This window comes from Jatropha curcas, chromosome 8 (assembly GCF_041381405.1).
Source record: "Jatropha curcas cultivar XTBG-Jc1 chromosome 8, XTBG_Jcur_1.0, whole genome shotgun sequence".
In the NCBI taxonomy this organism is placed as follows: domain Eukaryota; kingdom Viridiplantae; phylum Streptophyta; class Magnoliopsida; order Malpighiales; family Euphorbiaceae; genus Jatropha; species Jatropha curcas.
In genome coordinates, this window is record NC_143158.1 from 23,946,485 (window position 1) to 24,090,663 (window position 144,179).

The following is a 144,179-nucleotide window of genomic DNA, read 5'->3' on the forward strand; positions in this document are numbered from 1 at the left end:
TCATGTCTAAGTATGTTTTACTTTATTATATTATTACTAATAATTAAATAATTTTAGTAATTTATTATTATTATTTATTATTTTATTTTTATCTACTGTTATTGTAATTTATCTTCAACATTATTATTTTAAAGGAATATATGTAAATATGAGGCATTTAAACTTTTTTTTTAATTTATTTTAAATAAATATATCTAGATAATTAAGATTTTGATTTAAAAATGGTACGGTTAAATTTCTTTAATTACAAATTATGCTCTAATTTAGTTGGCCAAAAAATAAGATAAAAATTTATTATTTTAAACATCTCGAATTTAATTAGTTATATTGATATCTTATTTAATTCAAATCCTACTCTTTCTATTAAGGAATATAATTTTAACTATAAATTTATTAAATGATTTCGTGATTTTGATTGGCTAAAAAAAATAAAATAAAAATTATTATTATTATTATTATTATTATTTATAGATATTTAATTTGGTTTATTAGATTAGTTTCTTATTCTATTGTTAAAGTATATATTTACTAACAGAGATTATTGTGAAATTTATTAACGAAAATATGTAAATTAATTATAAAATGTAAAATAAAAGCTATATAGTGATTTTTTATAAATCAATTTGTTACTTAAATAAAGAATAAAAGCAACTAACTTATAATAAAAACTATATAAATCAGTATATTGAAGAGAATATAAATGACATATTTCATATTTAAATTATTATTTTAAAGAGAGAAACAAATATATCAATTTTTTTCAATGAGATATTATAGTGCAAGATATATAATTAAAAAAATATTTTACTGTATATATAAAAACTACTATATTTATTGCAATCTAAATAAAAATTTATAATTTAATTATATAAATAAAAAACTAAACAAGTATAAAAAATGAGCATATCATGAGTATAGTCAACGTGCATCGCACGACATAAAAAAGAACTAGTACTATATATAAATGTGGAAATGGAGGGGAACAATGGGATTTTTCGATATCGTCCTTAGTGAAATTTAGAACATCCTAAAATAGCCTTAGTCATAGCAAATTCAAAAATTATATTTGATACCAACGAGTGTTTGGATAAGTTGTTCGACACTCTTTTCCTTTAGGTGAGGTCGAGAGCTCGATCTTTATGGATGGAGCAAATACTTGCTAGAAGCACTTAATCCCTTCTTGAGTCGACTTGATGCGAGTAGGATTTAGTTTTAACCCAGTGGGCTCAGGATATCTATGGCTAAGACGAAAAAAAAGCGAAAAATTATATTTTATTATTTGATTGGATATAATTTCTAAAAATTATTTTTTAAATAAATAAATATATATATAATAAAAAAGAAAAAAAAAATATACTCTTCTTTTTTTTATGGTTATAGGAAAAATTGTGGGTTTATTTGAAGATGATATAACGTTTCTTTTATGTAATCTTTTTTTTATTACTTAATTAACTCATTTATTTTTTTTTAAAATTTGTAACTTAGAACAATAGAGAAACAAAATACTTATTTGACCAATATTGGATCTTGACATGATTTTTGCTTTGTAATTTTCATTTATTGACTTGACTTTTTTTTTTGTCCATTAAAATCAAATTTAATTAAATTATAGCATTTTTAGGATTATTTTTGAAATTTAAATTGGTAATTTTTTTTAATATAATTTATTTCTTGTTATATTTTGAGTTCTTAAAAGAGTTTTATTCTGAATTATTATCATTATTAATTCAGATCATCTTCTCATTTCTTTTCTTGTACCAATCAATAAAAAATTATTATTTTTCAGTATAACTGTATATAGATATTGATTTGGGATTGAGGGCAAGGGTTGGGATTAAGCGATAACTTGATTTTTTTTTTTTTTTTGAGTATCTATCAGGGTTTTAAGAATCTGTACTTATAAATTAGAGACTAAAGGATTAGGTATAGGGATTAGATTGAACTTTATTTTAAGACCACTTCATTTTATAAAAATAGAATCAACTACATAATAAATAGTATTGCAAGTAGTTTATACGATAAAGTCTAATACAAATTAAGTAATTGTATTTATTTTAATCTAAACAAAAACTTATGCTTTAATAGGTTCTTCTCTCCATCGGAACAATAGGACCGTTATACTCATTACTAAACTTGTTAAAGAGATGAAATATAACCAAGGTATATCTTTTTTATCAGAGGTTGAATCGATCATCAAACTAAGAAGTACAAAAGACAGAAACAAATTCACTATTTGTTTTACGTCAAGCAATACATGGAGTAACTCCCGATATAGCAGTAAAAGCAAGGCGTGTTGAATAGATTGAGTTTAAAACAACAACGATTAATTACTATTGCTATAAAGCAAGCTCGTATTTTATCTTTGTTACCTTTTCTTAATAACGAGCTTTGTCAATGTACAACACACGTCATAAAAAAGACTAATACTATATATAAAAGTGGGAATAAGAGGTGAATAATGAGATTGCCGATATTGTTCATGTGAAATTTAAGATATCCTAAAATAACCTTAATCTTAGTCAATTAAATAATTTTAATCTAAAAATATATATAATATTTTTATGATTTGATTGGATATTTTTTTTTACTTTTTAATATATATATATATATATATATATATATATATATATAGAGAGAGAGAGAGAGAGAGAGAGAGAGAGAGAGAGAGAGAGAGAGAGAGAGAGAGAGAGAGAGAGAGAGAGAGAGGTGATTAAGCATTTCAAAAATCTAAATTTTTACTATTATTATCTTATTATGTCTAATTATATTTTATTTAATTATATTATTAACTAATTTATTAATAATAATTTAATAATTTTTAATAATTTATCATTATTATGATTTATAATTTAGCTTCAACATTATTATTTTAAATAATATATGTAAATATGAGGTATTTGAAAATTTTTACATTTTTTTTGAATTTATTTTGAATAAATATATCTAGATGATTCAAATTTGGATTTAAAAAGGATATGATTAAATTTCTTTAATTACAAATTGCACATTAATATGGTTGGCCAAAAATTAAGATAAAAAATTATTATTTTTAAACATCTCGAATTTTATTAATTATATTGATATCTTATATAATTCAAATCTTATTTCTATTAAAGAATATAATTTTATTAATAATATTTTAAATGCTTTCATGATTTTAATTGGCTAAAAAAATTAAAATTAAAATCATAATAACGAGCATCGTTATGTAAATGTCTACAATATCATAAGTGATACTTTAATGATTAGTTTGGTGCTTTAAATTGATGTGAAACATAACCATGTGTATTGATAATAAACTATACTTTAATGTGCAACGTACGCCATAAAAAATACTAATAACATTGTAAATGTCTACAACATCATAAGTGATACTTAAATGACTAGTTTGGTCCTTTAAATTGATGTGAAACATAACTATGTGTATTGATAATAAACTATACTTTTGAAACTAACCCTATAATAAGACTTAACAACCAAAAAAGTTGAATTAATTAAAATTTACTCTATAAAAAATAATATTAATAGTTACATGATAATTTAAATAAATACTAACTATGTATAAGTTTTGGAATGTGCATGTAATTGATACGATATAATTGATACGACACCATCAACTATGTGTTGATCCAATATGAAATAAGATAAGATTGATTAATTAAAACAATTCAATTATTTAATTAAACAAACCTATAATTAATTTGAAATAAATCTGCAGGTAACATCAGTTTGAGATTATTTTTTTATATATAATTTAAGTTGACTTATTTAAAAAAATCATTTAAAAATTAAAAGTAAAAAAATATATAAATTGCAAATGTACATATATATATATATATTTGAAAACATAAACAAATTAATGTACATATATATTCGAGGCAATTTTTTATTTTCTTCTTTCTTTCTCTTCTTCTCTAATTCGTTTGCACCACACTTTCCCGGCAAACCAAATCAAAGACCTCGTGTGTTCAAAACTCTTGCAAAACATAGTATCATCAAACAAGAGAGCAAATCGGTTTTTAGACTCCAAACTTGATACAATTGCTATAATTGCATTACACCTACATGAGGATACATCAGTTGCACTCACACTAAGTTATAATCACATTAGTTATAAATTTCAAGTAATCAGAGAATGTCTGCACCTAAGATTAATAATAATACAAAAATAATGAAACAAAACAAATAAAAAAAAAGCTAACAATTCATAAAAATCCACCGTGCTATTATAATCCGCTACTAAATTAATAAATAACAAAATAATATAATTGAGAAGGAAATGCTAATATTTGATCAAATAGCCAAATAAATAAAAAAAATTAAAAGAAAAAAAAATATTAAAAGAGACTAAGATTGCAATTAGAAGAGGGAAAATTAAGGGATTATCCCAAGAAAGACTGAGAGAGTGAAATAGTTTCGAGTATAAAACTTAGTTTATATTATTTTAAAAAAAATGAACTTCCCTTTACACGATTATGGCGATTATTTTGCGATTCAAAATAACTAAAAAGAAGAAAAAGATAAATAGATAAATAAAGAAAAACAAATATACATTAACAGAATGCAAAAGAAAAAAAAAAGAAAAAAAGAAAGGAATGTTTATTTTCATGTTGTTTTCAATTGGCTTGACAAAGTCAGAGTCTCACTCCTCTCTGTATCCTTGCTAGTCTCAATCTGAGGCAAGGTAGTTAAATATATGGTTTGGGGTTTGAATGAGAGAGAGAGTTAATTGTGGAGGCGTACGAGAGGAGACAGAAATTATAGAGGCCTAATAGGAAAGGAGACAGGTCGATCAAGAAAATGCATCCATAGTAAGCTCCTAGAACCATTTTATATCTATAGAGTCTAAAATATGCATCTCTTGTGCGTCCCCCCACTCTACATCGATCATAATACCTACCATTCTTTCTTACAAATTCATTTTCTCTTGTACATTGACTTATTGTCTCTAAAATTATTTTTTCTATGTCGTGAATTTTCTTGAGCCAACATTATAGTTGAATTCTCACTAGACTTTATCACAGAATGGTGAACCTCCCTCAGCTTTTTAACCCTCAATGCCCTAGACTATACCTTGCTCCCATTAAGGAAATAATCCATTAAAAGGATCCGGTTCTTTACATGGTCATAGTTCTCACCAAGTCCCATTAAAAACTGTATAAACCTATATTCATTCTCAAGTTCTGTTATATTCATTAATCTCCCTTTTAATCTGATACAATAATGACCCATTACTTTTTTTAAATTGTTTACTTAATTTCTTCCAATGATCCTTAGCATAAGTAATATACAAAAAGTCCTTACCAATTCTTTTGAAATTGAATTCAAAATCCATAAAAATACTATAAATATCAACTTGCATCCATTTATCAATTAATGGAGAACTAAACACTGCTTTTATAAACTCTAATTTGTTATTAGCTCTTAGGACAATGATCACAGTTCTACTTCAAAATAAGTAATTATTACCAATTAAAGTAATGCTTACCAATGAAAATTTTGGAGATTAAGCATTTAGTTGAACGCTTATTCCTTTTCTCTGGTCTCGTGATTCCTTCTTGCATTAGCTACTTTCTCGGTCATAATTTTTTATTGAAAAAAAAAATAGAAATCTAGGTTGTTTTTGGTGTATGGTTATTGATTAACAATCAATACTCAAGATTTTTCGTATATAGTTACTGATTAACAATCAATAAAACTCGGAGTTTATTGCAGCTCTGATACCATAAATAGGTTTAGAATAAAACTTAAAAAAAATATTCAAAGGAGAAAATCTCATAATATTTGATTATGAGAATGGTATCTTTACAAGAGTCTTAGCTAAAGCTATATAAATGTAAAGAGTTAAATTAAAATTGATAATTGCCTAAGTTGAATATTGTATCTCTTAAAACCTATCTGGAGCTGTACAATAGTGATGAGTTAGCAAAATAAAGTAAATTACATAAATATACTTTACAAAGTAAATTCATTATGAAATATATATTTTAATAAATAATTTTTATATTTGAATCTATAAGACATAAACTCAAAACCATCATCTCATTCTCCATAAACATTAAAAAATAAGAGAAAATAACTCGAAGAGTTAATTCAATTAATGAGTAGATTTATTTGTTACTTTATTGACTAAAATTTTATTTTTCGTAAAAAGAAAAGAATTAAATATTATTCAAATGGTAAGGTACACTTGAGTTTAATAGATGAATCCTATGAGATCAGAGGTTCAATTTGTGAAAAAAGCAATCACGCAGAGAAATAATAAAAAATTTTTAAACGAGAATCATACCTAAAGAATATGGAGATACTTGTTATATAAAAATTATTTTATTTTTACACGAAAATTAATTTATATAGCTTCTTCACCTTTCTAACTTAACAAGTTTTGAGCTATGGGTACCGACTTAAATTTCGATTGTCCTGACACTAATATTTAAATAATTGAAAATTATAGTTGGTTCCAATATTTTTGATTAGTTTGGTTTTAAAAAATAAGAATTGAGATTGATCCATAAACTATCGGTTCTAGCCCAATTAAGAATTAAATTATCTCAAGTCGGTTTCGGTCTAATACGGAGTCGGAATTAGACTCTGGCCATGCCTACATGTTGTTACTAAAAAAAGAAACTATTAGAGATGGAATTAGGCCAGAAGAGTTGTTATGCTTGTTCCATTGGAATGAAGAACGTTAAAAAGAAGAAAAATGGAGTTTATTAACTTAAAGTTCAGCTTGTTGTATAATTACTGGAGAAGAAAAATGGACAGGACGAGAGGGAACGAGATAGTTGGCCCCTAGCATCAAGCCCTGCCTTTTAGCTTTTAAATGGCAATGCATGAATGATGGACAGTGACCGACCCTTCTCTAATTTTCTCCTTTCCACACAAAGCGGAGGTCAGCCTCTCTCTCTCTCTCTCTCTCTCTCTCTCTCGCCAACCAGCCAGCCATCTTTCTTGGACCTATCTCTTCTCTCTCACAAAAGGAAATTTTTTTTCTCATTTTTTACATTTTTTATTATTATTTTATTTTTTAGATCAATAATTAATTGAATTACATCCGAAAAAAATCCAGATTAGAGGTACGCTTTCTAGACACACATAATACAAAAGATTCCTGATTACAGCAAGAACACCAACAAATTCTACCTGTAAAAGATTGATGGAGATTGACTCATAACATAAAGGTACATCATCTTTTTTCCTTTTTTTTTTTTAGATAACAATTAAATTTGATTTCTTGTTTTATTTTTTTAATCTTGTAAGGAAAAAAAAAAAAGAAAAAAGAAAAACCCAAAGATTCTGATTGTTTCAAACAATGGTGCTTAAGATAAACTGTGCATGAAAAAGCCATATTAAAAAGGGTTTTTACTGTTTGATTCACCTTTTTATTTTTTACTCGTAAATAATCATTTGTGTTTTGAATTCTTTAATTCTTTTTCTTAATTAATACAATAATGTTAAATTACCTTAAAATGGACGGTCAAAAAGTAAAGCAGGCTGTTTCAAGAAATGTCTGAAAACAACAGTTGCAATTGACAATTAAACAAGAAATCTGAGGAATTTTTATGCAAAACGCAGTTTTTTAATGCTAGTTATTGATTGATCTTTGATCTATTTTTCTTAATTCGCTTAATAATAATAATAATAATAATAATTGTTGAAAAAAATTAGGTAATTAATAATAAATAAAAATGCCAATTAACAGTTCATGAGTTCTTGTGGGGTGGCTTTTGTTGCCGTTAGTGATAAGCACGCCTGGCACTCATCATTCCCTCCAACCCTTCTCTCTTTCTTCTTTTAGCTCTTTTTTCTCTATCTAGCTTTTCTCTATCTAAACTTCATTTGCTATTCTTCTTCTTTTCCTTAACCCCACTTCTCTCTCTCTCTCTCTCTCTCCCTCAATCTCTTTCACCTTTTTCATTTCTCTCTTTACGATCTTTTCTCTGTCTGTGCTACTACAGGAAAATTAAAAAAAAAAAAGATAAAAAACTGGTTTCCTCCTAGTTTGGATATTAGATTGGATCTGAGTTGCTTCTTTGTTGGAGTATCTTCTTCAAATATCAGGTATTTTTGTTTAAAGATTCTGAATTTTATACGTTTCTATTCACTTAGAATATTTTTAGCATCTGGGTTTTGAATTAAATTTTCCTTTGCTAAATCCAATAAAGTTCTCAAAAGTGGACTGTTTGGTTTGGTGGGTGAGGTATGGAATTGAACGTTGGATTTTGTTCTATTTTTAATTGTTTTTTAATGAATTGGTATTGGAAGTAGCAAAATTTTATTCTTTATTGTTTGGTTTGTTTGTATCCGGTTGTGGGTGTTTGATCTGGTTTTCGGACAGCTCTTTTAGTAATGAATTCTGATTGATCTGCGTCTTGTTAGCTTGATTTTGTTTTTTGATTTGAATCAAGGAGGCAATGGTGGGCAGAATGATCAAGCTGATTTTTTTGTTCGTTTTATGTGAATTTTAGACAAGTATTGCACTTTTCGATGAACATGGTGTTACTTGATTTCTTTTTTTTTTTTTTTTTTGGGAAACCAAAGACATCTGGTTTTAGAATGTTGGATTTCCAATATGAGTCTAGTTGTTATTATATTATTATTATTATTATTGTTATTCTTATGCAAGTATTATTTTCCGAAATTTATATTTTTTCTAATAAGTTCATCTTTCTTACTTCTTGTTTTGATGATTGGCTGGTGTCTCAAATGTTTTTTGGCTTTGATTTCATCCACTGATGCAGGTACCTTTCATTTTTCTACATATGCAAACCTTACCTGGATTCATTTATTTAATGAATTGCATTGTTGGTTTCTAAGAGCCCTTTGTAGTCTAATTTGTTTACAATGTCATTTATCGGTCAGTTGCACATACGACCACTACCAGGTGGGTTAATTGAAACATTGAGTGTAATCCAAGACCCTACTTAGATGGGCAAAAACTTTGTCGGGTTAATGGGACGACAGCACAAATTATGGGAGATGGAACAATTTGGCATTTATTTGAGGCTAATTTCTGATTCCTTATTGCCTGAAATATGTATTGTAGCTTTTGTGGTTGCTTTTAGAAGGGACATATTGCAAGACTTTGAACTTTTGAAAAGATTTGATCTGGAGACATTTGAAACTTCTAATTTTGTGGAAAATTCTTATGGTAAAGTGTCAAATTGGCTGTGAAGCATTGCAATAACTTAAATGGGTATACTCAATTCCGGAATTATTTATGAGAGTTTTCCTCGGAGTAGTAATACGGTTCATTTAGAACTTCTCTACTGAGATCCTATCTGTATGGATAGTTTAAGAGGTTTTTGGAAGTCTTATTGAACAATTTCAGGTGATTTACTTTACTATCTTTGGACAAGTTCTCTGTTGTGATTTGTAAATGTGGGAAGATGATAAGAGCTCTGTTATATTTGCCAATTAGTGGAATTTTGAGGTTTGATTAGCTTACTCAATTCAAGTAGTTTTCATGTTTTACTGCTGGTATTAAGTTTCATACCATTGATTGAAGTCCTGATGAAAATTTTGATAACTAGTAGGAATCAACTTGAAGTGTATTGTAGGCATAAGTACACGTTGTCTTTCAATATTTATCTCTTGTTCTTGTGTTTGATCAACAATTTTTCCCTCTTAACTAAAAGTTTCTGATATCATCTTGCATCCATTTTATAGAGTTATTGCATGGAACAATTCGGTTCGATAATTCATATAGTTGCTTTTATCTTATTTTAGTTCCTCTTTTTTTTCAAATTAATGGTGCCTGTTTTATTTCAGGTGAAAATTTGTTTCTATATTTAAGACAAAGCTGTGGAAGTTCAAATAATTGTACAGAAATATTATGGCTGTTTCCATGAGAGATTTGGATTCAGCTTTCCAGGGAGCTGGACAGAAGGCGTATCCTTCATGAAATATTCATCTTTATGTTATCATATTCACCAATGAATCACTCTTTTTATAGTTTTAGTTTACATTGGTAGTTGCATATAGTAATTTAATGATAAATCAAGAGACTGGGATTCTTGTTGCTGCTGCTGTTAGACTTAGATGTGTAACTCTTTCATTGATCTCCTCAAATAGTACTATCCTTAACTAATATATAGTGGACTTGAAATATGGAGGATTGAAAACTTTCGTCCTGTTCCTGTCCCAAAGTCTTCCTATGGGAAATTTTTGATGGGCGACTCCTATGTTATTTTGAAGGTCAGTAATTTGCTTCCTTTCCATCTGTGTTTCCTATGCATATATGCTATGCATGGCTCCAAGAGGAATAGGCTCCAATCATCGGCTAAATTGTTGGTTTCATTTTGGTCGTTGGAACACTAGTTTTCTTGTGGTGGATGGATAATCAAACAGCAATAATCTTAATCTAGGGCCAGACGAACTGTGTTGCGTGATGATGAGTTGGTTTTATCATTGCTAAAGGTCTTAATGTCTTTTGTGCGTATAGAAACTTTTACCTGAAACCCAATTTCAAAGATTAACTACTATGTTGCATATTTTTCTAGCTACCATTGAATAAGTACATCTATCTATCTATCTATCTATCTATATATATATATATATATATATATATATATATATATATATATTAACAGTGTCATTTACATAACTTAATATGTCACGCTATGCTTTATTTCTGCTAAATGACATGCACATATCATCTGTAATCCAAAGGTCCCTCTTATGCAAGTAGGAAGCACTGTCTCCAAAACGCTTCCTGCATTTAAAAGTGAGGCCATTGTGTTTCTAGCGGTAAATTGTTTCTAGTGGTAAATAAGGAGTTGTTTTCTTTATTTGTTTTTATTTTTGTTTTTTTTATTTTAGTTTACAGAAAGTGATAAAGCAAGTAGAGGCAGTACATTTTTTTCATGTTATCAATTTCGATTTATTTTTTTAAAAGCAATTTCTGAAAAAAAAAGGGTAATTTCAATAAAAGTGCTGGCAACTGGTTCCATTGGCCGCTACACCAGTTCTACGATTACCATCTGCGATGGCCATAGGCAGATAATTGTGCTGCAGCCACAACACAACCAGCACTGATATTACTACCAGTATTGCGACACACCTCCACCTGTCCACTATGACTACTCTGCTGTCAACCCATCACCGCCACTATTGCTGCCATCATTCCACCATCAACACTGTGCTATGACTGTCACTTTATTGCTGCTATTGCTGTCACTGAAATTGCCACCTTTATTGCCTCTACTGCATCGATTACTTCGATTGCCAATGCCATATTGCCATCATATGTACTACCACTGCAGCTGTTGTAACTACTGCCAACTTTGCCTCCAGGATATACATGAAAAGAAAATTGTTGAAATCATTTGAAAACTTATGCTAGGGGGAAAATAACTGAGCTGTTGGTTTTGTTTTATTGCAGACTAAAAACTATCCCACCAATTTATTGATTTTCAGTCCTCTGCTTCTTAAAAATTTATTTCGTCTTTCATAAATTTTAGCAGTTACATTTGGTGGATCTTACTTGGATCCACTTCTGGCACCAAAAACATTCATGGAGGTCTTTGTAGTAGCTGTCATACAATTAAAAAGTCTTTGGTCTAAAACTAGACTCAAACTTTTTTACTTTTTCTCACCTTCAGATATACAAATTGTTTAAATATCTTTTCCAAACGCATGCATATACATATGTATTGTTTTTTTTTTCCTTTTCTGTGGCTTTTAGATGTATCAGCTATTAAATTGGACCACTAAAGGATCTCTACTTGATATTGCATGTTTTTATATGAATGAGCTAACTCTTTGCCATTACATTTTTGTTTCAAAAGGTGATTGGCAATTTCATTTCTGTTATACATAAGAGTTAACATTTTAAATTAATATGAATTATTATGATGTGATGTGACTTTTCTCTTTTCAGACAACTGCACTAAAAAGTGGTGCTTTACGTCATGATATTCATTATTGGCTTGGAAAAGATACATCTCAGGTGAGTCCACAAATTTGTAATATTTGTCAACATTGCACCCTGCTCTTTGCTTTGAAACTTGTGATCACAACTCTTTTAAAATAGGATGAAGCAGGTGCTGCTGCCATCAAAACTGTTGAACTAGATGCAGCCCTTGGAGGTCGTGCGGTACAATATCGTGAGATACAAGGCCATGAAACTGAGAAGTTTCTGTCTTATTTCAAACCATGTATTATACCTCAAGAAGGAGGAATTGCATCTGGGTTCAAACATGCTGAGGCTGAAGAACACCAGACACGCTTGTTTGTTTGCAAAGGAAAACATGTTGTTCATGTCAAAGAGGCAAGTCTGTTTGTTTAAGCTTTTCCATGATCATTATGTATATTTGTCTAATTTTAAGTTATCATTTCTGGTGCCTGTGACAGGTTCCTTTTGCTCGATCCTCACTCAACCATGATGATATTTTTATTCTTGATACCAAGTCAAAAATTTTTCAATTTAATGGCTCTAATTCATCTATCCAAGAGAGAGCTAAAGCTTTAGAAGTAGTCCAGTACATCAAGGACACTTATCATGATGGGAAATGTGAGGTAGCTGCCATTGGTAAGTGGCGAATTAGATTAGAAAGTCAAAGATTATAGTGGAATGGCTGTTGCTCTTTCCTCCAGTTTCAATCTGCTTATTTGTCACCTCACAGAGGATGGGAAGTTGATGGCGGATGCTGAAACTGGAGAATTCTGGGGTTTCTTTGGTGGTTTTGCTCCACTGCCTCGGAAAACAACCACTGATGAGGATAAGACTGTGGATTCTCATCCTACTAAGTTGTTCAGGTAACGATCTTTTCTCCTTTTGTTCTCTATTTTTTGTTGTAATTCTATGCTTGTTGTGTATTACATATTGGACAAAAGAAAGTTAGACAGAAATGCTGATACTCCTGTATCCTGCATTAAATTTAACTTTGATGTCAGAATCATCAGATTCCATTAAGTGGTTGACTGACATTTTTTCCTTTCAAGTGTTGAGAAGGACCAGGCACAACCTGTTGAGGCAGATTCTTTGACAAGGGAATTACTGGACACGAATAAGTGTTATATTCTAGATTGTGGACTGGAAGTGTTTGTGTGGATGGGGAGAAATACCTCACTTGATGAAAGGAAGAGTGCAAGTGGAGTAGCAGAGGTATTGATTAGTCTTTTCATATCCAGTATGGACATTTTAGGATACTTGCTTCAATGTCATTGTCTATGCTTATTATTAATCTCACTTATCAGGAGTTAGTCCGTGGAGCTGAGCGACCTAAGTCCCACATCATTCGTGTAATTGAGGGATTTGAGACTGTGATGTTCCGGTCAAAGTTTGAATCATGGCCCCAGACAACTGATGTAACTGTCTCTGAGGACGGTAGGGGCAAAGTAGCAGGTCAGTAACTCTCTCTCAGAGATTTTGATATACTTGCGTTTTGGTGTTCCTCTACTACCACTGATGATGGTATTTCATTTTCACTACGAAAGTGATGTTCTCATAGTTTTTATTTGTTGGGTGATTCTGCAGCACTTTTAAGACGACAAGGGGTCAATGTCAAGGGTCTTTTGAAAGCGGCTCCTGCAAAGGAAGAGCCTCAGCCATATATTGATGTCACAGGAAATCTGCAGGTGCTGTATTTATTTTCCTAATCCTAATAGTTTATTGTAGGGACTCGGGGATTTTAGGTGTAGTAGGAGGCTGGTTATTGTTTTATTTTTCCTCTTCTAATTTTACATATCTGTAGTCATACAATTTACAAAATTAAAATCTTAGCAAGTGAGCCTACAATTTTTACACAAGGAAAAATTAACTAGTGGACTGAAGGTTTTTGTTGTTTAAATTTTTTTCTTCATCAAAAGTTCTGTTACATTGCTTTTCTTGGATCCAGTATCCGGTATCTGGTTCTTCCCTCTCCTGGCTCTACCAAAGAGGCTGGATGCGTTTTCTTGAGCCCATAAATGGTTACAGCTGCAAGTTTCTCTATATATGAAATGCTTCTTTAGCATTCTGTAAATGTATCTTTAATACACTTGCTATCTATGATCAATTTGTTATGCTTCCTTGTCCATCTTGTATTTCATAATCCATGTCCTTTCTGCAAGTAACACCTTGAACATGTAGCTAATTATGGCACCAAATTTGGTTCCACAGGTTTGGCGTGTGGATGGTCAGGAAAAGGTTCTCCTTCAAGCTTCAGATCACTCAAAACTTTATAGTGGAGATTGCTATATTTTTCAGTATTCATATCCAGGAGAAGACAAGGAGGAATATCTTATCGGAACATGGTTTGGAAAGAAGAGTGTTGAGGTGAATTTCAAGAATTTTCTGCTAATTTTATTCATTTCTTTCTCCACCGTTTTCTGTTGAATATGCACTCATATGCCTGTCGTGAAAGAGGCTCAACCAACAATTCTGAAAGATCCTTCTCTTGATCTTTCCCCACTATGGATGTTGGCTTGTTTGGATAACATTAAGACTTTAGCAAAATGTTATCATATACAATTGGGACCTCAAACTGTCTATCATTAGGGAGAAGAGACAAGCTAGCCAAGATTGCTTATACATTAATATTATTTATGGATTTCAAATTTTTTCGATTGCCTCATGATTATGACCTGAGTGATCTTAGTTTATTTTATTGTTATCTTTTTTATGCAAGTACCATTCTATAATCCAGCAGTAGGCAAAGTTCAGCTTTTCTATACCTGACATGGTTTCTAAAATGTAGCAGAAAAGAATAGATGACACAAATTTCATTTGCTCTGTTTAGACTTTTTTTCAGATGAACTATTTGGGTTTGCATGCTGTGAGTGGTGGCCATCTTTTTAATATTTCTTATGCTTTTTGATGTTCATTATCTTGACACCATTAGACATCAATCTGGACTTTTTGTTTCTCAACCTTTTGTTTTGCTTATTAGGTAATTTAATTCATTTGATGAGCAATAAAGATTCATCCTCCCAGGCCCCTGCTTAATTAAGTGGATATATCAGTATAATGCCTTTGTGGATCCTTTGGTTTTGTACCTCTTCTTGTTGTCATGTCATTATTCTTTGGACTCTCTTGCTATCTGTGGGAAGTGGAAATTTCTAAATACAAAATAGCGCTTGCAGCTAAATTTGTGCTCTTTCTGTTAACATGTAACTGGAACCAACAATAAATTTGGTTCAGCATCAGGCTTAATTACGTATGGTCTAAATTCTAGCATAGGCATCAAATCTCTGTGTTCACTTGTATTCGATAAAGAAACTATCATCTGGTGAGGATGCATCTTTAGCGTCTTGGATTGACACAGAAATTTTGTTCTTGGCATAAGGCTTAATTTTGTCCTTAAAACTGTTCAGTTTTAGTTGCTTGTTTTTCTTCCTTGTGGTATTTCCACTCACACACATATATGCTTGTGCATGAAGCAGGATTAACGCTTTGAGCAGGCTGCTATCATTCTTCTGCATCGAACAAATATTCATATACTTGGACACAATACAAATGTAGATATTGATACTAGATTATAGTGCTGTCAATACCATTTCTTGTAAAAATGTATACCAATGTCTGGATAATGGTTTGCTTTGTATATTTATTAGATACTTATATTGCATTTCACATTGAATTATAGGAGGAAAGAGCTTCTGCTATTTCACTTGTGAGCATGATGGTTGAGTCATTGAAGTTTGTTCCTGCCCAGGTGATTTTCTTTTGCTTCTGATTGCGCTTTTAATCATGATGAGATAGTTGTAGTTTCTGGGGCCTCATTCTGATCCTATTTTACAATTTGTTTCTTAGGCTCGCATCTATGAAGGAAATGAACCAATTCAGTTCTCTACAATCTTTCAGAGCTTTATTGTTTTTAAGGTTTGTGGGATTTTGAGATATTGTGGAAGAAACTTCGATCAAGGTTTCATTCATTGATTATTGTTTAGCCTTGACCTCTTTTCAAAATTTACTACCTAAGCAACTAATTTAAAGTTTATCAGGGTGGTCTTAGCACTGGATATAAGAATTATATTGCAGAAAACGAACTCCCAGATGAGACATATCAGGAGGATGGCCTCGCATTGTTCCGAGTTCAGGGTTCTGGACCAGATAATATGCAAGCAATACAAGTTGAACCAGTATGTCTTTTTTATTTGCTGCTGGATCTTTTTTGATATATGATATTACATATTTATGTTGGAGCTCTTAGTTTGAAATTGGGGAATTCTTAGTTTGATACTTATTTTGATACCTGCAAATTTTTTATTGCAAGCGGGATGCATGCAGTCTTTTCATTATTGTTTTTATATTGTGGTAGAAGTGACTGTGGTTGTATCACATTTCCCTAAATAAGTTTCCTGACTTGTGTGCATTCTCCCATTTGGTATAAAAGCAGGAGGAAGTGATGAATAAAAATAACTCATCACTCCTTGTCTACTTAAGTAAAATTATATAACTTTTTAGATTACTTATTCAAATAAATTGAAACAATGAATCTAGTTCCACTGGTGAAATTCACACTATGACTTGTCCTTGTTGTTTTGGCGAATTTAATGAGAGTGGATTGAAGAGGTTGGAATATGTCTTGTACTTGATGGAATATTTAGTTTGCTTGTTAAATTTGTACAATATTTTAGACATTGTGATTCATCTGTACCATATATGATACTGAAAAACTGGCATTTAACTTCTTCAGTACGTTTTTCTGTACATTATAAGCTGAAAGTGAGCCTTAACCATCTATTACACCTTTGTCTAAAAGCACTATATTATTTGTAACTTACTACTCCAAAAAACACACTCGTGGAAGTACCTTAGTATCACACATCGTCCACTCACATATGGATGCAAAGTCTCTTGTAAGGGAAAAATTTATCTATACAAGGTGTATACATCCAACAAATCCAATAATAACATTTGGCGTAAATAAACGTATGGTATCTTTTCGATGGGGGAAGTGGACAAACAATAACAAAGAGTGACAGTTTCAACGGCAATCAGCTACTAGCTGGGTTTATGCGGGTGTCCACCTAGTGTAGGAAAATGTTTTTCCTTTCATAAAAGATATAGACTAATATTATGTTCAAACTACTTTGTTTGCTTAATTACAGCAACCAGAATGGAGATAGCAGTAAATTAGGTTGTCCCCCAAGTTTGGTCTCATGCAAATTTAGACTTGGTAGCTGAGCATCCTTAGGGATGGTAACAAAAAGTGAATTTATACACTACCCAATTTACAAGAAAGAGTGTACGGAATATCTTTTATAGTTTATAAGTAACTAAGATGATCAAACACAATCATAGTGTTCATCCACCCTTAACCGATACATTCTTCTGTAGGTTTCCTCCTGATTTGCAACATTTAAATCTTTTTAGGGTGAAGACTAAACCTTTTCTTTTTTCCATTGCTCATAGATGGGTTGACAAAGCACATCTAAGGGGATGTTCTTTGGTGGCGTAGATTGTCTGTGTATATTATGGCTTTAATAGACGAAACCCTACTTGGTGCTAAAAAGAAGTTGGCTATATGGAAAAGCACCCTAGAAACTGTTACTAGTTGTTACTAATGATATTAAATGACAATGACGTATATAATTTAAGTCTTAATCACAGTTTTGATATCAGGATGGATCAATCGGTTAAACCAGTAAAACTGGGATCGGTTGCAAGGGTGGATAAGTCTACTCCTGAAACCTGTTTTAACTCAAACCCTCTGAGAACTGGTATGCAGGCTAGTCAACCAAAAACTTGCGACCTGTGAACAGGTTAGCCGGTCCAAGCAGTTTGTTTTTGTTTTTGACAAAAAAAAAATTTTAAAAGAAAACTATGTCTTTTTGGTGATGGAAAGCAAAAATTTTATATTTAATCTTTGGAATGATTTGTTATGACTTGAAAATTTTTATATTTAAATTTAATCACAGTCAACATTTTTTCTTTGTGTAATTTATCACAGTAATATGAAATCATTCTCTATGGACCCTTAATTTGTTGCAGATACTTTCAACTGAATAGTGATATAGCAACATAAAACACTTCTCAAGTAATATTGACAACACCAACATCTGTGCATTTGACAATATAGCTGCTTGCATTGTATGGCTTGACACTCTGCTATGATTGGCATATACTTATTAATCTATTTGCTAGATGAAAAATTTATTAGAAGGCAAAAAAGTGAATATCTTGAGGAACATAAATCATCCTCCTGAGCAATACGCGTCTTGTTATTACTAATTCTTGGCAGCATCATAAGTGATCTCATTCCTATGGAGTTCACAAAACTGCCATGTAGAAAGGTTTGTGACACTCTAGGTGTGATAAATGCACTTTTTGGATATGAATCTTTGTTCTATTGGATATGGATCTAGGTTCTGTTTTTATGCACTTTCTTTATGTTCACTATTGTTGAGTATATAGGATGATATTTACTCCCTTATTTCTTTTTCGATTGAACTTTAATCAGGTTGCATCATCACTGAATTCCTCTTACTGTTACATATTGCAAAATGACTCCTCTGTCTTTACATGGTCTGGAAACCTTACAACCTCAGATGACCAGGAACTTATGGAAAGGCAACTGGATCTGATAAAGGTATGATGAATCCTCTTCATGCTTTCTTTAACCAGATTGATTTAATATAAACAGATTCTCCTGGAATTATTTGCGTAGGAAAAAATATGTAATGCACAAATGGAGCATGCTGCAGTAGCCAATAGACATTTAATGTGCATAACAATGCTGTTTCTTGTACCAAGGCTATAATTTAATATACATCAAATGATTAGAACCGTATCAGGGAGCTTTGAACTTTCCTTTTTGGTTTATTGTGGGTCTTAATTATTATGTTTTCTAAATTCAGAAATTGCAGAATTTATTTTTATGTTGTAAAAATTCGTGTCTGGTGGAATAAAGGGTGTGTCTGATGGAATAAAGGGTTGAATTATATGTCTCAGTTTTAAACTTGGTTTCAGTTCTTGCAAGAAAAAGGAAAACTAGTGTTGCATTGTGTATAATTCTGGATTCCTGGTGAGCCCCATTTAATGCCCAAGTCATTTGTCATGTGGTGTAATTGTGTCTTTGTTAGTGTGGCAGCAAAAGACCAATCTCATCTTGACTTAGGAATATGTGTGTGTGAGAAGAGATAAACAAAGGGATTATTTGTTCATGATTATACTTGTATTTAGCATCACATTTGTCTTACAAAGATTCTCAGCTACATTTGTTTTATGAAATTTATGTAGGACTTTTGGAGTTGGAGGTATTACATCAATTTTCAACTTTGCTAGAAACCTGTAATCTCTTCCAATTAATTAGAGAGAAATGATTGGTCTCCTTTTACATGTTACCATTTAAGAATGTGGGGATTTTTGAGTCCTCAACTCCTCATTAATCAATATGGTGGGAGTTTCCACCAAAATGGTGAGAGTTATGGAAATTGAGAGTGTCAGCATGTTGTGTAGTGCACAGCCGATTTGGCATCCTATCAAAAGAAAAAAAAAAAAAAAAGAAAACAGTACTGATGTCATAAATTCAGGGTAACTTTTATTTTCTTTTGTTTTTTTCTTAATTATAATTTAGCCTAACCCTAGGTGTGACAAAGGAACAGCTAGGATAAATTGCTACATGTAAAAGGGTGTCTTGGTGCCTAAGGCTTTGGGCATCATCGGCTGTGCTGATCACTTCAACTGAAATTTACGTCAATATCTACTTGCGTCTTTGAATTACATATTTCAAATTAATCTCTTATGCATAAGGAAGCTCCTTTCGAGCTCATGTTACCTGGTATTATCTGTCCTAAATCATTCCTTGTATGCTTGTAAATTGTCTGCAGCCAAATGTACAATCCAAGACACAAAAGGAGGGTTCAGAATCTGAGCAGTTTTGGAATTTACTCGGAGGAAAATCTGAATACCCTAGCCAAAAAATTGTTAGGGAAGCTGAAAGTGATCCTCATCTTTTCTCTTGCATTTTCTCGAAAGGTAAGGAAATTGCATTTTTCATTGGTAGACTCATTTTGCTACCTTGTAGTTCAGTTTTTATCTTGTTGAAATTGTAAAATCAGATTTCTAATCCTTTCTCTTTCTTCTATGGTTTTAATTGCTACTGGAACAAATGCTGATCTGCAGGAAATCTGAAGGTATGTGTACTTAAAAGTTTTCTATTTCTTACCCCACAAATATCCTGAATTTTGATTTAAATCATGCCTCTTTTCAAAAATATTCACCCCCTACTGTAATCTTCTTGTGTTTATGGATTCTGCAAGCAGCAGTTATTCAGATGCCTTGTGTGAAAGGTACTATATGATAAATTATGCTTTGTGATGATAAATTGCGTTTGTTATTGTAGGTGAGTGAGATATACAACTTTACCCAGGATGATTTGATGACTGAAGATATATTCATCTTGGATTGTCACTCTGAGATCTTTGTCTGGGTGGGACAACAAGTTGACTCGAAGAGCAAAATGCTTGCTTTTAGTATTGGGGAGGTATGGTTTTACTATATTCTAGCTGGGTTAGTACTTTGTTTTTGACAGTTAAAGCATGAAATGTTGCGCTATTTTGTTTATGGCTTTGTAATCATTTGCCTAAAGTTGAATGCTGTTCTGACTAGTTTGCCATTTTTCTCAAACCTGAATGAAATTTAACATGGATAAGCTGCTAGGTGTGTTGATTTGATTGTTTTCTCTGATATACTAACAATATCACCACTTGTGTTGATTTTTCTTTTTGCTCATTTTCAACAGAAATTTCTTGAGAATGATTTCATGTTAGAAAAGTTATCTCGTGAAGCTCCAATATTTATTGTTATGGAAGGGAATGAGCCACCTTTCTTCACACGTTTCTTCGCATGGGACTCTGCAAAATCTGCTGTGAGTTAAATTATAAATATTATAAAGCAGTTAGTGTAATTTTTGATTTCTATAAGAGATTTTTATGTCTTCATTTGGATCCAGATGCATGGAAACTCATTCCAAAGGAAACTTACAATTGTTAAAAATGGCGGTCCTCCAGTTCTTGATGTAAGATGTTTTCAAATTGCTTTTGAAGTTTCTTAGCATAATGAGTAAAGCCTTTCTGAGTTTCATATCCACATAATGAACATTTTGTATCTATATTGTTAGTTCTTTTATCAAAATTTTTTTGAATAATTAGATATTTCTGGAAGCATGTTTTATTCAACTTCAAATATAGATCTATGGTTGAAGTGAAACTGTGATGCACTTTAATTGAAGTATCAAATTTTTGGTGTCTATTATGACCTGGAATCAGATAAACATTAGAATAATAACAATAATAACAATAGTAACATGCACTAGCGTCTGAAGTTTATACAAGGATATGCTGTTGTACGAGAGTCAAAGATAAACTATAAAATGAATAGAATGCTCAACATTATGTGATGCATTTGCATTTAGACTTATTTCTGCACATGTCTATTTGTCTAGTGAAGATTTGTTTATGATTGAAAAGCTCCTGCTTGATTACTTAAATAACAGAATAAACTTTTAAACATCTGAGACAGGATCTATCTATCTTCTATTCCAAGTAAATAGATGATTAGTGGTGTCCCATAGACCATAGGGTTTATGTATCTACTTTTTACTGCCATCAGAACTGTCAAGTATCTGGTAGTTTCTCATTAGATCAAGAATCTATTTACACTTTTCATGATCTTAATCCAGATATGCTGTTCTTGCCACCATACAGTTTATCATTTTTTTTGTTTCTGATTGCATAAAATGATACATGGTTAGAAACCCAAACGAAGAACACCTGTATCTCATGGAGGTCATGGAGGACGATCTAGTAGCGTGCCAGACAAATCTCAGCGTTCCAGAAGCATGTCTTTCAGCCCTGACCGAGTTCGTGTGAGAGGCAGGTCTCCTGCTTTTAATGCACTAGCTGCAACTTTTGAGAACCCTAATGGCAGGAACCTTTCAACCCCACCACCGGTTGTTAGGAAGGTTTATCCTAAATCTGTGACCCCAGATTCATCAAAAATTGCGTCCAAGTCTGCAGCTATAGCAGCACTTAGTGCAAGTTTTGAACAACCTCTTCCAGCTCGACAAGTTATCATGCCACGCTCTGTCAAAGGTATTTAATCATTCAAGTGTTATGATGACTAATGAATTTGTACTATATATCCATTTTTTCTTCTGCATGAATTTGATATGACTGCTTTTCTTGTTTGAAGTGAGCCCTGAGATACAGAAATCAACACCTGAGAAATCAACACCTGAGTCAAACAATATGGAGAAAATGAGCAGCAGATTAGAATCCCTCACCATACAGGAAGATGTTAAAGAAGGTGAAGCTGAAGATGAGGAAGGACTCCCAACATATCCGTATGAACGCCTTAAAATCAATTCGACAGATCCTGCTACTGAAATTGATGTGACAAAGCGAGAGGTAAGCTATGAACTATCGGCAAATCATTATCTGAAGCATAATGCATTTATGGAACTGCCTTAAGATATATATTTCTCTTTAATGCCTGCAGACTTACCTCTCATCGGCAGAGTTTAGGGAGAAATTTGGGATGGCGAAGGATGCCTTCTATAAGATGCCAAAATGGAAACAGAACAAGCTTAAAATGGCCCTTCAGTTGTTCTGAGTCTCCTTCATGCCTCTGCTTTTCCTTCAGTTCCCTGCGGCATTAGAAAGCTTATTTGTGAATCTGTACAAATTCTTCCCCAGCCTCAGAAAAGATATATTTTAGCATCTTTAATTGATATTAGATATTCTAAATGCTCCAATTTATTTCTTCCTGCAGTGGGGGAGCACAGTTTCTCAGAACTCAGAAGTGAAAGGGACAGCATCAGTGCATTTTTAGCTGCTTCTGCTCCCAGGAAGCTTGTTTCATGATTGATGAACAGAACCAGATTTTTTTTTCCCAATTTTTTTTTTCTTTTTCTCAATCTGGTGGTTTGGATGTCTAGCTTTATAAATTCCCCTATTTTTGGTTGAGTTAGTTGATTGGTATTCTTTATGGTCACAGGTTTGTTGTGAGCTTGCATTTTTTTTTTCTCATTTTTCAATTGAAATATTGATTTATGTAGTGACTAGGCGCTTGAGAATTCAGACAGCTTAGGATGTATTTTACAACTGAGGATGGAAGTGTGTACAGCAGAGTGTAAAAACCAGTCCACTCATCATTTGTTTTTAATAAAAGTGTGTTTTTTTTTGTTCTTTTACAATATTCTTTTTATGTTCTTTATCTTCCCCATCTGAGCTTTATTATGATAAAAAGTTCTTTTACAATATTCCTTTTATGTCCTTTATCTTCCCCATCTGAGCTTCATAGTGATAACAATGCAGGGACTGGACGTCAATATTTCAACGCCATTTCCTAGTGTTTACATGTAGAAAAATGTGTTATTTTATTTATATTCAATAATTACTGGTGCAGTGATGTTTTATATTGAAATTATTAGCAAAATAAAATTATTAGTAAATCTTAATTCTAAGTTCTCATTTATTAGCAAGACGCAAGTCAATCCAAAGTGAAATTTTTAATAAAAAAATTACCATTCTAAATCTTAAATATCAGTCTCTTCTTAAACGGGAAATGCCATGATTTAATAAAATATTATTTTTTTATTAAAAAAAACTAAAAGCTGAATCAATAAAAAATATATCCAATCAAATTAGACAAACATAAAGGAAAAAATAATATTTAAATAAAAGAATGTGTTTTTTCTTTTCTTTATCCCTCGTAAAATAAAATTTAAAATCACAATTAAATAATAAAATCAAATATTTAAAAAATAAACTTGAAAAGTTAAAAATTTAAAAATTTTCAAATATCTTATTATCACATGTATTTATTCAAATGAAATAAATTTGAAAAATTTGTAACTTACAAAATTTGAAACGATAGTTAGTCTTAATAAAATATATCCAGTCAAATAAAAACAATATATATTTTTAAGTGAAATTTTTTTTAATTAATCATGACCAAGCTTACTTTAGTATATCTTAAATGTCATTAAGGGTATAATTGGAAATCATATTATTCGTCCTCATTCCCACATTTGTATATAATTAGTTTTTTTATGACGTGACGTTGACTTTATTCATTATTTGTATTCATTCAATTTTTTATGTCATTACTCACTTTTACTTGTTATTTTAATATTCATTTTTATTTTTAATATCAACTATTGATTATAATTTTTATTTTATATTATCTAGATTTTTATAATGTTAAACCAAATTTCATATAAAATTAATGTGAATATAACGGTTAATTAATGAAACAATAACGTGTATACACACACATTTCATTTTAAATTTGCAACTTAGAACAATTGAGAAATAAAATAATTGAATAAACTTATTAATTGACCAATATCGGATCTTAGCATGATTTACTTTGTAATTTCTTTTATTGACTTAGCTTTAGTCTTTTTTTTCTTTTTTCTTTTTTATCCATTGAACATCAAATTTCATTAAATTATGGTCTTTCAAATTAAAGAAGAGGTTGATTTTTGAAATTCAAATTGATAAATTTTTTAATATAATTTATTTCTTATTATATGTTGAGTTATGAGAAAAGTTTTATTTTTAATAATAATTTTATTTTTTATTTTTTTTTCGTTACTAAATTAATTTGTAAATGCAATCAATTTAATTTAGTAAGAGATTTATACCTCTCTTGCAATAAATAGATGACCTCTTAATGATGAAATATTTTTAATACTAGAATTATATATTTTTGTTTTATGTTACTTTTTGAGTTTCAAGATTTGTGTGTATGTTTATATATTCATTTATCTAATGCACTGGTAAGTAATATTGTCACTATAGCCAAATGATTACCATTATTAATTCATATTAGCTTCTTTTTTTTTTTTTCTTTTACCTAGCAGTAAAAAATAATTTATTATTATTTTTAATTATAGTTATATATAAATATTGATTTAAGGCTATAGACAGGGTTGTGGATTGAGTGATGGTTTGATTTTCTTTTTGAAAATCTATCAGATTTTAAGAATATGCATTTATAAATTAGATATTGACGAATTAAGTATAGAAATTAAGTTAAACTTTATTTTGAGACTATTTCATTATATAAAAATAGAATAAAGTACATATAAAGTAGCACTACAAGTAGCTTGTACAGTAAAATATAATACAAATTAACCAGTTGTATTTATTTTAACCTAAATAAAAACTCATGTTTTAATATTACATAGATAAAAAAAAATTAAAAGAGACAAAAAAATAGAATATAATCAGCATAGTCAACATACAACACACATCATAAATAAGACTAGAAACATACAATAATAAATAAATTACTTAAAAAAAACCAATTTGAATGTTGAAAATCAATCCCTTCTTCAACTGGAAAGGTCATGATTTAATGAAATTTGATTTTGATTGACAAAAAAAAAAAAAAAAAGTACTAACTGACAAATCAATAAAAATATATCCGATCAAATTATACAAGCATAAATAAAAAATAATTAAAATAAAAATTTTTTTTTTTATAACTCTCCTAAATAAAATCTTTTTAAATCACAATTACATAATAAAATTAAAAAATAAAATTGAGAAGTTAACGCATTGTTTGCATTGTTTGTTATAGTTGTTTATTTTTAATTTTTTTATTTATTAAAAATATGAAGCAGTTGGTTACTTACCTTTTTAAAACTGTTTTTTTTTTAAATTATTTTTTCTTTTCTTTTAGTCCATGATATGAAAATTTTTTCAATTATCAAATCTCTCCCATTAAAAATTTTAATTAATAATAAAAATTTTAAAAATTCAAAATTTGGGACAAAATGGTTAAAAATATTTCACAATTTAATTTTTCAATTTCAAAATTACAATAACTATTGATTATTGCTTATATAATCAATTGAATAAAAATATAAAATCCAACTATTATAATAAATAAATAATACCAAATGACATTAGAAAATAATAATAAAATTAAAAATAATACTAAATAGAGAATAGATAGAAAAAAATATAATTTTAATAAAAAAATAAAATTACCTATTTTTATTTTTTGCATAAATAAATGACATTAGATTTATATAGATAGAGAAAATAATAATAATAATAATAATAATAATAATAATAATAATAATAATAATAATAATAATAATAAAAACCTTAATAAGGATAAGTCTTATAAAAAAAATAAAAAAAGAATGTGGAATTAAAAACAGATACAATTGCATAAACCACTATTTATGGTTTCATTAAATTTGGTTTTTGTTTTAAAAACAGTTTTCTTAAACGTAAAGTAAAAAAAAAAGTTCAGAAAAACAAGTTTTATTTATTTTTTAAGAAAAAAAACAAAAATACAAAAAATTTAAGCGAAAACCAACAACACCTAAAAATTTAAAAAATTTCAAATGCTTTATTATCACATATATTTATTTAAATTAAATAAAATTAAAATTTATAAATTGTGAAAGGCTTAATTAAAATATATCCAGTTAAATCAATATATATATATATATATATATATATATATATATATATATATATATATTTATTTATTTATTTAACTGAAAATTTTTTAATTGATCATGACTAAAATTATTTTAAGTATCTCAAATGTCATTAAGGGTATTATTAAAAATTCCATCATTCCTCTTCATTCAACATTTATATATAGAATTAAAATATAAATATAGAGATATATGGCGTTAAAACGTATAATATAGAGTTGAAAGTCACATATGTATTTTTCGTAAAAACTTTCGTAATTGTTTTAAAATTAAAGTTCCATTTATTTCCATAAAATAACTTGCATGAAAGTAATTTGCTGAAAAATATTTTATTAGAAAATATTTTTCAGCAAGTTATTTTCCAACATTTGGTTATTATATGCAAGATTAGTTGGAAAATATTTTCCCTACTCTCTTCTCTTTCCTCTCTTGGATTAAGATTAACCATTTGTCTCATAAATTGTTGACTATGTTGAGCAATTGATTCCTCCGTTATAAAGTCATCGGGATCAATTCTCATTATAAGATTACGAAGGATGCAACTTGCTAACACCAAATCCATTTGTGTTTCATAAAGCCAACTGGATTTTGAGTCTATGGATTGAAAACATTTCTTCAAAATGCCAAATCCCCTCTCAATAGTAGTTCTCAATGAAAAATGCCGCAAATTAAATAATTTTTTTTTTATTTTCGGAATGATTATCTGCAAATTCTCTTAAATGGTATCGAACACTACGATATAGAGTTATTTTTCCACTTCAAATACCATAACCACCATCACCAGAATATATATATATATTTTTTCCATCTTTGTTAGCTAAAGAAATAATAGTTCTTTTGTTTGATATTTTTTATTTTATATGTAAAATAATTATTCCATGTTATAGTTATTATATCTTATAAAATAATAATTAATTAATTTCACATTTTTTTGAAAATAATTAATTTTCATATTTTTATACTATCAAATGATAGTTTAATTGATTTAATTTATAAATTTGAAATGTGTAATTAAAAATTTTACCAATTAAAATACTTAATAAATAATGTTTTAAATTAAAATTAAAGGTGTCAGATTTTTTTTGGGTGTAAAGTATAACAGTGAATTTATACAACTTGCGGAAACAAAAATATGGATGGATTTGGAAACTGAAAAGGACAAAAGGAATTCTATCCATTTTGGAAATAGTTGGGGTCAGTCGGTTGCTTACTTGCTTTCTCCATCGAAAAAATATTATACTAATAATAATAAAAAAACAGAAAAATAAAAATCATAGTATCACTGCAGCTCTGGAAATGGCAGAGCAAAACAAAAATTAAATATTAAATCAAATCATCAAAAATCAAACACAGAGATCACATAAAGAGCTCCTACTGAATTTCAATAGTGTAGAGGGTTTTACAAATTTGTACAGCAAGTTTGTTCAAGTACAAGAAGAAGAAGAAGAAGAGGAAGAAGAAGAGCTGAGCGCTAGAGGGAGAATTAATGGCTAGGGGCAGCGATAAGATACCGGTGGAGTTGTGTAAAGGCATCAACGGATTCGACAAGGTCGTTCTCCGCGAGACACGCGGCAGTTCCGTCGAGGTAATATATAGACGATGAGCCATCGCCATGGCCACGGCCACGGCCACGGCCACGGCCACTACCATACTCTCATTGCTCTGATTTTTGATTCTTATTTATATGATCTAACTCCTTTCGCTGTTTAATCTGCTTCCGATTTTTCACTTAGGGTTCCTTTGCATTTGTTTGCGCATTAATAAGCTCAGATCTCTTGATGGAATTGTAATTAGTTAATGTCTGAATTTAGCAATTGAATTTAGGTTAAAGTTAAGGATGCTAATCTTATCGGTTCGAATTTTAAACGCTTAATCTTGAAGCTTAACTTTGGATTTGCATGCTATGATTGATTGGCCGAATTATAATGAATGCATTAATATTTCATTAGGGTTTCTTTCTTCTTTTTTCTTTTCTTTTTTTTTTTTTTTTCCCAATTGCAATCTTCTATGGAATGTTTGCGCGTCAGGACTCAGCAATGTGATTTACCGGCAATAGATTTAGTATTTTCAATAGAGAGTCTATTCAGATTTAGAGCTAGAGTTATTTTGATCAGGTTTTAAATATAGGTGCTACTTCTGGTTAGTTTAAACTGTATGCTTGTTGAGTTTTGCTTCTTACCTATTCAGCAATTGCCATTTCCTTAGTTGGCGGCTTTGGTTTTGATAAATCCAAATCTAATGGTTAAGATCTAATAATGAAATTTTAGCTAAATGGAATGGATTCTTAACTTTGTGGATTTCTACAATAATATATGTAAGAAATGCAACAGTCTGACACACATTCCCATCCATCTGCATGATTTAGACATATGCAGGTTGAGAAGGATTAACATGGATGTGGGCTATTCAGTCACAAGTGATTTTCCTAGTGTTTGAAATATTCTCAAAATTTAAAATCTGTTTGGGCTTCTTTTGAATGATCTTTAGAATGAGAATAATGCACCAATAGGAAAAGAAAAATTTATTCCTCTTTTTTTGTTATATGTTCATTGAAAAAAAAAAAAAAAAAATTAGAGTTGATTTTCGCCTTTTGTTAACAGAATAAAAGTGCAACAAACCTTTGAGCTCGGTGTCCTCTGATTTAATGTTTCTTGTCAGACTGATCTGTTTCACTGAGAGTAGCTTTAGCTTAAGCTGCTTCTTTTATTTATCTATAATACCCTGTTTAGAAAGAATAGGATAGAAAGAAGTACATTAGCTACATTTAAATTTATATATAGTTATGTTAATGTAGGTAATGCGTATTACAGACTGGTTATCTTTTCCTTTTCTCCCTTTCCTCTCGAACAGAAAAAGTCTTGCATGTGCATATTTTTTTTTTCTGTTTCACTTCACGATCTGAGCTTGGCATGAGTAGTTTATGTGTGCATGTATCGGTTGGTTGGACTTATCAAGTCGTCATATCCATAATCAATTACCCTTATCTGATATGTAGTATTAGGTAACAAATAGAGTAGAAAAAACTATGCCTTCTATTCATATTTGAACTTAATTGAGCTTCATTTTTTCTAATGTTTGGATATATTTTTTCATAGATTTTGAGCACATATCGGTCTCTTTTTTCTCATATCAAATAGAGGGTACTTGGGTTTGGGTAATGCACTACTTGAAAAGTATAGATGATTGTTTATAGATCTTATAAAATCTTGAAATATTGTTATTCGACAATTCACTGGGTATCCTAATTTCTGGAGATTTTCTAATAATAAAGGTGGACTATCTGCAGCACAATGAATAATAGAACTGTGATAGAACTTTTACTGATGACATCTAAGGGAATCAGTAGACTTGGTTAAGGCCATTAAGCAGCGAGGAAATTGGAGAAGTTTTCCTTATTTAGGTAGCTATTGAATGTCATGAATTTTAATGTTTTGCATGTCTTCTGTACTATTGTCTTGTTTAATTTTTTGTTGTCATCATCTATGGGGTCAGTTCACAAGCTTACTCTCTTTTGCCATAATAGTTCCTTTCTTTTTATAGTGCACCGTTTTACGTATTTTTGTTTATCCAGGTGTATCTATATGGGGGTCAGGTAACATCTTGGAAGAATGACCACGGAGAGGAGTTGCTTTTTGTTAGCAGTAAGGTGCTATGTAATAATCTAGTAGTTCTTGCTTTTGTAATTATTGTGTTTGATTCCACTTTTGGAATGCCATTGAAGTTTTTATATCTCTATATAGTATATCCTTTGCACTACATCAATTACAGACATGTAAAACAGTGTTACTTTAAAAATGTCAAGTACAAATGAAAAATAGAAAATGCATGTGAATGAATTTATTGCACTCTACTAGAGCATTGTGTTTTTCTTTTTATTTTTTTTTTTTTGAAATGACCTAACTTTAAATGATTGCAAGAGTACGGAACTCTGTAGTTGACTGGTTGTTGCATTGGGAAAAAATATTAATTGCCAGTAGTAAAGGTACCATGTCATCCTGAGTCAAAAGTCTTCTATATTTTCTCTGGATCCACTGTAAATATGCATCTTTAGTTCATTGGCATTGTGCAACTTTTGGTGCTGCTGATGTTGTGTCATGCATGATGCTTCTTGTTGTTGCCATGCCATAGATGATTAGACAAGAGCTAACTGTACCTATTTACATCTTTCCTTAATTATCTTTTTATTCTTATATCTGTTTATCTGGAGATGGTGAAGTGTAGTAGTGAGATTGTTCCATTGTAACCTTTAAGGTCACATGTTCAACCTATAGAAACAGCCTTCTTAGAGTGCATGGGAAGGCTGCATATTTGACCTTACCTAGATCCTTCAATTTTGAAAGTCTTGTGCACCAGGATGTTCCTGTTGTGTGCTTCATATCCGAGTCATTTTTATTCTCCTAAATGAGCTCAAACTGACTGTTGGATGTATTGTACAGGCTCAATTTAGGACTTCAAAGGCTATACGAGGAGGTATTCCAATATGTTTCCCTCAAGTATGTTCCTATTCCTCTACCTTCCTTCTTACTTGTTTTATCATGTTCGTAGTCATGAAAGCTTGGTCAATATATGCAGTTTGCAAGTCATGGTGGTCTTGAGTCACATGGATTTGCAAGGAATAGATTTTGGAGCATCGACTCTGACCCACCTCCTTTTCCAACAATTTCTTCTAGTAGGGCTTTTATTGATTTGATCCTCAAGCCCACTGAAGACGATATGAAAATTTGGCCTCATAGGTGAAGTATTTGAAATCTTTAATTTATTTGAATTCTTTATTACAATTATTGTTTGGTAAAATTTACATAATTAATTTTCCATGTGATAGGCTTGCATAAAATGCTTTTATTTTTTTTTTTCTGCTCTTAGTTTTGAATTCCGCTTGAGGGTAGCTTTGGGACCGGGAGGAGATTTGATGCTGACATCTCGGGTTCGAAATACCAATGCTGATGGCAAGCCATTTTCATTCACTTTTGCATATCACACTTATTTCTCCGTTTCAGACATCAGGTATGATAAACTTGGTTTCTGCTGTTTTGGTCATAATATGACGTGCTTCACAGTTGTATTAGTATCTTCTTATTGTTTAGACATGCATGAGACTGTCATAAGCTGTCATGTAGAATTCACTACTTTTCCTTATAATATACTGTCATTATAGTTGTTGATTCATCTAACTACTAAGCCATGTTTTTATCTTGAAAACCTTTAATTTTGTTAACAGAATTTTCCATTTGGAATTATTTAAAACCATGATCTGGAAACCTCAGAATGGTTACAAGTTCAACTTCCTGTTGAAAAAGTTAATATAGAATAGATTTGTAAATTGCTGTAATATTCCTCTTGTTTGTTTCTGGCAATAGTAGGAGATTTTGGTTGTGATATAATCCTTGGATGCTTTCGGAAACCTTAAATTCGAAGCATGTTTTTATATGTACCTGCTAAGCTGCTCCCAGAATACTTCTTTAGAACCTTGGTTGATTTCCTTTGCTTGCTATTACAAGTCATACATTCCCTCTAGATTAAAAATGAAAAAATAAACAAGTCAACCGCGCCTTAATATGTTTAAGCTTCACCATCATTGGATACCAACCTTTATTCACATTAATCTTCTGCTTCATATGCAAGAGCTGTCTTAGTTCTGCAGATGGCAGTTCATGATTTGATCGTTTGAGACCAATGCTTTTTCTTATGGGGCTTCAAGTCAGATGATGAATGAGGAGGGAATGATTAACCATATTCAGTCTTTGTGTGTTTAGGGAGACAGAAAACATAGGATTTGTTAAATTATCTAGATCCTCAAACATTATTCTTTTAACTTGCGAAATTGGTAGAATAAGCATTATCCCTAGTTACACTTACTAATGGTCCATTTGGATAGCTAGTCATTTGAAATAATGAAGTATCTAGAGTTCTGGTAGCACACTAAATTTTATGATTTTAGTCTTGAAATTCAAATCCAAATCCACATTCCTTAAATGATTATTTATCCAAATGGACTAATATTTTTTTTCCCCTCTCTTTCCAAGACTCTACTATCCTCTTAGCTCTGCTTTACTTGACCTAGCTGTAACTGATGAGATAACCATAGGGGGTAAAGAATAGGTTACTAATTTTTTTCTATTCCCTAATTCTCCTGGTGATATAAGTTGTTCCTAGAAGGTTCATATCATTATTTTAACTAAAGAAAAAAGGTTGAATTTAATCCATGCCTTCCCTCTTTGGAGATATTTCACGTCTGGGAATATTTTGTTATCAGTTGATTTGGTCTGATGTTTAGCAAATTTTGACAAATATTTCTTGGACGAATTTTGGTTTTCCTTTTTGCGCAAGAGGTTGGAATCAATTGTGGGAAAATTCAGTAGGCATGTTTTCATTAAATATGGAAGTTTTCTTCCTTTCAGAAAAAAAAAAGGAAGTTTTCTTTCTAAGCAGGAGCTTGGATCAAACGTGGAGTAAATCAGGAAAGAAATAATTTCATTAAAAAGAGATAAGATGTTTGCTTAGGCCTCGTTTGGTTCAAATTCACCTACTTCCTGGGAAGTACAGTGTGAATATTGTTTGGTTGATATATTGAATTCCGAGGAAAAAAAACTTTGTTAATGAATTTTTACATGTCAAATGACGATAATGCTCCTACTATGAATTTAAGTATAATAATTGAAATAATTCATTGAAAAAAAAAAAACTTTTTTAAGTATAATAATTAAAATAATTCATTAAAAAAAAAACTATGAAGCACATTTTATATATGTTTGACATCATTCGACTTACCTTATAATTCATATATTTTACATAATAATAAATAAAAATATTATTTTAATTAGAAAAATGTTGTGTTTGTGAAATATTTTAGTTAATTAATTAATGAAGTTAATTTCTTAGGGCTGTTAAGAGGTCAAATTGGGTCGAGTTGTTGCAAAAAGTCATCTTAAGCCAAAAATACCAAATTTCCATAAGCTTTTAATTATTGCAACAGTAGCACTAAATAGGGGCAAAGTGGAGATTGTCAAATTTTTAGAGGTCAGGAAGTGCACTTCCTTGGGTTGAGGAGAGGAAACAACTTCCTGTACGGACAGTAAGTTGAGCAATTCAACTTCCCTGGAAGTTCTTTATTTTTGGGAACCAAACATGACCAAATTCATTATTTCCCGGAAGTCCAAGTTCCCGAGTTCACTTACCCCCAACCAAAAGAGGCCTTATTCCAGATAACCCTGTGACTGTACAAGTGTCAATGATTTTTCTTCAACCCCTACAATTGTGGTCTTGGGAAATTGTGAATTTACTGACATATGAGAGGGTCAACTTAATCATTATGTTGAGAATGGTAGTTCAGAATACATAGAGCTCACAAACAACGATCAGGTTTTGTAACTAAACCTTCACACACACAGCACAAATGAAACAGTTTCTGTAGTTTGAACCTTCAAAAGCTATATTTCATTGTTTACTTGAGACTTATATAGAGTTAACTACAAGTTTTAAAGTACAAGAACAGATTTCAGCCATACTTTCACCATACTTCACATCAGCCCATAACTAAGCCATACTTATCTGACTTCAACACTCAAGCTAAACCCATATTTTACCTAATCCCACTAATAGACATGATGTAACAGCAAGCTTGTAACAGAAAATAGAAAATACAAATTTGCCTCCAAAACAATTAGTCAAAAGTAATCAAGCAAATTCTCAGTCTTCAACACTCGTTGAGAATTTTCTTTTATACTTTCAAACTTTGCTTTAGGCAAAGCTTCAATGAAGATATCTGCAATTTGCTGCTCAGATTTGCAATTTTACCAAGTGAACTTCTTGATTTTTTTCAGCTTCTCTAAGGGGGTGTATTGACTTAGGATCGTGTAAGATTTTAAAAGAATTATTGAGTTTGATGAAATTAAAGGATTTTCTAAGATTTTCACATATTCCACTAGAATTCTACATAGAGTTTTGTGGAATTGGTGAGACTTTTTTATAGATTTTTATTGACCTTGATGGAATTACAGTGATTTTTATATATTTAATCAAAATTAATTTCAGTACCTAATTGAACAAATTAAAAGGTTTTGGAATCTAATTGAAAAATTGAAAAACAATGAGGGACCAAAAATTAAATGCGTCATCTTCTCCAAAATCATTTTTTTTTCCGTCATTAAAACCTTACCACTGTCGAAAGTGAAAGGCTGCAATGGCCTGCGTCGCCAGCGGCCATCCTGTGCTCCTAGAACAGTCACAATGTGATTAGAAGACCATAGACCTCCGCCAACTGCTAGAGCTCGCGCGAGGAGGTGGTTTTATATTAATTTGAAACCGATGCATGGCCTGCCGCTTGCGGCTCACAGAGCCTAGTGGTCTAGCCACAACAATGGCAGAATGTATTTTTCAGTTCTTTGACTATTTCAAACTTTTTCAATTTTTTATTTGATTATATCATTATTTAATTGAAATTGATGCATAAAAATTTCAAAAATAATCAAATTAATTCTGAAAATTTGCAACATTAATATTAATTTTTGTCAAAATATCAAAGTCACAGTACATGAATTAATTCGAAACTAATCCAATAATTAACACATTGTTTTACATTTTAAGGGGTAGGGATAGAAGTGGTACAAGTATTTTAGGATACCTGCTCCGATCCATTTAAAGAGCATATGGGTAGTTATAAATTGGTATGCAACGGATATGGATAATGAAATTACTACCCATAATGGATATGGGTAGTGAAATTACTACCCATAATGGATACAAGTAGGGTATATGTATAGATATTTGGATACCAGTTATCCGTTAATCTCTATATTAAATAGGTTCGTTAATTGGTACCTGCAAGTATTCTATCCGTTATTAGTAAAAAATATATTTTAAATAAGTTCGAATTTGAATAGTTTAAGATTCGTAGGTACCCTACCCATTCAAGAGGTACTTAAAACGAGTTTTGGACAAATACATATAGTAAAATTTAAACGGGTTCAAATACATGTACTTAAATGAGTATTTAAATGAGTTTAGATCGGATACGAGTAGTAAAATTTTAAATAGATACATTTTAAATTCGCAAGTACTCGCTCTGCTTTCGTCCTGATTAAGGGGTGTATTGGATTAAAATTCTGTTAGACTTTAAAAGATTTTTGAAATCTTTGGGTTGGGAGGATGGATTTGTGAATGACTCTTTTATTCATACCGGGCACCTTAAAATCCCAACGAAATCAATAATTTTACAAAATCTTTTCAAATTAGTAATTTTTTGTATACCATCAAATTTATATGGACTTTTAAAAGGTCATAATTGAATACCATCAGATTTTAATAGACTCCAAAAAAATCTAGATTGAATACCATCAGATTTTAATAGACTCCAAAAAAATCTAGATTGAATACTATTGGAATTTTAAAATCTTTTAAAATCTAATAGAATCTTAATCCAATACACTACTCTAATGAAATGGAGCTTGACATGTGTGTGCTTGGTTCTTGGACTACATTGTTTGCTATGGTAATAGCAAATTTATTATCTACATTAATGACAATAGCTTTCATTTGTTCCACTTCAAATCATTAAGAATCTTTCTTCGCCAAATTGCTTGGTTAGCAGTAGCTGCTGCTGCTATGTACTTAGCCTCAACAGTTGACTGAGCTACCAAATCCTGCTTTTAGAATTCCATGAAAATACGGCAAAGCCAAGACTGAATTCATACACTGGAGTGCTCTTCAATTCATCAATAGAACCAGCCCTAAAGTGCTGTTCAATTCATCAATACCCTGAATTTCAAAATAAAATTCAATTGGGAAGTTCGATTTATATTGGTATGTTCCAAATCAATTTACACCCCTACAAATGGTAATCAACATACAAAGATATAACGAGTTGTTGCTTCTCATCATCATCATCCTCTCTAACATATGTTTTAGCTTCATTTTCATTCCTTGAGTCCTTGTTTTGACAAATAGGAGTCAATTCTGCTGCACAATTGTTTCTTGTTTTGGGCCATAGAGTGCCTTCTTAGCTTGTATACCATCCTTTCACTATTTTAACTTGAGACCCTTTTGGTTGTTCTACATAAATTTCTCCTTGAAGCAGGCCATTTAAGAAGGCTGATTTGACATCCATGTGACACATTCTTCATCCCATCTAAGCTGCGAGTGCCACCAACAGTCTAATGGTGTCATGCCTAGCTGTAGGTGCAAAAGCATCACCATAGTCCACTCCTGGCTATTCTGCATAGTTCTTAACGTCCAATCTGGCCTTATGCTTGAAGATGAATCCATTGGGATTAAGTTTGATCCTAAAGACCCATTTTACACCAATTACATTCTTGCTTTTAGGCTTAGAGACAAGCTACCTTGTGCCTTTTTTCTCTATCATATTCATCTTCTCTTCCACTGCCTGGTTCCACACTTCAAAGATCGGTACCTTGCACCTCTAATACACATCAGCTAGGGGTCTAACTTTGAGGACACCAGTGTCAGCAGTGAGCTCTACTCTGAATTTCTGTCTTCAGCTTGATCTCCTAAGCTGGATTCTAAATTATTTCAACACCATTTTCTAGTTGAGCCACTGCATTTCCCTTCAACCTCTGTTTCTTTTTCAATACTAATATGCTTCTTCATCAGCCTCCACATCCCTACTTGCCATTGCTTTCATATTTTGTAGATTGTCGATTTTGTAGCCCTTGGATTCTGCTGCATACCCCAAGAAAATCCCAATTTCTGCTTTTTCATCAAGTTTTCCCCTCTTTATAGGTGGCACATGCAAAAGACTTTCAGGTGCTGCACTGAAAGTTTTTTTACCACTCCAAGCCTCAATAGGTGTCTTTCCTGCCATAAACCTTGTAGGTAGCCTGTTGAGCATGTATACAATAGTAAAACTGCTTCTTCTCAGAAGCTTTTAGGTGGCTTCTTCTCAAATAACATGAATCTGGCCATCTCCATTACGATCGTATTGTCTCTTTGAAACTCCATTTTATTCAGGAGAATAGCTGATTGTCAACTGATGTTGCTCAAAGCCTTGCAAAACTTGTGAAACTCTGTAGAGATGTATTCAGTCCCATTGATCTAAGAGTCTTTGAATTACAGCCACTTTGTTTTTCCAGGAAAACCTTGAATTGCTGTAGAAAATACTTGGAACTTGGAGTTTAGGAAATAGACTCAAGTTATACCTGCGAAATCATCAATAAACAAGATAAAGTACGTTTTTTTGGCTTAAGGATTAATCCCTCATTGGACCACAGACATCCGTTTGCACTAGCTCTAAGTTAATCTATGCTCTCCAAGCTTTTTCAATTGGTTTTCTTATGCAACTTCCCGAGCTGAGAGCAGCCCACAAACTTCATTGTTCACAAAAATCTGCCGTAAATCCTTCACTAATTCATTTGAGCACATAAACTTTAAAGATTTCAAGTTAAAATGCCCAATCTCCAATGCCTTAACCAAGACTTCTCATGGCCAGCATTATATGCATGTTGCTTTACTAATTCCTAATTAAAAGAGTAACTATTGTGAACCAATTTCACCTTAGCTATATCAAAACTACTAGGTTCAAAAATAGTGCAGCAATAGCCTTTGAATAACACCCATGCCCCTTTTCTGCATTTGGCTAAGCTAAGCAAACATCAGGAACTGTTTTAATACCTTGCTTAGTCTGGACAAGTATTGTTCCTCTGTTTGAGCTTCCACTACATCTCCATTTGCTAGCTTGACCTTCTTCCTGTCACTTTACCCAAGGTGTGCAACAAGCTAACATCACTTGCGATGTGGTTGGTACATGCACTATCAACAAACCAGGTATGTTTTGAGGTTTTGAGGGACTGAAACCATAAACAAATGGTTTTCCTGCTGAACTTGGTTCTCTACAAAGTTGTCCTGTTGTGCAGGTGGTTGTTGTCTTTGATTTGTTTGGATCTGCAAGCTTTTTCAATGTGATCATACCTGACACAGCTTCTACATTATTTATTCTCTGAGCAAGACCTTCTAGATGATTGGTCTTCTTGCAAATTCCACATGTTGGAAATTTTCCTCTCTTCTCAAAACTTTTCTTGCCGTCATTTGTCATTTCTCCTTCATTCTCTTGTTTTTCCCACTGCTACTAGTAGAAACATAGCTTTTATTCATGACAAGAAGGGCTCCTTCTATTGACTCTTCATCTTAAACTCCTTTGTTCTTGTGCTTGCAAGGCATGGACCAGCTCTTGCAGAGTTAGCTGGTTCAGATCTTTAGAATCTTCTAAAGATGAGAATTTTGCCTCAAATCTTTCTGTTAGACTAACAAGAACCTTCTCCACAATCCTCTTGTTGGTCAAATCTTCATCCAACAGCCTGATTTTGTTAACTAGCGATCTTTCTTAGATTCTGAGTCTTTCATTGGAAGGAACTCAAACTCCCTTCTCAAGTTAAACACTTGCATTTTCCCTGTTTTCTCCACTGCCTAGGGACTCCTCTTTGATCTTGTCCCAAGCTTTGCTGTTTCACATGCTATAGTCCTTGAACTTTTTCCCGCACTCCTTATTATATAGTTTCCTTTGGTCAGCTGTGGGATTTCCTCCCAAGGGAGGAGGATCTACACCATTTTCCACAGCTTCCCACAAATGAAAAGCTCTCAGATAAGCCTTCATTTTAACTGCCCATATTTGGTAGTTTTCGCTAGTGCAAACAGGAGCTGAAGGAGTGGAAAGACTGCTGGAAGCCATACTCTGAAACTCGCAAGTGTTTAAGTCTTTTAGGAAGGTTTCTTACTTGTTTTCTCTCAGCCACAAACCCCTTAAAGATCAATTACAGCTCTGATGCCATGTTCAGAATGGTAGCATGGAAGACACTTTCACAGCTCACACACACAGCAGGCTCTGTAACTTAACTTCACACACACAGCACAAACAAAACAGGTTGTGTAAGTTGAACCTTCAAAAAGTTATATTTCATTGATTACTTGAGGCTTCTATTTAACTACTAGTTTTAAAGTGCAAACTACAAAAACAGATTTGAGCCATACTTTCACCATATTTCACTTCAGCCCATAACTAAGTTATTCTTAGTTGATTCAATACTCAAGCCAAATCCATACTTTTACCTAACCCCACTAATAGATTACAGAAAACAGAATATACAAGTGTGTAAGCAAATCCTCAAACCTTCAACATGTTAGTATTTCTTTTTGGTTCTGTATTTAGGGTTTGTTCTAAAAGAATCTTTGTTCCATCCCTATGTATTGTTGACTTGTGAGTAGTATCAGAACCTTAGAAGTTTCAATTATTAACAATTTTGCATAGGTTTTTCCTTTATTGCATTGCATTAACCTTGAAAATTCGGGCTTTCTTGGCTTATTGAATAGCTTTCCTGTTCTGTGGTTATCTATAATGCAATAGTCCAACTTGTACCTGATGCTAGATTTAGATATAATCCCTTTAGTTCATCTTTTCCCATTCCACTTGGTGTTGGTAGCCTTGATAATGTTCACATGGGCAGATATGTGAAAAATGGAACTCTTTGAAAATTAGACTGGCCAATATTTGCAACTTCTCAGTCCACTATCAGCTTTTGAGTTAAATTTTTGTTTCTTATTTTCTGAATCCACCAATTGTACAGCCATTTCTGCTGAAGAATGTTGTGGTAGATCTTTATATTTGCCTTATATAGCCTACTGTCGTTCTAAGGCAAAACTGATTTACACATGCTGTTATTAATTTTTGCCCAAATGCAGGCTTTAGTTTTTCTGGTTTGATAGTGTTTTATTCCCTCATTCTTTTATTTGTTTTTTACCTTTTTGCAGTGAAGTTCGAGTTGAAGGCTTAGAGACTCTGGATTATCTTGACAACCTGCAGAATAAGGAACGGTTTACTGAGCAAGGGGATGCAATAACTTTTGAATCAGAAGTGAGTTAAGGATACTGGTTTTCTCTTTATACTTGTGGTTATCGGTTTATGATGTTCTAATTTTAACCTTTATCTTTACATAGATTGATAAGATATACCTCAGCACTCCAACGAAGATAGCAATTCTGGATCATGAAAAAAAGAGAACATTTGTATTACGGAAAGATGGACTTCCAGATGCCGGTGAGATTTACACTTCTTTCTGTTTTTTTAACGTAGCATGATCGACATTGTTTTAGCCATTTATGCTAAAAGCTTCCTGAGGGTGGGACTCTGATGTTTTCACTCTTTGATTCTCTCTTGGCTTTCTGAGTTATCATTCATACTGTGAAAAACTGAAGTGCATTATCCATTTAGGTAGATATTGTGACATTAAGTCCCTTTTTAGAGAAATAGAATATAGAAAGACTAGCATTCGAAACCGGGTCGACCAAGCTTGGAAACTGAGTTGCTTTTGCTATTAACTTGAGCTATAAATTTTCCCATTCAGTGTTCCCCAGTAATGAACACATTATGTACCTTTTTTTCTTATCTTTTGTATGTAGTGGTGTGGAACCCATGGGATAAGAAGGCAAAAGCTTTGGCTGATTTTGGGGATGACGAATACAAGCACATGTTGTGCGTGGAGGCTGCAGCCATCGAAAAGCCTATTACGTTAAAACCTGGTGAAGAATGGAGAGGAAGGCTTGAACTTTCTGCCGTTCCTTCCAGTTACTGTAGTGGCCAACTTGATCCTCAGAAAGTTCTGAGCAGCTAAGAAGCAATGTGTACTATTTTGGTCTTAAAAGATTTCTGTACTGTACAGCTACATTGGCTGTAAGTTCCAATCAAGTGCTCTAAATATTTGCTCTTGTATAATTTCAGTATCGGAATTTCACTTCTTTGAGATCTTATCAAGTATGCTTTGCTTGAGAAATTGTAAGATTGACTATTGCAATTCTTATACAACAATATTGTGAAATGAAATGGTTCTTTTCTTATTTCCAAGACTTTGATTTGATTTGTCTAATTAATATATTATTTGTGTTATAATTAATTCCTGGTTTCCATTGTGTTCCTAGTTTCTGTGAAATGTAATTTAACAGTAATTAACCTTTTACTTCTCAATGTAAGAATATGTACACAAACGCTGCCAGGAGGAACTTGTATATAATTTCTGCCATATCTTTTTTCACAGCATAGGAACCAAATTCCATTTACAAAGCCTAGGTTCATTAGTTATATTACTTACGTATTACAATTCATTATTAATTTCCACTTTGCATGAAATGTAATGAATTGCTCCTGAGCTTATCAGAACTCAGATCAATAACCTCCCTTGAGCTTGCTTTTTTCAGGCTTATTTAATAAGTTGATGATCTATTCATTTATACTTCTGGAAGTTTTTATTTTTACAAATTTACAGATTTAATCTAAATTCTAAAACCCGATCTCTACATGCATTGGTTTCATAGGGTTAGTTCTCATTCGTACAATCCATGTCTTGCATATATCAATAATAAAATCCAGGAGGATATATTAAACAAGAGCAGTGCTACTCCAGGAGGTAGTTCTGTTTTCAGCTGTTTAGCAAGCCATGAAGACTATCATCATCATCATGCAGAGAAACTCTGAATATCAAGTGCCTGAGACAAGTTAGTTCAGGAATTCTTACTCCCTAGGCACTTTATGGCATGTATAATATCCTTAACCTGCTTAGGAAGTATCTGCAATGTGAGAGTCTCTAGCTGAGAGAAATATCTTGAAAACTGCATATAAGCATAACGTAAGTTGTAGAATTGTGTAGCGCACTAAAAATCAAATGAACTAGACAGCGAAGATCCTGAAGTTTCAGGCTTATTTTTGGCCCATGATGACACAACGAGATGAGATTTAGGGCACAAATCTCAATGTTTTCCCAAAAAGAACAATTCCATACATTAAAGTATTTCAATTTGAGGGATGAACCAGTAACCCGTAAATTTGACAGAATGGAGAGTTCTTCAAGTAAAGGGCAATTTTGTCAAGATTAGCTCAATGATTTCACCACTTATAATGCTAGACAAAACAAGAGGGTTTTGATACAACAACAACAATCAACTGGAAAAGCATAGCATTTGAAACTGCTGCTTTTTTTTTTTTTTTTTTTGTAAAGTGCGACAGAATGGAAACAGTGACATCATTGGGTTGTTATAAAATGGACCCTCATGTCGAGGCTGTACATGTGGTGAACTGAAGAGGGAAAATATAAGTACGATTCCTATGATTTGCAAAATATGTACAAAATACAACTAGTGAGTTTTTGTCTTTTTTAAAATTTATAAATTTTTCCCATATTTTGCTTCTATTATATTACTAGTTTCTTTAGTCTAATTTTTATATATTCCATTAAGTTAATAAGAAAATACAGAGGTCAAATGAGAGATACTAAAATATTATACGAAAAAAAATATCGTAAAGTCCCTATAGTTTGAAAAATACAACTAATTTTGTCCCTATATTTTTAAAAATAAAAGAAATATTTTCGTCATTTCATAAGGCATTTGATGGCGAAAATATAAAAATTGAACGAAAGCATAGTCTGACGAAATATACCATAAGGATATTTTAGTCTATTTAAAAAAGATAAGACGGATTAATTGTATTTCATAAACCGTAGATATTGTACTGTATTTTTTCAGTTGTAAATTGTAAAAATAATGGTTAATAAAAGGAACTGATATATGCCCAAATGCTGACTAATATGACCAACGTTGCGCGCCCCTCCATTCTAGTTTCTTGAGATACCTCAGCCTTCTGCGTGCTCCTTATTTGACTTTTCAATTTGTTTAAAACTTGTGATTCTATCCTATCATTGAAAGATAATTCTTTCTATTTTATATTCTTCAATAAGCCATTTGATTTGTAGTTTGAGGCAAAATAAAGAATTTAGGATTACCAAAATCCAAACAAATCTCTGCAGAAATGTCGGAGACAAAAAATAAATAAATAACACGTGCATATTGTAAATGAATAAACAAATAAATAAGGTAAACAAATCAAATCTATGGATTCAGTAAGTTAAAGAAGAATAATCAGTAAAAGATTTGAACTCAAACCATTAATTGCAGAAGCAAGTTTCTGAAAAGGTTAGGTATACTGCACTATAAATGAAAATTAGATTAGTGTTGGTAGCATTTTTATATCTTTCATTTTCTTAATCTCTCATTTTCAAGGCCTAAGGATATAGATAATTAGACAAAAAAATAATACAACTACATTTGATTTTTCATATATATATATATATATATATATATATATATATATATAATTAGAGTCATACATTATCTTTTGGCCTTAATTTGACATTGATTAGTAGTTAATTAATTAATAACAGAAAATAAAATATATATAGTTATACAAAGGACTGAAGTGATATTATCTTATTAATTCATTAATTAAAAAATAATAATCTTTTAAAATGGTGAATTTTTGGTTCATTTAACTCAAGGTAAATCAATAGGTCTCATATTAAATATCACTTTAATCCTTTAATGATTTAAGTTTTAAACTAGAGTGTCAATATATTACATGTTTTCAAACGGGAGTATCTGGGATAAAAGATCATTTTAAAATGATTTTACAACAAGTCGCATAGTTGAGGTATTTTTATAATTTAAATCGTTATATATATTTTAAAATATCTAAATTTTTTCTGTTTTTGTGTCCATCTATAATTTTATTTAATTAGATATTCATGGTGTTTGGAGACCTAAGAATATATTTACTGACTTTATTCATGAATTTTGGCCGCTTTTTTTTTTTTTTTCTCTCTTTCTTTATAACAATCATTCGTGACGGTACTTTTTTATCTCCATAATATCTGCAGTTCATCAGTTTTTTCACGGATAAAAAGAAGGCAAAAAAAAAAAAAAAAAAAAAAAAAAGATCATGATAGTCTAGCAGCTAGAATTGGTCACTTTTTTGAATTTTTTATCTATTTAGAATTATTTCTTATAACCTCATATTTTATCTCTTATATCCATGTGTATGGAGCTGCAAATTTAAAGTCAATAGTAAAGTTGCAATTGAATTAAATTTTGAAAATGCTGAAAAATGAGAAAGAAATCATTTGATTGGAGAGGGAAACTGTTAAACATGTGCATCAGTAGCTGATTATTCTACGGAGTTTCAGTAAGATTATCTAGTTCAGTTTCCTTAGCCTATTTTTTAGGAGTTTGTTATTTGACCATCTTTACTAGCTGTTACTGCTTACTAGAGTTTAGCTAAGTTTGTTGTTGTTTTTTCTATTTTTCCTGTTACGATGTTGTGTATTTAAGCAATGCATCAGTGAATAAAATAATCATCTTTCTCAATCCTTCACTACTATTAACCTTTTTTTCTTCTCAAAGATCATTAGTCATTTACCAACATATTGGTATTAGAGCTCTTTTTATTAAGGATCTGTACGTGAGCCAAGAGAAACCCACCATAAAACCTTAGGTTCCTAGATTCAATCCATAAAATGGATTCTGATACAGCACTAGCACCACCAGTGTTTAAGGGTGAAAATTACCAATTATGGGCAGCCAGAATGGAAGCCCACCTAGAGGCGAATGATCTCTAGGATGCTGTTAAGGAGGACTACGAAGTTACTCCCTTGACAAATAATCCAACCATGGCTCAACTGAAGAGTCATACTTTAAGAAAAACAAGGAAGTCGATGGCAAAAGCTACCTTGTTCGTTGCTGTCGCACAAGAAATCTTTACAAGAATCATGAACCAGAAGTCAGCATTTGAAGTTTGAAATTTCCTCAAAACTGAATATGAAGGAGATGAAAAAGTTAGAGGAATGCAAGTGTTGAATCTGATTCGTGAGTTTGAGATGCAATGAATAAAGGAGTTAGAGACAATCAAGGAGTATACAGATAAGCTTCTTAGCATTGCTAACAAAATAAGGTTGCTTGGTTTTGAATTTTCTGATTCTAAACTTGTTCAGAAAATACTTGTAACTATTCCCGAAAGGTTTGATGCTACTATATCATCCATGGAGAGTAGCAAAGATTTGTCAAAGTCACCTTAGCAAAACTAAACAATGCTTTACAGGCTCAAGAACAAAGGAGATTGATGAGGAGTGAAGGTTCTGTGGAAGGAGCATTGCAGGCTAACTTACAAATCAATCAAGGAGAGAAAGACAAGAAGAAGAGTTATAAGAAGAGCTTAAATCCACGTGATACAACTAGCAGCAGCAAAGGAGAAAAGAAGAGAGATTTTCCTCCGGCAAACATTGCGGCAAAAAGGGTCATCCTCCTTTCAAATGTTGGAAAAGACCCGATGTGAAGTGTGGAAAGTGCAATAAACTGGGGCACCATTAAAGAATATGCAAAAGCAATTTCCAGCAAAAGGACGATGCCCAAGCAACAAGCGAGCAAGAAGAAGAACAATAGTTGTTTGTAGCATCTTGTTTTACAAGCACCAGCTCAAGTTCAAGTGATTGTTGGCTCGTAGACAGTGGTTGTACCAATCACATGACCGGCGATGAAGAACTCTTCAGAGAGTTGGATAAGTCACAAATATCCAAAGTCAGAATTGGTAATGGTGACTACATTGCTGTCAAGGGAAAGGGAATTGTCGGCATTGAGAGTTGCACAGGTACTAAATTAATTTCTGATGTTTTGTATGTAGCTGACATTGATCAGAACTTACTGAGTGTTGGGCAACTAGTTGAGAAGGGATTCAAAGTCTTTTTTGAAAACAAGCAGTGTATGATCAAGGATGCTTATGACAATGATGTCATAAGAATTAAAATGAGAAGCAAGATTTTCTCACTTGATCCGATGGAGGGGGAACAAGTAGTTTATATTGCTACTACAACTAGCATAGAGACTTGGCATAAGAGGTTAGGTCATTTTCATCACGCAGCAATTTTGAATATGCAAAAGGAGTTGGTATGTGGTTTGCCTCACATTGAATCCAATCTACCAATCTACGAGGTGTGTCAATTTGGTAAACAAGCAAGACTTCCTTTCCAAACAGGAGCCTGGAGAGCTACTGAGAAGCCGCAACTTATTCATACAGATGTGGCCGGACCTTATAAAACTCCTTCACTCAATGGGAGTAAATACTGCATTGCTTTTATTGATGATTTCACAAGGATATGTTGGATCTATTTTCTCAGGTTTAAGTCCGAGGTTGTAGGTGTGTTCTTAAAATTCAAGAACTGGATTGAAAACCAAAGTGACTATAAAATTCAAGTTTTGAGGTCAGATAATGACAAGGAGTATACCTCCAATGAATTTGATAAATTCTGTGAGAGGGCTGGAATTGAGCATCAACTTACAGCTCCATACACTCCACAATATAATGGGGCCAGTGAGCGAAAGAATCGAATAATAATGGAGATGACCAGATGCATGCTTTATGAGAATGATCTTCCGAAAGAATATTGGGTAGAAGCAGCAAATACTGTTGTATTTTTGCTCAACAGGCTTCTCACAAAAGCAATCAATGGAAGGGCTCCTTTTGAGGCATGGTATGGTTATAAGCCACAAATAAAGAATCTGAAAGTATTTGGCTGGTTGTGTTTTACTCATGTGCCGTAGATCAAACAAGGCAAGTTAGATAAGAAAGCTGAGCCTAGCGTGTTTATCGAATATAGCTCAACATCTAAAATTTATAGAGTTTTTCAACCTGACACAAGAAAAATTCTAGTAAGTAGAGATTGAACTTCATGGAGAAGGAAAAGTGGTGCTGGAGAGTGCGGAAAACCAGCAATTTCATGATCTTCAACATGATGAGATAGTTGATGATCCTTTTGTACAAGGCACCAGATCACTTACTGGCATATATCAAAGATGCAATGTTGCTGTGCTTGAACTAGCAGGATATCAAAAAGTAGAGAAAGATCCTAAATGAAGGGTTGCAATGTAGGAGGAGCTTGCTATGATAAAAAAATCAGACCTGGGAATTAGTTGAAAGGCCTCAACATCAAAAGGTGATTGGAGTAAAATGGGTGTTCAGAAAAAAGGAAAATGCAGATGGCTCAATCAACAAATATAATGCAAGGTTAGTGGTAAAAGGGTATGCTCAAGTTTTCGGAGTACATTTCTTTGATACTTTTGCTCCTGTAGCGAGGCTCGACACAATCAGAATGCTACTAGCCATTGCAGCATAAAGGCATTGGAAAATCTACCAACTCGATGTCAAGTCAGCCTTCTTAAATGGCTTTCTAGAGGAAGAAATTTATGTCGAGCAACCTAAAGGCTTTGCTGTGAAAGGAAATGAAGAAAAGGTGTATTTGTTGAAGAAGGCGTTGTACGGCTTAAAGCATGCTCCTAAGGCCTGGTATAGCAGAATTGATGAATACTTGCTCAAAATAGGTTTTGTCAAAAGTCTTAGTGAGTCCATGTTATACGTTAAAGATGACAAGAATAACTTTATGGTGGTTTCCTTATATGTGGATGATCTTTTAGTCACTGGCAGCAACTTTGAACTTATACAACAGTTCAAAGAAGATATGATGCAAGTGTTTGAGATACAGATCTTGGAGAAATGTCTTATTTTCTTGGAATGGAAATCAAGCAGAGACAAGGAGAAATATTCATCTGTTAACATAAGTATACAAAGGAGATTCTGAAGAAATTCCACATGGATAATTGTAAGAGCATGAGTACTCCTATGTGTCAAAAAGAGAAGCTATGCAAGGGTGATGGAACTGCAAAAGTGGATGAGTCCATATACAGAAACTTGATTAGTTGCTTGATGTATCTCACTGCAACAATGCCAGATATCATGTATGTTGTAAATGTTCTTTCAAGATTTATGAATTGTTCTAATGAGTATCATCTCAAAGCTGCAAAAAGAGTTCTCCGATATGTCAAGGGAACTTTAAGTTTTGGTGTTAAGTTTTATTTGTCATAAAGTTTTGAGTTGCAAGGCTACTCAGATATTGATTAGGCTGGGTCTTTGGACGACATGAAGAGCACATCTGGTTTCTATTTCAGTTTTGGTTCAGGGACATTTACTTGGAGTTTGAAGAAATAAGAGGTAGTTGCACAGTCTACCACTAAGGCAGAGTTTATAGCTGCAACAACAGCTGTTAATCATGCTCTATAGCTCAGAAAAATTCTGAGTGATTTGTACTTGGAACAAAAGATGAGCACGAAAGTTATGGTGGACAATCAAGCAGCCATCGCCATTTCCAACAATCCATTTTTCCATGGAAAGACAAAGCATTTCAGTATAAAATTATTCTTTATCAGAGATGTTCAGAAGAATGGAGCAGTTCGACTTAATATTGCAAGACTGAAGAGCAGTTCACAGACATATTCACTAAACATCTTGCCAAGAGCCGATTTGAAGACTTGAGAGAGAAGCTTGGAATTTGCACCTACTGATACAAGGAGGAGTGTTAAACATATGCATCAATAGTTGATTATTCTGCTGAGTTTCAACAAGATTATCTAGTTCAGTTTCCTTAGCCTATTTTTTAGGAGTTAGTTATTTGACTCTCTTTACTAACTGTTACTGCTTACTAGAGTTTAGCTAAGTTTGTTGCTGTTTTTATATTTTTTCTGTTAAGATGTTGTGTATTTAAGCAATACATCAGTGAATAAAATAGTCATCTTTCTTAGTCATTCCTTCACTACTATTAACCTTTTTTCTTCTCAAAGATCATTAGTCATTTACCAACAGAAACTCCAATTACAAAACAACTTATCGACTTTCTGCAACCACATTGGGGCCTCACCTTCCTTAAATCATTTACATGGGTTGTTGTTTTAGTAGATCTTATAAATATATAGGGCTGTCTTTTCTTTATGCATATTTCACTGTTTCTATTTAAGCTTATGAATATTTTTTGCTATTTTTTTTTTTACCAAATTTCATTCATTATCCAAGGAGAACAGTTGAGATTTATAAATTTTTTTGTTTAAATTTCATTTGCTATTGATGTAATTTAGAGAAATTTTTATGTTAAAGATATATCCTTGTCTCTTTCCGTTTTTATGTCAAATTCTTTTGGAAGGATTTAAAGTGATGCGGTACAGTAGTTCAAGTATTTAGTTGTGCAATGGGAAATTGTTAAAGTTATTTTTAATTTTGATAATCTTCGTGCCTTTTGGAAGAGTTTTAGGATCCTTTTATTTTTTAAACTGTAATTTGTCAATTACTAATAAATTATATACAATTTTAGTAAATACATTAATAACATTTTTATAGTTTTATATTTAAAATTCATCCAAATTCATAACATTTATTTCAAATTTAGTTTCATAATGTATCTAAATTATTATGAAAAAGTATCAATCATTTATATTATGTTAAATCTAGATATAAAAAGTAAAATCAATATTTTTTAAATTTCAAATATTATAAGAGTTAATTATTGTTATTAATAAAAAAATTTTCAGTATAGAATTGCAAATTAAAAACTTATCAAAATAATTCAATGATAATAATTATCAAATAATATGTACATTCCCGCACGCGAAGTACGGAATCATGACTAGTTAATTAATATATTATACTAAATCATAATATTTTTTTAACTAAAATAAATTCATTTATTAAAAGAAGAGTACATAAAATAAACTTACTAAATCAAACCTAAAGATGCAAAATACATAAAATATCTAAGAAAATAATAAACCATACCCTAATATAAAAATAAAGATGGAAGATACGTAAAATATCTAAAAAAAAAAAAAAAAACCTAATATATATTAATAGCTGGAAATAATCTACAGCCGTTAGTGCCTATTATAAATCATACCCTAAAACTTTTTCGTTTCTTCCTAATAAATTATAATAGCAGAGTCAGAGTGGATCCTAATATATATTATTAATTATCAAAATTGGAAACATTGTCAAAAGACAAACTTATCACAATCTTAGCAAAAGCGACTATTATATAAATATAGTAAAATTTGGTGGATTATAATTCAATAAAAAAAAGTTAATCAATAATTTAGAATTTCAATTATTTTTCGCCTTTTAAACCTGAAAAATTAATTAACTAAATGACACATAAAGCAATCCAATTAACAGTGAGTCTACGAAATTAATTAAGTTCCACTGCTATATATAGAGAGAGGGGTTAAGAATTGAATCAAGTGTAGTTATCAACTGCTGATATAGTTAGTGCTCTGTGGTCTTATGGCTTTGGTTACTGAAGAAAACGTAGATGAGCTACTTAAAGCTCAAACTCATATGTGGAATCATACTCTGAAATTTATAAAGTCCATGTCTCTCAAGTGCGCAGTTGAATTAGGCATTCCTGATGTTATTAATAACAACCATGGCCAACCCATGCCTCTCTCTGATCTTGTTTCTGCCTTACAGGTTAACCCTGCTAAAACTCATCATGTTTACCGTCTAATGCGACTTCTTGTTCATTCTGGTTTCTTTTCTTTACAAGAAGAAGGCTATTTGCTTACCCCATCCTCTGTTTTTCTTCTAAAAGACACTTCTTTCAATTCAATACCTTTTATCTCTCTTATGCTTGACCCGATTCTAATGGACCCATTTACTTGCTTGAGCAAATGGCTTAAAAACGATGATCAAACACCATTTGTAACTGCCTTTGGAGAGTCACTATTTGAATATGCAGGGCATGACATTAGGGCTAATAATATGGTGAATCAAGCTACGGCCAGTGATAGTATTTTTCTTGGTAAGGTGGTGACTGTTAAGTGTAAGGAGGTATTTGAAGGGTTGGATTCTTTGGTGGATGTTGCAGGTGGCACTGGATATATGGCTAGGGCTATTGCTAAAGCTTTTCCAAATATAAAGTGCACTGTTTCGGATCTTCCACATGTTGTTGCTGTTGCTGATTCGCAAGGCGCCGAGAATTTGAATTTTGTTGCAGGTGACATGTTACAGGCTGTTCCTCCTGCAGATGCGGCTTTGATCAAGGTATGCTATTTCTTTTACTTTTTCTGAGCTTTTGACCATAATATGTACAATTAACTTTCCATTTGTTTATATCACTTGTGTTATTACTCTTTAATTTGCTAACGCAATTGATTTGATAAATAGTGGGTATTGCATGACTGGGCTGACGAAGATTGTTTGAAGATACTGAAGAATTGCAAAGAGGCAATAACAAAAAATGGCAAGCGAGAGAATAATAACAAGGTCATAATCATTGACATGGTGATGGGAAACCAAACTTCAGATGATGATTGGACTGAAGCTGAGCTGTTGTTTGATATGGAAGAGATGGCATGTCTCACCGGCAAGCAGAGAGATGAAGAAGAGTGGGCAAAACTCTTCTTTGATGCTGGTTTCACCAAATATAAAATTAACTATGTGCTTGGTCCTAGAGCTCTTATTGAGGTTTATCCTTGACCAATTTCCTAGTTAACTATCAGAGCTTTGTGTTTGTAAACAAAATGGCTGTGGCCATAGCCATAACAGCCTCAATAAAGTTTGTATGCCCAAAATAAATAATTGTACCTTTTCAATGCAAGCGTTTGATGAGATTTTTTTCTTATTGTTAATAAAAGAGATTTCCCTCTGTTCTTTGAGATCGGTATGGTTTTTTAAGGATTGATTTCCTAAAAAAACAAAAGAAAATTCAAAATCACAGACAAAATTTTTTAGCCCATAAATCACATTCAAGTTAGCTTAACGATCTCACGAAACCAATTTCCTGAAATTTTCTCACCATATTTTTGGGAAAGAGCTGTTAGTCAAAGCCACACTTTTAGCAATTGTCAGCAATTGGAGAGATTATTTTTGCTATAATTCAACATATAGTTTTGCTTCAAATAAAGAAGAAAAGCCAAAAAGGTCAATGATCAAATTATGTCATGTGTTATGCTTAAAGTAAAACAACTAAAACCTTTTTTTTTACTAATTTCTAGTTTACGAGTGTGCTGATAAACGGCGGTAGCCCCTATTTCCTATTTTTTACATTTTCTTTTGCTTTTTTCTTTTAATAAACTCATATCCATTATTTCTATAATAAATCTCTCTTTTTGTTTTGATTTTTTTATTATTTATTTATTTACATATTTGAAGTGTTTTTTGTTCCTTCTTTGAGGGTTTATTATTAAATAAAATTAGTATATTTGATTTTATTTAGTTGGAAACTTTAAATCTTGATTTGGAGGTATAGATATTCGACCAATAGAGTCCGATAGTGCAGTCTGTTCCTCCGTTGATGCTATTGATGCATAGTGGCGGAAACTCATCTGTGTTCGTCATATGTTGTAAATACTTGGAAAAACAATCCAGTTATAGAAGATCCAGAGGAGTTATTATTTTGATGTCCAAATCAATTAACGAAATAAGTGATGCTGTGAAAATTTATATCTTTTGTTAAGATCAATTCCAAGTGAAAAGATATAGTATTATATTTTCTAATTTTTATTTTCATTACTCAAAAAAATATAAATTTTTTTACATTTTTTAAAGATCAACAAACTCTATTAGCTACTCATAGTTAAGTTTTATGTCTAGTCTATATCATTATTTGCAATTCTCCATATTATTATTAATGAAATATATTTTTCTAAAAAACTATATTTTTTTAAAAAATACTAATAAATTATAATAGCATAGTAGATCCCATTTAATGACCTATACACATATGCTTGTAAATAAATATATACTGTATTTATTTATTTGCGACATCCTTATCAAATCTAGCAAAAGTGACAAGGATTAGGTTATCACAATCTTAGCAAAAGTGACTATTATTCAAATAAAAGCCAAATTAGGTACTTTATATATATATATATATAGTACGCCGGCGCATTGCGGGTTAATATATTATTATATATTCTATTTTATAGTTTGTAATTTCCATATAAATCATAAGATGATAAAATTATTAATCTCCTTCATTTAGAAAAGGATTTTAAGCCCATAATTTAGGCTATAATGTTAATAATAATTATTTTTTTTAATTATTGCAGTAGATATTTTTTAAAGTTATCTTTTCTTGTCCATTTCTCAATTTTTTTTTTAAAAAAAAAATAATGAATGCAAATTTGTATTTCATAAATCTTGACAATATTATTATGAATAATAAATTATTATGCATTTAAAATCCAACTAAAACTTATTCAAAAATAATGCATTTTTAAAATTAATTTAAAACTAATGGACCATTTAAGAAAAATAAAAGCTAAATTAAATATAATAATTTCAGTCCATAAAAGATATGTCAATATTATAACAAAAATAACATTCTTCTTCTGGAAATAAAAAATAATAATAACATTTTATTTTCATAAAATACACCAAAAGCGAAAAACATAAATTAAATGAAAATTACATATAAAAAAAGAAACTGAAAAATTGGCAATCGGAGAATATTAAAAGCCCATTAACAGGAAAAAAGATGTTAAGGTATTCATCCACAGTATTGTATTTGACATGAAGGTAAAACTCTGATGCCTCAACTTCAAATGATGCTTCAATCTTAAAGTTGGTTTGATCTCTCTCTATAAACACAGAGTGAATCCAAACATAATAAATTGAGGTATAATAAATACATAAAATATATTAAAAAATAGATCAATAAGCACATATTGGATGCAATATACCTTAAAATAGTGGACCAATTTTAAATTTTCTTCAAGAACACATTTTATGTCAATCAATTCATTCATGACAAACGTAACAGCTACATTTTTCTTCTCTTCAATTCCTATCACCAAAATAATATCATTTCATAATCTAAGCCAGTTTAGAATGTACATATGTGAGGTAATGAAAAAAAAATGAAAAAAAAAAAAAATTTTAGAATGTACGAAGCATCCCTAAGTCAGAAAACTTTCTTCTCAATATATATTTTCCCTTGTGCAGTTGGGGTTCTCTTAAATAGAGAAAAGAAAGAAGAGGAATTTTAGCATTTAAAGAGAGATAAGAAAATCTCTTAAATTTGAAATTAAAATTTAAAATTTAATATAATTATTATAAAATCTCTTAAATCTTAAATTTTAAATTTAATATAATTATTGTTATAGATAATATATAGATAAAAAAATTATAAAAGAAAAAATAATTGCTAAGAAAGCAGATTAAAAAATCAAAAAATTTGTAAAAAAAAAAAAAATAGAAATGTTTAGATAGGAGAATGCCAAGTCTGCTGTTTAAAGTTTTTTTTTTTATTATTTTTTTATTAGGATTGAATCTATATATATATATATATATATATATATAGATTAAATGGAAAAGAGTTAATCAATATTTTTCAATTATTTTTGGCATTTTAAACCCGAAAAATCAATTAACTAAATGTAATTAATTAAATCACACATAAAGCAATGCGACTATAAAATTAATTAAGTTCCACTGCTATATTTCTACCAAAAAAAAAAAAAAAAAAAAAAAAGTTCCAATGCTATATATAGAGAGAGACGTTAACAATTTAATTAAGTGAAGGTGTCAACTGCTTGATATAGTTAGTGCTCTGTGGTCTTATGGATTTGGTTACTGATGAAAACGTAGATGAGCTACTTAGAGCTCAAACTCATATGTGGAATCATACTCTGCAATTCATAAAGTCCATGTCTCTCAAGTGTGTAGTTGAACTGCGCATTCCTGATATTATTAACAACAATCATGGCCAAACCATGCCTCTTTCTGACCTTGTTTCCGCCTCACAGGTTAACCCTGCCAAAACTCACCATATGTACCGTCTAATGCGACTTCTTGTTCATTCTGATTTCTTTTCTTTACATGAAGAAGGCTATTTACTTACCCCATCCTCTCGTTTTCTTCTAAAAGACACTTCTTTAAATTCAATACCTTTTATATCTTTATGCTTGACCCGCTTCTGATGGACCCATTTACTTGCTTGAGCAAATGGCTTAAAAACGATGATCAAACACAATTTGTAACTGCCTTTAGAGAGTCACTCTTTGAATATGCAGGACATAACATTAGGGCTAATAATATGGTGAATGAAGCCACGGCCAGTGATAGTATTTTCTTGGTAAGGTGGTTACTGTTAAGTGTAAGGAGGTATTTGAAGGGTTGAATTCTTTGGTGGATGTTGCAGGTTGCACTGGATATATGTCTAGGGCTATTGCTAATGCTTTTCCAAATATAAAGTGCACTGTTTTGGATCTTCCACACGTTGTTGATGGTTTGCAAGGCACCAAGAATTTGTGTGAAGATACTGACGAATTGCAAAGAGGCAATAACAAGAAATGGCAAGCGAGAGAATAGTAAGAAGCTCATAATCATTGACATGGTGATGGGAAACGAAAATTCAAATGATGATGGACTGAAGCTGAGCTGTTGTTTGATATGGCAGAGATGGCATGTCTCATTGGCAAGCAGAGAAATGAAGAAGAGTGGGTAAAGCTCTTCTTTGATGCTGGTTTCATCAAATATAAAGTTAACTATGTTCTTGGTCCTAGAGCTCTTATTGAGGTTTATCGTTGACCAATTTCATACTTAACTATTAGGGCTTTGTGTTTGTAACCAAAATGGCTGTGGTCATAGCCATAACAGTCTCCTTAATAAAGTTTATGTGCCCAAAATAAATAATTGTAAATTTTTCAATGTAAGTGCTTGCTGGGAGTTTTTCCTATTTTTAATAAAAAAAATATTTCCATCTGTTCTTCGAGATCATATGTTTTTTGAGGGATGATTTCTGGGAAAAACAAAAGAAAATTCAAAATCACAGATAAAATTTTTTAAGAAGTGGGTATATTAGCCTATAAATCACATTCAAGTTCGCTTAAAAAATCTCACAAACCAATTTCATGAAATTTTCTTACGATACTTTTGGGAAAGAGATGTTAGTCAAAGCCATATTTATAGCAATTACCAGCAGCTGGAGAGAATATTTTGGGTATGTAGTTTTGCTTCAAAAATCAAATAAATAAGAGAAGCCAAAAATGTCAAACAACTATTGCATTAGTAGGGCAAGTAAAGTTTAAAGAGTTTTATTTAAATATCACCTCAACTCGCACGGAGATGTTTATACTTATCATTAAAAAAATGAAAAATTTAGGATTTTCGATTTTTTTACCAGGATATATGTTTGAGTTATTTATAGATTTCTTTAAAACTACAGCATAAGGATGATGCTACCAAACTATTTAAACCAAAAAAACAAACCAAAAAATTCGGTTCAGTTTTTTTTATATGAGCCGAAGGATGCTCGCCCTACTTTTTGCGGTGCTGCTGCCCAATCCATATAGTTGCCTTTGATCCACGTTCAACTCTGCATTTGTACATATTATTGAAGACTCTGTTGCAAATCAGATTAGCAATGCATGGTCGAGAGCAAGTTTGAATTGTATTTCAGCTTCCGTTGTTAAGTCTTAACACTTTGAGTCAAGATGGATCCAGAAAATCTAGTTGGCAAGAGCAATATATATAATAATAACAATTTAGTGGAATCAAAAAGTAAAAATCTAACTGACTAAATTCGAATTAAGTATATGATCTAAAATGTAGAAAACTATATACTAAGTTGTAAAAATCAGTGTTTTTAAAATCGAACAAGACTGGTCAGTCGGATTAATTCATCCGCAAATCAATAGTCAATCCATCTAGTTTGACATCTAAAGGTAAAGACTTAAAATCAGATAAAATCAGTTCTAATTGGAAAAATCAGAAAACCGGATTGATGGATTTTATACTTATAACTTTGATTGATCTTATGCATCGGAATGATCATCCAATTGTTATTTTTCAATTTTCTTAAGAAAATAGTTAAGAGCGAATTATTTGTCTAAAATTTTATAAGGAAATTATTTTCGAAAAGCAGTATTATATAAATGTAAATATTTTTATGATATTTGAATATTTTATAATATATTTGAATTGTAGATTTGAATTAGATATATAGTATTTCTAGTGGACTATAAAGCGTTCAGTAATTGAAATTACTTAGAATTTAATTATTCAATCCGTGAGCCAAATAAATTAATTACTAAGATTTGAATTATTTGGTCATATAAAATATTATTTTACGGATACAAAATAATTGAATTTGTTTCACATATTAAATAAGTTGAGACATCTATAAAATATGAGAAAATTACTGTGATTGGGATATTAAACGGTATAATAAAATTACAATTTTCTACAGGATGAGAATGTGAACTATAGAGAAAACTGGTCTTGCAGCCAGAGTTAATACGAAGGTTAGAATCAAAGAGTCAACTGTTTTACCGCGAGTGGTGCTTTTTTATGCACTCGTGTTATTCATGTATTTTAGTAATTAGGTATGTCAAAATGGGTCATGGCACGCGAACATGATTCGTCAAACACAAGAAATAAATAAGTTATGGTTGAGGTTAAATGGATTCGTGTCATAAACGGATCACTCATTTATGACACGAATATAAACGTGTCATGTCGCGAGTTGATACGTAAATTAGGCAAGTGATCTGTTTATTTAAGAATGAAGAAGTAACTTTAGTCCTAGATATAAACACTCCAACTAAAACCTATTTAAACTTTATTATTGTATTAATTTTTTTTATTTTAGTTATGAATCTTGAAGAATCAATGTATTTTATATATGAAAATTTCTTTTTAAATATGATTTGAGTTAAATAAAATTTAAAAATATTATAAGCAGGTTAAGTGAGTTATACAAAGCTAAAACGAATCACTTAACTTCTTTATGATATTAGGCGAGTTATACGGATTGTATATGGATCAACACAATCTACTTGACCTATTTATAATAGTAGGCAGGTTACACGTGTTGTGTTCGTGTTATCTCCCTAATTTTCGTGTCGTATTCGTGTCAATAAATTTGACATAATTATTAAATAGATTCCATTCATATCGATCCTAATCGTGTCGCGTGTTAGATAAATCCATGTTGAACCCGATATGCGAAACTGTTTTGAGACTCCTGTTTAGCATCATATATATGTTATATATTATCCAATAATGATTATATATAATATATGTCTGCATATTTCATGACATTGGTTAAGTTCTGTATCTATGTTTGACATTGTTTATTGGTGATTGGATAGCATTAGGACGAAGCAAAACCACTAGTGGTTGGTGGAAGAAAATCTAGGCATCTGGGGTTAGCTGTCCTATTATATGTTGTACACCAAACCCAGAGCAGGCCACGCCTGAGAGAAGTAAATGAATTTCAGTAGATGTGATTATAATGAGTCTACCTATCAAGGGTCTCAAGTACTCTACTGTATGCTGGACATATAATGTAAGTGATCTTTATGAATCATCTACGCATCGGGGTTTTAAATATCTTATTGTATGTTGGACAGTTATCGTTATCGAAAATTAGGTTTATGGTTCTTTCTATCTAAGTCCATTTATTATATGACTATTTGGTGTTATTTGTGTTTGACATACTGTATGGGCACAAAGTTAAGCTCATATTATTTTTACAGTATTTTTAGTTTAGTTTTTATTAAGAATTTTAATATTTTTAATTACTTTAATTAGTTTGTATTTAGATTTATTTATATTTTAATTAAGTTTCCTTGATTCTTAATAAGTTTGATTTAAAGGATTTCTAGTAGGAAAATAACTAAAATTTATACAGAAAAAGCTAGAGCTGAAAAAATAGAGTTAAAAGCTCAACATGGCCAAGTCACTAAAGTACATGGCCTGGCCGTGTCAAACACCACCGTCATGTTACCAAGAAAAGTTGAAAATTCAAAGTGGGTCGAATTTAATTATTTAGCCTGTGTAGTTTTGGAGCCTGGGCGTAGTTTGTGGATGAAGCTGCATGTGAATAATAAAAGACTTACCTTGTTTGAGTTCCAGCCTATTTGGTCAAAGAAAACTCCTAATTAGGAAGAAATACAACACAAAATTAGTTTCCTACTCAAATAATATTTCTTCCTAATTAGGTCAGTTAGTTTCCTACTTGCAGACACCCTACGAAGTCTATATAAAGAGAGATCATTACAAGAATTAAATCATCGAATCTTGGTTCTTAAATCTTTGTTCTACTCTTTTTTTAGTTTTCTTTCTGTCACGACCCGATTCCGTGGGCCGGACCGGCACTAGGGCCCAGGTAAGCTTAAGGCCCCCGAGGCCCGTAGTAAGCCTAAACTACTCTACCTATGCATGCCACACCAATGAATAATAATAGTAAGCCCATACCACTAAGGTTTAAATACAATTATTATACAATCCGGCCCAAAATTTAAATGTCTCGGTTGAAGTTTAATTTGGGCCTAATCATGATAAGTCATGTTCAAATACGAGTATACTAATACGCCTATATCTAATATATAACATATCGTTTCAATAGAACGCATACGACAAGTCTATTTAAAATACACAATCCTATGACTGCGGAGTTCCATAATAATTGAATACTAGAATACTTAATACGTCCGAATTTAATGACAGAAATATAAAGTTTACATTTATAACTCTGCGGAGAAGATTGCAGAGCTTCCGTTGGATCGGCAACTTCCTAACACCTGAGAAGTTTGGAGAGAAGGGGAGTGAGTTTTTCCGACTCAGTGAATAATAATAAATAGTACACACCACACACAGTCACGCGAAATGCGCCCTGATATACTGAATGAACATACAACTGTCAGGCATATGACATAACATCAGCACCCACAAACAATATCATCTTCACATAATCACAACACGTGGAAATTAGTCAGTGGAGTCACCGAACCCCTGATGAGCCGTCCTCCCACATGGCCCATCCTCTCACATGTGCACCAGGGAGCCGATCCCCCATACTGGCCGACCGGTCTAATCCTCACCTGACCAGCCCTCTCATTGTCTTTCTATTCTCTCTATTTTTTTTTTCCATACCAACAGGAGGTAACCCGGTCGTGTCCATCAAATCTAGATCATCAGGCGCTCACAACAGGAGGCCACCCTGCGGGCTGCAGTCAGATCTAGATTATCAGGTGCGCCCAATAAAGAAACCAACCTGTGGTTTTCCATATCACACAGACCATAGCAGCAGGTGCACACGGGGGCGCCGATCTCCCATTTACCCGGCCAACTTTCATATCATATTCAGGATCCATGTCACATATACCATTCTCACAAACCCATGGTGACCCACTTCATCCCAATTCCACACAAACAAATCACAGTGATGTCACAGCACACATAATCAAACAATTCATCCATATACACAATTATATAAGTACAATTATAATGATCGAAACATAATATATATATACACGATGAAATAATTATAATATGTTGTAAATATGAAAATAAAAAAAAAAAAATGTAATGCTTATAAATAAATGTTATGCAAATGCAGTGTTGATGTGCATTATTCATTATTACTCACAGGGATGGAGAGTAAGGTTCTAGCTTTGATCCTGTCCTGGAGGAGCACTAGATGGACCCGGGCGATCTAAGAAATTACAAGAACGACACAAAAGAATAATTCTATCAGACAAAATATATTCATTCACCACTCTTAAGAATTTTATTTATCCTAACTTATCTATATAACTAAATTTTTGAGATATAAGTTCTTTTCTATAATAATTTATTCCTTCTAACTCGTATTTTATTTCCTACCGGAGTTTGTTTATTTTTGCCACCGAAATTTCTACCGAAATTTCGGCGGCATCTCTCCTAAAAATTGAACTATCCACCTGATAAAATATCAACAATTTCACAAATATTCAATCTATACGGCCCATCCGTCGGGCAATCAGTCAAAAAACGTTTCCCATCCTCCATCAATCTCAACATTACCACACAATTAAATTATATATATTACAATAACATCATATCCAAACTGCCTTAATAAAATCAACACTATAATTATAAAGCTGTTAACTACTCATAATTACCAAATTAAATTAACCAAATTAATTAACTATAGATAATAAAATTAATTTAATTAACTAGCATTACTAACATTAACTTAACTTAAACTAATTGGCCACAAGTACTAAAGTTAACTTCTTTAACTAATATTACTAAATTAATTAACTTCAAATAATAAAATTAATTCAATTGACTGATATTACTGATACTAACTTGACTAAATAAACTAGCTACAACAATTAGCTACAACTAACTTAACTAATTAATTACTAACTCTAATTACTAACACTAACACTAACACTAACTTAACTAAATGAATCAATTAATTTTCATTGTCTAATACTAATTTAATGAACTAATGTTTCATTATCTAATTAACATTACTAATATTAACTTAACTAAACTCATTAATTACCAATAATAAAAACTAGTTTCATTAACTAATATTATTAACACTAACTAAATCAACTAAAATTATTAAAATTAAACTAACTAAATTTAGTAACTAATTAACTACATTAACTAACTAAAATATATTTAAAATAATTTTATACCCCAATATTTATTTTTTTTTGAATTTCAGCTAGACTGGAAGTACCCAAGCATGCCGGATCGGGGAGCAGCGGCTGTTGGTGGTCGGAGGCGTGCTGGAGCGGCGGCTAGGCGGTGGAGATGGCGTGGCCAAGTGGAGGAGGCGCTGCGTCTCGCCGATCGGGAGCAGGAAACTGTGCTGCGCTGCAAAGTTTGGCCGAGAACAAAGAGGGACTGCTGGCAGAGCTGCTGCGACGCTGGACTGCAGCAAGGGCTGTGGCGGCGAGGACTGGGTGGCGTGCGGCGTGGGTGGCGTGAGCTGTTGCTGTCTCGCCAGGAACACAGGCGCAGTGAGGAAGAAGGGAAAGAGGGAAGGGAAAAAGGAAAAAGAAGAAAAAGAAGAAGAAGAAGAAGAAGAAGAAGGAGAGGAAGAAGGAGAGGGAGAGGGGGTGGTGGCAGTGGCGCTGTGGTGGCAATGGCGATGGAGTGGAGGTGAGCTGGGGAGGGGGAAAGTGAGCTTGGCGTTGAAGATAAAAGAAAAAGAGAGTTTTCTAGATGGTTCGGGTCGAACCGGTTTGATTCGGTTCAATTCGGCCCAAATCATCGATTTCAATCGGGTTTTTTTTTTTTTTTTTTTTTTTTTTTTTTTTGACTCGGTTTCTCGTAGTAGTTGCACTAAAATATTAATATTAATTTCCAAGCTGTCGGTTCACTAAATATAATTGAAAATAAATTTTTGAAAATAAAAATTAGAGTCATTTCAATCTTCCCCCCTTATAAAAATTCGTCCTCGAATTTCATAAGAAGCAAAATAAGGTCAGAATACATGCGAGTGAGAAGACAAGTTGTATTCAGCCAAAGAGAAATAACAAAGGCGATCACTACTAATACACAAAATACTTTACATGGAAGGAAAAAGATGAGGATATTCTCTCTGCATTTCCGCTGCTACTTCCCACGTGCATTCCTCCACCGAATGATTTCTCCACAAAACTTTAACCATAGGGATCTCCTTAGATCGAAGTTTACGAATCTGGAAATCAAGAATGCTGATCGGTATCTCTTCATATGTCAAATCTTCACCCACCTGGATCTCCTGTGGCTCTAGCACATGAGATGGGTCAGGAACGTACGTTCGTAGCATGGACACATGGAATACTGGGTGTACGTGAGAGAACTCGTTAGGCATATCCAACTGATAAGCCACTTCTCCAATTCGTGCGACTATAGGATACGGTCCAATGTACCTCGGAGCTAGTTTTCCTTTCTTACCAAAACGGAGAACACCTTTCATAGGAGATACCTTCAGAAAGACCAAATCTCCCACTTGAAATGTCACCTCTCTGTGCTTAGGGTCGGAGTAGCTCCTCTGTCGATCAAATGCTGTCTTAATTCTGTCTCGAATGATAGGAACCTTTTCAGATGTGATTTGAATCAACTCAGGTCCTACCAGTTGTTTATCTCCTATTTCCCCCCAACAGATAGGAGACCTGCACTTCCTGCCGTACAAAGCTTCATAAGGCGCCATGCCGATACTTGCTTGATAACTGTTATTATAGGCAAACTCGATTAATGGTAAGTGCGTGTCCCAAAATCCTCCAAAATCTAGTACGCACATCCGGAGCATGTCTTCTAGTGTTTGGATAGTCCTCTCGGATTGCCCATCAGTCTGCGGATGAAAAGCCGTACTGAAGTCAAGTCGAGTTCCCAAGGCTCTCTGTAAAGACTGCCAAAATCTCGAAGTGAACTGCGTTCCCCTGTCAGAGACGATAGATACAGGAACTCCATGAAGACGCACTATCTCTTTAACATACAACCTTGCCAACCTGTCAGCATTATAAGAGGATCTCACTGGTAAGAAATGAGCTGTCTTGGTAAGTCGATCCACTATCACCCAAATCGAATCATAGCCTCCTGGTGTTTTTGGTAGCCCTACCACAAAATCCATGGTAATTCTTTCCCATTTCCATTCAGGTATCGGTAGTTGTTGCATTAATCCAGAAGGTCTTTGATGCTCTGCTTTCACTTGCTGACATGCAAGACATCTGGATACGAATTCTGCTACATCCTTTTTCATTCCAGTCCACCAATAATTCTCCTTCAAATCCCGATACATTTTAGTGGTACCCGGATGCACATTATAAGCAGCATAATGGGCTTCATCTAAGATCTCCCTTCTGAGATTATCAACATCAGGTACACAAACATGAGTACCCTTCCTGAGCACACCATCATTGTCTAACAAAAAGTCTCCTGATCCGCCAGTAATTACTTCTTGCACAATTCTTTGCATTTGCGGGTCTCTGTCTTGAGCGGTTTTAATTCTGTCAAACAACATTGGTCTTATTCTGAAATGAGCCAACAAACAGTTTGAAGCAGGAATTTCTAAGTGAAGGCCTTCATCAAGCATGTCATCCAATTCCCGAATCAACGGCCTTCTTTCAACCGAAATATGAGCCAAGCTTCCCAACGACTTTCGACTTAGAGCATCTGCTACTACATTAGCCTTCCCCGCATGATACTGAATGGTACAATCATAATCTTTAAGGAACTCCATCCAACGTCTCTGTCTCAAATTTAAATCTCTCTGCTCAAAAATATACTTTAGACTCTTATGATCAGTGTATATTTCACAGGATACACCATACAAGTAATGCCTCCATATTTTTAGTGCGAAAATGATCGCAGCCATTTCCAAATCGTGAGTGGGATAATTCTGTTCATGCTTCTTCAACTGTCTAGAAGCATACGCAATGACTCGACCATGCTGCATTAAAACACATCCCAACCCCACTCTGGATGCGTCACAAAACACTACGTATCCTTCATCACCTGATGGCAAGGCTAATACTGGAGCTGTGGTTAAGCACTCTTTCAACTTCTGAAAACTCGTTTCACAAGACTCTGACCACACAAACTTAGCATTCTTCTGAGTCAATTTAGTTAATGGTGCTGCTATGCGAGAAAAGTCTTGCACAAAACGACGGTAATAGCCGGCCAAACCCAGAAAACTGCGAATTTCCGTGACAGTAGTCGGTCTCGGCCAATCGATGATTGCCTCAATCTTCTTGGGATCAACCATGATTCCCTCCTTAGATACCACATGACCCAAGAAATTTACACTTTCCAGCCAGAATTCACATTTGGAAAATTTTGCATACAACCGATGCTCCCTCAGAGTTTGTAGCACAATTCTCAGATGATGTATATGATCTGTTTCAGTTCTAGAATAAACTAGAATGTCATCTATGAACACGATCACAAATCGGTCCAAGTATGGCTTGAACACACGGTTCATCAGATCCATGAAAGCTGCTGGGGCGTTGGTGAGTCCGAAGGACATGACAAGGAATTCATAATGGCCATATCTGGTTCTGAAAGCCGTTTTAGGAATGTCTTGTTCTCTGATTTTTAGCTGATGATAACCAGACCTAAGGTCAATCTTCGAGAAACATGTAGCTCCTTGCAGTTGATCGAACAGGTCATCAATTCTTGGAAGCGGGTATTTGTTCTTCACAGTCACCTTATTCAATTGCCTATAATCAATGCATAGGTGAAGCGAACCATCCTTTTTCTTCACAAACAGGACTGGAGCACCCCAAGGCGAAGTGCTCGGTCTGATGAAGCCCTTATCCAACAGTTCCTGCAACTGTTCTTTCAACTCTTTTAATTCCGCTGGTGCCATTCGATACGGTGGCATGGAAGTAGGTTCTGTGCCAGGAATCAGATCAATACAGAATTCAATTTCCCTATCTGGAGGAAGTCCGGGTAATTCTTCTGGAAACACATCGATGAACTCATTCACGATCGGCATGCTTTCCACATTACGAGTTTCCGTTGTGGTGTCTTTAACCAACGCTAGGTACCCTTGACAGCCTTTTCTCAACAGTTTTCTGGCGCTAATTGCGAAAATCAGATTATAAGGAGCTATATTCTTGTCCACCCTATAAACCAGTTTCTTGCCATCTGGTAGATTAAAAATAATTTCTTTCCTTTTACAATGGACCTCCGCATCATACTTTGCTAACCAGTCCATTCCCAAAATCACATCAAAACCTATCACATCTAAGATAATTAGGTCTGCAGGTAAATCTATGCCTTCAAGACTAATAGGACAGTTTAAGATGACTGAATCAGTATAAATAGTTTCACTTAAAGGCGTCGATATCAGCAAAGGAACGTCTAACTGATTGGGCACTCTGTCTACTTTCATAGCAAACCTAGGAGATGCAAATGAATGGGTGGCACCAGGGTCAAATAATACTCGTGCCTCCAAAGAACAAATAATGAAAGTACCTGCCACCACGGCATTAGATGCCTGAGCATCTCCCGGAGTCAAATGGAAAAGTCGGGGCTGTGCTCCCGCGGCATGTAAATTCTGTCCTGAACTCTGGCCTCTGCCCCTACCAATAGAACCACGGCCCTGCTGGCCAAGAAGTCTAGTACCAGAAGCTGGCGGTGTAGAGAAAGGAGGTTTGAACACACTACCCATGGAAGACTGGGGTGGCACATATCGTGACAGAGAAAATGGACAGTCTCTAGCATAGTGTCCCATCTGATGACACCTAAAACAGGCATTAGGATCAAGATCGCAGTCTCCTTTGTGAGCCTTGCCACACCTGCGACAGACAGTCACACTCGGTCTGCTGCTACCTGAACTATGACCACTACTGGAACCACCTGAATGAGTACCCTTTCTTGGCCACTGTCTCCTTTTATCTTTTCTTCTACCAAAACTTCCTCTGCTTTGGAGGCGAGAACTCGAAGACTGAGCACCCATAACGAAGGATCCACTCATCCCTGATATGCCTAGAGTCTCAAGCGGAGCTACAGTTCTATTACCCTTTCTGCCTGAGATGACTCCATCAGAAATGTATTTAGTCTCCATTTGTCTGGCTAGATCTACCACAGCATTAAAATCTTGTCCCCTCTGCTGGAATAGAGTCGCGTACACAGCATTCAACCCACTGATAAATCTGTATACCTTTGTGGCCTCATCAGGTACAGACCCCGGAGCATACCTGCTCAATTCTAAGAATCTGGTAGCATACTCATCGATAGACAAATTTCCCTGAACCAAGGACTCAAATTCCCTCATTTTGGCCCTCCTAGTTCCTTCTGGTATGATACGGTCAATAAAGAGAGAAGAAAATTGCTGCCAATACATCCCTTTAACCATAGGCAAAACATAATCTCTGAACCACATTTCAGCCATACCCTCCATTCGGCGGCCTGCAAATATGATGGATCTCTCGTCATCACAACCCAATTCAGTGCAGTACTCTCTAATTCTGGCTAGAAAGGAATGAGCATCTTCAGTGCCTGTAAACTTAGGTGGTTTGTAACGAATGAACCTATCATAAAGGTTATCATTAGCAGCTCTCGGAACAGTAGTTGGTGGAGCCGGCTGAAATGGTTGTGTTGCTGGGTCAGGCATAGGTGGATGCATCTGTTGTTGCTGTTGCTGTTGAGTCTGAAAGAACTGCTGTTGCTGTTGAGTCTGAAAGAACTGCTGTTGCTGTTGAGTCTGAAAGAACTGCTGTTGCTGTATCAACATGTCGTTCATAGCCGCTATAGCTCGCTGAAGTCCAGACATTAGTGTGCTCATTCCTGCAGGATTTTCAGTCACGTTTTCCTCGTCATGAATTTCCTGGATACCTTCCTCCTGATTATTTTCATTGCGATTACGTCTGCCTCTTCGGTGTCTCGGGTTGACTGGATGCCCGGAAGAGGCTTCGTCTGGAGCTGCTCGCTCCGTATTTCCGGATGTTCTCCTCCTAGTATTCACCATACTGAAATTCAAAGTGTAGAACAAAATCCATTAGAACATAACAAGACCAGTCCTAATAGCAGCAATTATATTACTAGTCTAGCTTAAAATATGACTCTAATGGTAATCTCGCTGAAATGTAAGAGGCAAATGATACTATATCAAGACGTGACGGAAATAACTCCGCAGTCGTTTCTAAAATCATAGACTTATGCTCTGATACCACCTTTGTCACGACCCGACTCCGTGGGCCGGACCTGCACTAGGGCCCAGGTAAGCTTAAGGCCCCCGAGGCCCGTAGTAAGCCTAAACTACTCTACCTATGCATGCCACACCAATGAATAATAATAGTAAGCCCATACCATTAAGGTTTAAATACAATTATTATACAATCCGGCCCAAAATTTAAATGTCTCGGTTGAAGTTTAATTTGGGCCTAATCATGATAAGTCATGTTCAAATACGAGTATACTAATACGCCTATATCTAATATATAACGTATCGTTTCAATAGAACGCATACGACAAGTCTATTTAAAATACACAATCCTATGACTGCGGAGTTCCATAATAATTGAATACTAGAATACTTAATACGTCCGAATTTAATGACAGAAATATAAAGTTTACATTTATAACTCTACGGAGAAGATTGCAGAGCTTCCGTTGGATCGGCAACTTCCTAACACCTGAGAAGTTTGGAGAGAAGGGGAGTGAGTTTTTCCGACTCAGTGAATAATAATAAATAGTACACACCACACACAGTCACGCAAAATGCGCCCTGATATACTGAATGAACATACAACTGTCAGGCATATGACATAACATCAGCACCCACAAACAATATCATCTTCACATAATCACAACACGTGGAAATTAGTCAGTGGAGTCACCGAACCCCTGATGAGCCGTCCTCCCACATGGCCCATCCTCTCACATGTGCACCAGGGAGCCGATCCCCCATACTGGCCGACCGGTCTAATCCTCACCTGACCAGCCCTCTCATTGTCTTTCTATTCTCTCTATTTTTTTTTTTCCATACCAACAGGAGGTAACCCGGTCGTGTCCATCAAATCTAGATCATCAGGCGCTCACAACAGGAGGCCACCCTGCGGGCTGCGGTCAGATCTAGATTATCAGGTGCGCCCAATAAAGAAACCAACCTGTGGTTTTCCATATCACACAGACCATAGCAGAAGGTGCACACGGGGGCGCCGATCTCCCATTTACCCGGCCAACTTTCATATCATATTCAGGATCCATGTCACATATACCATTCTCACAAACCCATGGTGACCCACTTCATCCCAATTCCACACAAACAAATCACAGTGATGTCACAGCACACATAATCAAACAATTCATCCATATACACAATTATATAAGTACAATTATAATGATCGAAACATAATATATATATACACGATGAAATAATTATAATATGTTGTAAATATGAAAATAAAATAAAAAAAAAATGTAATGCTTATAAATAAATGTTATGCAAATGCAGTGTTGATGTGCATTATTCATTATCACTCACAGGGATGGAGAGTAAGGTTCTAGCTTTGATCCTGTCCTGGAGGAGCACTAGATGGACCCGGGCGATCTAAGAAATTACAAGAACGACACAAAAGAATAATTCTATCAGACAAAATATATTCATTCACCACTCTTAAGAATTTTATTTATCCTAACTTATCTATATAACTAAATTTTTGAGATATAAGTTCTTTTCTATAATAATTTATTCCTTCTAACTCGTATTTTATTTCCTACCGGAGTTTGTTTATTTTTGCCACCGAAATTTCTACCGAAATTTCGGCGGCATCTCCCCTAAAAATTGAACTATCTACCTGATAAAATATCAACAATTTCACAAATATTCAATCTATACGGCCCATCCGTCGGGCAATTAGTCAAAAAACGTTTCCCATCCTCCATCAATCTCAACATTACCACACAATTAAATTATATATATTACAATAACATTATATCCAAACTGCCTTAATAAAATCAACACTATAATTATAAAGCTGTTAACTACTCATAATTACCAAATTAAATTAACCAAATTAATTAACTATAGATAATAAAATTAATTTAATTAACTAGCATTACTAACATTAACTTAACTTAAACTAATTGGCCACAAGTACTAAAGTTAACTTCTTTAACTAATATTACTAAATTAATTAACTTCAAATAATAAAATTAATTCAATTGACTGATATTACTGATACTAACTTGACTAAATAAACTAGCTACAACAATTAGCTACAACTAACTTAACTAATTAATTACTAACACTAATTACTAACACTAACACTAACACTAACTTAACTAAATGAATCAATTAATTTTCATTGTCTAATACTAATTTAATGAACTAATGTTTCATTATCTAACTAACATTACTAATATTAACTTAACTAAACTCATTAATTACCAATAATAAAAACTAGTTTCATTAACTAATATTATTAACACTAACTAAATCAACTAAAATTATTAAAATTAAACTAACTAAATTTAGTAACTAATTAACTACATTAACTAACTAAAATATATTTAAAATAATTTTATACCCCAATATTTATTTTTTTTGAATTTCAGCTAGACTGGAAGTACCCAAGCATGCCGGATCGGGGAGCAGCGGCTGTTGGTGGTCGGAGGCGTGCTGGAGCGGCGGCTAGGCGGTGGAGATGGCGTGGCCAAGTGGAGGAGGCGCTGCGTCTCGCCGATCGGGAGCAGGAAACTGTGCTGCGCTGCACAGTTTGGCCGAGAACAAAGAGGGACTGCTGGCAGAGCTGCTGCGACGCTGGACTGCAGCAAGGGCTGTGGCGGCGAGGACTGGGTGGCGTGCGGCGTGGGTGGCGTGAGCTGTTGCTGTCTCGCCAGGAACACAGGCGCAGTGAGGAAGAAGGGAAAGAGGGAAGGGAAAAAGGAAAAAGAAGAAAAAGAAGAAGAAGAAGAAGAAGAAGAAGGAGAGGAAGAAGGAGAGGGAGAGGGGGTGGTGGCAGTGGCGCTGTGGTGGCAATGGCGATGGAGTGGAGGTGAGCTGGGGAGGGGGAAAGTGAGCTTGGCGTTGAAGATAAAAGAAAAAGAGAGTTTTCTAGATGGTTCGGGTCGAACCGGTTTGATTCGGTTCGATTCGGCCCAAATCATCGATTTCAATTGGGTTTTTTTTTTTTTTTTTTTTTTGACTCGGTTTCTCGTAGTAGTTGCACTAAAATATTAATATTAATTTCTAAGCTGTCGGTTCACTAAATATAATTGAAAATAAATTTTTGAAAATAAAAATTAGAGTCATTTCACTTTCTTTCAAGACTTCGAGCATTCAAGTTTGTGTAAAGAATTAAGGAAGTCGTCCATGCTATTTGTTGATTAGGTTTTATATCTGAACTCTTAATCTTGTTTTTACTTTTCATTATTCATATTGATTATGAAATTATTTTCAAGTTTAATTGAGTTTTATTTAATTTCTATGATGAACTAAACTCTTATACTAGGGATTTGATGTAACTTAATTTATATTCCAATTTATAGTATTAAATTTGCTTTTCTTTATTCAAAGTATAATTTATTATTGAACTTAATGCTTCAAAGTAGAGTTTCTCCCCTGTATTGATTTATTTCATTAATCACTATCGAGAAAAAGATTTTTGATATGAAAAGGTAATAAATTACATGAGAATAATAACTTGATGCAGAAGCTATATGGTTTGACGCGTGGGAGATTCTCATAAGTTAACGACCTTAGGTTTATGAATTCATAAACAAACTATAAAACTTAATGATTTAATTCATGTTTGATTATGCTATTGGAAGATAGGTAATTAATTAGACCAGGTTAAAATAACTAATAATACATCGAGAGGTAATTAATTAGACCAGATTAAAATAACTAATAATACATCGAGAGAGCTTGTTAATGATTTTAGAGTTGTTTCCTCATATTCGAACAATTAAAATTGATTATCAAACTCATAAAATAAATTAGATAGAATTAAGTGAAGTCAAAATCCCTAGTAGCTTTTAATCATTGATTTCTTTTCATCAAATATTCTTGTTTAATTTCTTATTCATTGTTTTATTTTATTTTTTTATTTTTCAATCTATTTTCTTTATTGTAGTTTAAATAATAGTAGATTAATATAATTTTAGTACTTGTTATATAATCTCGGTGAGACGATACTTTACTCACTCTTAATTACATGTTTGCTATTTCTTGCACTTGCGAATTTACCTATCATTAGCATAGTTGATTGACACCAGACATGTTTTATTTAACATCATTCGTTCAGTTTGAAGTTCGTTTTCGCCTCTTGTTTTTTCCAAGTTACGAGCAAAATGCTAATAATCGTTAAAGCCCTGAAGTTTTTCTATTTAATAGTTATTAGTTACCAGTGGAGGCGGTAACCTAGCTGAAATCATTATATATATATAGAGAGAGGAAAATTAAGACTATTCTCATGTGTATTGATTGACAAAAATACCGATTGATTGAAAAAATAAAAGGTAATTTAATTTTGATTGGTTATTAATTTTTTTATTTGAATATAAATACTTTATTTAGTATATACGACGCTACTAAATTTATGGATTGGCTAGTTATTAATTTTCCTATTCAACGCATACTTGCACTTTTTATGAGGTTCAAAAAGAACCAAATTATAGATGAAATATCAAATTTTAAATTGGTTTGATAATTATATGAACAATAACAATTAACCAATATATGATATGAGCACACGATAAAAGAAAAAGCAATTAAAATAATTGTTGCAGTTGTGTAGACTCCAGTTTATATTGTGTCATTTATATTTTCCAACACAAGAGAAATAAAAATAAGAACAAAGAGAACCAAATTACAAGAGCTATGGAAATATAGACCAATAGTAATAATATTTTTGTTACGTTTACTTCTTTTGGCATATTTATTTATTAATTACTATTCTTTAGGTATTATCTAACCTAACCTTGAAACATTTTGACAAACAGGATTTTTAATATCAACAAGCATAAACTTAAATTAATATAAATATAATTATGAACTATTTTAAGTATAAATTTTTTAGTTAGTATATTTTAAATTAATATCAACAGGATTTTTATATTTTTATGATTTGATTTGATATATTTTAAAAAATAAATTTTCAAATAGAATACACAATTAAACCTTTTAAATTTTTTAAATATTTATTTTTCAAAATTTATTTAAATAAAATGAACATATGTGTGTGTGATAGGTGTATAGTTTGAAATTTTAATTTTAAAAATATATAATATTTTATTGATATATAATATTCTATATATATTGAAACTTTTTTTGTAAGTGAGTTCTCAAAAGAGTTTTATTTTTAATAATAATTTTTATTTCTAGTTGAAAAAGAAATTTTAAGGGCAAACGATTGTGGAAATTTTCTTTTTCTATATGATTGTAGGAAAAATTACTGTTGTTTTTGGAAATGATATAATGTTTTTTTATGTAATCTTTTTTTATTAATTATTTAATTTATTTATTTATTTTAAATTTGTAACTTAGAATAATAGAGAAAAAAATATTTGAATAAACTCATTAACTAATCAATACTGAATTGTAGCATGATTTGCATTGTAATATCCATTTATTGACTTTGGTTTAGTCTCTTTTTTTTTTGGTACATCAATATTAAATTTCATTAAATTATAACATTTCCAGTCAAGAAAGGGTTGATTTTAGAAATTTAAATTAATAATTCTTTAATATAATATTATTTCTTGTTATTTGTTGGGTTCTGAAAAGAGTTTTATTTTAATAACAATTTTTTTATTTTATTTTTTGTTATTGAATTAATTTTTAAATACTATCACTTTAATTTAGTAAGAACTTTATATCCCCTTGCAAGATGGCATCTTGATGATTAAGCATTTTTAATTTTGTTGAAAATTTTTTTCTTATATCCTAAATTTGTTTGATTTGAAAGAAAATAATATTTAAGAAATTGAAAATAAAATAGAACTATATATTTTTATATTGGATCACTTTTTGGGTTTCAAGAATGTGTATATTATATATATATTCCTTTGTCTAATGTATTGGGTGAATAATACTGTAACTATAGCTAAAGTGATTACCATTATCAATTCAAATCATTTTCTCTCTCTTTTTTTTTTCCCTCTTACCTAGCAATAAAAATAATTTTTTTATTATTTTTCATTGTAGTTATATATAAATATTGACTTTAAGGTTAAGAGCAGGGAATTAGAGATTGAGTGGTGACTTGATTTTCTATTTGGGCACCTATTAGGATTTTAATAATCTGCATTTATAAATTAGGGACTAAAGGATTAAGTCTATGGATTGGCTTGAACTTTAGTTTGAGATCACTTCATTATATGAAAGTAGTATTAAGTACATAAGAAGTAACATTATAATTAGTTTGTATGAAAAAGTGCAATACAAATTAACTAATTGTATTTATTTTAATTTAAACAAAAATTTATTTTTTAATATTATATAAATAAAAAATTAAAAGAGTATAAAAAATGAGTTTATAACGAGCATAATCAACGTGCAACGCAAGTAAAAAAAAAAAGACTAGTATATATAAAAGTATGAATAGGGAAAACATTAGGTTCTTAAAATGCCCCCTACTAATTTTGTAGATTGACAAAAATATCTTCGAAGATTTTAATTCTATCAATTGAAAAAAAAAAAAGTAATTTAATTTTGATTGGTGATTAGTTTTTTTATTTAAATATAAATACTTTAGTTAGTATATACAACGCTATTAAATTTATGGATTGATTCTATTAGTTAAAAAAATAAAAGTAATTTAATTTTAATTAGTTATTAATTTTCCTATTCAACACAGACTTGCACTTATTATGAGGTAGTTCGAAAAGAACTGAATTATGGATGAAATACCAAATGATAGATTGGTTTGATAATTATATGAATAAATGATAATTAACCAATATATGATATGAGCTTTAAAATAATTGTATCATTTATATTCTCCAACACAAGTGAAACAAAAATAAGAACAAAGAGAAAATCAAATTACAAGAGGTATGAAAATAGACCAATAGTAATAATATCTTTGTTGCCTTTCCCTTTTTTTGGCATATTTATTTATTTCCTTAATTAACACCCTTTAAGTAATACCTAACTTAAGTTTGAAGCATTTGAACAAATAGGAGTTTGAATACCAACCATTAATAAAGTTAATTTAATATAAATATAATTTTGAATTATTTAAACATAAATACTTTAGTTAGTATGGATGGATTCTATTGTTTGCAAAAATAAAGGTAATTTAATTTTGATTGATTATTAGTTTTTTTATTTGAATATAAACTCTTTAGTTAATATATTTACATACAAAAATTTATATGCAATTCTATCATTTCAAAATGCCACTAAAGTTTTTTATTTAAATATAAATTTTTAAGTTAGTATATACACCATGACGAAATTTATGGATTGATTCTATAGTTAGACTTATCATGAGGTTCAAAAAGAACGAAATTATAGATGAAATACCGAATGATAGATTGGTTTGATAATTATATGAATAATAACAATTAGTCAATATATAATAGAAAAGAGAAAGCAATTTAAATAATAACAATTGTATAGACTCCAATTTATATTTCAATTATAGTAAAATCAGTGTTTTTGGTTAAAAAATAAAAGTAATTTAATTTTGATTAGTCATTAATTTTCCTATTCAACGCATACTTACACTTATTATGAGGTTTGAAAAGAATCAAATTATAGATGAAATACCAAATATTAGATTGGTTTGATAAATATATGAATAATAACAATTAACCAATATATGATATAAGTTATGATAAAAGAGAAAGCAATTAAAATAATTGTTCCTGTTGTGTAGACTCCAGTTTATATTGTGTCATTCATATTTTCCAACACAAGTGAAACAAAAATAAGAACAAAGAGAAAACCAAATTACAAGAGGTATGGAAATATAGACCAATAGTAATAATATTTTTGTTGCGTTTACTTTTGTTGGCATATTTATTTATTTTCATAATTACTATTCTTTAGGTAATATCTAACCTAATCTTGAAATATTTTGACAAACAGGTTTTTTAATATCAACAAGTAATAAACTGAAATTAATATAAATATAATTCTAAACTATTTTAAGTATAAATTTTTTAGTTAGTATATACGTCTCTATTAAATTTATAAATTGATTCTATTGGTTGTAAAAATAAAGGTAATTTAATTTTGATTGGTTATTAGTTTTCTTATTTAAATATAAATTCTTTAGTTAGTATATTAAATATAAAACTTTATATGTAATTATGTTATTGCAAATGCGACTAAAGTTTTTTATTTAAATATAAATTCTGTAGTTAGTACATACTATTCTACTAAATCTATAAATAGATTATATTGGTCGAAAAAATAAACGTAACTTCATTTTGATTGGTTATTAATTTTCCTATTTAACGTAAATTTGGACTTATTATGAGATTCGAAAAGAATCAAATTATAAACGAAATACCAAATGATAGATTGATTTGATAAATATACAAATAATAATAATTGGCCAAGATATGATATGAGTTAGGATAAAAGAGAAAATAATTAAAATAATTGTTCGAGTTATATCAACTCCAATTTATATTGCAATTAAAGTAAAATTAGTGTTTTTAGCTTGTGTCCTTTATAGTTTCCAACACAAATGAAGCAAAAATAAAAGCAAAAAGAAAGTCAAATTAGAAGAGGTGTGGCAATATAGACCAATAACAATAATATTCTTGTTGCGTTTACTGTTTTTGGCAATTTATTTATTTCCTTAATTGATATTCTTTAGCTAATACTAGAGGTGGCCAAATTACGGTTCCTGGAGCAGGAACCGTTGGTTTTGAACCGGTGGGAATTGGGACCGGAACAGGTCTGAATCGAAACTAAAACCGATGGTTTATGATTCAATTCCGGTTCCACCATTTTTGGAACCGTGAATCGGCGGTTCTAAGAGCTGGCCGGTTGTAAAATGTTCTCTACTTTTTTTATTTTACAATTATTCGATTCGCCGAAAAATCAGTCAAGAACTGGCCAGAACCGTCGGTTTTAGAACCGTTAAGGAACCGAAATGGAATCGTCAATTTCTGATTCAGTTTTGATTTCAAATTTTTTAGAACCAGAACCGGAACCGGCAGTTCCGGAATCGTGTCCATGTCTAGTTAATACATGACTTAAGTTTGAAGCATTTGAACAAATAGGAGTTTTGAATACCAACAATTGATAAAGTTAATTTAATATAAATATAATTTTGAACTATTTAAATATAAATTCTTTAGTTAATATATGTACTCCTATTAAATTTATGGATTGATTCTATTATTTGCAAAAATAAAGGTAATTTAATTTTGATTGATTATTAGCTTTCCTCTTTAAATATAAATTCTTTAGTTAATATATTTAACTATAAAACCTTATGTGCAATTATATTATTTCAAAATGCGACTAATTTATGGATTAATTGTATAGGTTGAAAAAATAATGGTAATTTAATTTTTATTGGTTATTAAGTTTCCTATTTAATATAGAATTAGACTTATCATAAGGTTCGAAAAGAATCAAATTATAGATGAAATACCGAATGATAGATTGGAATGATAGATTGGTTTGATAAGTATACGAATAATAACCATTAGCAAATATATACCATAAAAGGGAAAGCAATTTCAAATAGTGGTTCCAGTTGTATAGACTTCAATTTATATTGCAATTATAGTAAAATCAGTGTTTTTGGTTTGTATCTTTTATAATTTTCAACACAAGTGAAACAAAAATAAAAATAAAAACAAAGAGAGAGCAAAAAAAATAGAAGAGGTGTGACTATATGGACCAATAGTAGTAATATTTTGGTTGCATTTTGTGGCAACATGGACCAATAATAATAATATTTTGGTTGCGTTTACTTTTTTGGGCATAATTATTTATTTTCATAATTAATATTCTTTAGGTAATACCTAAACTAACCTTGATGCATTTTAAGAAATAGGAGTTTTAATACCAACAATTAATATAAATATAATTTTGAACTATTTAAATATAAATTATTTAGTTAGTATATATGCCTACTAAATTTATTGATTAATTCTATTGGTCGAAAAAAATAAAGGTAATGTAATTTTGATTGATTATTATTTTTTCTTTTTAAATATAAATTTTTTAGCTAATATATTTTAATATAAAATTTTATATGCAATTATGTTATTGCAAAATATGAATAAAGTTTTTTATTTAAATGTAAATTTTTTTAGTTAGTATATACGCTCCTATTAAATTTATGAATTGATTCTATTGGTTGAAAAAATAAAAATAATTTTATTTTGATTGGTTATTAGTGTTCCTACTTAATGCAGACTTGCAGTTATTATGAGGTTTAAAAAAAATCAAATTATAAATGAAATACCGAATGATAGGTTGTAATTATCATATATTATAATTTTAGTTTAATAATAAAATTCTTTTAATTTAAAGAAATATGGTATCCATACGGAGAATAATATATTAATTTTTAACAAGGAACTGGAACTAAAATAAAAAAACCGACTAGAACATATGACAAAATTATGTTTTGGTTTTAATTCTAATCCCATTTCTAAATCATTTGGTTCTTATTTAGGATTCGATTTTAAATTTATAAAGAATCGTATTATGATTCTAGTTTCAGTTCTTATTGAAAATTGAATCAAACCAAAACTGCTCAACCCTATTCATAATTCTTCTATTAGATGTGTCGGTGCGCACATGCCTATTATAATAATGATCAAATAATGTGATGTAATAAAATGGTAAAGTTAAAAAGACTAAAACCTTTTTTTTCCAAAAAAAAAAGTACTAATAAATTATAATAGGAGAGTGAATGCTGATAAATACCTATATACATATCTATCTATGACACATATCTATCTATCTATACTACATATAAATGTAAGAATATGGGGAATAATGAAATTTCCATCTTTAATAGAATTTGAATATTTTAAAATCACTTTCGTAATTATCAATTAAAAGCTATATTTTATTAATTAATTGAATATAATTTATTAAAATTATTTTTTAAATAAATATGTATATATAATTAAGTATTTTAAAATTTTAAGTTTTATTTTTTTAATTCTATTTTTATTAAATATATATTATAATGAGACATTTGAATATTTTTATATTTTATTTTTGAAATTTATTTTTTAAATATTTGATTATGTTTTTATTACAATTTAAAAATTTTTATAAGAGTTAAGAAAAGAAAAAATTATATTTTTTATATATTTTTTTATGTTTGTATAATTTAATTGAATATATTATTTAAAAATAAATAAATTTTTAAATAGAAATATATATAAAAAATTGAAGAGTATCAATAATGAGTATAGTGAACATACAATACACGTAAAATTAGTTTATAAATAATAAAAATATATTTATTATTTGCGACATCGTTATCAAATCTACCAAAAGTGATAAGGATAACGTTATCATAGTCTTAGCAAAAGTGACTATTATTGAAATAAATGCCAAAATTTGGCATATATATATATATATATATATATATATATATAATTCAATAAAAAAGTTAATCAATAAATGCGTATTTCAATTATTTTTCGAATTTTAAACCGAGAAATTGATTAATTAAATCTAATTACTTAAATCACCCATAAAGCAATGCAATTAATAGCAAGTCTATAAAATTATTAAGTTCCACTTCCATATTTCTACCAAAAAAAAAAAAAAAAAAAAAGGTTCCACTGCTATATATAGAGAGAGGGGTTAACAAGTTTAGGTATCAACTGCTGGTATAGTTACTTAGTTAGTGCTCTGTAGTCTTATGGATTTGGTTACTGAAGAAAACGTACATGAGCTACTTAAAGCTCAAACTCATATGTGGAATCATACTCTGCAATTTATAAAGTCCATGTCTCTCAAGTGCGCAGTTGAACTAGGCATTCCTGATATTATTAACAACAACCATGGCCAACCCATGCCTCTCTCTGATCTTGTTTCTGCCTTACAGGTTAACCCTGCTAAAACTCACCATGTTTATCGTCTAATGCGACTTCTCGTTCATTCTGGTTTCTTTTCTTTGCAAGAAGAAGGCTATTTGCTTACCCCATCCTCTCGTTTTCTTCTAAAAGACACTTCTTTCGGTTCAATACCTTTTATATCTCTTTTGCTTGACCCAATTATGATGGACCCATTTAATTGTTTGAGAAAATGGCTGAAAAACGATGATCAAACACCATTTGTAACTGCCTTTGGAAAATCACTATATGAATATACAGGACATGACATTAGGGCTAATAATATGCTGAATGAAGTTACGGCCAGTGATAGCATTTTTCTCGGCAAGGTGGTGGCTCTTAAGTGTAAGGAGGTATTTAAAGGGTTGAATTCTTTAGTGGATGTTGCAGGTGGCACTGGAAATATGTCTAAGGCTATTGCTAATGCTTTTCCCAGTATAAAGTGTACTGTTTTGGATCTTCCACATGTTGTTGCTGTTGCTGATTCGCAAGGCGCCAAGAATTTGAATTTTGTTGCAGGTGACATGTTTCAGGCTGTTCCTCCTGCAGATGCAGCTTTGATCAAGGTCTGCTATTTCTTTCTCAGCTTTGATCAATATGTATAATTAACTTTATATCACTTGGGATGTTACGCTGTAATTTGCTAACACAATTGATTTGATAAACAGTGGGTATTGCATGACTGGGCTGACGAATATTGTGTGAAGATACTGAAGAATTGCAAAGAGGCAATAACAAGAAATGGCAAGCGAGAGAATAATAACAAGGTCATAATCATTGACATGGTGATGGGAAATAAAACATCAGATGGTGATTTGGCTGAAGCTGAGCTTTTGTTTGATATGACAGTGATGGCATGTCTCACTGGCAAGCAGAGAAATGAAGAAGAGTGGGCAAAGCTCTTCATTGATGCTGGTTTCACGAAATATAAAATTAATTATGTGCTTGGTCCTAGAGCTCTTATTGAGGTTTATCCTTGAACAATTTCCTACTTATCTATTAGAGCTTTGTGTTTGTAACCAAAATGGCTGTGGCTATAGCCATATCAGCCCCCTTAATAAAGTTTATATGCTCAAAATAAATAAATGTACCTTTTCAGTATAAGTGTTTGATGGGAGTTTTTTCCCATTGTTAATAAAAGAGATTTCCTATTTTTACAATGTAAGTGAGTTTTTTCCTATTTTTACATCAGAACAAAAGCTCATCAACTTTGTTTTTTTTTTTTTTGGTATGCATCACAGATTAATTAAGCAACTCATTGATATTTATTTCTTTACCCCAATAAATAAAATAACGCACTTTGCATACTTGACCACAGGTAAAAAAAAAATAATAATTTTCAGTATAAAAAATTTAAAAAAAAAAAAAGTTTTTTGCCTACCATAATTAAGTAAAATTATTTTTTAGCCCCTAATTATTTGCGCGGGTCTGCTACCGTCTCCATAACAAAGTTTATATGCCCAAACTAAATCAGCCCTCTCATTAACTTTTTTCAATTTAAATGTTGATGGGTGTGCTTTTTTCCTTTTTTCTTTTTTGTTTTTATAAAAAATTTTCTCTCTATTTTTCAAGTATATGTTTTTGAAAGGTTGATATGTATAGAAGAAAAAAAAAATTCAAAATCACAAATAAATTTTTTTAGAAAGGGGGACCTTAGATTATAAATCATTTTCAAGTTAGCTAGCTCACAAAACCAATTTCATGAAATTTTGTTTCAATAACTATGGGAAAGAAATGTTTGTCAAAAGCCATATCTATGTTATTATATATATTCGCATAGGCTAAATGCATAAATATATCCAAGTACTTTTTTGAAAAAATCTTGTGGCACTCTAAATTTTGTAAGTGACCTATTATGTACCTGAACTATGAGGAAGACGTCACCTCGAAAATGGTCGGGATAGCTCAGCAGGTAGAACAGAGGACTGAAAATCCTCGTGTCACCAGTTCAAGTCTGGTTCCTGACACATGATAAATTTGTGTATGAATATCTTTAAATTAATTACTTAATTAAATTAATTGATATAGGTCTGATATAGACCAGCATACACATTCATGTATAGTATACATGATGATATATACTTAACTTATCCATATAAATGTCCGGAGATACAGCAGATATGGCTTTTTTCTTTTTTTTTTTTTTTTTTTTTTTTTTTGTTATAGCAGACTGGGCATTTATGTGCAAAATACTCACTTACTGTATGGTTAGTATAATGTTTAAAACAATAATTTTTTATATTTTTCAACTATCTAATAAGTATTTAATTGATGATTTTTTTTTAGAAATTTGAGTATTTAATAAAATAATTTTTACAAATTAGAGTATTTAATTGATATAATTTTATAAATTGAAGTGTTTTAATAAATGTACATGAGTGTTCTAATAAATCAAGTAAAAATTGAGATAGCATAAGGTTTTTTTATGTAAATGTACATGAGTGAATTTATGCATTGGGTCGCAATCCGAGAGAATATACGGATTATTTGATTATAATTTTAATAAATCAATAATTTAAGATCTATTGAGAGTGTCTTTTCCAAAAAAAAAAAAAAAAAAAAAATCTATTCAGAGTGAAATTAATAATTGAATTGGATTTCAGTTCATCCATTTTCGAATTGGTCTCAAGTCTCAACAAGAGTCCGCTCATTGGTTTTCAATCTCATAAGAATGGGCAATATAATCTGAAATTGTTAAGTCTCAGCCTATGGCAGCACTATATATATATATATATATATATATATATATATAATTGTCGTAATTTCGCGGTTTATGTGCAAGGTATTAATAAGTTGTTTGAATAATTATATTATTGAATTATATTGTTATCTCGGAAAATTTTTGATATGTAACTTTTTATTGAACTGTTTTTCAGTAAAATGTTATAATAATAATAAATGAGCCTCATCTTTATTCATACGATTATCTATTTAAGATTTTAAAATAAACATAACCATGTATATCTAAAAAAATCTCCTTAAAAAAAATCTATAATGTTCTGCAAACATAAACAATAAAAAAAGATCATAAGAGATACTTTTTATGGCTAGGTTAGAGCATATATATATATATATATATAGCAAGTATTTTTCCTGAGAAATTGACATGTGATATAATTTTTTTATAAGGCTTTTACTTGGTATATTTTTTCAAAAAATGACATGTGGCATAATTTTTTAATTGGTCTCCACTTAGTATGTATTGCAATTAATTAATTAAATACAAAATCATAAATGTCAAGATGTAATAATCAATAATATATGTAACAATGACTTTGAAGTATATAATTCATTTATCAATCAGTTATCAAAAAATTAAAAAGAATATTTTCTTTCGTATTATAAAATTAACATGCTAAGTCTGATATCATAAAAAATTATAAAACTCATTTATGCCACTTATAAAATATAAATTTTTAATACAAATTCTATTAAGGATGGAAATCTCATTATTCCCTCTATTCCCACATCTTTTATATATATATATATACTGAAATGACACAAAACTAGAGTTTTGAAGTGCTGATTTAATTTTTTTTTCTTTTCGCATTTTTAATTTATTGTTTTAATATATAATTATTAATTATTATCGTTTATCAATACAAAGTTAGAATCTATACCTGTTTGTATTCTTGATAATCAATTGTATTCTTGATAATCAATTCTCCATAGTATTTGCCTTAAATTTGAATGAATAGTTCATAAATAGAGCAGGTAAAAATAGTGTAACATAAAGATTGCCCATAAAAATAAATAATTCTCCATTTTCTTTCTCTCTCCCTTTTTGGGAGACGAAGCCACCAAAAACCAATAGTAATACAGCAGACGAAAAAGTAATGAAAGCTTCTTTCACAATCTAATAATCAAAGTTTTCAAACACCCACAAAATTTATAGTTGCACCAAATTTGGTGATCTTCTTTGTTTACAAAAGCTACCTAAGCAATACTTTTCTTTTAATGAAAGAAATCCACTAATAAGATCTCTTTTCTTCTTTTGTATAATTAATTATTATATTTGTGAATTTGTTGCTTTCTATTAATTTCTCTCAAACCTTATTTGTTTTACAAATAATGTAAGATCTTTCAAGATTGTTGGTTTAATTTTTATTTGATTAGTTTTGAGGTTTTTATTTATTTTATTTACATGTATGCGTATGAATTGAATCTTTGGCAAGGTTTTTTTTTATCTTTTTATTTGGTTTTTTTTTTTTTCTAAAATTGAAATTTAGATTCCCAAATGTCAGTCAAATAATGCACCAGCTTTTCATCATCATTATGTCTCATTTAGTAGAATCCATGCCCTTAATATAGTGATTCATATATGGTGCACTCCGATTTAGACTCAGAGAACAAATAATTGGTAAGTATTCCTTTTGCTTTATTATAGAGAGTGCTAGATCTATGGTTACAAATAAATATGAAATTTTTTTCTGAATTTCAAGACAAAACATAATGGAACTTAGACACTTTATTTCTCTCTTCTTTTTTTTTTTTTTTTTTTTTATTAATTACTTAGGTGAGTATTGGAGAGTAATAAGAATAATAACAAAAATATTACAATCAGCGCATCGCGCAGGCACGTGACTAGTATATATATATATAAAGCAGGCAGATTTTCTCATAATATTGCCACGTAAGATTCCAAATTGATTACATGTATAATCTCTTAACTGTTTATCTATTTATTTGAAAATAAATTAATTTATGAATGTTTATTGATTGAATTAAACTGCTTTAAATGTAATTGATTAATATGACATTAGAGAATTAATAGCATATTAAGTAACAGCTTATATAAATTTTAATAATACATAATTTATGAATTTTAATGATATGGACGGTTATTATTTTATATTAAAAATTAAAAATTAAAAATTATTTTTTATTAAATTAAATTATGTTAAATACAATTGATTGATTATAGTGTTAGAGAATTAATAACATGACACTACAAGAAAATATAATTTTACTGATTAAAAATACCGACAAATTTGTCGGTATTTATCGATAAAAAACCATTAAAATATTGACTAATTTCAAATTATTAAAAATTAAAATTATTTGAAAATATTATGACAAAACTTTATAGCTATTAATATGTCAGTATTTTATGTGCCAAAAAAATTACGCCATCATTTAAAGATTATTTACCGATAAATATAGTGATAAAAAATTTTTCTTGATTTTCCGACGATATTTTTTTTACCGTCAAAATAGTAACAAAACTTTTTTATCGTAATTTTGAGATGAAAATAATTTTAGGGTAAAAAACTATCGCGCCAATTCCCTGTTTCCCCTCCTTTTCACTCTTTTCTCTTGTCCCCGATTTTTCCAAACTACAACCTAGAGCCAACGGAAGAAATTTTGCTCACCATTACCGTCGTACCTCAGCTGCCTCCGCTAAGACGCCTATGAGATGAGCTTGAGGTTATTATTCTCCTCTCGTTAATTTTACAAGTATGTTACTTCTTATTTTTCTCCTCTCGCCGATGTGTTTTCATTTTTTGTTTTGGCTATTGCTTTTTGATTCTCGCCGATGTTTGTAAGCAGCTTGGGATCATTATCTTTTTGATGGCTTTTTAAAGATTTTTGATCTTGAGGATAAAAAAAGCTTATTGGATTAACATACTCTGTTCATTTAATGTGTCTTGACTCTTGAGATTAAAAGTAATTTTTCTTTTCTTTCCTTTTTTTCTTTCAGGTATTCTCTGTTTTCACTTTTGAAAGGTTACTTTGGTTTTAGTTAGTTTCTTATAGAGGTTACTTATTCCTTGAGTTTTCTTGGACTAATGATGGTCATGGCCATCATGCTCTGAGATTTCATAAAGTTAATGGAATGAGTAGAAAAGTGCATTATATAAGTTAATAATATGCAGTGAAAATGAAAATATGGCTACTCTACTTCTTAGTTCAATATAAATAATCTTTTTGTTAGTCAAAACCAACTAATGTTAAGTCTAAGAATTTTGATATAATTTACTCTGTTTCACTTTTTAATTAATTATATTATATATATTCCACCCCATCCTCATCAAATGAATTGAATGGTTAATTTCCCTTGTAGTTTATACCGTTTTGTTTCAATTTAGGTTCTATCTCATTAGATCATTCCCCCTTTCTGCAAATTTTATTTGTAATTCTCTTTACAATATAGATAAAATTCTGCATGATGTGTATGTTAAAAACAGGAGTTTATGTTTTCTTTTTTTTTTTTCTGATGCTTTAAATTTGCTTAGCCTTTTTGGGATTGAATACTGTGATTTATGTATTGTGGTTACTAAAAATTATTTGAATACTGTGGTTACTGATAGTTTACTAAAAATTATTTAGCTTGTACTCTAAAACCACTTGCTCAAACACCTCTACTTCAAACATGTTTAACTTCAGTTTTGAAGGACTATGTCATTTTTTCTTAACTTCAGAATATCTGTACCTTTTTGGTGCCAACATTCCATGGCTCTTTAAAAAGATTAGTGGTTTGATGGACTTTGGTTTTCTTTTTCCAACAGAAAACAAAATTATTTGATATGAACCTTCTTTTGAGGTAGCAAACTGCAATGATTATTAGAATTGCAATTCCAGCAATTGAAACAACTGCAGATATCAAAATGGATAAATAAATAAATTATTGGTAACTAACAAGAATATTTCACCATCTAAACATTGTTAATTGATAATATGCTTCATAGAAGGAAATTACAGGTCTAAGTTTCCAAATTGTGAACAATGAAGAACTCAATTATGAAAAAGAAAAGACCTTTTACTTGTGCATGTAAAAAAGCCAACTGTGTTCCTTTGCTATTAATCATAAATTGATCTTTTTTTCTTTTTCAAATAATTTCTGCATGTTGAAAAGTATACAGGATGTCTTTTTGTTTGTTGTCTTGGAATCTTACTCTTCTTATTTTTCATATTTTTCCATTATGCCTCTTCTCACTAATTTGGCAACATAATATGTGTGATCCATAATTGAAATATTTTAGGGAGTGAAATAATTTTCTAATTGCTAGTTTTTTTCTTTCTTTCTTATGCTAATTTAAAGATTTAACTCAATGATAGCCATAGGTTTCTTTTGAGTCTACAACTTATAAGCTTACATGCTTTCTAATAACAGGCTCATCTTGATGACGTCAAAGAAGAGGCTCATCCAAAATTTAGGCTTATAACAATAATTAATTTGTTAGGCTTATTACAAACACCTTGAATTAGGACCTTAATGGGGGTCTAAATTATCTCAAAAGCACAAAAAGAAGACTGCACTTGAGTTTAAAATATACCAGTTGGACCATTGCATCTAGTCAAGTATATTTTAATTAATATAATGCTCCATTTTAATCATTGACAAGCTGTACTTATTTGTAGTTATATATATATATATATATATATAATGAATTTGTAGTTTTAAATCATTATATTTGTATTGAGATCATTATATTACTTGCAGTCTATCTTAACTAGATGTTTTTTATACTTGATATTATTTTCACATAGAAAAGATATCAGCGTTAGAGAGATTGGTGTAGCAGCAGTCTCACACACAGATTCATTAGCATCTTCAGCTGCTGCCGATATAGACCTCCACAGCTCCTCCATCTGATTCCACTTCATCTGATGCTCCTTGACTAAATGTTAAGAGTTTTTTTTTTTTTTTTTTTTTGTTCCTTTATCTTTGTAATTTTAATACAGTAAGGAACTTGTTTGCTGAATTAAATTGCGAAATATTATAAACATTTTGCAGGTGTATTATGATATATAATGTTGAATTGGATTGATAATTACAAGTTTTGATGCTATATTGAAACAGGTTAATTATGCAAATTCAGGAAAAACTTTTTAATTTTTTATGAAATTACCAACAAAATAGAGTTAAATTAGCGACAAAATAAATTTATTTTAATAAAATACACATTAAATTTAACAATAAAATAACGTCAATTTACCTACAAAATAGCGACAAAGTTAACGATAAAGTTCAATATAATACCGATAAAATTTGTCTACCTTTTAGCAAACAATTGCCGACAAAAATAACTAAATTACCGACAAGATTTTTTTTGCTAATTTACCTACAAAATCTGTTTTGTCGCTAAAAAAATAGTGACAAGTGTTTTACCAACAAAATCTTCTTGTTGCTATTTTGATGGTAATCTCAAATAATGTCAAAATGTAAGGAATTAGCGACAAAATTTTTAATTATTTAAAATAAATTATGGATTCAGGAATTTTATAGCCAGTTAATTATGTTTCACATTAATTTTAAAATAAATCAAATTAATGAATACCACCTTTCATTTTATTTTTTTTATTTAATTATAAAATAGCGCCAATTTACCGACAAAATAGCGTCAATTTACCGATAAAATAGCGACAAAATTAATTCCAATTGAAATTTGTCTACTTTTAAGCATACAAGTGCCGACAAAAATAACTAATTTAGCGAGAAAAATCTTGTCACTAATTTACCTACAAAATCTTTTATCGCTATTTTGATAGTAATCCCAAATTAGCATCAAAATATAAGACATTAGCGATAATTTTTCAATATTTAAAATAAATTATGTATTCAGGGATTTTATAGTGAGTTGATTATTTTTTATATTAATTCTAAAATAAATCAAATTAATGAATTTTATCATTTGTCATTTTACTTCTTTTTTTATTTATCTCTATAAATTTCAATATTTTTAATCCATGCTCCTAAATACATGTCTATCTTCTAATTTTTTACTTTTTTAATTAAAAATCACAGCTATATATATATAAAATTGAAAGAATATATATATATATATATATATATATATATTCTTTCAATTTTACTTTAACTTTTTTTTAACCGTGCATAGCACGGGGATATTGCTAATTTATACATAGTATAAATATGGATAGATAGATATATGTATGGGCAATCCATTAGGATTCACTTTGCTATTATAATTTATTAGTATTTTTTTTTTTTTGAAAAAAAAAGGTTTCGGCTGTTTTAACTTTACCATCTTTAATACATCACATTATTTGATCATTATTATAATAGGTATGTGCATACTGACACATTTGACCGATTTTGGTTTGATTTGATACTCAATAAGAATTGAAATCAAAATCATAATTCAATTCTTTATAAATTTAAATCCGAAATCTAAATAAGAACCAAATGATTTAGAAATGGGATTAGAATTAAAATCAAAACACATTTTGGTCATGTTCCAGTTGGTTTTCTAGTTCTAGTTCTAGTTCTAGTTTCAGTTCATTATTAAAAATTAATACATTATTCTCAGTATAGATACCACATTTCTTTAAATTAAAAAAAATTCTATTATTAAACTAAAATTACAATATATGATAATTGCAAAATATCAGCTATAAAATAATTATAATAATAGTATAAATTACAACACATTACTAAATTATGATTAATAGTTGATATGCTTTAATAATTTCCTTTTAAATAATGAAATATTGGCTAATTGTTATTATTCGTATAATTATCAAACCAACCTATTATTTTGTATTTCATCTATAATTTGATTTTTTTTCCAACCTCATAATAAGTCCAAGTCTATATTAAGTAGGAAAACTACTATTTGGTATTAAATTTAATAGAATTAATCAATAAATTTAATAGGGCGTATATGCTAACTAAATAATTTATATTTAAATAGTTCAAAATTATATTCATATTAATTTAACTTCATTAATTGTTGGTATTAAAACTCCTATTTGTTAAAATGCTTCAAGGCTATCTTAGGTATTACCTACAGAATATTAATTATGAAAATAAATAAAAATGCCAAACAAAAGTAAATGCAACCAAAATATTATTATTATTGGTCCATATTGCCACAAAATGCAACCAAAATATTAATACTATTGGTCCATATTGCCACACTTATTCTAAATTTTTGCTTTCTCTTTGTTTTTATTTTTGTTTCATTTGTGTTGAAAACTATAAAAGGTACAAACCAAAAACACTGATTTTACTATAATTGAACTATAAATTGGAGTCTATGCAATTGTTATTATTTTAAATTGCTTTCTCTTTTATCTTATATATTGGCTAATTGTTATTATTCATATAATTATCAAACCAATTTATCATTCGGTATTTCATCTATAATTTGGTTGTTTTTGAACCTCATGATAAGTCTAACTTTACATTAAATAGGAAACCTAATAATCAATAAAAATTAAATTACCATTATTTTTTCAACCTATAGAATCAATCCATAAATTTAGTCATGGTATATATATTAACTTAAAAATTTATATTTAAATAAAAAACTTTAATCACATTTTGAAATGATATAATTGCATGTAAAGTTTTGTATTTAAATATATTAACTAAATAGTTTATATTTAAATAGAAAAACTAATAATCAATCAAAATAAATTACTTTTATTTTTGTAAACAATAGAATCAATCCATACTAACTAAAGAATTTATATTTAAATAATTCAAAATTATATTTATATTAAATTAACTTTATTAAATGTTGGTATTCAAACTCCTATTTGTTCAAATGCTTCAAACTTAAGTTAGGTATTACCTAAAGAGTTTTAATTAAGGAAATAAATAAATATGCCAAAAAAGGAAACGCAATAAAGATATTATTACTATGGGTCTATATTTTCATACCCCTTGTAATTTGATTTGTCTCTTTGTTCTAATTTTTGTTTCACTTGTGTTGGAGAATATAAAGGATACAATATATACTGGAGTCTACATAGCTAAAACAATTATTTTAATTGCTTTCTTTCATATCATATATTGGTTAATTGTTATTTATTCATATAATTATCAAACCAATCTATCATTTGATATTTTATCCATAATTCGGTGCTTTTCAAACCTCATAATAAGTGCAATTCTACGTTTAATAGGAAAATTAATAACTAATCAAAATTAAATTACTTTTTATTTTATTTTCATATAATGAAGTGATCTCAAACTATAGTTCAACCCAATCCATAGACTTAATCCTTTAGTCCCTAATTTATAAATGCAGATTCTTAAAACCCTAATAGGTGCCCAAATAGAAAATCAAGTCATCACTCAATCTCTAATCCCATGCTCTTAACCCTAAAGTCAATATTTATACACAACTACAATGAAAAATAATAAAAAATTACTTTTACTGCGAGGTAAAATAAAAAAAAAAAAAAAAAGAGAAGATGATCTGAATTGATAATGGTAGTGTTACTTACCCAGTGCATTAGAAAAGAAAATATATATGCATACACACAAATTCTTGAAACCCAAAAAATGATCCAAAATAAAAATATATAGTTCTAGTTTATTTTCAATTTCTTAAACATTATTTGCTTTCAAGTCAAACAAATTTAGGATATAAAAGAAAAATATCAAGAAAATTAAAAATACTTAATCATCAAGATGCCATATTGCAAGGAGATATAAAGTTCTTATTAAATTAAAGTGATAGTAGTTAAAAATTAATTCAATAACGAAAAATAAAATAAAAAATTATTATTAAAATAAAATTCTTTTCAGAACTCAACAAATAACAAAAAAAATAAAATTTTACTAAAGAATTACTAATTTGAATTTCCAAAATCAACCCCTTCTTGAACTGGAAATGTTATAATTTAATGAAATTTAATGTTGATGGATAAAAAAAAAAATACTAATCCAAAGTCAATAAATGAATATTAAGATGCAAATCATACTAGAATTCAGTATTGATTAGTTAACGAGTTTATTCAAATATTTAGTTTCTCTATTGTTCTAAGTTGCAAATTTAAAATAAATAAATAAGTTAAATAATTAACAAAAAAAGATTACATAAAAAAAATTATATCCTTTTCAAATATATCTTTAATTTTTCCTACAACCATACAGAAAAAAAAAAAAAATCCTCAATCATTTGCCCTTAAAATTTCTTCTTCAACGGAAAATAAAAATTATTATTAAGAATAAAACTCTTTTCAAAACTCACCTAGCAAAAAAAGTTTCAATGTATATAAAATATTATATATCAATCAAATATTATATATTTTTAAACTGTATGCCTATCCCACACACATATATTTATTTTACTTAAAATAAATTTTGAAAAATAAAAATTTTATAATTTTGAAAGGCTTAATTGTGAATTCTATTTGAAAATTTATTTTTTTAAAAATATATCAAATCAAATCATAAAAATATAAAGAAAAAATATTAATAAAAATAATATAATTTTTTTTGAATCTCTCATAAATAAAATATTATGTAAATTATATTTAAAATTATATTTTTTTTAAAATATATCTAATCAAATCATACAAGTAAAAAATTAATAAAAGAATATAGTTTTTTATTTCTCTCTGAAATAAAATATTTTAAATTATAATTAAAATAGAATCAAATATATAAAAAATAAAATATAAAAATTTTCAAATGTCTACTTATCATATATATTTATTAAAAAAATATAAAAAAGATAAAACTTAAAATTTTGAAATGCTTAAAAATGATAATAGTTACAAATTATTCAATAACAAAAAAGAAATAAAAATAAAAAATAAAAAATTATTATTAAGAATAAAGCTCTTTTTAAAATTTACCTAACATATATAGATATACAAATATATCAATAAAATATTATATATGTCACGACTAGAAAACATGGGCCGGACCGGCTTTCGGCAATGATATGTCACGACCTGAAACAAGGGACTCACTTGCGCTAAACCACACTCAAGCGACGATCTCGGGTGTTCGACAAGCCTCCAGTAGAGGCAGTTATCCAATAGCAAGCGCGGCGACCACAGAGAGAGAAAGAAAAAAGACAGAGAGAGAGTACTATCGCACGAGAAAGAAGAGGATCAGGTTTATAATCCTTTTATTTTTTGCGATAGCCACGATTGGTCGCAATTTCATTAGTAAACAGTTGTAGATTACCTAACGCGGCAAGTATTATATTTAGTTGGGATTTGTGACCAACAAAATTTGGTCGCGACTTCTAAAATACCCAAGAGGTCGCAGCTCGGTCGCACAATACAAGGCGGAAAAACTCACATGTGAATTTTGCAACCGATTATTTCGCGGTCTTTGATAAGCCACAAGAGGTTACAAAGCGGTCGCTAATTTGTTCCCTTCAAAATTTTCCATGGCAATAAATATCATTCGTTAGTTATTACAAATCAGTTGCAATTTTGCGATCATTTCTTGTCGGTCGCAAATGGTGGTCGCAATATTAACAATGTTTTCCTCTACAATTTTGCATTTTTCAAACAAAGGAAAATAAATTTATTTTCTTTCTATTATTATTTTCCTTCATTATCCAAATATAAGGGTGAAAAATAATAATGGAAAGAAAATTACCAATCCATCGTTATTTTGCTTCCTCTTCTTTCCAAACAGAATGATAGATCCCAAAGTACGAAGGACAGAAATCCTTCTTATTAAAAATACGAAAAAACTTCCATCAAACACATACATTGAAAAGTTCAATTATTTATTTTGGGCTTATAAACTTTATTAAGGAGGCTGTTATGGCTATGACCAAAGCCATTTTGGTTACAAACACAAAGCCCTAATAGTTAAGTAGGAAATTGGTCAAGGATAAACCTCAATGAGAGCTCTAGGACCAAGCACATAATTAATTTTATATTTGGTGAAAGCAGCATCAAAGAAGAGCTTTGCCCACTCTTCTTCATTTCTCTGCTTGCCAGTGAGACATGCCATCTCTGCCATATCAAAAAAAAGCTCAGCTTCAATGCAATCATCATCTGAATTTTTGTTTCCCATCACCATGTCAATTATTATGACCTTGTTATTATTCTCTTGCTTGCCATTTCTTGTTATTGCCTCTTTGCAATTTTTCAGTATCTTCACACAATATTCGTCAGCCCAGTCGCACAATACCCACTGTTTATCAAATCAATTGCCTTAGCAAATTAAAGCGTAGCATCCCAAGTGATATAGTTAGAAAAATAAAAGAAATAGCATACCTTGATCAAAACTGCATCAGCAGGAGGAACAGCCTGAAACATGTCACCTGCAACAAAATTCAAATTCTTGGCGCCTTGAGAATCAGCAACAGCAACAACATGTGGAAGATCCAAAACAGTACACTTTATACTGGGAAAAGCATTAGCAATAGACTTAGACATATTTCCAGTGCCACCTGCAACGTCCACCAAAGAATTCAACCCTGTAAATACCTCCTTACACTTTAGAGTCGTCACCTGACCAAGAAAAATACTATCACAGGCCGTAACTTCATTCACCATATTATTAGCCCTAATGTCATGCCCTGCATATTCATATAGTGATTTTCCAAAGGCAGTTACAAATGGTGTTTGATCATCGTTTTTCAGCCATTTGCTCAAACAATTAAATGGGTCCATCATAATTGGGTCAAGGAAAAGAGATATAAAAGGTATTGAACCGACAGAAGTGTCTTTTAGAAGAAAACGAGAGAATGGGGTAAGCAAATAGCCTTCTTCTTGCAAAGAAAAGAAACCAGAATGAACGAGAAATCGCATTAGACGGTAAACATGGTGAGTTTTAGCAGGGTTAACCTGTAAGGCAGAAACAAGATCAGAGAGAGGCATGGGTTGGTCATGGTTGTTAATAATATCAGGAATGCCTAGTTCAACTGCGCACTTGAGAGACATGGACTTTATGAATTGCAGAGTATGATTCCACATATGAGTTTGAGCTTTAAGTAGCTCATCTACGTTTTCTTCTGTGACCAAATCCATAATACCATAGAGCACTAACTAAGAAACTATACCTGCAGTTGAGACCTACACTTGATTGAATTGTTAACCCCTCTCTCTATATATAGAAGTGGAACTTTTTTTTTTTTTTTTTTTTTTTTTGGGTAGAAATATAGAAATATAGAACTTAATAATTTTATAGACTTGCTATTAATTGCATTGCTTTATGTGTGATTTACATAATTAAGATTTAATTAATTGATTTTTCAGGTTTAAAATGCGAAAAATAATTGAAATACTCAATCATTGATTAACTTTTGTTATCCTCAATGATTTATCTGCCAAAATTTGGCATTTATTTCAATAATAGTCACTTTTGCTATGATAACGTTATCCTTATCACTTTTGCTAGAATGTGGCAGATAATAAATATATTTTTATTATTTATAAACTAATTTTATGTAGGTTGATTATATTCATTATTCATACTCATTCAATTTTTTGTATATATTTTTATTTGAATATTTATTTTTTTAAAAAATAATATATTCAATTAAATTATACAAACGTAAAGAAAAAATATTATAAATAATATACTTTCTCCATCACATTTTATTTGTATGGTTTGACAAAATACGCATATTAATAATTTAGTTAATAAAAATTATTTTGCCCTTTTTTACCCTTAACTCATTAAGATATTAATAAAAGACATTCCTTTAATGAATAATCATAAAGATTATTATGAAAAACTAATTATTTAAATATACAAATTTAAAAACTTTGCAAATATTTTGAGACATCTCAATAAAGAATAACAAGCAGGAATAATTTTTTTTTCTTTTTTTATCTCTCCCCTTATAAAATTTTTAAAATTATGATAAAAATATAATCAAATTTTTAAAAAATAAAATATAAAATATTCAAATCTCTTATTATCATATATATTTAATAAAATAAATCTTAAAAAATAAAAGTTAAAATTTAAAATATTTAATTATCTATATATATTTATTTAAAAAATAATTTTAAAAAATTATATTCAATCATCTAATAAAATATCGTTTTTTTTTTTTTTTGTTCTTTCTCCATATATGCATAGGAATTAGTTAATTAAGAATGTGTTTGGAAACAATTTTTTAAGTAGTTTATATTGTTTTGACCACTCAAAATGCTAAACGTTATTTTTTATAGTGTTCATCGGTAACAAAACATTTAAATTAATTTTAAAAGTTAAGATAGCATTTTATAAAAAATTAATTCATGTAATATTTAACTTTTAGCTTTTATGAAAAGCTACTTAAATAGCTAACAACTAGAACCCTACTATAACAGTTAACAGCTACTAAAACAACTAATTTTACCAAACAGACCCTAAATGTAAGCTCTTTTTGAAAGAAAAAGTTATATTTAAGTAGCCATTTTTGTATATAAACATAGAGTACAACTAAGCAAAGTTTGGGGTTCTTTTAATGATATAAAAATATTACTGCTTTGTTATTGTTTTTTCGCGTTCAGAAATACCCTCATTTAAACTAAAATATTATAATTGATTTGATATATAGGTGAATTCATACGCTAGATATAGATAAATCTTTTCCTAAATCTTATCTTAATAAAATAAAATAATATAAATAAATAAATAAGACTTTTTGTAAAAAATATTGATAGTATTGATGTTACACAAGTAATATTGATTCATTATGTTTGATTTTAATTGCTTTTAAGTTTTGACTATCAATAATCTGTTACTTTTAATATTGATAATATTTGTTGCTTTTAATTATCAAAAATTATTACATCAAGCTTTGCTAATTTGGATTTATTAAGTTTGTAATCGTGTCTTCTTCTTGCGGTAAGTATAATCTTAACTTTCTATATTTACAAATTACTAGAATAATTTTTATTTACATTTATTAAATATGTTCTAGCAACTATAGGAAGTTTAATCTAATTCTAAATAGGAAATTATTAAAAATTTAAGTATAAATTTTATTGGATAAAATAGTAAATTATATTATATATATGGTAAGAATATAAAATTTAAGAATTTTAATTTTATTGGTCAAAAAAATAAAAATAATTTACTTTTGAATAAATAAATTCATTAGTTCGAAAAAAATAGGGAATAAACATTATCGAATTTTGTGAATATAGTTTATATTAGTCAATTGAAATTTCTATTCTCTTGACAATTAATGCATGCAAAATATTATTTAATATTAAGTAATATTTAAAGTAATACAAAATATAATAAACTAGTCAAATATATAAGATTCTTAATAATAATAAATTAATTAAGTGAAATATATATATATATATATATATATATATATATATATATATTAATATTATATCAAATATATATTAGAAATCATAACTGAAAAATTCTATCCAATCTTAATTAGGAATGAAAATTCTATTGTAGAAGTTTTGATTGAATCCAATATTAAATCAATTATGTTTATAATTTCATTACAAAAGGACTTAAATATTTTATATTAAAAATTTAAAAATAATTAAATTTATAAATTGAAATTCTTTTGTTTTCCTCATATTTCCTTTTGTTTGCTTTGTTAATATTGTTAGCTACTTTTACCTTATCATTCTCTTAAATGTATTAATTATTTTATTCTTAATCTGCTAAGTAAATTTCTGGATCAATTTTCAATTAGCAAAAATTTGTTAATTTTTTAAAAGAATTTATTTAAATAATGATTATAATTTTTTAATATTTAATGCTTCTTTTTTTTTTTAAGTTGTTGCATATTTTTACTTTAAACATTTATTATACTTTGATTTTAATATTACATCTATTATTATGATAATAAAGGACAAATATTTAAATTATAAACTCAATTGAAAATTTAATCGGTCAACTAACTAGATTTTCTTTGGCTACTATCAATGATTTTTTTTACTTTTATTATCAACTAGTCTTTTGTATGACATGTGTTGTATGTTGATTATACTCGTTATATACTCATTTTTTTTTTATCTATATAATATTAAAGCATAAGTTTCGTTTAGATTAAAATAAATACAAGTGATTAATTTGTAGCACTTTGTTGTACAAACCACTTGCAATGCTATACTTAATTACATCTTTATATAATACAATGGTTTTAGAATAAAGTTTAACTCAATCCCTAGACCTAATTCTTTAGTCCTTAAATCAAGCAATCATTCAATTTTTAACCCCTGCTCTCAACTTGAACTTATTATCTATATGCAATTATAATGAAAAATAATAATAACTTATTTTTTACTGTTAAGTAAAAGAAAAAAAAATGAGAAGATGATATGAATTGATATGGAAATCACTTTGACTATAGTCGCAGTATTACTTACTCAGTGTATGGGAGAAAGGAATATATGCACATACACATAAATTCTTGAAACCCCAAAAAATGACTCAAACAGAAATATATAATTCTAATTTTTTTTTTGCAGTTTCCTAAACATTATTTCTTTTAAGTCAAACAGATTTAGGATAGAAGAGAAAAAATATATCAAGAAAATTAAAAATATTTAATCATTAATAAGTCATCTATTTATTGCAAGGGAGATATAAATCTCTTATTAAATTAAAATAATAATAGTTACAAATTATTCAGTAATGAAAAAGAAAATAAAAAATTATTATTAAAAATAAAACTCTTTCAAAATTCATCTAACAAAAAATGTTTCAATGTATATAAATATATAAATATATCAATAAAATATTGACTGAATGCATATTTTGCCCCCTAAATTTTCATCAAAAAATCTCTCTCAACTTTGCGAGTAATCATTTATATACCTCAAGTTTTGTTTTTTATTATAACTACGTCCCTCGCTAGAATTGAGAAAACGTTTATAGTACATGCAATTGGACATAATAAAAAGTAATGACATGCGTACGCCATGTCACTTGATATTGCCCTACATGTCAGATTGAAGAGGAAAAAAAGAAAAAAAAAATGAAAAGTTGCAGTTATCTCTTTTCCCCATCCTCATCTCTTTCTGTTTTCCTTTCCTCTTTCAAATCTCTTTTAATTCTCATCTCTCTCTTTTACTCCTTTGCTCAAATTTATTTTGATTCTCAAGTCGCTCTTTGGATTATAATCTTTCTCCTCCTCATTTTCTAGAAAAAAAATTATTTCAGTTTTTAGATTTTTTTTTTCAATTTTCTGGTTTTAACATTTCATTTCACATATTACTTTTTGTTTGAATTTTGTAGATTTTACAAAAAAAAAAAAAAAAAAAAAAAAGTCTATTTAATTCGGGAAGTTAGCCCTTTGTTAAGCAAAAACCAACACTTAAAAGCTAAATTTATTTAAATTAGTATTTTGTTGGAATAAGACAGGTTATTGTTTGAATGCTGCAGATATATTGTCGTTTGAATGCCAAATTCAAGTTTAATATGGAGAAGAAGATCAACATCTAAAAATCTAAAAAGATATTTAAAAAAATAATAAGGTGTATTCAGTTTTGCAGTGTCGTTTGACACATTAAATGCGTATTAAGTCCCTGGGCTCAACCTTGTGAGTGAAGACACACACTCATATGCAAACATGGGGAAGAACATGATTATAACAGAAAATTAAATTTGAGGTACATAAATGGTTCCCGCAAACTACTGGGGGCCAAAAGGTTTTTTTAGCAAAGTATAGGGGCAAAGTATGCATTTGGCAACAAAATATTATATATTTTTTAAAATTAATATTTTCAATGGTTTACCATCTCAAGTTTAATTATATAAAATTTTATTTTAAAATTTATTTTTTAAAAATATATCCAATCAAATCTTACAAACATAAACGAAAAATATTAATAAAAATAATATATTTTTTTCTTATTTTTTATCTCTCTCCTACATAAAATATTATATATTCTAATTTAAAAATTTAACGATTATGTTTATAATTTTCTTACAAAAGGACTTAACTATTTATATTAAAAATCTAAAAATAATTAAATTTATAAATTGAAATTCTTTTTTTCCCTCATATTTCCTTTTATTTGCTTTATTAATATTATTAGCTACTTTTTGCCTTATCATTCTCTTAAATGTATTAATTATTTATCCTTAATCTACTAAGTAAATTTCTGGATCAATTTTCAATTAGTATAAATTTGTTAATTTAAAAAAAAAATTATTTAAATCATTTAACGCTTCTTTGTTGTTGCATGTTTTTATTTTAAACATTTATTATATTTTGATTTTAATATTACATATATTATTATGATAATAAAGGACCAATATTTAAATTATAACTCAATTGAAAATTTAATCTATCAAATAACTTTTTTTTTTCTACTATCAAAGTTTTTTTTGCTTTTATTATCAATAAATCATTGAAGGCTCTCTATTATCAAGAGTTTCCTTGCTATTACTATAAACTTCTCACTTTATTATTATTAATGACTGAGGTACTAATTTTAACTTTTGATTTTTTTTATTTTGATATACTATCACAAAAAAATTTAAATTTAATTAACAATAATTTATATATGTATTTATTTTTATATATGGTGAGATTTTGGATCAAATGATTATTTATTTCATATTTTGTAACTATTCCATTTTATAAAATAATCTACTGTAAAAAATTATTAAAGTTTTTCATCAAATAGTATATATGCATGATAGTGGTTTGCACCTATTTTTATACATGTAATAATTACAACTAAAAATATTGAATTTTCATAATATTTTTGTAAAAATTAATAAAAAATAAATTATAAATAATCATTCTAACGGATATGTTCAACGAGTAATAACATGTATTGCATGTTCTTGAACACTAGTATAAATAAATAAATAAACAAAAGACGTTTTTTAAAAAATATTGATAATATTGATGTCACAACTAATTTCTGAATTAGCAGTTAGATTCATTCAATGTGGTATTAAATTTTGGTTATTATTTCCTATTAAGCCGTTAATATATTGACCTTTGAACTATCATTTTTTTCAATGACTTTGAGAACTAATTTAACACCATTTTGACAAAAATAGTGGCGAACTGATGTCAATAGCTAATAATTGTTAAAATTACATATCAGCAAGTGATGTCATCATTATCAATTTGAATCATTTTTGTATTAACTGCTGATTTATATTATATTTAAATTATATTAAAATTACAATGACGATTTTTTTTTCAATTTAAAAATTTCATGTGGTTATTTTAATTATAATTATCTTAAATAAATAAATAATCATTAAAAAATATTATAAATAATTTAACTGATAATTTTATTATTCCATACATTAATTTTTTTTTTTTTCATGATTGGATGGTTTTAGATTGTAAAACTCTATGAGCTGACTTAGGGCAAATTTTTTTCGCTTTTAGTAAGAAATCTGCGAATCAAGTTGCTCATATTATTACAAGGATATCTGTTAAACGGCTGATTTCCAGTGGAGGGTATTTCCTCCTTTCTTGTATGAGGTCTTAATTTTTTTTATTCTAATGATATGAAGTAGAGCTTAAGTCTTCCTGTCAAAAAAAACAAAATAAAACATTCCCCTTTAAGAAATTATACATATTTCTCAATTTGTTGTAAATAATTGTTTTTTTTTTTTCAAATGCGAATTTGGTTATGGCTTTAACTAAGTGTACAAATTGCAGTAATTCTGTATTGGTACATAATACTCTGTAACTGACGCGTGTTTATAGAAACTTAATGCAATAGGTTACTTAACTTATTACACTATTTTTTATCTATATATTTTTAAACATTATATTTTCATTTCCCTTATTTATCTTCTATCCTCTAACATATTATAAAAAAAATATAAAACATTTTTAATATAAACGTACACTTGTTATGACAAATTACATATGTGCACACAGTTTATCAATATTGAATTATTTTGTGATATTGAATTATAAAGGACATGAAATATATTGAATGTTTATAATTTTCAAGAAAAACTTTTGATTATAAGTAACTTAATTAGAATCACAAAATTTATAAATTAAATAAAAAATAACTATTACGGGCATAAATAATATAAGACTTTTTATATGAAACTTGTAAAAATATATTAAGTACAAAATATAAATTACAGTTTACAAATTAGACGTTGTAAAATTCATGCTATATGAAACTTTTACGTTATACGAATTCTAAAACCAACTAAATTTCATTCAAAAAATTTCTGAGTAAACAATATAAAAAATAATTTTTGATTTATATAGCTTTAGTTTCCTTAATTTAAAAAATATTTTAAAAAGACCATGAGATTTCATGTATATGTAATATAATTTCAATTACATAAATACATGATAAATATTTTCACAATAAGATAAGTTTAATTTATTATTGTTTGATAAATTTAAACAGTGTATTTATTAGATAATTATTTACGTTTGAAATTTTTGTTTCTGTATAGTTGTGTTGAAAATGGTATTTCTTTTTTCAATTTACACAATTAAACAGTAACTTGTATATTTGATAATAAAAAAAGAAATATCCTACTCTTTGACAACCTATTCTAGAGTTAATAAGTCATTTGATCAATTTTATATCTAATGGTTTATATTTAACTAGTTTAAATCAAACGGTGGAAAGAAATTCTGCACCGATACAGAAAATTTGATACAGAAAATTTGAATCATGTACTCTAATTTTACTCTTTGGTTATATATTAATAAAATCAAAAGCCAAAACATCCAAAATAATCCTTGAAGGAGAATAACCCCACTATTATAAATAATTGTATAGACAAAATAATTAAAATTCAAGACTTAATACAATATTATATAATCTAATGTGTCAAACACTTAAGACATCAAATTAAACTGCTTCTGAGAAATATTAAATTAGTCTTCAGCATCATTCATAACAATAATTTAATTGCTCAATATGGATAAATTAAATTTTAGACTTAATAGCCAAAACTTGCAAAATTGAAGAAGTTCGAAATGTGTTTAATTAGCTTAAAAAAACCATTTACATATATGATCATACATAGGCACATAGATTTTTTTAAAAAAAATTTTTTTCTTCATTCAATTTCTTTTATACACTAAAAACTTTGCATGTCCGACTAAAACATTATCATCCTTATATCAAGAGTTATTTTACTACCAACATATTGGTCCACCAATAATTTCAGAAATATTAAAAAAAATATTATTGCATAAGGCTTGATTTATTTCCGTAAAATAATTTGCAGAAAAATATTTTTCCAATTTTCTATTGTTTGGGGCATTCAGGAAAATAAGTCAATGGAAAATATTTTCCTAGTCAAAACAAATTTTTTATTATATAATTTTTATTTACAAATTTTTTATTATAATTAAATATTATATTTTATCTATAATATATATAAAAGTACAAATCCTAAAATACTCCTGCTAAGTTTATGGACTGATAAAAATAATTAAGGAGTAGAAAATTTTATTTTTTGAAAAATAAAGTTTAATTTTGATTGATTATGTTAATTTCCCATTTGAATCTAAGTTCTATGAGAAAGTTTAAACTAATTCTAATTAGAAAATAATAATAATTATTTAGCTAAAAAATAAATACTACATTATAATTTTTAAAAATTTTAGTTGTTGATGTTTATATTATTACTAGTATCAGAACCCGCATGATGCGTAGAACAATATTAAAAATAAAATAATCTCTTATAATATTATTCAAAAATAACAAAATTGTACAAAATTGTATAATAAAATGCTCGTGAAATGCATTACAAAATTGTATCTCACTGAGATATGCCGAAAAAGTTGTAATGCTAAGATTTGTCTTCTTAAGGATCCCGTGAAGCCTTTTACAAAGGTATGCAATAGCAAAAACCGTGAATGATATAATATGCATAAAAAAATGCAAACACACTATTAATATGTTTTTCAGTGATAATAATTTTAAAAAATTTAACTAATTATACTGAAATAAGAAATTAAGTATTTTTTATATTTATTATTTATTATAAGTGATTATTCATTTATTATACATTGTATGTTTTCATATCTCGTGTCTTGCCTCTGTATAACTTAGCTCCTAGTACATGAGACTATTCTATATACCAAGGTAATCAACCAAGTTTTTTTTTTCTTATTACCAAGAAAAAGTTAAGCGTTTTTTAAAATTCATTTTTGTGTCTTTTCTAATATTGTATTTTTCAATAGTGATAACAAATTTGAGAATTTCACTAATTATATTGAAATAAGAAATTAAGTATTTTTATTTTATGTTTATTATTTATTATAAATGATTCTTTATTTATTATCGTATCCCGTACATTCCCATATCTCGTGTCCCGTGTCTATGTAATTTAACTCCTGGTATATGAGACTATTTTATACACCAAGATAATCAACCAAGTTAATCTTTTTATTATCAAGAAAATTTTAATTTTTTTAAAATTCATTTTTGTGTCTTTTCTAACATTGTATTTTTCAATAGTGATAGTAGTTTTGAGAATTTAACTAATTATATTGAATAAAAAATTAAGAATTTTTTTATTTTGTGTTTATTATTTATTATAAATGATTGTTTATTTATTATCTTATTTCGTACATTCTCGTATCTCATATCTTGTGTCCATACAACTTAGCTCCTAGTACATAAGACTATCCCATACACCAAGGTAATCACTGAAATAAGAAATAAATATTTTTTTATGTTATATTTTTTATTTATTGTAAATGGTTGTTTATTTATTGTTATATCTTGTATGTTCTCGTATCTCGTGTCCTTTGTTCATGCAACTTAGCTCCTGGTACATGAGACTATCCTGTATATTAAGATAATCAAACAAAGTTATTTGTTATTACCTAGAAAATATTAAGTGTTTTTTTTTAAATTCATTTTTGTGTCTTTTCTAATATTGTAATTTTTAATAATGATAATAATTTTGAGGATTTAACTAATTATGTTGAAGTAAGAAATTAAGTTTTTTTATTTTATGTTTATTGTTTATTATAAATGATTATTTATTTATTATCGTATCTCGTACATTTCCATATCTCATGTCATGTGTCCATGTAATGTAGCTCCTAGTAATATGAGACCACCACATACACCAAAGTAATCGTTGAAATAAGAAATTAAGTATTTTTTTATTTTATGTTTATTATTTATTATAAATGATTGTTTGGTTGTTGGCGTATTCCATATGTTCCTGTATCTCGTGTACCGTATTCGTGCAACCTAACTCGTGGTACATAAGACTGCTCCATACATCAAGATAATCAACCAAGTTTTTTTTTTTATTACTTAGAAAAAATTAAGTATTTTTTAATTCGTTTTTGTGTCCTTTCTAACATTGTATTTTCAATGGTGATAAAAATTTTGAGAACTTAATTAATTATATTTAAATAAAAAATTAAGTATTTTTTTATTTTATGTTTATTATTTATTATGAATGATTGTTTATTTATTATCATATCCCATACATTCTCGTATCTTGTATCTCGTGTCTGTGCAACCTAGCTCCTGGTATATAAGACTATTTCACAAACCAAGTTAAGCATTGAAAGAAGAAATTAAATGCTTTTTTATTTTATGGCTTGGGTTAGATATATTTTAATTTAATTTTAATTTAATCCCATACACCAAAGTAATCATTGAAAAAAGAAATTAAGTATTTTTTTATGTTTATTATTTATTATAAATGATTATTCATTTATTTTTATATTATATATATATTCCTGTATTTCGTGTCCCGTCTCCGTGTAACCTAACTTGTGGGACATGAGACTATCCCATGTACCAAGGTAATCAATGAAGGCGTTTTTTTTATCAAGAAAAAATTAAATGTTTTTTTTTAATTGGTTTTTGTGTCTTTTCTAACATTATATTTTTTAATAGTGATAATAATTTGAGAATTTAACTAATTATAGTAAAATAATAAATTAAATATTTTTTTATTTTATGTTTATTATTTATTATAAATGATTATTTATTATCATGTTTCATACATTCTCGTATCTTGTGTCTCGTGTTTGTGCAACCTAACTACTTATATATAAAACTAGCTCACACACCAAGGTAATCATTGAAATAAGAAATTAATTGAGTTATATGTATTTTAAATATTGTTTTATTTTATGGCTTGAGTTATATGTATTTTAATTTAATTTAATAGCATCATCTTGATGGAATGTAAGTAATAAATATTATTATGAGAAAGACATTATTTGAAAATATAAAACAATTTATTTTCTTACAATTATCGTCACTGTAACTTATCTTCTTAGATTTATGCTAAATAACTGCTCTTCTTACACTTGGCAATTTGAGAGACTTACACTTCGATGTCATTTAGGATAGACTTCTTTGCTTTTATATACTACTAATGTTAGAACTCGCAAGATGCGGAAAGCAATATTAAAGGATGAAATAATATTTTATAATATCATTCAAAAACAACAAAATTGTATAATAAAATTATTGTGGAAATGCATTATAAAATTGTATATCATTAAGATATGCTAAAAAAAAGTTGCAATGATACTAAAATGTGTCTTGTTAAGTATCCTGCGAAGCCTTTTACCAAGATATGCAATAGTAAAAATCATGCATAGTATGACCTAGGGATGTCAAAATGGGTTGACGTGTCAGGTTGGAAACGGATTCGCCTAACACGCAATATGATTAGGGTCAACATGAACACGACCGATTTAATATTTTGTTAAATTTATCGATATAAACATGACACGAAAATTAGGCAAGTGACAAGAACACAACACGTTTAACCCACCTAATATCATAAAATTGGTTAAGTGGGTCGTGTTAATCCATATACAACTCGTGTAACCTGCTTAATATCATAAACATGTTAAGTAGGTCGTGTTGACCTGTATACGACCCCACTTGATCTGCTTATAATATTTTTAAATTTTAATTTATTTAACTCCAATCGTATTTAAAAATAAATTTTCATATATAAAATACATAAATTCTTCGAGATTCATAACTAAACTAAAAAACTAATACAACAACAAAATTTAAATAGATTTTAGTTAGAGTATTTATACTTAACACTAAAATTACCTTTTTACTTTTAAATAAATGGGTCACTCTCCTAATGCTCGTGTCAATCTGTGACACAACACGTTTATATTCGTGTCATAAATGAGTCACTCATTTATGATACGAACTCGTTTAACCTCAACCCTAACCCATTTATTTCGCTTGTTAGGCGAATCGTGTTCGCGTATCATGACCCATTTTGACACTCTTAGTATGACCTGCATCAAAAAATGCACACATACTATTAATATATTTTTCAATAGTGATAATAATTTTGAGAATTTAACTAATTATATTAAAATAAGAAAATAAGTATTATTTTTATATTGATGATATATTATAAATGGATGCTTATTTATTTGAAATATTAATATATTATACTTATCTAGTACAGTCTATCCTAAGTATGTGGATGTTCTACTTATGTTACTTATTTTTTTTTTTGTATATAAAAGAAAAATAAAATTAATTTTTCTCCACAAATTTGTTTTCATAATTTTTTATTTTTCTTTAAATTTGAAGTGAAAATTATCGGAATTATTTTCTCTTATATTCCTTTCTCAATTCCAAATAAAATAGTTCTTGCTTATTAATATTTGTTTTCTTTTCTTTTCTTTTTTTCTCCTATGTGACATTATCTGAAAATATAAGACAACTTATTTACTTACAATTGCTATTATTATAACTTATGTTTTCATAATTATGCTAACTCCTTATACTTAGCAATTTGGCCTAATATCATAAATAGATTAAGTAGGTTGTGTTGATCTGTGTACAACCCACTTAACTTGCTTCTAATATTTTTAAATTTTAACCTATTTGACTCCAATCGTATTTAAAAATAAATTTTCATACATAAAATGCATAAATTCTTCAAGATTCATAATTAAAATAAAAAAGTAAAACAATAATAAAATTTAAATAGGTTCTAGTTGGAGTTTTTATATCTAGCACTAAATTTACCTCTTTACTCTTAAATAAATGGGTCACTTGTCTACCCTGCGTGTCAACCCGCGACATAATACGTTTATATTCGTGTCATAAATGGATGACTCATTTATGACATGAATTCGTTTAACCTCAACCCTTATCCATTTATTTCGCGTATTAGGCTAATAGTGTTCTCATATCATGATCCATTTTGACATTCCTAGTATGAACTACATAAAAAAATGCACACACACTATTATTGTATTTTTTAATGGTGATAATAATTGAGAATTTAACTAATATTGAAATAAGAAATTAAGTATTTTTTATTTTATATTTATGATTTATTATAAATAATTATTTATTTATTTGAAATATTAATGTATTATACTTATTTAGTACTGTGTGTCCTAAGCATGTGGATATCCGACTTATGTTACCTTTTTTTTTTTTTCTGAAAATTAATTTTTCTCTATAAATTTAATTTTATATTGTTTTTATTTTCCTTCTAATTTGAAGAGAAAATGATTTGAATTCTTTTTCCTTATATTTCTTTCTTATTTCCAAATAAAATAGTTTTTGCTTATTAATATTTGTTCATTTTTCGTTTCTCTTTTTCTCCTATTTGACATTATCTGAAAATATAAAACAATTTATCTTCTAATAATTATTGTCATTACAACTTATCTTCTTACAATTACGCTAACTACTTATACGTGGTAATTTGAGAGACTTACACTTGGCTTTTATTTAAGATAGAATTCTCTGCTTTTATATATTACTAGTCTTTTTTTATGACGTGCATTGCACGTTGATTATGCTCATTATATTCTCATATTTGTATTCTTTTAATTTTTTTTATCTATATAATATTAAAGCATAAGTTTTTGTTTAGATTAAAATAAATATAATTATTTAATTTGTATTAGATTTTGCCGTACAATCTAATTGTAATGCTACTTCTTATGTACTTAAATTCTATTTTTATATAATGAAGTAGTCTCAAAATAAAATTCAATCCAATTTATTAATGCAAATTCCTAAAACCCTAATAGGTGTACAAAAAAAAAAAAAAAAAAAAAATCAAGTCATCACTCAATCTCTAATCCCTTGCCTCAACCCCAAATCAATATCTATATACAACTATAATGAATAATAATAAAAAATTATTTTTTATTGCTGAGTAGAAGAAAAGAAATGAGAAGATAATATGAATGGATAATAATAATCATTTTGGCTATAGTGACAGTATTACTTAGCTAATGCATTAGAGAAATAAATATATGAACATATACACAAATTTTTGAAAGCCAAAAATATTATTTTCTTTCAAGTCAAATAGATTTAGAATATAAGAAAAAAAAATATCAAGAAAATTTAAAAATACTTAATCATCAAGAGGTCATTTATTTATACAAGGAAGATATAATTAAATTTGTTACGAAATTACAAAGCAAATCATGGTAGGATCCAATATCGGTCAGTTGATGAGTTTATTTAAGTATTTTATTTTTCTATTATTCTAAATTGTAAATTTAAAATAAATAAATAAGTCAATTAATTAATAAAAAAATATTACATAAAAGAAATATTCTATTCTCTATAAATACACCCTCAATTTTCCCTACAACCATATGAATATATATATATATATAGTTTTTTCTTTTTTATCTCTCTCCTAAATAAAATATTATGTATATTCTTTTTGAAAATTTATTTTTTTAAAAATATATCCAATTAAATCATACAAACGTAAAGAAAAAAAAACTTTATTCTCTTTTCATCTCTCTCCTAAAAAAAATATTTCAAATTGTAATCAAAATAAAATCAAAATACTTTAAAAAATAAAATATAAAATTTTTTAAATGTCTCATTATCATATATATATTTGTTAAAAAATAAATTTAAAAAGATAAAACTTAAAATTTTGAAATTCTTAATTATCTTTATGTATTTATTTTAAAAATAATTTTTATAAATTATATCCGATGAACTAATAAAATGTAATTTTCTAATTGAACTATAACTAAGACTATTTTAGGTACTCTAAATTTTATCAAGGACGCTATTGGTAATCCCATTATTCTCGATTCCCTTATCCCATTTTTATATATAGTATAGATATAAATAGATATATATAGATTTAAAGTAAAATAATTTTACTGCCAAGAATAAAATAAACGTCAACAATTTTCATCCTATTTTAGCTATGGACATTGGTCAATGTATAAAATAATTTATTATACTTTGGTTTTAATGTTACATCTATTGGTATGACAATAAAGCACAAATATTTGAATTATAACTCAATTGAAAATTTAATTTATCAAATAGCTTTTTTTTTTTTTTTTTTTGTGTTGCTAATATCAATGATTTCTTTGCTTTTATTATCAATAGTTTATTGAATCTATACTATCAAAATTTTTTTGCTTTTGCCATTAAGGGTATTGAAAACTTCTCACTTTATTATTATTGATGGTTAAAGTACTAATTTTAATTTTTAATTTTTAATTTTGGTACGCTATCAAAAAAAAATTTTTGAATTTGATTACCAACAATTTATGTATGTATATATTTATATTTGTAAGTGGCAGGTTCTTAGATCATATGATTATTTATTTTTAACTTCGTAACTATTCCATTTTGTGAAAAAAAATCTATTACAAAAGATTATTAAAATTATTTTATCAAATAGACAAATACTAGATACGTATGGTGGTGATTTGTACCGATTTTTATAAGTGTGATAATTATGACTAAAAATATTGAATTTTATATTGCCTTTGAAAAATCAATAAAAATATACAAAAAATAAATTAAAAGTAATCATTCTAACATTTATGTTCAACCAGTAACAACATGCAACACACGTTCTTGAATGCTAGTATATATATAATTCAATAAAAAAGTTAATCAATAATTTATTATTTCAATTATTTTTCGCATTTTAAACCAAAAAAATCAATTAATTAAATCTTTTTTATAGGCAATTTAATTCTTTTATTAATTTTACATATCGAGGAAAAACTTAACATTTTCAAGTATCTAATCTCGAGCCAATAGGCTCACCCCGAACAAACCAAACCTAACTTGAAAATGTTGGGTAAAAAAACCTGGAAACCAAAAGACAACTATTAATTTCTTCTTTGGAGATAAGAGAATAAATAGTTGAAGTAAACCAAATACAAAAACTTCATATCCAAGCCAAAAAAATCACTTTGAGCATAAACTCCTTTTTTAGCCAACACATCTGTAAAATTATTCTTGCTTTTTTTAACATGACAAAAAGCAATGTATACTAAAGATGAGATCAAACAATCTATCCTGTTAAATTTTTTCTACCAACGCCACGGTCTATTATTTGTGTTCAACATCCAACCAATAGCATTCTTTGAATAATAATCAACTAGTAAGGGGAAATCATACTCAATTAATTAAATCTAATTACTTAAATCACACATAAAGCAATGCAATTAATAGCAAGTCTATAAAATTATTAAGTTCCATGATATGTGTTATTTTTATAGTATTTTTATTGTAGGTTTTATTAGGATTTTTAGTATTTTTAGTATTTTTAATTACTTTAATTAGTTTTTATTTAGTTTTATTTATGTTTTTCAATAAAGCTTCCTTAATCATATTTCATTTGATCTTGAGAAATTTTACAAGATTTTTATAGGAAACCAGCAATTGCAAGAAAGATCAATTAGCAAAGACTTCTAGCAAGCAGCACCCCCAGGGCATGCTACTCAGCACCCCAGTGCTACTTTGCAGAGTTCAACTTGGGTCAAAATTTCATATTAAGCCCATGCTGCCAATATAAGATATTGTGGGACGTATCTTATTAGAGCTGAAGTCCTATTTAGACGTTGGGAAAATCCTAATTGGAAAGAAATACAAAGCTTAAACAGTTTTCTATCTCCAAAAGATTTCTTACGCGATAGAGATTTACTTTCCTAAACGAACACGAAGATATTCCAGAAAGTCTATATAAAGAGAGAGACTAGCCATGATTGGGGGTTGAATCCATTCATTATATATACCATCTCTTGTTCTATTATTTTCTACATAGTTTTTTCTCTTCAAAACTTCAAGTGCTCAAGATCGGTGTCAAGATTTAAGGAAGCCCTAGTTTTTATTTCTAAAACTCTCTTTTTGTTTATTATTCTTTATGGAATTATTTATAAGTTTAATTGAGTTTTATTTAATTTTTATGTTGAACTAAACTCTCATACTAGGGATTTGATTTAGCTTAATTTCAATTTCAATTTATAATATTAGATTTACTTTTCTTTGTTCAAAATATAATTTATTATTGAACTTAACGCTTCCAGGTAGAGTTTCTCCCCTGGATTGATTTATTTCATTAATCACTATCGGGAAAAGGGTTTTTGATATGAAAAATGTAATAAATTATATGAGAATAATAACTTGATGCGGAAGCTATGTAGTGTGACTCATAGAGGGTTTTTATAAGTTAACGACCTTAGGTTATGAATTCAGAAGCAAACCATAAAACTTAATGATTTAATTCATGTTTGATTGCGCTATTGGAAGATGGGTAATTAGACCAGGTTAAAATAGCTAACAATACATTGGGAGAGCTTGTTAGTAATTTTAGAGTTGTTTCCCCATACTTCAACAATTAAAATTGTTATCAAACTAATAGAATAAATTGGATAGAATTAAGTGAAATCAAAATCCCTAGTAGTTTTTAATCCTTGATTTCCTTTTCATCAAATTGTCTTGCTTGATTTCTTTTATTTTCTTTTATTTCTTTTAATTTAATCTCTTAAAATAATTCTACTTATTATCATTTAAATAATAATATGTTAACACAATTTTGGTACTTAGTATACAATTCTTGTGGGGCGATACTCTAATCATTATTTATTACTTGTTGCGATTTCGTGCAGTTGCGAAAAAGACTGTCATTCCACTTTTATATTTCTACCAAAAAAAAAAAAAAAAAAAAAAAAAAAAAAGGTTCCACTGCTGTATATAGAGAGAGGGTTAACAATTCAATCAAGTGTAGGTATCAACAGCTGGTATAGTTTCTTAGTTAGTGCTCTGTGGTCTTATGGATTTGGTTACTGAAGAAAACGTAGATGAGCTACTTAAAGCTCAGACTCATATGTGGAATCATACTCTGCAATTCATAAAGTCCATGTCTCTCAAGTGCGCAGTTGAATTAGGGATTCCTGATATTATTAACAACCATGGCCAGCCCATGCCTCTCTCTGATCTTGTTTCTGCCTTAGAGGTTAACTCTGCTAAAACTCACCATGTTTACCGTCTGATGCGATTTCTCGTTCATTCTGGTTTATTTTCTTTTCAAGAAGAAGGCTGTTGCCTTAGCTCATCCTCTCGTTTTCTTCTAAAAGACACTTCTTTCGGTTCAATATCTTTTATATCTCTTTTGCTTGACCCAATTATGATGGGCCCATTTAATTGTTTGAGCAAATGGCTGAAAAACGATGATCAAACACCATTTGTAACTGCCTCTGGAAAATCACTATATGAATGTGCAGGGCATGACATTAGGGCTAATAATGGTGAATGAAGTTACGGCCAGTGATAGCATTTTTCTTGGTCAGGTGGCGGCTCTTAAGTGTAAGGAGGTATTTAAAGGGTTGAATTCTTTGGTGGACGTTGCAGGTGGCACTGGAAATATGTCTAAGGCTATTGCTAATGCTTTTCCCAGTATAAAGTGTACTGTTTTGGATCTTGCACATGTTGTTGCTGTTGCTGATTCGCAAGGCGACAAGAATTTGAATTTTGTTGTAGGTGACATGTTTCGAGTTGCTCCTCGTGTAGATGCAGCTTTGATCAAGGTCTGTTATTTCTTTCTCAGCTTTGATCAATATGTATAATTAACTTTATATCAATTGGGATGTTACGCTGTAATTTGCTAACACAATTGATTTGATAAACAGTGGGTATTGCATGACTGGGCTGACGAATACTGTGTGAAGATACTGAAGAATTGCAAAGAGGCAATAACAAGAAATGGCAAGCGAGAGAATAATAACAAGGTCATAATCATTGACATGGTGATGGGAAACAAAAATTCGGATGATGATTTGGCTGAAACTGAGCTTTTGTTTGATATGACAGCGATGGCATGTCTCACTGGCAAGCAGAGAAAGGAAGAAGTATGCAAAGCTCTTCTTTGATGCTGGTTTGCGAAATATAAAATTAACTATGTGCTTGGTCCTAGAGCTCTTATTGAGGTTTATCCTTGACCAATTTCCTACTTATCTATTAGAGCTTTGTGTTTGTAACCAAAATGGCTGTGGCTATAGCCATAACAGCCTCCTTAATAAAGTTTGTATGCCCAAAATAAATAATTGTACGTTTTCAATGTAAGTGTTTGATGGGAGTTTTTTCCTATTTTTAATAAAAAAGATTTTCCCTTTGTTCTTCGATATCTATATGTTTTTTGAGGGTTGATTTCTTGGAAAAATAAAAGAAAATTCAAAATCACAGACAAAACTTTCTGGAAAGTGGGGATATTAGCTTAACCAATCTCACAAACCAATTGCATGAAATTTTCTTAACATATTTTTGGGAAAGAGCTGTTAGTCAAAGCCACTTTTTTAGCAATGTCAGCAATTGGAGAGTATTTTGGCTATAACTCAACGTATAGTTTTGCTTCAAATAAAGTTCTAACACAATCTAATGATGAACCAAACCTCATGGACTAGATACCTAATATATAAAAATACGAGAACGAGTTAATTAATTTTATAAAATTTCAGGAATGAAATAATTATTTTTCCTTTTCAATTTAAATGTTGATGGATGCTTTTTTTTCTTTTTTTTCTTTATATAAAATTTTCTCTTTATTCTTCAAGTGTATGTTTTTGGAAGGTTGATATCTATAGGAAAAAAAAAATCAATATCACAAATAAATTTTTTTAGAAATCATTTCCAAGTTAGCTAACCCACAAAACCAATTTCATGAAATTTTGTTACAATAATTATGGGAAAGAAGTGTTTTTCAAAAGCCATATCTATGCAATTATATATATTGGCAATCAAAGAGAATTATTTGGTTATAATTTTAATAAATCAAAGATGTATTCGTAGTGAAATTAATTAAGAATTGAATTAGATTTCAGTTCATCCATTTTCGATTTGGTCTCAAGTCTCAACAAAAGGCTGCTCATCGGTTTCAGTCTCATAAGAATGGGCAATATAATCTGAAATTGTTTATTCTATTATGCGAGCTATATAAATATAGCAATCGTAATTCCACGTTTCTTGCGCAGATATTAATAAGTTGTTTGAATAACTATATTATTGAATTATATTGTTATCTTGAAAAATTTTTGATACGTAACTTCATCTTTGTTCATATATGATTATTTATTTAAAATTTTAAAATAAGCATAACCATATACATCTAAAAAAATATCCTTAAAAAAAACTATAATGTTCTGAAAACATAAAAAAAGAATATTTTCTTTCATGTTATAAAATTAACATGCAAGTCTGATATTCATAAAAAATTATAAAATTCATTTATGCCAGTTATTTTTTTCAAGTTATCTCCATATATGTATAGGAATTAGTTAAATAAGATTGTGTACGGTAACAGCTTTTTAAGTAATTTTTATCATTTTGATCAGTCAAAACGCTAAACTCTATTTTTTATAGTGTTCGGTAACATAGCATTTAAACTAATTTTCATATATGAAGGTAGTTAATTCATGTAACGTTTAGCTTTTTAGCGTTTTATGAAAAGTTACTTAAATAACTAACAACTAAACCCTAAACCCTACTAAAACAATTAACAACTACCAAAATAACTAATTTTACCGAACAAACCCTAAATGTAAACTTTTTTTTTGAAAGAAAAAGTGATATTTAAGTAGTCCATTTTTGTATATAAATATAAGATACAACTAAAATTATCCGCAAAGTTTGGGTTTCTTATAATAATCTATAAATATTAATATTTTGTTCTTTTTTCCTATAGTCAGAAATATCCTAATTTGAACCAAAATATTATAATTGATTTGATACATGTACATAAATCTTTCCGTAAACTGAAGTATCTTGATAAAATAATATAATATAAATACATAAATAAACAAAAGACTTTTTGTAAAAACATTCCCTAGTTGAGGGTATCTTCTCTTTCTTTCTTGTATGATGTTTTATCTTTTCATTCAAATACTATGAGCTAGAGCTTAGGTATTTCTTTCAGAAAACAAAATAAAACATTCCCCTTTAAGAAATTATATATATATTTCTCAATTTATTGTAAATAATTGTTTTTTTTTTTTTGAAAATGCAAATTTAGTTATATATTAATAGAATCAAAAGCCAAAGCATGCAAAATAATACTTGGAGGAAAATAACCACACTATTGTAAATAATTGTTTAAGAGGTCAGTGTAGACAAAATAATTAAACTTCACGACTTAATACAAAATTATACAACCTAATGTGTCGAACACTTAAAATATAAAATTGAACTGCTTCTGAGAAAATATTAAATTAGTCTTCAGTATCATTCATAACAATAATTTAATTGCTCAATATGGATAAATTAAATTTTAGACATAATAGCCAAAACTTGCGAAATTGAAGAAGTTCGAAAAGCGTTTAATTAGCTTAAAAAAACATACACCGAAAACTTTACATCAATTTGATTCAGTATCATCCTTATCTCAAGAGTTATTCTTAGTACCAACATATTGGTACACCGATAATTTTGGAAATATTTTAAAAAATATTATTGCATAAGACTCCGTTTGTTTCCGTAAAATAACTTATAGAAAAATATTTTCCACAATATTCTGTTATTTGGGGTTTTTAGAAAAATTAGTCAACGGAAAATATTTTCCTGATCAAAGGAAAATTTTTATTATATAATTTTTATTTACAAATTTATAATTAAATATTATATTTTATCTATAATATATATAAAAGTCGAAAGGGGTTCCTAAAATGCCCTGCTAAGTTTATGGATTGATAAAAATATCATTGAGTAGAAAATTTTATTTGTTGAAAAATAAAATTTAATCTTGATTGGTTATGTTCATTTCCTATTTGACTCCAAATTTTACTAGAAAATTTAATCTAATTCTAAATAGAAAATAATAATAATTATTATATTATTATTTAGCTAAACAATAAATATATTATAATTTTTAAAAATTTTAATTGTTGACGTTTAAATTATTATTTAAAATAAAATAATTTTACCACCACGAATAAAATAAACGTCAACAATTTCCTATTTAGCTAAAAATTAGGAAGATGAACGTTTAAAATAAAATAAACGTCAACAATTTTCACTCTATTTTAGCTATGGACGTTCGTCAATGTATAGATAGAATGTGAAGTTTATTATCGTTCGTTCTTTTTTGGAAAAAAAAAGCATCGAATCCACTGGCTGACAGCTTGAGTTGGAGAATTAATCACAGGTATGCTAGGTGTGTGAAGTACACTAATTGAGGAATTAATATCGCGCTTAATCTGACTTTTAGGCTATGGGTTGGGTCCATGGTAAACGCTTCACCTATTGTGCTTGATTGCTTGAAAGTAAATTTTGATTGCTTGAAAAGTAAATTTTGATTGCTTGTATTGAAATGAAAGCTTGTAATTTATAAGAAACGTAAATAAATTGTGCTTAGGAAAAATAAAGATAATGCTTCGAAAATAAAATTGTTTGACTTATTGGAGAGTTTGGTTGAATTCGTCTAAGAATTTTGGTTGTATTTTTATTCGCCTTCTCTTGCTGCTTTTATAAGTTCCATAGACAGTTATCAAAAGGAGTCACTAACACACGTTCTCAGGAGCTCATTTGATCTCCCACATTCCTATAGGTGAGCAACTGCTTGAGAAGTGCTCTTTGTTCAATTGCAGCCCACGTTTTTATTGTCTCTTTCTTTTAATTAATTAATTAACTAATTAATAAAAATTAATTAATTAATTAACTATCCAAAATAAAATTAATTGGGCCGTAATTAAATAAGATTCAAGCCCAATCCAGAATACAAAACCCAATTCTAAAAAACACAAAATGGGTTCAACAATTATAAATTGATATATATTTTTATCTATAGGACGTTTATCTATGTAGTATAATATTATTTATCCAGTAAAATTCTAGTATAACCAAGTAACCCAAAAATTCAATTTCAACCTGTTGAAAATCTTCAAACCAGATTTAAAACCTATAAACCAAGTGAAAACCAGATCAAATCCTTAATTTGGATCAAATCCGATTCAAATCAAACCAGAATGACCTAGAAAACCCGCCGCTTCCTCTCTCTCTCTCTCTCTCTCTCTCTCTCTCTCTCTCTCTCTCTCTTTTGTTTTTTTTTAGCCACCACCTGAGCCAGCCGATGCCACCTCCTCCTTGCCATTGCGCCATCAAATTCCCTCTCTTGGTTCTCGTCTCCGGTGAATGCAGTAGGCAGGGGAGCTACGATTTCTCCTTAGCGATTGACGCAGCAACACCTCTACTCATCTCTGGCAATCTTGTCACAACTGAATGGCTCCAGCACCTCCCTTGTCGATACCGTAGCCTCTCTCTCTCTCCGTTTGTTTCCAAGAGGCACAACAAGCGTGGCAAGCAGTCGCCGTGTTTTGTGATCGGGACAGTCTGCTATCTTTGTCCATTTTCCAATGAGATGAGCTAAAGGCCAGTTGACTTGGCCCTTCCCCCGTCGCTGACGGCTTCCCAACCACCAATCTTGAGGTTGCGGCCACCATCTCCATAATTTCGGCCAAGCCATTCTGGCAGTGTTATATTTTGGGTATTTTCCCAATATATTTCATAATTATTAATTATAAATAGAAGGCTTTAATAAATTAAAACAAATATTAATTGCTATCATAATATGGCTTTATTGTTTCTAGAATCGATTTAAAGAAATGGATTCATGTGAGTTAGGTTTACTACGAGTCTCGAAGACTTTAAATTTATCTGGATCCTAATGCCGGCTTGGCCCATGGTTTTGGATCGTGACAAAGTTAATATCAGAACTTACGTTAGAACTTTATAACGTAACTGTGGAATATATGGAATTCCATCTCATCTTTCTTTGTCTCCTTTACTTCTATTTTAGAGTCTCCCTTATTGTTATGCTTAGAATAAATTTCCATTTCGTTGAACGTATGTGCTATTCCTTGAATTTGGAATACATGAGAATGAGTTTGTATATATTATTAGGAATGACCCCTAGATGATTGAAATGGGTAAGGCAAAAGTTATTGCAATCATTGTGGGATAGGTATGGACTACGAATTTATTTATGCTGGGATCGGCTATAACCAACATAAGGAAAGAAACTTGGTGATTTTTCTCTCAAGGGATGGTGGACGCACTAAATCCTATGAGGTTGGAAAATCTGTACCTATTGTATAAATTGGTAGATTATAAGTGAAAGGAAATAAGGATGAGTATGATAAATAAACAATAAAGGTGGTCTATCACAACAGTTGCAGGTTCTAAGATAGGAACCATCTCCTAGACCTGCAAATAGAGAAACACTCAATGTTAATGGATTAACTTCATCACTCAGTACACTACTTTTTATATGGAATCTATTCCTGCAATAATTAGGATAATGTTATGGAATAAATGAGAACGTTCATTATGTGGTAAACTATGAATGAGGATATTTATAGCATTAGTAGAATCAATGGCTATAATAAGAGACTTAGTTACTTGCACGTGAACTATTGTCAAATTAAATATAATTATGCTATTGATTATGGTTGCATATCTAATTTATATACGAAATCTTGAATTTTCTTATTGCATATCTAAGACTTTAGATGAAGAGGATAAACGACTCTATTGTAAACATGAACTTATATTCAAGTAATCTGGCTTACTACTCAAATTCTTAAAATATTAACTTTTTGCTATAGCATTCCCTTGCTATTTAAATTTGACCCAATTTGATTTTGAATTTAAATCACATTATAAATAATTTTAAAACTTGCCTATTTATATAGGAAATATATTATATAATAATGTAACGATAATTGTATTTGGAAAGTTATCCATATATATCACGGGGCTAATTGAATTAGACAATTAAATGGAATGATTACAACCATAGTTGGAGTTTAATGCTAAGTTAAGAGTATGAATACTAGAATGATTTGAGAGGACAACTTTGATGTAGAAGATGAGTGATAACTATATCAAGAGTATAGGACTCTTGAATATTTAAATTAAAAAGAAAAACCGTAGCAATGAACCTGAATAGTTAAAGGCCCAAGAAACGATATATAAATCAAGCAGGAATATACATATTTTAGGAGCTGTTTAAATTGATTTAATGGGATATTTGGAAGGTAAAATAGATTTTGAAGTGCTATAAATATACTAAAAGTTAGGACTTTAGCGATTTTACTGTAGATCTTTGAATTGAAGGGTAGTAGGCATAAGGTGAATATTTGGAGTAAATAGAGAATATCGAGTTAAGTGCAAGCAAAATATTAATAAATACAGAAATGACATTTAAGGAACACACAATGATATGGAAAGGAATAGAAAACAAATTGTGCCTAGAATCAAAAGCATTTTACCAGAATGCTCTAAATTCCAATCCAACTAACATCTCAATGTTAGACAATGTTTGAACAAGGTTTTAAAAGAAAAATTCATGTTTGAAAATATCATGTTTACTCCTTTTAATATCTCGAGTTATCTGAGATTCCATTGAATTTCGGTTTTAAAAGGATATGATACAATAATGCTGTTATTTTGTTATTTTCATTATCGCATTTTGTAAAATTTTATTTTAACTGACTCTAAATTCCTTTACTTGTATTAAGTTTTCCAAGGAAAAATATGATATTATCGACTCATTTTTAAAATAAGTTTTTTTAAATGTTTTATATACATAGCATACTAGGAAATACATGTTCATAAAGATTTTTATTATTTAAGTTCTTAAATCCTAAAGTCTAAATATTTTCAATAATCTCATTTTTATAAACATTGTTTATGAGTCACAAAGATGGAGTTAGAATTTGAAAAAAAAAAAAAGAAAGGAATAAGAAAACTTGATGGAATGGAATATAAGTGGTTAGACTAGAAGCATTAAATTAGACTAAATAAAGTCAATTAAGTGAAAGGATTGGATGGAAAGGTTAATGTGGTGAAAATGACAATAAAAAGAGGAAACATGCTTAAAGAGGGCTAAGCCCAATAGAAAAGGATTTAATAAGGGATGTGTAGAATAAAGTAATCTACTAGTTTTGCATCAAAAGATTCGAAAGGATGAAATAACATAGAACTAGGAATGGTAATGAAGGAATTGACCAAACATAACAATAGGTATTTTATATATATATATATATATATATATATATATATATATATATATATATATATATATATATATATATATATATATATATATATATATAATAGATGCAAAAGAAGAAAGAATGAAATTATTGGAGTAAAATATTAATCATATGTAGATAAATAGAGTAAAAGACTTAATTAAGTGTTTATAAGGTAGTTGGAGAAATTGAATCATTTGAAAGGTATGATTATCCTTTAATTTAGATAGATTTTTGTTGATCATATGTCAAGGATAAAGTAAACTTAAAAATTCATGAATGCTGACTAGGAAGGAAGAAATTGAGGAAGAAGGTGAATAGTTTCAACCCAAAGCTATCCTATTATTATATGATTTAACACCAAACCCAAAGCAAGCCACTCCTGAGAGAAATAAATGAATTTCAATATATGTGATTATAATGAGTTTACGCATCGAGGGTTTTAACTATTCTACTGTATGTTGGACATATGATACAAGTGATCTTTATGAATCATCTATATATCGGGGCTTTAAATATCCTACTGTACGTTGGATAGTTATGGTTATCAAAAATTAGGTTTATGGTTCTTTCTGAATAAGACCATCTATTATATGATTATTGGGTGTCATTTATGTTTGACATATTGTATGAGCACAAAAGTTAGCATAGTTGAACCAACAAGGTGTTGGTTAGGGTGGTAAGCGACTTCAATCCCCGTAATGGTGAAAATATAAGTTTGATCCCTAGGAAGCGCACTTCACTAGGAGAGTAACAAAAATCCTTACGTTCTACGGCCTAAGAGGATTAAACCTCCTGATTACACAAAAAAAAAAAAAAAAAAAAAATGGTTAGCACAATTGTTTGACACCAAACATGTATTATTTAATTCCATTGGTTGAGTTTGACATTCACTTCTGTCTCTTATTTTTTCAAGTTATGAGCAAAATGCTAATAATGGTTAAAGCCTTGAAGATTTTATCTTTAATAGTTACTAATGGAGGCGATATACTAGCTAAAATACTTAGATAAATCGCAATGACACAATTAAAAGTTATGAAATCTAACCTATGGATTGTGATAAAGTTGGCAACGCAAGCTGGACATGTGCGAAGAGCTCTCGGGTTCGGTTCCCACTAAACACAAGCTGGGCATGTGAGAAGAACTCTCGGATTCGGTTCCCACTAAACGCAAGCTGGACATGTGAGAAGAGCTTTCGGATTCAGTTCTCACTAAACGCACCTGCAGGAAGGGGCGAAGAGTCTTAACTGTGACTCTTGCTCCGAACCAAAACTGTTTTAATACATTCATGTTGTTTGAGAAATACAAATAGTCCATTCTTCCATCTAATTTTTTGATGCCCCCAAATGTCAGAAAAATCCAAAAAGTATTTTGAGTAACAAACAGTAGTTTAATAATCTATTTCAATCCTTAAAAGCAACAAAGCTCGTTGGAGAATAATAATAACAAAAACTCATTTGAACAAATCTATTTTTTTAATTTCTCGCTTGATTATTAATTTTTCCTTTTCAATATAAATTTTTTTTTATTTTTAGTTATAAACTAAAGTATAAATGACAATATTAATAAACTACGATGGATCAAGATTTTTTTAACTAAACTAAATTCATTTATTAAAAGAGGTTACATAAATTAAACTTGACTAAATCAAACTTAAAAATATACAAGCTTCATAAAATATCTCATAGAAATAATAAGCAATACTCTAGTATAAAAGTAATAGCTGGAAATAATCTATAGCCATCATTCAACTATGAATGAATTACCCGTAATAGGGTTGTGCAAATGGTTCTTGGAAAAATGAATCGAACCGCAGAACTTAACAGGATTGAACAGGAATCAAAAAAATCATTTTAAAAGAACCGGAATCAAAATCGAAATTGAAAAGATTTACAAGTTATTTTTGGTTTTGATTATTGCTAAGAATTGAACTAAAATTGAATCATAATCATATTGGATCCCAACACCGAACCGAAATCAATTGAAGAACCAACTGATAAGTATATAATTTTCATTTTTAGATATAATATTTAATTTAAAATATTAAAATAATTATATATTTTATTATTTAAATTAAAAATTATAGTGTTTTATGTAATAAATATTAAAATGATGTGAGGCTCTTAATCTAATTGATTGAAATATTCTTCACTAATTAAAAATGAATTTAATATTTAGGGAAGAAACTTAAATTTAACTTAATTTTTAATTTAGAGATGCAATTTTTCCTATATAATTTTTTTATATAACTTATAAATTACATGTATATTTAGTATTATATCTAATATTATTATAACAAATAATTTAATAGTATTATAAAACAGATTGAACTAATTAGATTTTAAACTATATTTAATTTGAGGCTGTTTTCATTTTGAAAATTTACTCTATTTTAATTTAATTCTGTGTGGTTTCAAATTAAGGTAATCATGTATGCCCACCTACCTAAAATTAGTTTCAAAACTTATCCCTCATTTTATTAAGTAAAACCAATTGATTATAGATCCTCAAGCAAAATTTCTTTACAATATCATATATAATGATTTTCTTATTTGGTCAAACATGTAAAAAATTCAAATTTTTGTAACTATTCATAAGTTTTATGAAATATTAACAATTTTATTTGAATCGTATTTGATCTAAATGAATCCAATATAATTTTTATATAAATTTATATATTTTTATATATTTAGTATAAGGAAAAGTTCACTGAAGTTTAGATTTTTTATTTATTAAATTGATTATATTTGAATTAATTTTTTTAAAATTGATAAATTTTATAAATAATTTTTAAAATTAAATGGTATACAAATTATTAAAATCAACTATTTTAAATATAAATTACTTAAACTTAGGTAGTTTAACTTGATTAAAATATTTAACTTATTTTTAACTATTTATACATCTACAATAAAAAGTTGAAGTTCTAACATTAAAAAGATATACACAATATAAGAGAGAAATTATAATAAATAGTTAACATTGTATATAAAAATAAACAAGCAACAGAAACGTTTTGATCATGTTTTATCATAACATTCTATTTAGTAGAGAATTAAAAAAGAAAAAAGTAAATTCTTTTATAATATTTTTTTCTTTATGTTTGTATAATTTGATTGGATATAGTTTTTAAAAAATAAATTTTTAAATAGAATATATATAATTAAGCCTTTTAAAATCTTAAATTTTACTTTTAAAATTTATTTTTAAATAAATTAAACATATGTGTATGTGTACTGACGAACAGTTGAAAATTATAATTTTAAAAATATATAAAATATTTTATTATTATATCTATGTATCTATATATTAAAATGTATTTATTAAGTGATATCGTAGAATTATATATACAGTTATAATGAATTTTTAATAAATGGAGATATGATAAAAATCTAAATAATATAATATAAAAATTATAATCAATATTTAATTAAAAAATAAAAATGAATATAAATAATAAGTAAAGTGAGCAATGACATAAAGAATTGAACGAATACATATAACGAGTATAGTCAATGTACAATGCATGCCATAAAAGGACTAGTATATATAAAAGTATATATAGGGGAAACATTAGGCTTCTAAAACGCCCCCTATTAAGTTTATAGATTGACAAAAGTATCTTTAAAGATTTTAATTCTATTGGTTAAAAAATAAAAGGTAATTTAATTTTAATTGATTATTAATTTTTTTATTTAAATATAAATTCTTTAGTTAATATATACCGTGCTACTAAATTTATGAATTGATTCTATTGGTTGAAAAATAAAGATAATTTAATTTTGATTCGTTATTAGCTTTTCTATTTAAATATAAATTCTTTAGTTAGTATATTTAAATATAAAACTTTATATGTAATTAAGTATTGCAAAATGCCACTAAAATTTTTTATTTAAATATAAATTCTTTAGTTAATATATACGACCCAACTAAATTTATGAATAGATTCTATTGGTTGAAAAAATAAAACTAATTTAATTTTGATTGATTATTAATTTTCCTATTTAATGTAGACTTGGACTTATTATGAAATTCGAAAAGAACCGAATTATAAATGCAATACCGCATGATAGATTGGTTTAATAATTATAAGAATAATAGCAATTAGCCAAGAAATGATATGATAAAAGAGAACACGATTAAAATAATTGTTCCAGTTATATTGACTCCAATTTATATTGCAATTAAAGTAAAATTAGTGTTTTTAGCATGGTTTTGAAAACTGGACCACATTAGCCAGTTCAATCGGTTTAATTAAGAACCAGACTGTGGTCCGATCCGGGTTGAATAGTGAAAATAGAATGTTAAAATATCAGTGAGAATTGTGAAACCGGACAAAAACTGGCGAACCGGCCCGGTAATTTATTACGATTCAATTCAAATAACTAATAAAAAAAAGAAAATATTAGGAGCTTAGAAAGCAAAACGGCTTGCTTAATCGGAAAAAGCACATGTAGATCGGAAGCCTCTGACAAGGTTTTAAGAGATCCTAACCAAAAAGGCTTGTTTACTAACCAAGTGGACTTGAAGAGGTTTAAGGTGGGTATGAATTTTAATACTATGAAAGAGTTGAAGAGGTGAAGAGTTTTCAACTTTTTTACTGAAAATGAAATGGAAGACAGAAGGTTGAAGATGAACTAGTTGGCCACAAATATAATAAAGTAAGATAGAGAGAGAAAATAGGTTTGAGGAGACTTTCTAATCTCAAATCTTGTGTTCAGTATCACAAGGCAGGCTTGCTAAAAACTAAGGAAATACAGAATTGAAGCCAAAGAAGCCAAGAAGGCCATTTTTGGCGAGGTGCGGAACTCTTAGTGCAAGACATGTTATAATAAAATAATATAATATTCATTTATATGAACATAAAATTGCCGCAAATTGTACTCTTTTTTAATATATATTTATACTGTATATATGTCACGACCCATTTCTGTAGGCCGGACTGGCACTAGGATCTGAGTGGACTTAAGGCCTCTGAGACCCGTAATAAGCCTATATTAATTCATCCATATTCTAATATAATTGTAGCTTCGGGCCAAACAACTTTGTTCCATAAACATATCAAAAGTACACTTTATATAATTAACATATATACTTTATTTGTCCATTGACAACCCATTTGGAATACAATTGTGGAACTCTATATTTTACAGATCTTTACATTTACATCTTTATTACAATCGTTAATAGTCTTCTATAGTTAATATTTCAACTCCATAGGACTTTTCTTTCTCCTTATTTCCTTAAAAAAAAAAAAAAAATAGTAGCCAGAGGTGAGCGTCAAACTCAATGAGTAGGATTAGATAACCCTCTCACCCCACGCATTCACACATATGCTACAATAAATCGTTTTAGTCCTTCGACTAGTTATATGATCATGCAGTTTGTCACACAAATGGCAATATAGCAGCAACCACAAATCTTATCATCTTCACATAATCACATCACGTGGAAATTAGTCAGTGGCGTCACCGAAACCCCCAATGAGCTGTCCTCCCACATGGCCCATCCTCTCATAACGAGTGCACCAGGGAACCGATCCCCTATACATGGCTGACCGGTCTAATCCTCATTTGACCAGCCCTCTCATTATTTTTCCAGTCTCTCTTTTCTTTTCCATACCAACAAAAGGCCACCATGTGGTTTATCCATATTATCCATATCATATTATCAGGTGCACACGGGACGCCGATCTCCCATATGGCCAACGGTCTCGTAGACCGCCCTCACAATCCCATGGTGACCCACTTCATCCCAATTCCACACAAATAAGGCACAGCAATATCACAACACAGGTAATCAAGCAAATTTTAATCGCAACAATAGTGCAGCACAATATAGCAATTTAACAAATGCATGATAACATTTAGCCGTGAATGCATGAATGCAAAGATGTAGGCGGATGATGTGAATTATCTAACACTACTCGCTATTCTTTATTGCCCTTTCAAGGACTATCTTTATTACTGCTTCCTTCCAGCTTTTGTCTCTTCATTCTGGAACCTTATAAGCATCCAGATAGAAAATTTTAAGTAAGAATCTTGGTTTAAGAAATTTAATTCTTATTCATTAGCTAATCATAGCAGCTACACAATTATATTTCTTTCTTCTACTTATTTATTCTAATTGAGGCTTAATCAATATTATAGCAATTAACGCTTAATGGTAATAATAATAATAATTATTATTACTATTATTATATTGGCAATATGAGTACTAGTAATATATATATATATATATATATATATATATATATATATATATATATATATATATATATATATATATATATATATATATATATATATATATATATTAGTCATTTTAAATTAATGATGTAATTATTTTAATTCATTATTAAGCATTTTACCGAAAATCCAGCAATATCTCCCTTGTAAATGGGGATAGCTATCAATCCACATATGAAAAGCACAATTTAATACGCAGCCCATCCATCGGACATTAACCTTCATCAAAGCCCGTCCTCCATTATTTACATAACATTATGATAAGCGGATATTACCAAAATAGCAATTAGACACTAGATTTAATCTAACTTCCCCTTTGGCTTAGGTTAATCGATCGACCAACTCGGTTAAGCTAACATTTTAATAACTTTTTGTTTTAGTTATATATATTTAACTTAATTAAACCGAAACAATGAAATTAGATCCATAAACTCTCAACCAAATATTATCGGGAATTTAGTATTGAAGTCGTAAGGCTCACCGATAGAAATTTCCTTAACATCATCTCATTGTCCAAATCGAGACGAGAATTCTGTCTCTTATGGCCTCGCCGAAGTGTCACCGGCCGATCACTGGACCGCCGCCGTGCACGGTGGCCGAAAATCGACTATTGCCAGAACTGAGCAGCATTTACACCAAAATGCTCGAAATCGTGCAAGGACCTCAAATATATAACCAATTTAAGCTGAGTTTGCCTTGTTTGGTCGGATATTGCCCCTAAACCTTTGGCCAGCCGTCCCTCCTTGGGTTTATTCGATCTAGGCGACATCACTCCAAATTGAAGCCATGAAACGGAAGCAAGGAAGGAGAGGAGGTCGATCGCACTTGATTTGTGGCTTGAAATCGCCAGAAACGGCATGGTTTGCCGGAAGTTGAAGGAGAAGAGGCTGTCGAGGGAGACAGCTCAACTCACGCCACCGCAGGTCCGATCGGCGTGAGAGAAGCCCGGAGAAGGGATTGGCGACTTTGGGGAAGTCGATCGCCGCCTCCCTTGCGTCGAACCGTGGTCGAAAACAGGTAGGGAGGGGCGAACGACCCTGGCGCTAGCGCTGGCACTCACGAAGAAGAGAGAAAAGAATAGAGGGAGAAAGAGAGAAAGTGAGGTGGCTTCTAGACCATTTCGGTTCGATTCGAATCGATTTGGTCCAATTAAGTGATTTGACTCAGTTTCATTGTTTTAGTTAGGTTCTAGAACATTTCCTCAATTTACTCAATAATAACAATAATAATAGTACTTGATTTTAGGATAATTAATTTATATATTAGTCACTCACACACATATATATATTTATAATAGATTAGTAGGTAGAGTTCCATATTATTCTCAAAAATTTTAAAGGTTCTCAAATTGAAAATTCTGATAATATATTTTGGGCTTGGACCCAAATCATAAATTTGGACTCGAATTAAGATTGCTTGGTATTTATAGCTTATATAGTTAAAAATCGAGATTTTCGATTTAATAGAAATTCAAAAGTTTTGAAAATAAAATTACTGGGTATTTCAATCTCCCCCCTTAAGACAATTCGTCCTCGAATTGAAATCTTGTAAGAAAGAATAAGAATAGACACATAGGCGATTTCCAAGGTCATAAGAAATTACTTCAAATAATAAGGTGATAGCTCAAGAGCGAAAAATATAGAGCGAGAAAAAGAGATGGGTGGGGTATTCTTATTGTACTGCTATCGCCAACCATCATATTTAGAATAAAATTTCGTTCAACTATATAGTATCAACTAGCTGAAGTTTATAAGATACTTAAGCCTATCGCCTTAATCTCCAATACTATCAGCAGACAACTACTGAAATCTTTTAAAAAAAATCTTTTCTTTAAAATTTTAAATGTTATTAAGTATTACTCCATGAAGACCAAGCATATAGTTTACAGGAAGCAAAAACAATTGAAATTTAATTTATTTATAATAATAAGATTTAACTCATTTAATTGACATTTGTTATCACTAAAACTTTTCTCAATCAACAATTTAAAATTATTTCTTTATTCTAAAATTCCAATAAAAATCATCTTACGACTTTTGTTATCTATTTTATCACCGGGCGATTTTAGTTCACTCTTTTAGTTCTTATCTATATAAGTCCTATTTTTTTATTTTTTTATATATAGTTTTTTCCGATCACTCCCTTACTATACATTTGTGCAGCTATTAGATAGCTCCAAAACTAAGAACATCATTACACTATTAGTTATCATACCTCTATAAAGGCTTTTTAATGTTCTCTACTCAACCATTAGTTCCTCTCTAATGCTTAATCTCTCGAGTTACCCTGAAACTTGTCAAAAATTAACCTTTATAATTCACCTTTTTGCTGATTCATTTTTCATTCCACCTAAGCCACTTTTTAATCCATTTCAAAGATATCAGGATACTCTTATTAATTATTTCGTTTGCTTATTCCCTCTGTACTACATAATATTATCAATCATGATTTATTTAACTACCAGTATTTCAATCTAATATTTACTAGACCATAATTATTTACCTTACTTACTATCCATCAATTCAGAGATCATTAATAAAATGCTTAAACCTTGACCTTAATACTATCTTATCATCCAGATATCCCATCAAGTCATTCAACCCTCGAGTTACCATTCAGGTTGTTTTAAACCATTAGTTAAGATAAAATTTTTAATTCCTTTCTTTACAATTATTGTCAATTGCTAAAGATCTCAAAACAGGTCTTTGTCAAATCCGTTTCTCCTAATGATAACTTTAATACTCTTGATCACCTTCCTCTATCTACATAGCTGATTTGTATTTACCCCTACACCAAGAAAATTTCCTATTGCCATTGTATGGTTTATCCACCCTTCCAACTTATTTCCATTTCCTAACTTAATTTAGTATCAAAATTACCATAGGGAACTGAGATAAGAGTAATAATAATTCAACTAGGCCTATTTGACCACTTCAAAATTCCCAACAACATCGCACTTCTCTTTATCAAATTCATGTGATTTGATAGTGTTATTTTATAATATTTTCAATATAATTTTTATTACGATTTTTAGTATTTTTAATTACTTTAAATTAGTTTTTATTTAGTTTTGTTTATGTTTTTATTCAAAGCTTCCTTGAATCACAATTCACTTGGTCTTAAGGAAATTTGTAGGGTTTTGGCATAGTAAAGAGCAAAATAAAACAAAGTACTCAGGCTCTAAAATGCCTAAGCCATGCACATCAGCACGCCTGTGCTGTAATCAAGGAGAACCAAGTGCAGAGTCAGACTCTAGCACGTCCCAGCCGTGCTGGACAGCACGCTCATGCCACAGAGGAGACATCAACCCAAGGGCGTGCTTGCTGAAGCACAGCCGTGCTGCATTCATCCTGGACTTCCAGAGCCTAGCACGCCTTAGCCGTGCTATTTGGCACGCCCGTGCTACAAGACCTTATTCAAGCGTGCCTCTGAGCACGGCCCATGCTCATCCCTCCACAAAGCCAAGTTCTAGCACGCCTAGACCGTGCTTCATAGCATGCCCGTGTTAAAGACCAAGAGCTGAATTGAGTCAAAATTGCCAACCAATTTCCACCAATTTCATGAGCTCACCTTGGATACTTTCTTCACATGCAAATCAAGTTCTAATCTATGCACATGGAAAAGTCATGATTGAGAGAAATTTAAGGCCTAATGAGAACTTTATTACCTAAACAATGTGGACTTTATTCCCTAAACAATGTGGATTTCTTTCCAAGAAGTCTATATAAAGAGAGGAAGGGCTTATTGTAAGCTCTCCCCATCCATCTCATCTCATACCATCCCATTCTATTTTATCTCATCCCAGATCACATTCTCTTAGTCTTGTATATAGTTTCATTTCTTCAAGAGTTCAAGTATTCAAGAGTTGTGCAAGGATTCAAGGAAGCCATTCAGAGCTAATTGTTAACTAGTTCGTATTTCTAAACTCTTAATCTTGTTATTTTCTTTCATTGTTCTGATTGATTATGAAATATTTATCAAGCATTATTGAGTTTTATTTAAGCACTGTGTCTCACTAAATTCTCATACTAGGGATTTGATGTAGCTTAATTTCTTTTCCAATTTATAATATTATATTTGTTTTTCTTTGTTCGAGCTACGATTTATTGATGAACTTAATGCTTCCAGGCAAAGTTTTTCCCCTGGATTGAGTTATTTCATTAATCACTATTCGAAGAAGGATTTTTTATATGAAAAAGTTAATGAATCACATGAAAATAATAATTTGATGCGGAAGCTATATGGTTTGACTCATGGGGGGTTTTCATGAATTAACAACTTTAATTTATGAATTCATAAAGAAACTATAAAACTTAATGAATTAATTCATGTTTGATTGTACTATGGGAAGATTGGTAGCTAGACGGAATTAAAATAGCTAACAATACATCGGGGGAGCTTGTTAGTGAGTTTAAAGTTGTTTCCCCTACTTAAACAATTAAAATTGATTAATGAACTAATAGAATAAATTGGATAGAATTAAATTAAATCAAAATCCCTAGTAGTTTTAAATCCTTGATTTCTCTAATCAAATTTTGCCTGCTTGACTTCTTCTTATTTTACTTATTAAATTTACATTCTTGAAACAATTTCCTCATTTATCGTCTAAATAATAATAGGTTAACATAATTTTGGTACTTGATATACAATCCAAGTGGGAACGACATTCTACTCATCATATATTACTTGTAGCGATTTCGTACACTTGCGAAAGCACTGTCAAGTTTTTGGCGCCGTTGTCGGGAATTGGCATTACCAATATCAATACGAATTACCCTATTATTAATTTAGACATTTCTTTTTATTCATTTAATTTTTCTGAAGATTATTTCAGGTTTTATGCAAAGAAGGTCAGGAAGAACTAAACCCCTGATCTTTGATCCAGAAGTCGAAAAGACCTGATCTAGACCATTCTAGTTCGATTTGAATCGGTTTGCTCCAATTAAGTGATTTGGTTTCAAAGATATCAATTGTTTTTCTAGTCCGAATTGATTTATTTTAATTGTTTTAGTTAGGTCGTAGAACATTTCCTCAATTTACTCAATAATAACAATAATAGTAGTATTTGATTTTAGGATAATTAATTTATATATTAGTAACACACACACACACACACACATATACTTATATATATATATATATATATATATATATATATATATATATATATATATATATATATATATATATATAATAGATTAGTAGCTAGAATTCCATATTATTCTCGAAAATTTTAAAGGTTCTAAAATAAAAAATTCCGATAATATATTTTGGGCTTGGATCCAACTCACAAATTTGGACTCGAATTAAGATTGTTTGGTATTTATAGCCCACATAGTTAAAAATTGAGATTTTAGATTTAATAGAAATTCAAAAGTTTTGAAAATAAAATTACGGGGTATTTGAATATAACAGTGGGAATGGAGGAGAATAATGAGATTACCTATATATCACCCTTAATGAAATTTAAAATGTTTTAAAATACCTTTAATGATGGCCAATTAAAAAATATAATTTATTAGTTGATTGGATATAATTTATTTTTCAATAAATATATATATATAATAATGAGACATTTAAAATTTTTATATTTTATTTTTTTAATTTATTATTTATTTAATTTCATTTTGATTATAATTTAAAGTATTTTATTTAGGAGGGAGATAAAAATAGAAAAAAGTTTATTAGTACTCTTTTTTTCTTTATGTTTGTATGTTTTGATTGGATATATTTTTTAAAAATGAATTTCAAATAGAATAAAATTTTAAATATAAATTTTTTAAATATATTGCATATAAATATTCTAATATTTAATTTTTTTTACTTTTTTCTATGGAAAAATAATATAATTTCATGATAAAATGGTGTACAGGATAATTTTTAATTAATTTTTTCTTCACTTTCTTTCGCTTTCTTTTTCTAATATACGATTATCTAAAATAAAATAGTTAACTAACAGTTCTTTTTATTATAAAAAATAATATGTGATATTTTTATTTTATAATACTCTTAGAAATAATAAGATTAAGGTAATAAAGGTGAAAAAAATTTATGCAATAATCTTCTCTTGAATATATTTATGTGAAATTTATATATATATATATATATATATATATATATATATATAAAATTAATTTATTAGTTGATTGGATGTAATTTATAAAAATTATTTTTCAAATAAATATATATAGATAATTAAGAATTGAAAATTTTGAGTTTTATCTTTTTTAAATTTATTTTTTAATAAATATATATGATAATAAGACATTTGAAATTTTTTATATTTTATTTTTTAAATTTATTATTTATTTAATTTAATTTTGATTATAATTTAAATTATTTTATTTTGGAGGGAGATAAAAATAGAAAAAATATTTTTTTATTAATATTTTTTTATTTATGTTTATATGATTTGATTAGATATATTTTTTAAAAATAAATTTTCAAAAAAATAAATTTTTGAATATAAATTTTAAAATTATATTATATATAAATATTCTGATATTTAATTTATTTAGTTCTTTCTATAAAAAAAACAATATAATTTCATGATGAAAGTGATGCATATGAGAATAATTAATTAATTTTTTTCACTTTCTTTTTTTTATAGACAAGTGTCTGAGGAAAAAAATAGTTACCTAATATTTTTCTTTTTTATTATAGAAAAAATATGTGATATTTTTTATAATACTCTTAAAAATAATGGGATTATGGCAATAAAGGTAAAAAAAATCTTATACAATAATAAGAATAATAAATATTTAATTGATCTAAAAGTTTATATGAAATTTGATATTTCTATTAATCTTCTCTTGAATATATTTATGTGAAATATGTATACACACATTTAAATCATTTATCCCATATCAGATAATTAAGAATAGAAAGAGAAAGAGCTTGATAAATAATAAGTAGAAAAGAATTGTATAATATATTTTGCTAATTTTGGACTTAGTTGGAGTTATATAATATGTTCAAAAATATTATTACTAGATTAATTAATTAAACATTATATTAATTAATTATCACGACCCGAAATTATAGGCCGGACCGATACTAGGGTCCTAGTAAGCTTAAAGCGCCCGAGGCCCGTTGTAAGCTTAAACTACCAAACCCTACATGCCACACAAAATCCTAAGAGTAGTAAGCCCATACATAAATATATATCCAATAATCATACGATTCTGGCGCAATCTCAAATATCTTAAATAAAACATAGTTCGGGCCTATTAGTAATGCATGATAGGTGTTATTTTTATAATATTTTTTAATGTGGTTTTTATTAGGATTTGTAGTATTTTTAATTACTTTAATTAATTTTTATTTATGTTTTTGTTCAAAGCTCCCTTGAATCATGATGCACTTAATCTTAAGGAAATTTGTAGGGTTTTGGCACAGAGAAGAGTAAAATAAAGCAACACACTCATGCCTTGCCGGTGCTAGTTAGCACACCCGTGCTGGATTTAAGGAAAATCAAGTGAAGACACAGACTCTAGCATACCCGGACCGTGATTGAGAGAAATTTAAAGTCTAATGAAAATTTTATTCCCTTAAAACAAGGAGAATTTTATTCCCTTAAAACAAGGAGACTTTATTCCCTTAAAACAAGGAGAATTTATTCCCTTAAAATAAGGAGAATTATTCCCCTAAAACAAGGAGAATTTATTCCCTTAAAACAAGGAGAATTTATTCCCTTAAAATAAGGAGAATTATTCTCTAAAGAAGGTGGGATTTCTCTCTCATGAAGTCTATATAAAGAGAGGAGGAATTCATTGTAAGGGGATCATCTCTCATTCTATTTTTCTTGTACAAAGTTTCCTCTCTTCAAAATTTCAAGTATTCAAGAGTTGTGCAAGATTTCAAGGAAGCCATCCAAGCTATCTATCACTAGTTCTTATTTCTAAACTCTTAATCTTGTTTATTTCTTTCATTATCTTTATTGATTATGGAATATTTATCAAGTATTGTTGAGTTTTATTTAAGTACTATGTGTAACTAAATTCTTATACTAGGGGTTTGATGTAGCTTAATCTCTTTTCCAATTTATACAATTAGATTTATTTTTCCTTATTCAAGTTATGATTTATTGATGAACTTAATGCTTCTAGGCAGAATTTTCCCCTAGATTGATTTATTTCAATTATCACTATCGGAAGAAGGATCTTTGATAAGAAAAAGGTTAATAAAACACATGAGAATAATAACTTGATGCGGAAGCTATATGGTTTGACTCATGGGGGGTTTTTATGATTTATCAACCTTAAATTGTAAATTCATGAACAACTACATAACTTAATGATTTAATTCATATTTGATTGCGCTATTGGAAGATAGGTAATTCAATGGAATTAAAATAGCTAGCAATACATCGGAAGAGCTTGTTAGTGAATTAAGAGTTGTTTCCCCTACTTGAATAATTAAATTGATTAATGAACTAATGAAATAAATTGGAAAGAATTAAGTGAAATCAAAACCCCTAGTAGTTTTAAATTCTTGATTTCTTTAATCAATAATTGCTTGCTTGATCTCTTCTTATTCTCTTTTATTTGCTGAATTTAATTTCTATAAAAAATTTCCTCTTTTATCGTTTAAATAATAATAGGATAATATAATTTTGGTACTTGGTACACAATCCCTGTGGACACGATACTCTACTCACTTTATATTACTTGTAGCGATTTTCGTATACTTGCGAAAAATCATTGTCAATGCATTTCATTCATATTATGGGCTACTGATTCATATGAATTTAGATGTTTAATAACGACATTCATAAGTTATCACACCTATTTAAATACAAGATTAGGGGTACATAAATTCTATAACTGTGGAGTTCAATAATAGATAGGAGTAGTGAAGTTTTTACATATAACAATACATAAATTGGTTAATTACAAAATTAGGAATTTACTTTTATAGTCCTGCGGAGAAGATTGCAAAGCTTTAGTCGGATCGATACGCTTCTACTTCCTAACAAGTTAAATAAGAGAAGAGTGAGTTTTGTAATTTAGTGAATAATAATAAATAATCCATAACATAACCATTTATGGGAAATGCATCCTGAGATATTAAAGTGCACACAAAACCAGTCAAGCATATGACGCAACATCAGCACTTATAAGTAATTTCACCTATAAATAATCAAACAAGTGGAAATTAGTCAGTGGTGTTACCGAAACCCCCGACGAGCCGTCCTTCCACATGACTCGCCCTCTCAAACGTGTGCACCAGAGAGCCAATCCCCATATATGGCCGACAAGTCTAATCCTCACTTGACCAACCCTCTCCTTTTTTTTATACTCTCTTTTCTTTTCCATACTAGCAGGCAGCCACCCTGTGGTTTTTCCATATTATATATCATCAGATGCACACGGGAGGCGCCGATCTCCCCATACATGGCTGACGGTATCGAAGACCGCCTCACAAACCCATGGTAACCCACTTCATCCCAATTCTACACAAACAAAGCGCAACAGTTTCATAGCACAAAATAATCAAACAATTCACTCAACATAATTCACCAAAGCGGTCCTTAATGCACAAACATAAAAGTATAATCACATACTAATAGCGAAATAAAAAAATAATATACATATAAAAATAAATACTAAGTTATCCCCTTATATATTTATATATTTATTTATAAAATAAATGATATGTGTATGCAATGATGATATGCACTATTTATTATTACTCACAGTGATAGAGAAGAGAAGGTGCCTATCTCAGATTTTGACTTGGAGGAGCAGAAGACAGGTCCGGATGATCTAAAGCATTTAAGAATACTAGGAAAGAAACGCATCAGACAAAGGACTAATTTAAATGGAGAATTAAAGAATTAATCTAATAAATTATCTACTAATCTAACTTGCTATAATTAGACTAGATTCTGCCAAAATTTCAGCAGTGTCTCTCCCAAAAATTGGGCTATCCACCTATTCAAAGAATCACAACTTATATATATAAATATTGATCATCACACACAGCCCATCCATCGTGCGATCAAGCAATTAAATTGTTCCCTTCCTCTATCCAAATAACAATATCAATATTATATTCAATCCTCAACATATAAATTGAAATAATCTTCAATCTAATCCAAGCACGTTATCAAACATAACTTTTTTTTTAGCCAACTATCACATAAATAAAATCTTTCACACATAAATATATAAATATATATAAATATTTATTCATCCACCTTACCCGGGCATAAATATCCTTTAATAAAATCCTAATTTACTACTAAGAATCATTGCTTTAATTAAATATCAATTAGATGAATGTATCTTTTCCTCCATTTTGACATACCTATACCACTTCCAATTAACTTAATCCCTTACTATTCTAACTTATATAAAATGGCACTAGCTTCACAATAGTTGCTGCCTATTAGAACAACAGGTCTTACTTTACTCAAATTTACACATTATGTTCTAAGTAACTCGTATCACACCAAGAATTTCACTCACGACCTCATTTGGTTTATAGTCCAACAACAGTTATTAACTCAAACTAAACTAACTTAAAGAACCAATTATTATTTTATTATTTTTATATACGAAAGAAAATTCAATTTTTTTGTAAACCCACTAGATAGTAAGAAAATTGAGGTTCCATCACATATTTAATGTAATCAATATATATCCTACTCAACTCATCTAAAACTCAATTCATAATTCCTAATAATAATAATTTTGATGAAATTCTCTAAATTCAACTGCAGAATCCAAAGCTAGGAGTTTAACCTACACAATTAATTCAATCTATACTGGAAACCTTTCAATTAAAATCAAAACTTATGAATTCCACCTAAAAAAGTCAAAATATAGCTTACCCAGTAGCACAAACAGGCTGAAAATTGAAATTTTTCGGTCAAAAATGACCTTCAGTAGCAACAAGGCACCAACACTGTTCGCTGTTGCCACTGACTTGACCCGAAACAGGTGGGAAGGTGGCCGGAGGCACGCTGGAGGCGAGGAGAGAGCGTAGTCCAGCTAGTCCTTGGTTGGGCTCACCGGAAAATCGAGGAGCGCAGGTAACGGGACTGTACCTATTGCGAGTCACGATCGCAGCTCCTGGGTTTACTGCGACAGTTGAAACGGAGGGAGAGAGGGTCGCAGCCAGAGAGCGGAGGAAGAGACTGCAACGCGGTCCCAATCGAGGCAAGGTCGTTTCTCTTTCTACCACTATTGCTCTCACTGGAATCGAACAGAGAGAGGGATGGAGACGTCGGAGCTGCTGCGATGAGGAGGCGCGGCTAGGAGTTGCTGGTCTTGGTGGTCAAAAAAACGGGAGGAGGAGAGGGGGAGGGTCAGTCGGTGCTGAAGTGTTAAGGGAGGGGGTTTCTAGAATAGTTTGGTTTAGGTTTTTAGGTCTTAGTTTGGTTTGATTCTGGTTTGGTTCAGTCCAATTCACGATTTTGGTATGGTTTTCGATTTCCAATTGGTTTTCATTCGGGTTTTCAATTAATGTAGGGTTGATTCAACTATTTAAATTATATATTTGCATTTAACAGATTAAATAAATCCATAAGGTGTTAATTTATTAAGATTTTAAATTAAAAATTTTGAAAATAAAAATTCGGCTTGTTTCAATCTTCCCCTTATAAAAATTCATCCTCGAATTTAGAAATAAACAAGGTAAGGGCAGTATAGTATGCAAAGAGAATATACGAACAACAAAGAAAGATCATAATCAATAAAAGAGAAATAGTTTAAGTTCAATTACCAGCAAAATAAGAGTTCTCTACATGGAAGGGAAATGATAAGGGTATTTTCCTTGCATCTCAGCCGCCACTTCCCATGTGCACTTCTCTATAGAATGGTTTCTCCATAACACTTTGACCATAGGAATCTCTTTAGATCGAAGTTTACGAATCTGGAAGTTGAGAATCCTAACTGGCACCTCTTCATATGTCAAATCTTCACTCACTTGGACCTCCTGTGGCTCTAACACATGAGATGGATCGAGAATGTACTTCCTTAGCATAGATACATGAAAATCTTGATGTACATGAGAAAACTCATTAAGCAAATCCCCAATCCTCGCAATTGTCGGGTAAGGTCCAATATATTTAGGAGCTAACTTTGCCAAAACGAAAGACACCTTTCATGGGAGATACTTTTAGAAAGACCAAATCACCCTCTTGAAATGTTACTTCTTTATGTTTAGGGTTAGCATAGCTTTTCTGTCTATCAAACACTGTTTTGATCCTGTCTCGAATGATAGGTACCTTCTCAGATGTGATTTGGATTAATTCGGGTCCCACCAATTGTCTATCTCCTACTTCCTCCCAACAAATAAGGGATCTGCACTTCCTACCTTATGGGGCTTCATAATGCGCCATGCCTATGCTAGCTTGATAGATATCATTATAAGCAAACTCAATTAATGGTAAATGCACGTCCCAATGTCCTCCAAAATCCAATACACACATACGAAGCATGTCTTCCAAGGTTTAAATAGTCCTTTCAGATTGCCCATCAGTCTGTGGATGGAAAGCTGTAGTAAAGTCAAGCCAAGTCCCCAAAGCTATATGCAATGACTGCTAGAATCTAGAAGTAAACTGTGTTCCCCTGTCAGAAATGATATATACCGGAATTCCATGAAGACGTATTATCTCCTTTATGTACAACCTTGCCAACCTATCAGCATTATAAGAGGATCTCACTAGCAGAAAATGAGCTGTCTTGGTAAGTCTATCCACTATCACCCAAACCGAATCATAGCCTCTGGGTGTTTTTGGTAGTCCTACTACAAAGTCCATGGTAATTCTTTCCCATTTCCATTCTGGTATACAGCAAACCAGAAGGTCTTTGATGCTCTGCTTTCACTTGTTGACAGCAAGACATCTGGACACATTCTGTCACATCTTTCTTCATCCCAGCACACCAATAATTATCTTTCAAATCCCAATACATTTTAGTAGTACCCGGATGCACGTTATAAGCGGCATAGTGGGCTTCATCCAAAATCTCCTTTCTAAGGTTATCAACATCGGGTACATAGAGGCGAGTACCATTTCTAAGTACCCCATCATTGACTATCACAAAGTTCCTTGACCCGCCAATAGCTACTTCTTGCATAATTCTTTGTGTTAGCGGGTCTCTATTTGTGCGGCCTTGATTCTATCAAACAACACTGGCCTTACTTTGAAGTGAGCCAACAAACAATCTGAATTAGAAATTTCTAGTTCAAGGCCTTCATTAAGCATTTCATCTAATTCCCGAATTAACAGTCTCCTTTTCGTTGAAATATGAGTTAAACTTCCCCATTTCGACTTAGAGCATCAGCCACTACATTAGCTTTCCCAGCATGATATTGAATGGTACAATCATAATCCTTAAGGAACTCCATCCAGCATTTTTGTCTCAAATTTAGATCTCTCTGATAAAAAATATACTTCAAACGTTTATGATCAATAAAGATCTCATAGGATACACCATATAAGTTGTAACACCCTCCACCTAGTCCCGTGAGACCCGACGATGGATGCCACATTCGGTGCCGGAGACACCATCTTAACTTAAGATACAAATCATTAAATTAGATTATGAATTAGAAGTAATTGAGTATTCACAAGTTTAGCGAGTAATATGTTTTTTTTTAATAGATAATCATTTCATTTTGTTTTCATCTCTTTTTTTTTTTTTTTGAAAAATAGATTGGGAAAAATCCTACAGAAATACTGTAAAAATTTCCCTTTAAAAACTGAGCTCGCCAAACATGTGAATACAAAACACTCCCAATTAAACTCCAAACTCCCAACATCTCCAAATAATCATCATAACACAACAACACTTCTATATTTTCATAACTATATAAATCCTCAATAGCATTTTAATATTCATCAATTAATTGTATTCAGTATATATATCAAGTCTTAATAAACTAATGATACCAACTCTCTTGAAATATTTTATATTCAATCATTTAATGAATATTATGCTTATCTCTGAATATGTACACCAACATAATTGCTAATTACATGCTTACGTTATAATTCAAATAACACAATCTCCGAAAATATAATACTTATACATGTCATAATTCTCAATTACATAAATCTTAATCTTAATTACATAAATCTCAATCTACTACTACCACAATAGTCACTTCTGCTCTAATGCTACTCTTCCAGTCTTCAAGCAGCAACCACAGTCTTTAACCTGCGCGTGATAAAAATCAACGCGCTGAGTATAAAACTCAGTGGTGCTCATAATTCACATACTTACTAAAGTTGCGATGACAACTTACTTAAAACACAAATTACACAAAATCATTAAATTTCAACATACATTTACATTTATAGCAAAAGAAATATCAAATAAACTATTAATTAATAACATAAAGAATTTAATTCTTTCAACTCATAAATTCATTACTTGCACATTTATTATACCAATACATAAACTATTTATTTTTAAAACCATGTACTGGAATATCATGCTTTGAAAATTCATTTGATAACATAATCATTAAGTTCCAAAGTAAGGTTTACTAAAATAATATGATCTCATTCGTTTAATTCAAGTACTTTGAAAGCAATAAGACGATTATAAATACAAATATGTTCATTCTTTAGTTAAGGCTCGTACTAATACAGAATGAACATAAGCAGATTTGATCGTGGCCTATGTTAGCGCCACCCCCATCACACAATTGTGGCCTATGTTAGCGCCACCCCCATCACACAATCGTGGCCTATGAAAGCGCCACCCCCATCACACAAATAAGCGCGTCCGCCTATTTATAAGGGCTGATAACCCTAGCATATGATCATAGCTTCACATAACAAAATCAATCTCATCATACCACATTTCAATCATGCATAGTAGAGCCCAAATCAAAATCATTCTTTCACAAAGGACTTTATTATTTAGTCAAAATTCTTACTCAAAAACACTTCATTACTTAATACCCATCATTTCAAAATTTCTCAACTTACAACTTACAAAAATTACCACATTCTTCAAAGGAAATATTTCAAATATATATATATATATATATATATATATATATATATATATATATATATATATACCAACAAAACACAAAGGGTCGGTTACAAACTCAGGTTATTAATTTAAAAGGGTATTCTATAAATATCAACTAAATCTTCATTTATATATATGAAAATTAAAATACTAAGATCAATGGGATCTATAAATATATAAATATGAGTCATTTAAAGAACTACAATTAAACAATATTTCTGATGTGGAAGATCAGACTAAGCTGCAACCACAGAGCATACTTATATTAATTTAAATTTTTAATATTTATCAATCAACTCAACCACCTTTACCAATATATTTATCACAAGGTTTAGGGTTCCTGCAACCTTAACCTGGGATCCCCAGAATTAAGTCAGAGTGAAGAGGGAGAAGAAGAAAGTTGCCGTCAACACCGTCTTATACAAGTAGCAATTTATATTTACTAAATTATAAAACTTTAAATTACAAATTTAAAATAACAAATTACAAATTTAAAATTTAAATGATAAGCTCAAACTAGTTTTACTTACTTGAAATCTCAAACCTTGAATCCTTACAATAAACGTTGAAAGGAAAGGAGAGACTGAGTTTTATCTAATCTAAGCTTATGCCTTCACATGAGGAAAGGCTCCCATTTTATAACAAAAAGAGGAATCTTTACTATTGACTTTTACTATTTCTGAATAGTGCTTGGTCGGCCATCTTTTACTGTAGATGAATAGTAACTTGTCTGCCTCCGAATCTTACTGTGCAGAATAGTGGTTGACCTTTACTGTAGATGATTCCTTTTACAAAGTATCTGAAGAAGAAGTCGAAGAAGAGGACAATGAGCTGTCCTGCTTTTTCTTTTTTACTTTCTCTTTAACTTGCTTTGGCTGCTTTCCCTTCTGCTTTAGCTTATCTTTCTTTGCTTTAGCTTTTTGACTACTTGCTTTACTTTTGATTTTCATTGTGGACTTTATGCTTTCTTCATCGCTATCATCATGAGATGAATTGGAATCCGAAAAAGATGATAATGACGCCCAATTTATTTTCTTTTTACCTTTCGGAAGAGACTTGGAAGTTTTACTGGTTGAGGATGTATCAATTGCTTTACTGGAAGATGGTTTTACTATGGGGTTCGAGCTGGTTGACAGCTGTTCGAACATTTCTTGACAAATGAGTTTATACTCTTCAGGAGTTTTAGCTGCTGCTAACCTAGCTTGACACTGGGCTTTTTGAATTCCAAATTGGGGGTTTTCTGGAATTGCTAAGGTGTTAGCATAAGTTAAAGCTGGTTTAATGGGATTGGATAATTTATGACGAATCCATTGACCAATTTTAAGTTCAGTAGTGGTGTTCTTGAAGGATCCCCACCATTTAATTTTATGACGTTTTACCATCATAGGAATTTGTGTTCCTGGTATATACTGGGAGTCAAAATACCATTGATAAACCCAGGGAGTGAAGAATGTCATACAGTAATACATTAAAGATGGTATATGAATTTCTTCATGTGTAGGTTTATAATGGGTTTTAAAGAATTGGAATAGATAATGGATTTCATGGGGAATGATGTCCTCAGAAATTCCTTTAAATTGCCACCAACGTTTAAACCAATTGGGAACTTTACCAATATTAGAAAAAGTAGTTTGGTCAAAATAAATTAACCAAGAATGTGTGTAAGTGGGATTTTGAATAGAGAAAACCTTTTCCCACGCTTCTTTATAATCAAAATACTTATAAGTATTACAATGTTTATACAAATGTTTAAATTTTACTGAGGTAAAGAGAGAAGATACGGGCCAATCCTTAGGATGGATGACGTGTTTTATTTGTATCGAGGAATAAGAAATTATATTTTTATTATGTTTATCAAAAGTATGTTTAATTTTAACTGATCCTGTATCAATTAAAATATTACTATAGTACTCCTGAGGCTTGGAGAAATCAGTTGGAATAAAATACCAATTCTCAGGATAAAAAGATTTTACTATTTGCCAAGGATTGATATTATTATATCCATCCTCGATTTCTATTTCAAAATCATACATAGGTTTTATAAACCATTTATGTATATTAGTATTACTATATTGGATTTTTGGCAAATCCACAGCCATCAACGGATTTGACAACTCTTTACCGCCTACCGTTTGAGACGGAGTAGCCGTATCAGCAGCGGATACGATCGCTTTAGATTTAGAAGACATACCTGTATCCTCCGCTGAAGAGGAAGCAATATTCTGCAGTGCTTTAAGGACTTCAAGAGATTGAGATAATTCCTCAATCCATTTTTTAAGGTCTTTACTTTGGGTAGGTGGAGTGTTTAAGGTTTTACCAAGGTCATCTGAGTGCTCAGAAAGAGCTTTAGTGGGTGAGGTAGAATCCTCTTTAGGTTGTTTTTCTTTCCCCTTATCTCTCTTTCTTCCCATCGTTCTGTAAGAATTCGCGGGTCAGAAAATCTGGAATATTATTTGAAGATCCTTTAATAAATTCAATATCAAATTCAAATATACTGAGAAGCGCTTGCCATCGAGCAAAAATTTGTTTAGAGGCAAGGTTTTTAACATCTTTCTGTAAAACATCCTTAGCAGATTTACAATCAATGCGTAATAAAAATTTTTGATTTAATAAATCAGATTGAAATTTATTTATACAAATAACAATACTTAAAATTTCTTTTTTAATGGTAGAATAATTTAGTTGAGATGGAGTCCAATGACCTGAAGTATATT

At 29.8% G+C, this 144,179-nt stretch overlaps 7 protein-coding genes, 1 long non-coding RNA gene, 1 other non-coding gene and 2 pseudogenes across 10 annotated transcripts; 8 read left to right on the plus strand and 3 right to left on the minus strand.

Annotated features, from left to right (window-relative positions):
• The first annotated feature begins 7,757 nt into the window (after positions 1 to 7,757).
• On the plus strand, positions 7,758 to 23,126 carry LOC105636477 (villin-4). The gene is made up of 24 exons (XM_012219751.4): positions 7,758 to 8,061; positions 9,772 to 9,891; positions 10,098 to 10,197; positions 11,882 to 11,950; positions 12,035 to 12,271; positions 12,355 to 12,532; positions 12,627 to 12,759; positions 12,946 to 13,108; positions 13,201 to 13,348; positions 13,481 to 13,581; positions 14,105 to 14,260; positions 15,570 to 15,638; positions 15,737 to 15,805; positions 15,928 to 16,065; positions 18,390 to 18,518; positions 19,759 to 19,906; positions 20,054 to 20,064; positions 20,274 to 20,414; positions 20,673 to 20,798; positions 20,883 to 20,948; positions 21,684 to 22,023; positions 22,124 to 22,338; positions 22,430 to 22,608; positions 22,703 to 23,126. Exons 2-23 carry the CDS (start codon positions 9,836 to 9,838, stop codon positions 22,541 to 22,543), a joined length of 2,907 nt encoding a protein of 968 aa, XP_012075141.1. The 5' UTR covers positions 7,758 to 8,061; positions 9,772 to 9,835; the 3' UTR covers positions 22,544 to 22,608; positions 22,703 to 23,126.
• Positions 23,127 to 27,750: 4,624 nt separating this feature from the next.
• On the plus strand, positions 27,751 to 41,241 carry LOC105636476 (Galactose mutarotase-like superfamily protein). The gene is made up of 8 exons (XM_012219750.4): positions 27,751 to 27,984; positions 29,971 to 30,045; positions 30,836 to 30,892; positions 30,972 to 31,132; positions 31,263 to 31,403; positions 40,152 to 40,254; positions 40,338 to 40,437; positions 40,800 to 41,241. The coding sequence occupies exons 1-8, from the start codon at positions 27,886 to 27,888 to the stop codon at positions 41,009 to 41,011; spliced, it is 948 nt and encodes a 315-aa protein (XP_012075140.1). The 5' UTR covers positions 27,751 to 27,885; the 3' UTR covers positions 41,012 to 41,241.
• Positions 41,242 to 50,346: 9,105 nt separating this feature from the next.
• On the plus strand, positions 50,347 to 51,743 carry LOC105636475 (trans-resveratrol di-O-methyltransferase). The gene is made up of 2 exons (XM_089725122.1): positions 50,347 to 51,129; positions 51,253 to 51,743. The coding sequence occupies exons 1-2, from the start codon at positions 50,371 to 50,373 to the stop codon at positions 51,562 to 51,564; spliced, it is 1,071 nt and encodes a 356-aa protein (XP_089581248.1). The 5' UTR covers positions 50,347 to 50,370; the 3' UTR covers positions 51,565 to 51,743.
• Positions 51,744 to 54,650: 2,907 nt separating this feature from the next.
• Positions 54,651 to 55,620, plus strand: LOC149494379 (trans-resveratrol di-O-methyltransferase pseudogene; annotated as a pseudogene).
• A 3,777-nt stretch (positions 55,621 to 59,397) lies between these two features.
• On the minus strand, positions 59,398 to 67,279 carry LOC119369524 (transposon Tf1-107 polyprotein). Its single transcript, XM_089725484.1, has 2 exons — positions 61,556 to 67,279; positions 59,398 to 59,618 (listed from the first exon to the last, which is right to left on the minus strand). The coding sequence occupies exon 1, from the start codon at positions 67,277 to 67,279 to the stop codon at positions 62,390 to 62,392; it is 4,890 nt and encodes a 1,629-aa protein (XP_089581610.1). The 3' UTR covers positions 59,398 to 59,618; positions 61,556 to 62,389.
• An 11,806-nt stretch (positions 67,280 to 79,085) lies between these two features.
• On the plus strand, positions 79,086 to 80,474 carry LOC149494380 (trans-resveratrol di-O-methyltransferase-like). Its single transcript, XM_089724649.1, has 2 exons — positions 79,086 to 79,880; positions 79,983 to 80,474. Exons 1-2 carry the CDS (start codon positions 79,122 to 79,124, stop codon positions 80,292 to 80,294), a joined length of 1,071 nt encoding a protein of 356 aa, XP_089580775.1. The 5' UTR covers positions 79,086 to 79,121; the 3' UTR covers positions 80,295 to 80,474.
• Positions 80,475 to 81,208: 734 nt separating this feature from the next.
• TRNAF-GAA (transfer RNA phenylalanine (anticodon GAA)) lies at positions 81,209 to 81,281 on the plus strand. Its single transcript has one exon. It is a non-coding gene; the product is annotated as a tRNA-Phe (tRNA).
• Positions 81,282 to 84,602: 3,321 nt separating this feature from the next.
• Positions 84,603 to 87,042, plus strand: LOC149494382 (uncharacterized). The gene is made up of 2 exons (XR_016322022.1): positions 84,603 to 84,771; positions 86,806 to 87,042. It is a non-coding gene; the product is annotated as an uncharacterized LOC149494382 (long non-coding RNA).
• A 5,724-nt stretch (positions 87,043 to 92,766) lies between these two features.
• On the minus strand, positions 92,767 to 94,057 carry LOC119369195 (trans-resveratrol di-O-methyltransferase-like). Its single transcript, XM_089724667.1, has 2 exons — positions 93,265 to 94,057; positions 92,767 to 93,181 (listed from the first exon to the last, which is right to left on the minus strand). The coding sequence occupies exons 1-2, from the start codon at positions 94,018 to 94,020 to the stop codon at positions 92,870 to 92,872; spliced, it is 1,068 nt and encodes a 355-aa protein (XP_089580793.1). The 5' UTR covers positions 94,021 to 94,057; the 3' UTR covers positions 92,767 to 92,869.
• Positions 94,058 to 111,965: 17,908 nt separating this feature from the next.
• Positions 111,966 to 113,135, plus strand: LOC105636473 (trans-resveratrol di-O-methyltransferase-like; annotated as a pseudogene). The gene is made up of 2 exons (XR_016322204.1): positions 111,966 to 112,724; positions 112,827 to 113,135. The product of XR_016322204.1 is annotated as a trans-resveratrol di-O-methyltransferase-like (transcript).
• A 25,079-nt stretch (positions 113,136 to 138,214) lies between these two features.
• LOC149494383 (uncharacterized) lies at positions 138,215 to 139,554 on the minus strand. Its single transcript, XM_089725485.1, has 3 exons — positions 139,268 to 139,554; positions 139,065 to 139,113; positions 138,215 to 138,574 (listed from the first exon to the last, which is right to left on the minus strand). The coding sequence occupies exons 1-3, from the start codon at positions 139,552 to 139,554 to the stop codon at positions 138,215 to 138,217; spliced, it is 696 nt and encodes a 231-aa protein (XP_089581611.1).
• Positions 139,555 to 144,179: the final 4,625 nt, after the last annotated feature.

Coding starts and splice junctions, on each gene's coding strand:
- LOC119369195 (XM_089724667.1), bottom strand. CDS start 94,020: ATGGATTTGGTCACAGAAGAAAACGTAGATGAGCTACTTAAAGCTCAA. Junction 93,182..93,264: donor CTGATGCAGTTTTGATCAAG/GTATGCTATTTC, acceptor TTTGATAAACAG/TGGGTATTGTGCGACTGGGC.
- LOC105636476 (XM_012219750.4), top strand. CDS start 27,886: ATGGCTAGGGGCAGCGATAAGATACCGGTGGAGTTGTGTAAAGGCATC. Junction 27,985..29,970: donor CACGCGGCAGTTCCGTCGAG/GTAATATATAGA, acceptor TTGTTTATCCAG/GTGTATCTATATGGGGGTCA. Junction 40,255..40,337: donor CAATAACTTTTGAATCAGAA/GTGAGTTAAGGA, acceptor ATCTTTACATAG/ATTGATAAGATATACCTCAG.
- LOC119369524 (XM_089725484.1), bottom strand. CDS start 67,279: ATGGTGAATACTAGGAGGAGAACATCCGGAAATACGGAGCGAGCAGCT.
- LOC105636475 (XM_089725122.1), top strand. CDS start 50,371: ATGGCTTTGGTTACTGAAGAAAACGTAGATGAGCTACTTAAAGCTCAA. Junction 51,130..51,252: donor CAGATGCGGCTTTGATCAAG/GTATGCTATTTC, acceptor TTTGATAAATAG/TGGGTATTGCATGACTGGGC.
- LOC149494383 (XM_089725485.1), bottom strand. CDS start 139,554: ATGCAAGAAGTAGCTATTGGCGGGTCAAGGAACTTTGTGATAGTCAAT. Junction 139,114..139,267: donor CAAAGACCTTCTGGTTTGCT/GTATACCAGAAT, acceptor TAATGCTGATAG/GTTGGCAAGGTTGTACATAA. Junction 138,575..139,064: donor TACGTCTTCATGGAATTCCG/GTATATATCATT, acceptor CTCCCATGAAAG/GTGTCTTTCGTTTTGGCAAA.
- LOC105636477 (XM_012219751.4), top strand. CDS start 9,836: ATGGCTGTTTCCATGAGAGATTTGGATTCAGCTTTCCAGGGAGCTGGA. Junction 13,349..13,480: donor CGGTAGGGGCAAAGTAGCAG/GTCAGTAACTCT, acceptor GTGATTCTGCAG/CACTTTTAAGACGACAAGGG. Junction 16,066..18,389: donor AAGCAATACAAGTTGAACCA/GTATGTCTTTTT, acceptor AACTTTAATCAG/GTTGCATCATCACTGAATTC.
- LOC149494380 (XM_089724649.1), top strand. CDS start 79,122: ATGGATTTGGTTACTGAAGAAAACGTACATGAGCTACTTAAAGCTCAA. Junction 79,881..79,982: donor CAGATGCAGCTTTGATCAAG/GTCTGCTATTTC, acceptor TTTGATAAACAG/TGGGTATTGCATGACTGGGC.